Source organism: Stegostoma tigrinum, chromosome 30, assembly GCF_030684315.1.
Source record: "Stegostoma tigrinum isolate sSteTig4 chromosome 30, sSteTig4.hap1, whole genome shotgun sequence".
Classification (NCBI taxonomy): domain Eukaryota; kingdom Metazoa; phylum Chordata; class Chondrichthyes; order Orectolobiformes; family Stegostomatidae; genus Stegostoma; species Stegostoma tigrinum.
Genome location: NC_081383.1, coordinates 28255591 through 28376226, shown reverse-complemented (window position 1 = coordinate 28376226; position 120636 = coordinate 28255591). Strand labels below are relative to the sequence as shown.

At 40.5% G+C, this 120636-nt stretch overlaps 1 protein-coding gene across 2 annotated transcripts; it reads right to left on the bottom strand.

Moving 5' to 3' along the window:
* Positions 1-12879: 12879 nt before the first annotated feature.
* arid3a (AT-rich interactive domain 3A) lies at positions 12880-93135 on the bottom strand. 2 transcript variants are annotated; one of them, XM_059638491.1, is made up of 7 exons: positions 92161-93135; positions 47246-47318; positions 40720-40903; positions 39117-39361; positions 37017-37298; positions 27574-27663; positions 12880-24086 (listed from the first exon to the last, which is right to left on the bottom strand). In XM_059638491.1, the coding sequence occupies exons 1-7, from the start codon at positions 92842-92844 to the stop codon at positions 23932-23934; spliced, it is 1713 nt and encodes a 570-aa protein (XP_059494474.1). In that variant the 5' UTR covers positions 92845-93135; the 3' UTR covers positions 12880-23931. The 2 variants fall into 2 exon arrangements, with proteins under 2 accessions (XP_059494474.1, XP_059494475.1); XM_059638492.1 differs by having other exon boundaries at positions 27574-27660.
* Positions 93136-120636: the final 27501 nt, after the last annotated feature.

Genomic DNA, 120636 nt, shown 5'->3' with positions numbered 1-120636 from the left:
TGGAGCGAAGAAGGATGAGAATGACTTGATAGAGGTGTAGATGATGATGAGAGACAATAGATAGAATGGATGGAGACTTTTTCCCAGGGCAGAAATTACTGTTATGAGGGGGCGTAATTATAAAGTGATTGGAGGAAGGTACTGGGGAGATGTCAAAGATAGGTTCTTTACACAGAGCGGTAGGCGTGCCAGCAGTGGTAGTAGAGTCAAATACTTTAGAGACTTTTGAGCAACTCTTGGATAGGCACATGGTGGAAAGTAAAATGTACGATATGCAGGGTGATTTGATCATAGTTGGATAACATTGTGGGCCGAAGGGCCTGTACTGTGCTGTACTGATCTATATGTTCTAAACCTGTCTAAATCCTCTTGAAGCCACTTCACATCTGCCTGATAAACATATTCCTGCTTAGCTTTTTATCACCCACAAACTAGGAAATATTATAATGTGGAGTAATATTTGCTAGTTTCCAATCTGCACGAATCATTCCAAAACCTGTTTAATTTTGGAAGATGATCACCAAGGCATCAATATCTCTGTAGCCACCTCCTTCAGCACTCTGGTATGTAGAAATTCAGATCATGAGAATTTATGAACCTTCTGTCCCATTAATTTATCCAGTTCAAACTTCTTACTAATAATGATTTCCTATGTCTTCTCATTCTATCTTGTCACATGGATCTCTACTTCTGGGAGATTTCATGTTATTCCTCAGGTGGAAACAAAGACAAAGTAATCAGTTAGCTTCTGTGCCATTTCCCCGCACTCCATTATAAGTTCTCCTGCCTGTGCCTGAAATGGACCTACATTCATCCTTGTCAAATATTTCCTTTTTATGTACCTATAGAATAGTTTATAGTTCATTCTTAGAATTTTTGCTCAATTGCAATCATACTTATTCTTCCTTTCCTGATCAGTTTAGTGGTCCTCCTTTGTTGTATTGTAAAATATCCCAATCCTCAGATTTATAACTATTTTAGCAACTTTGTCAGGTTTTTAATTGTGTGCAATTTTTAAACTTCATTTGTTAGCCATGATTGACTGCTCTTTTTTCAGTTTTTGCCTTGAAGGCATGCATCATTGCTGTAAACAATATAATTGTCTGTTACTCCTTGTTATTTCTTAGCTTTGCCCAGATTCCACAAGCTGTTCTTCAAATGTAGAATCCTCCTTTGCTAACGTATCAATCCCATCCGTTATCATCACCATAGCTGAACCTCATTTTCTTTGACTGCCTTCCCTAAACATTGAATATCCTTAAATACTCAGGTCCCAGAACCAGAAACCATGAAGTTATGGTTCTGTAATGACAATTAAATAATTCCCACTTACTTCCATTTGTCCCTTGTGTCATGACTTACTGGTATAGTGCACTAAAAATCAAACTTCATTATTATGGAATCATCACAAATGTGGAAATATTTAGTCAAACTATCCGAAGTTCCCCTTTCCAGAGCCTCCACAAAAGAGAGAGACAATTTTTTAATGTTTTCTGTTTGTAGTTTTGGTGCAATGCCTCAACGCAAGCCATAGTCACTTGGTCAGGAACCAGTCAGAACTTTGTTTGTCAAACAGTTTTCCCTTAGTTCAGACCCATTAGCTCTGTGGTGTCTACTTTTCTCTTGTTGTTCCATGGGAAATGAACATTGCAAACTATGCTCCAGTAAACATGATTTTTTTTTAAGAACTACAGATATCTCTTTACACAGTATCCTCAGTTTAAAGCAATATCTTTCTTTTTAGTTCACACTCCAAAAATAAACAAAGGAAATAAAATATAACGATCATTACATTTGGAAAAACCACTTTTTTGGACTGTGCACTAATAAATGGGAAAAGGTATTGCATTAAAGTAAGGAAACAGGGGGAAGATTGTTTTACATTTTAAACAATGAATCACTGGAACTCATTGAATGTTGTACCTACAATGTTGCCTTATTCAAGCAGTAGGAAGGATGCTAGTCTATGTGTCTGTGTGATGGGTTTCTTGCTTCAGAGCAGTTTTGCCAGATACAGTTGTTTGATTGGTTTCTCAATTGACCAATTGTTGCAGGCTCAGGAGGGCTCAGCATAGTAACAATCACTTGACTGGCTCTTGGACAACTGCCTAAACTCCTAAAAGGTAGATAATAGAAGACAAGCTCCTGGCATGCAAAAATAAAAAGCACCTGAATCCCTCTCTCACCTCCTATGTGAAGAATAACAGAAAATCTCCAGGTAGCTGTTCTCATTCATGATTTCTCTGCAAGTTAGCTCTCTCTGCATACTCAGTTGTTGAAAAGAACGCATGAATATAAACAAAACAATGCAGTGTTAAAACAAAGATGTCAAATGTTGATGCAACTGTGATAGAAAAATCACTCATAATCTAAAGTCTAGTAAGGAAATGTTGAAGTTTGTACAGTGCCAACCAATATTTGAGGAAAAGAATGTGAAGGCATACTTAACATTATTTGAAAAAATAGCAAACCATAAGAAAAGGACCAGTGGCCAAAAGGAACACTGGACATTGCCCATGACAAGTACAGCACTTTAAATTGTGCTATATTGTCAGAGGAGGTTTTTAAGGATAATGATATTCAAAAGCAGGCTATTCTTGAAGCAAGACTTAAGGAAACAGCCTGGGCAAACTTACATTAAATTTGAAAGGGTTAAACAAAGTAATTTGTAGATACAAACACTAGGAATTGAAACCACATATAAAGCTGTCAGATCTTTTTCTTAGAAAAATTTAAAATTCATTGCCTTGTCTGGTGAGAACACATGTAGATGACAAGAAGCTTGCAACTGTTAGACAGGCAGAAGTAATGGCTCGCAATCCTGAGCTTAAACATAAAATTAAGCCATTTTTCTACCACCATAAACCAGTGAAGGATACAGCATGGGAGACTGAAATGAAGGCAAATAACCAGAGTAAAAAGTGGACAGCTTAGAATGCACAAAGACCCATTCCTCGGATCAGAAAGGAAGGTGGTAAGGGTGGGGGGCGAAATCAACCTCAGAATTTCCATTGTGATAAAGTTGTTAGAATGCTTAAAGTTGGGAGGAAAGTATGGGACATTTTGGAATTTATAAAGAGTGAGTGTAAAGACAACTCAAAAGAAAAAATACATAGATCAAATTGTAGTTTAATATAATAGCCAAGAAACCAGAGATAAAAACTGTCATGAATGCAGGTGAGGTGAATAGATGGGAACTATGAAAAGATTTTTGGCAAGAGAAGATGACTTCTTTTTTCCTCTAATAAACCACTAAACTCATAACTATACTGAGGGATACAGGAGCTATACAAACTCTTTTGCTGGAAATGGATCCAGCTTTCCCTCCAGAGTTCGATGAAAGCCAAAGCATAATTAAACAGAATGTGGAGAACAACGACAAAGACCTGCTGCCTGCCAACTATCATGTGATTGGTTGTGTTGTCACCTAGACCCCTTCAAAATATAAGAAGGTTGCCTAGACTCTAACTTTTTCTTAGTTTAAAAGGTAGATGTGAAGAGCATGTTCTAGATGCGATGCAACTGGTTACTCAACGTTAAGCAAAACACAGTTTATTTAAACACTATAGTTAAAATACAAAGGAAAGCAGAATTTAGAATAACTTAACTATTGGAAAACCTAGCTGAATAATAGATGTAGTACCTATTACTAATTAGCTGTTCCAATATAGTAATCTCTCATAAACACTCATTGGCAAAATGGTAAATTCAGACATAGATTCTTTAATGCACTTCTCCAATCCCGGGGGAAAAACAACATCAAGAGAATATTTCAGACAAAGTAGCAGCTAGGAATCATTCACCGAAGCTTCCAACTCTTCTGACTCCCCAAACAGCTTCTGACTGCTAAGGCTAAAAAGAAACTAGAAAGCCTGGTCTGTGAAAACTGGCCACTCCCATTCAAGCTACTTCCATTGTTCCAACTTCTTTAAAAATAAAACTGAAAGAGACTCCTAAATTGTTTACTTAAGCTATCAGTAGCTGGTTCAACACCCCTGCCTTTACACCTGCTTTTCAAAAAACCCTGGACAAAAAAGTGATAGCATCGTCACAATTGTCAAGTAGCTGAAGAGCTTGGGCAGCAAATAAGACAGAGAAAAACCAAGTCAGACATGATGAGAAATACATGTCTGCAGAGCCAAAACCTCTTTCAGTCTTCTACAGTAAGTCACATTAAACTCGAAGACAGCCATCTTATCTTTCCTTCAACAGATGCTGCAATTTGCAACCTTAAATAGACAAGTAAAGAAACCTTCATGAGTGCTATAGCCACCTTTTGCCTCTTGCCAACCAGTGGAAGCATTCAGAAAAGGAGGCTCCAGGACAAACCTTCAGATCAGCAAGAACCAATCCAATAGAGCGAGTGAACAAAAACTACAGAACTATTTTCCCTCTGTCAATAGGTTCGCTAGCCCCCATCTCTGTTTATGTTTGTCAGTCTTTCAGTGTAATGGAGATTTATAAGCAGTTTAGATTTAGAATTTGTACAGCTTGTTCAGTTTAGTTTGGGGGAAGGGGAGATTTTGAAGGTTGTGAAGTCCACATTGATACTATTGGGCTGCAGGGTTCCCAAGCGGAATATGAGTTGCTGTTCCTGCAACCTTCGGGTGGCATCATTGTGGCACTGCAGGAGGCCCATGATGGACATGCATCACAAAACCAGCCCAGCTCGTCCCCTCACCTCACTGCATCCCAAAACCAGCCCAGCCTGTCTCCGCCTCCCTAACCTGTTCTTCCTCTCACCCATCCCTTCCTCCCACCTCAAGCCGCACCTCCATTTCCTACCTACTAACCTCATCCCACTTCCTTGACCTGTCAGTCTTCCCTGGACTAATCTATCCCCTTCCTACCTATATGCTCCTCTCCATCTATCTTCTTTTCTCTCCATCTTCAGCCCGCCTCCCCCTCTCTCCCTAAATATTCCAGAACCCTCTCCGATGAAGGGTCTAGGCCCAAAACATCAGCTTTTGTGCTTCTGAGATGCTGCTTGGCCTGCTGTGTTCATCCAGCTCCACACTTTGTTATCTTGGATTCTCTAGCATCTGCAGTTCCCATTATCACAGGAAATCAAGTAGTTTAGGGATCTTGCATTTTTTTTTTTACTAAAGTAACTTCTGTGATGACTCTGAGAATAGCAGAGCTTGATTTCCAGTGTACTAGCCCAGTGAAGTGTGACACTAAGTTTTAGCCCAACATCTAATATTTTTCAGGACAGAATGAGCAATCCAGCAATAAAACAGTTGATATCTACCAGAGATAATGGAAACTACAGATGCTGGAGAATACAAGATAACAAAGTGTGGAGCTGGATGAACACAGCAGGCCAAGCAGCATCTTAGGAGCACAAATGCAGACGTTTCAGGCCTCGACCCTGCTTGGCCTGCTGTGTTCATCCAACTCCACACTTTGTTATCTTGATATCTACCATCCATCACCCACAAACACAGGGAGCCTTTCAGAGATACCATTAGGCTTTTAAAACAATGTCTAAAGGCTATTGTAACAAATACACACAGACTGGGACAAAGGATGAGCCTTCTTAGTATTTGCAACCAGAAATTGCCCAAATAAATGTTTTAATCCATTCAAATTCATCTATGGCTATGAGATAAGAGTGTTAGATATTGGGGGTTCATTACCACAGTTATCAAATAGAAGCAGTCAACCATTTGGAAGCAATTTTTAGATAGTTTAATGTGTTTGCTACGAAGCAGAGTATGAAACATTAGTTAATTCAACAAATAAAGGAAATATATAAAGGGTAAGAAATGAGAACACTTTTCCAATTCTGAAGCCATTCTGTAGAATGGAGAAAGAGGCTATGGACTTTTACAATTTGGAATGATGGTGTGTTCATCCCTGACATTTTAGAGTTTTTGATGGTAACAGTCTTTGTTCTTCAGTAAAACTCCTGGTCTTTGAAAAGGTATGCTGCAATCTTGTGGCCCCTCTCTTTTTTCACATTTCACTTACTCCTGTTAATATACCTTATTATGGGGTCTCGTTATCTATACTGTATCAATTCCCCTTTTCAGCCAATGACCACAGGCTGACATCAGGATGACTACTGTCCCTTTGCCCAGCTCCATCAAAGACTAGTTTGCAATCCTTTTAACGTCAAAACATTCTATTCTTCTAAATGCAGCATTGATAATATGGTAATTTGTGCCTGTCAGATCTTTGACGTCAGTTCAATGGAACATCATAACCTCAGTGACCCTTATGATTTTTCCTTTGTTTTCATTTGTTAGAGATTTGTTTCATGCTTGGAGAAGGCTGGTTACCACACTAACAGTTAAATGAGATTTCATGTTACACAGCAAATACTAAATATGGTGTACCAAAATAGTTCCGTTTTAAAGGAAATTTCCATTTCCAACAAAAGATGCATTAAAATTGATTAACAAAACAGTCCTAAGACAAAAAGATGAACCCTCCAGTGTTGAATTATGTGTGCATGTTTCGAAATAGATTGCAGGATCATATAAAGTCGTGGAAGACATTTTTAAAATATCACAAGCAGAAGTGAAAGAGTGGGTGGACAAACATTTAACAATTAGAGCATTTCAATCAGGAGAATAAGTAAACAAAAGTATTGGGGCAGTTAGACACTGTGCTCTCATATTTACAGAAAAGATAACAGGAAGATCTAGAAACATAAGGAAATCTGCAATGATACAACCAGGCACACAATGTTAGCTAGAAATGATGTATAGGAGATTCAGTTGAGTTCAGGAAAATGAACTCAGAGGGAAAGTGGAATTCAATATATGTTGGAAAACCACTTAAATTGAACCCAGCCAAAGTAGGTGTATTTCCTCAATCATGTTGATTTGTCAGCAGAATCAATCAACCAGATTCCGCATAGACTATAGAAAAATAAAGGAAGTATTTAAAAAAAATTTCTAACCAATTCCTCAGTTTGAGAATTGTATCTAAAGTTCTGGTAGTATCTCATTACCTTGCAAAATTGGTTTGTTGGAGAGGTACTCACTTGCACCACTAACATCAAAAGCTACAGAAATATCCATCTTTGTTACACCACATGGGTTATATCAATGTTGAGTGATCTCCAACCACATTTCCAAAGACTTATGCATCCTGTTGTAGCTGGAGTCAGGTGAGTTACTTACCATAATATTTCTAGGCTTTTACCTGCTCTTGTAACAACATTTTCACGCGCCAAAACCAGTTATGTTTCTGATCAATGCGCCACCTCGTTCCCTGGCCACCGTCTGTGTCTCAGGCTTGCTGCAGTGCTCCATTGAAGCTCAGCACAAGCTGGAAGAACAGGACCTCTTCTTCCACTAGGGAACTCTTTAAGCTTCTGGACTCAACATCAAGTTCAACAATTTTAGGGCTTGAGGCACCTTCTCCCATGTCTTTACCCCAAACCCAACACACACGATCTTGTTATCACATGTTCTATTACACAAACTGTTCCCATTTGTAGCTATTCACTCTCCAGGCTGATCGTAATCCAGTCATTTATCTGCCCATTTTTCTCAATCTCTTTCTTTGGGCTCTATCCCCACCTATGATTTGTTCCTTATACTGCATCCCTCTCCCACCCTATTTTCTACACAAAAAAAACTTTTTCCGAGCTACTATGAGTTCTGAGGAAGGGTCACAAGATCCAAAATGTTATTTCTGATTTCTGTCCACAGATGCTGCCTGCTGAACTTTTCCAAGAATATATCTCAGCCTTAAATATACACAAGGATTTTGCCCATACAATCCTCTGTGGCAGAGTTTCAAAGACTCTCAACCTTCAGAGACCGAATTCCACCTCATTTCAGCAACAAATTTACTCAAACTATGCCCTCTGATCCTTGACTCTCCTACAAGGAAAAACACGCTCTCTACTTTTACCCTGTCAAGTCCCTTAAGTACTCTATATATGTTTTCATGAGATCACCTCTATTCTAAGCTCCATTGAGTAAAAGTCCAGGTCTTTGCTCATAAGAAAATCCCACCATACCAAGTATCATTCCACTAAACTTGCTGTGAACTGCCTCCAATGAAATGACATCTTGCTTTAAATAAGAGGACCAAAACTCACCAGCAGCTTGTACAATTGTAGTAAGACTTTCCTGTCCTCCCACTCTAGTTCCCTGAAAATAAGGGCAAATATTCCATTAGCTGCACCAATGTACTAGTTTTCTCTGTTTTGTACAAAATCTCAGTCTCTTTACAGCCGTTTTTCTACATTTAACTAATACCCTGTTCTTTAGTTCTCTCTCCCAAAATGAACAATTTCACGTCCAGTTATTTTGCACACATTTTAACTAAGGCTGTAAATGAGGTCAGGAACTGAGTGCCAGTGAGCAAACTGCGAAGCAAGTGTGGCTGTAAACCACTGTGTATCATCAGTCAATGATCAAAGGTGTTGAGAATAGGCTGATGTGGTGGCTACTGGCCAGATTGAATTTATCTTTTTTATATATTATACATACCTGGGCAAAATTTCTACATAGTTGGGGTGGATGCCATTGTTATAGTTGTATTGCAACAGTTTGATGAGAGGCTCAGCAAATTCTGCAACAAAGCCTTCAGGAGTACTATTGGAATATTGTCAGGGGCATTAGTCTTTGCAGGATCCAGCACCTCCAGCCATTTCTTGTTATCACAGATTGAATTGACTGAAGACTTGCATCTGTGATGCAGGGGACCTCTGGAGGAGTTTGAGATGGGCCATCCACTTGGCACTTCTAGGTGAAGACTAGTAGGAATGCTTTTACACTTGTGCTGGTCTCTCCCTAACCCCCTGCTATTGAGGATGGGGATACTAGTAGAACCTCATACTCCAGTGAGCTAATTTACCACCAGTCACCATTCGTGACTGGATGTGGTAGATTTCATTCATTGGTTATGGAAATGCTTAGCTCTATTACTTGCTATGGTATTTGGCATGCATGTAGGCCTGGTTCATAACTCCCATCAGGTTGACCTCGTTTTTATGTATGCCTGGTGCTACTCCTAGCATGCTCTTCCACACCCTTCACTGGATCATGAATTCTCCAATACTGCAGGAGATACACTCCACTTGGCCCACCTGACCTGCCATTCCGTAACACTGAAAATAGATGTTAGCCCTGGGTTGAGTTTAACGTAACTAGTAACTTTATTTCCTATAACTTTATTTTAGTTTGGTTTACTTTATTTGACTTTCACTTGACTTAACCTTAACTACTTCATTATAAATGATACATTTTTCTAGTCTTAATTCGACAAACGCATTTCCATCAGCAGCTTCTCATCAACCAAAGCACTTGGTTTTCCTATGATGTCACTCTTGGAATTTTCTTGAAGATTTCTACCAAGCAGCTAAGTAGAGGTGGCACCTGCAGCTCCACTTCTGCTCCTACAGCATAAGTGAAGGCCCTCAGCCTTACCCTCTCTTTATCTACTGCTTCTGTAAAAGTGCCTCCCAAAAAGATATGGCAGTTTTCAGTGGCGGTCCCTGGACAAATGTGGCCAACTCCAGAGTAAGAATAAATAAAATGCTAGAAAGCCACTTTCAATAGACTAGAAATAATGTTTAGTCCAGGTAAATTGTAATATTCTCAAACAAATCTCTAACAAAACAACAGGCTGTGGTTGCAGGATGATAAAAGAAGATGAAGCAGAAAAAGTATGCTTTATGACAAATAAGTTGTGGATCATGCAAATTGTAAATAAGGTTGCATCTTCCATGTTCAAAGAACTGAAAAAGCAAATGAAAAAATATGAAGAGAAATTGGTGGCTAAAATAAAAATGGAAGTCCAAAAGTGTTAAAAACATAAGAACACACTAAACATGCACACAAACATCAATCATCAGTTTAAAAGGGAGATTTATTTGCATACAGACAGGGGACATAAAGATTAAACTGCTAAATGGTCTTTAGAATCATTGAGGCATTAAATTCTTAACCAGAGACCACAGTTGTTTAATGGCTGACTTGTACATTCAACAGTACAAATCCGTAGATCTCTGACTGCAGTGACATTGGAAAATTACGGCCAATCTTCCTTAAGTTTTCAGAGTCAGTTATAAACATTATACCGTTGCATCAAAAGGGTTGTAAAGATAAGCTCAGTATTCACAAAATCAGTCAGCTTAAAGCTTCCCCACCATAGAGGTTTAGAAATGGTAATTTGAAACAAAAAAGTTAACCACTTGAGGAAATGGAATTTACTTAAGAAAAGTCAGCATGGATTTCTTAAGGGCAAATGATGTTCACTAACTTGCTCAGCTACAAACAAGGTTGATGTGGGCAACGGCGTTGATGTGTACATTATTTCAGAATAAAAAAAACAATGCACTGCAGAACTACAGCTCAGTAACAAATGGCACTGTAACAACATGGATACAAAATTAGGTGTGTGACAGGAAACAGAGTTGTAGACTGGAGGAAAGTTAACAGTGAAATTTCCCAGGGATTAGTGTTAAGACCATTGCTGTTTTTGATATTCATTAAAAACTTGTACCTGGCATGATTTCAAAATTTACCGATGATATTAAGTTTGGAAGCATTATGAATCACTAGGAGATTACTGTACAATTTCAAAAGAACACAGACAAGTTCGGTGGGAAGATCAGATAAATGACAGATCAAACTTTTCTGTAACAAATTTAAAGTTACTCATTTTGGTAGAAAGAATACTGACATAGAAACTAAAGAGATGTCATGAAGAAACCAGACAGATGTATTCAATTATTTGCTGGTCATTTCCATCCATAAGCAGAACTTTTTTTAAATTAAAAAAAATTTCCATTTTGAAATCATAAATGGTGTTTCCCCAAACCTAGTTTGTGAAGTCCAATTTATAAGTAACTCATGGAAAACAGTTTAGGGTTAAAACAAAGTGGGGAGAAAAATATTTATCAACACACACACACATTCACAGGCATTAGAGGAAGAACAAGGGGGAAAACAACCATTATAAATAACGTTAAAAATGGGCATTAAGTCACACGAATTAAGAGTCCAGTAAATTAATGTCCAGTAAATTAATGTCCAGTGAAGATTCTTTCTGTAGACTGATCCTTCTAGACTGGAATTAGTTAAGTTAAGTTTTCAGGAAAATACAGTATCCTTCACGGAGGTCAAGCTTGACAACAGGTTGATACACAAAGGCAACTTTAACTGAGCCTGTAGCTGCTTCTGGACCTCTGCTTTTAACCATCAAACCAGTCAGATAAGGGCTCAGAACTGTATAATTAAAAGTTATTCAAAGATAATAAAAGTTTTGGTCATGTTACAGGGTTCGTGGATGAAACAGTTTCACAACCTAAAGAGGCACCTTTGATGTCTCCGGCTGAAGCCATTGTGTACATAGGATATAAATAAATATGGGGCTACTAACACCACTTCAAGGATTATAAAACAAGGATTGATGATTCTCCCTTTGATATCAGTTCAGGTTTGGAAAAAGGAAGATCTGTGCCCTCACTATCCCATTGGCAAAATTATAGATGTGAAACTCCACAAGTGTTATGTAACTTGGTCCACTGGAAATTTCTAGACCCTATCCAGCTTGCTCATTATGTGGTTGATAGAGGTCATATTGCATTCTAGCACGAGTTCACTTTAAAGATAAACAAGCAATTTTTTTTTGTTCATTCACTTACAGGATGAGGACATCCCTAGCTGTGCCAGCGTTTATTAACCATCCCTAGTTGTCCTTGAGGAAGTGGCAGCAAGCTTCCTTCTTGAACCACTGCAGTCCATTTGGTGTAGCTACACCAACAATACTGTTGAGGAGGAAAGTTGTGGGCATGACAGTCATAAGCATGGAAAAAGACCCTTTGATCCAACTCATAGCTCAAATCTAAAGGTTGTGCAACAGTAGAGGGACCTAGCCCTAAACTTGCATAAATAACTGAACATGGTAAGGAGAGACTTAAAGTGGTTAATAAAGGGTATGTCACCCTGTAATTTATCAAAAGGGAGTATAAACAAGAAAAGGAAGGAATTTGCATATAACGCCTGCCCAACCACAACTATAATCCTGCAGAAAGATACAAGGTATTTAAAATGGCACAAAAAGGCGTCATGCAAGCGGTTTCAGAACTTTTTAAAAATTGGTACTTACAAACACTGGATAGGTTGAGACATTTTCCTTGGAAAAAAGTTTGCCTTATTCTCAAATCACAAAAGATCAGAACAAATTGATATGTGGAAACTGTTTACATTGGTGGAAGGATATGAACTACAGGGAGCAAATTCAGAGCTAATTGGCAAAGGAAGCATTGGCAAAATGAGGGAAAATGTATTCACTTGAGTGTCTGGGATCTGCAATGGAAAGTGCTCAACAATGGGATGGAGGCAGAAACAACTGAGGCTTTCAAAAGGGAATTAGATCAATATCTGAAAAGGAAAAAAAATACAGGGCTACTGGAAACAGGCAAGGAAATGACATAAGGTGAACTGCCCCTTTAGAGATCCAGAAGTAAAACGCCTTGTTCTGTGCTGTAACCATTTTATGATTCTCTTGCCAATCACTGAGAAGAAAAAAAAATGAACATATCACTTAAAATGGAGTTTCATGTGTTGATGTGTATCTGTTACAAAGTATATTTGCCCATGTTTTGTCAGGCGGCTTAACTGGAAAACAGAAAAGCCATAGCAAGATATCCACTTGCATAGCAGCAGACAATAATGGTCTCATGAAAACAGTTATCACAATAATGTTATCATATTCTATGCCCATATCACCTCCAATAAAAAACTTTTTTTAAATAAAGCTGTGGTAAAATATATTGGGTGCATGGTCCAGAACACATTTATCATAAAGTTTAATACTGAGACCGGCTACTTCAGATTGTCAACATCTACAATGCTTTGTTGTGGAACACTAGAACACATTTATACAAATAAGCAAAGGGTGAAATTGGGGGGGAAGAAGGCAGAACTTCTAGTTTATTTCAATATCATCAAATCTTATGTTTTAATTTTTATTCCTTTAAATGTACAGATGGTTAAATACAACTTGTTGTTATAAAATGTAAACCATTAGTGACCAGTCACATGACACCAGTACAATTGAGAAAGATGAACACAAAACAGAGATGGAGGTAAGGGATAAATCACATTTTTATAGTTAAAGTTTTGCATAAGGTGAAGTGGTTTTCCTGAGTTGAGAAGTATATTTTCCTGTTGTAACCGATTAGATGACATTTTGTGACATAAATGACATTTTAAAAGATGTACACAAAATTCAATATTTGTCAACATATAAAATAAAAGCCAAATAAACTATCCTCGAACAAAGACATCCCAGAAGCTTTATTTGTGGAAGCTTATTTTTAATTTCTTTTTCACGTCTTCATCACAGGGAACCAAAAGATCGACATGAATAGGTCCCATTTTTTGTCATTCCTCAATTTACATTTTTAGAATGGAACTGACTCATTTTTTTATTAAGGTTGAAAAATAGTGGAATTATTCAGCAAATCTGGTAACATCCGTGGAGAAAAAAAAGCATTAAAGTTTTAGGTCAATGACCTTTTATCTGAACTCAATTGGAAATGTATTTACTCTAATTCTTTTAAAACCAGTTTCAAAGCTGAGTGAATTTTATCTTGATTACTGGCATTCTCATTTTCCTAGTCAATTGCTCAACGAGACTCCCACAAATAAGGTAAAATATGAAAAAAAAGTACGAGGTAACATAGGTTTTCACAATAGTTAAGAGTAAATATTTGATTTCTACAATCACTGGAAGATACACAGTAGTTAATGTTTTCAAAACCCCTGAGAATCACAATCTAGCCTCTAATACACAGTACTAGATTGTAAACAGCACATTGAGACAAAAGTATATATTTATTAGTCATTATTAATTCTAATTCTAACAGCACAGCATAATTATTAGCCTGTACATAGCAAGGACAAGTTGACAATATCAAAGCAGTACGTTCCATAGTGCTTTTGCTTTCTTTAAAGTGTGTTCATTTAAGTCTTTGGTATACAGCAAACCTTATTCTTAAAAAGAAATTTATAGCAGATGATAGAATTTTCATAGAACACTACAAATGGAAAAATTAAAATCAAAAACAATATTTTTAATACTTGACCCTAATGATTACAATCATAAACTTCTAAGACATCATTCAAATTAGATTAATGGCATTCCTTCACAGAGTGCAAGAAACCATTCCAGCAAATTGGATTTATATTTGGATAGCAATTAAAACATTTCACACATGATTTGATTACACTTTAGATGGAAAATTCCTTTACAGTACATATAAATATTTCAAACATAGTTTGATGGAAGTCGCTTCAAAAGACCTTGTTTAGACGTAGTCAGATTTCCAAAAATCCTACATGTCCAAAGATGGGGATTGGCTAAAGGTAATTTTTATGGGCAACTAGGCATTTATTAAGAGAGAACACAGTGTGGAGCTGGAGGAACACAGCAGGCCAGGCAGCATCAGAGGGACAGGAAAGTTGGCATGATGTTGACAAGACGAGTCCCAACCTGAAACATCAGCTTTCCTGCTCCTCTGATGCTGCCTGGCCTGCTGTGTTTCTCCAGCTCCACACTCTGATCTCAGACTCCAGCATGTGCAGTTCTTACTATCTCTGGGCATTTATTAATTTGTTGTTTAAAGTAGAATATAAAATCATATGTGGACTTGTGTCAACATATTATAAACAATCCTGACAATACATCTGAAGTTTATACATACCCTACCCATGGAAATGGATAAAGAGAGGAAATTTGAAAAAACACTGGCAATACACAATCTGTATATACATACACACACACACACACACACGAGCACGCGTGCAAAGGTGGTTTGGCAGAAGTCCCACACGTTTAGCTAAAGAAACAATACCCTCTCTCAAACGTAAGGCCCACCTTCTCTTCTGCTTATCAGGCAGTTGAGAGTACAACAGTGGGTCTTCACTTGGAATAAGGTTCTAAGGGGATAGAAGTTTTTACTGAAGGACTTGCTGGCAATCCAATCACTCTGCACACCATAGTGAAAGACATGGCTGCTGTTCAGAATGCAACCTAAAGATCAACACCCCAGGGCAAAGAAAGGTGATTTGTAGGGGAGTGTTATGGGGAGAGGACTGTAGGAATTCCCTGCTCTCAATCAGGCATTGTGAGCTTTTAACCAGCCCCACACCACACAACCTCCCAACAGTGACAACAACAAGCAGCTTGCACTTTATAGTCTGGGAGGGATACTTATAGGCAAGGCTGTTTGTTGCTGGTTGAATCCCAGCAGTGTCAGGCTGAGGCTGTTAAGTGGTCCTCAACTGGCTACAAGCATCTCAAATTAGTAACAAGATAGGAAGGCCAGCCATGGAGTTTCCTCACCCAGCACTTAATTCAGTTGGAAGCAGGAAAATGTTGGGAAATTTATGCAACTTCCTAACTTAACAAAATGTGCTTGTGACTTCCTACTTCAACTCCTCTGGAAACATAGAATTCCACCTTAAGGTTCCACATTAAGCCCCTTCTCTGACTCCACCCCAATTGAAAGCATATTAACTGGTCTTTGATGGACCTTTGTATTTCTAGCTTTTTATGGTTTATTTCAGAATGACAGTACACAGATTTGTTAAAAAAATCTTTATTGTTCTCATTAGTGGGTAGTAATCATTGCTAATGGGTTTAAATTTTTTTTAATTCTTAGAATAGTTAATGTTGGCTTTTACAAATATGTTCAAGTCCACCTAAGACTGGACACTCATCAAAAATCAGTTGACTAAACTAATTTTGAATCTACATGATTAACCATAAGCCGAATGCAATGAATGTAACTCCAGTTCTGCACTTTAATTAAATTTTCTCCATCTAATTCTTGTCTTTAGCACTTTCTAATGCCAATTGAAACTGAAGTGATGCTGCCTCTACTATCCCTGAAATACCTTTGCTAAAATCTTGTAACAGCTTTCAACAATTCACTGCCAATATTTTAAGCCTTTAAGAACCATCATTATAAGCACAATAAATGAAAAGCAAAGTTAATTTAACATAATGGTTATTTAACAGAAAATAACTGCAACTGTTTGGTAAAATCATATTTTTGGTGAGGTATATTAATCAGCATTCAATATTAAAAATAGATTTCAAACAGAAATAAGTTAGAATTCATGTATATTCAGAGGCTTGTAATAACAATCAATATAGTATTATAAATAAAGCAAGAAAAAGCCAAGTTAGGGTGCCTGGACCATTGAGTTGAGCTTTAAGAGGACTTTTTCCATTTGTAAAGTAACTCGTTATATTGCCAATATAAATCAGGCTATAACCTACCTAAATGACAATGTATTTGTTCATTGGTATTTGCTTTATATCATTACATTAGTTTTGCATTTCATGATGTTGGTACCAAATTTACTGATATAAACAAATTGACTACGGATTCCAAATTGAATTTTTGACCTACAGCACACTGATATTTTGCCTATTGGAAATTTTAGGGAAACAAATGTTACAATCAGAGCATAACTTTACTACCAAAAATATTCATAAAAGGCTGGAAGTGTAAATTAATATTTAATTTGTCCAAGTAAAATGTTCCTTTAAACAGATACCCTGACCAGAACAACCTCCTTTAATATTGCACAGATCTGCAAGTAAGTAATATTTAATTCACCCATTACTGCGCAATATCAAGTGTAACCTTAAATCTGTAAGACAAAGTCATGATTCCATTCAAAAAATATGGATTATAAAATTACCTTGTCATGTTCTCTTGAAAAATTATGCCTATTTTAAAACCACTTAATTCGACTGGACAATGTACAAATTATAAAAAGGAACATTGATGCTTTAACTTCTATCAGTCTCTGTTCAACAACTTCCAGTCAAAAAAAGTGTGCAGGATTCAGGATCCCAATGCATTGGGTGTTATGAGCACTTAAGTGAAAAAGACAAATAAGCTAATCTTGTGCTGACTTTGGGGAGGAGAAATTACAATTACTGGCACAAATTACTGTTTTATAAAACCATTAACAAGACAATTATGCATCTAAAGTCTAAGGAGATTTTTTAAAATGTTGATTATTTGCAATGCAATTTTGATATTTGCTAAGGTTATTGGTTTTGCCCAAATTTATCAAACATAGAGGGAACTAATTTAGAAATCAATTAAAAACTAATACAGTTCATATTTTGAAAGCAGGAAAGGACTTTTAAATAAAAGCAAAATACTTCCAATAAAAAAGTATATTTAGTGAGACATTTCAAACGTGTTATGCAACTATATTTAATTAATTATAATTCCAGTGCTGTCTGTGATGACCTAAAGAGTGTAAATTAAAACAGTGCTTGGAGAAGTCTGAAATCAATCACTTGTATTATTTTAAAGCTGGAGCAATTATTCTGAAGTTGTCTATTCAAATTAAAATGTGGAAAGCAGTCAATCTCTAATGTGCTCCTGAGATGCTGCTTGGCCTGCTGTGTTCATCCAGCCTCACATTTTATAATCTCTAATGTACATTGGTTTACCAAAATGGTCAATGCTTGTTCCATCTGACCATCTGACACAAGCAATTTTATGCCTTGGTGTATTCTAATAAGCAGTAGCTTATGATTGGTGCATACAGCTCTCAAATTACAGGGTTTAGAGTTGCACACTGATTAATAATAATCCTGAAGCAAGTAACTACACATTTTAAAATGTGTAGAGGAGAAATAAATGCAACTAACAAACCACTTTCTTTCCTCCCAATGTTCTTGATGAGATGAGATGAGATGAGATATGGTTCCACACGCACTGGCAACTCTTCAGCATCTCAATCATATCTTTAATTAACCAAAATACATATATTAAGCATAAATTTTTGTTGCTGTTTTTTCTCCCTACCCCATGCTCATGGAATTGTTGCATCCCCTCCCTGTGCCAATTGAGACCAGCCAACTTAATACAAACATGGATCTATTAGTCTTCTTGGTCTAGTGCAGTAACTGGGTGTTTTAAAAACCAGGCTAATCCCTCAAATGTCATTTCTAACAACAGGTTTTTTTTAAAAAAGTTAAAGGTACTGGTAACTGAAACCATTCTGGTCTGAATTGCCCTGCAATATCATTTACATTAGTCAACTAAACTGACAAAGTTTCTTGATGCCTAGATTTGCATAATGAAGATTTTTAATGAGGTAGCTCCAAAAAGCTAAGTCTTTACATACAAGCAATACTTCCATTTCTAAAATCAAAGATTTACTTTGATAAATTACTTTGAAGTATGACCCAGTTATGTGGTGCAACAATTTACCTTTTTCTTTAGTTTACTCTCAAAACTATATATACACTAATCATTTCAAAAAACAAATTTCCTTCCTCCTTTTTTGGTAGTATTATTGTATGAATTTCTCTGATCCCAAGTCCAGGGTCAGCAAGAACAAATTGTGCCCCAAATGGCACCCTGCCAGAATTAAACTTCTGGTGTCAATGACATGATGCTTACTTTTTTCATAGAGTTACAGTAGAACATCAGAACATAGTTCTAATATCATACTAAATTCTTGAATGCTTAAAAGAGAATATAAACTCTGTCCCAAGAACATGCAGGGCAGGGCACATTGGGACATAGTGAAATATCAAAAGGAAAAGAAGAGTATAAATGGAAGTGCTTATAACCGGTTGTTATTAAAATAGTTGTAACCATTTGGAGTAACCACATTTTCACCAAAAAAGGGACAACTTGAAAGCTTACTTCATTTTGGGAAGCTCTATTATTCAGAAGTCAATACTTTATTAATCAAATTTAATTGAGCTTCCACTGCTATCAAGCTCAATTTACCTAAATCTCACCTTTGAGACTTCTTTTCCATTACTTGAATAATAGATATATTTAATCACAATACAGCTCACTATTTAATTCACTTTCATGTTTAAAGCTCTTAAAGTAACAGCAATTATTCTTGGGCTCAAAATTCATAGCTGTTAGCTTTTAAAATGAACTTGAGGCTAAGTCTGCACCTAAAACTTTTAAACAGCATCAAATCAAAAATCTGAAGCCTCCTGATGTTTCTCAACACTTAATTGGTAGTATACTTGTAGAAAGGGAAGAGGTATCTTTTATGTAAGGCACAGAGTCAATTGTGTATTTCACTTTTCAGGCATACAGTCCACAAGTAGCTAGTTACCGACAATGTAAATTTCCACTAATTACTGTTACTATCATAAACATGAGTAATGTTTCCTCTAAATAAGTATTTCTAGAAAAATCAAAAGAAAGAAATTTCATTAGATAGAGCAATCAGAAAATTTTCTTGTTGTATTTATCATACAGGAACTACAACAAACCTTCAAGGATATGCAGATGAAGTCTTTTGTTTTGGGTAAGTTAAAATGCTGGAAAAAGTAAACATAATCCAACAAAGACATCAGAAAGGTTGCCTTATTAAGCAAAAGGTTGAGGCAAACATGAAAAATTGGCCACCAACTAGAAACTGGACAGTTATTAAACTCTGTTCACTAGAATAATTGAACTAAAAACTTATAAAACCCAACAACAGAATCATGTCTAAAAAATGTCAGAGCTACAGTTCTCTAAACGCCAAAGGTGAAGACAGAGCTACAAATTATGCGATTATGTAATTTATTACACCTGATAGCAGAATTAGGTCTAAGATGTCAAAAGTGCAGCTAACTACAAATACAACTAGGCAAAGATCGAGATACAATTCAGTCTACTGATTTATCACTATTTCTGATGTGCTGAACAAGCACTAGATTACAAAAAGAAATCAATCTGGCACAGCTTGTCACCATACAAAAGCAAGAACTACATTTGCCAGCAACAATTGAGTTTCCATCACATCCCCCAAAAGGCTTAGGTCACTGGGTCAACTACAACAACTTATTGATTTTTTTTTAAAAGCCAATATAACCTCCTTGTGCTATTATCTCTGAACATAAATTATCATTTTATCACAGTAATGAAAGCTAAGAGTTACAAAGCTTTATTAGGAGGGACAGGAAATTGCATATTTAATAGATTATTTCCGGCTTATTTGTTACAATGTAAAAAAGGTCAAGATCCCAAGGACAGGCAAGTCCTGGTATCGATGCATTTAGTGAATTCTTTTTACTTCCAAATAGAATCTAATCATCTCAGAAGCACAATGAGGTAGTTTTCTGTTAACTAGTTTTAGTGCCACAGTTAAAAGACAGAATTTATGTAAAAACATATCTTTACATCTCAGAACCAACAGCATCAATAGATTTAACTGCATTCTTACTTTAATTATGAAAATCTGGAGAAAATATTACAGAAAATAAACTATTCTAACATTTTTGCTGCATATTATGACCTGTTCTGTGTTTTCAGAGAAGACTGGTAACATTTATGATAATGGAAAATCTTACAACTACTCTAAAGATCACACAATTTAAGCAATGCTACTGCACCCAATGTTCAGAATCACTTGTTTTCACAAACATCTGACATTATCTAGCTACAAAATCGGACCTGGAAGCAAACAAATATTGACTGAAATACTGAATTGTTAAATGATGAGAAGAATCGGGATCAAATCCTATTTTGGGAATTGAGCAAATAATTTAACTGACATTTCTGTGCAGTACTAAAGAGATGCTGCAGCGTTGGAAGTGCTGTTTATTGGTGTGTTATTAAATGAAGATGCTGGTTACTTTTCCAAATTAAAAATTCCATAACACTATTTCAACAGTAAGGCTCTCTCTCAGTGTACCAGCCAACATTCTTTCTTCAAGAACCACCACTGAGCAATTCATTGTAATACAGTAGCAAAGCGGTACCATTAAAATGAACAAAAATCCAAAGGTCAGAACTAATGATCTAACAGCATTTGAAATTTACATTAAGTGATTAAACAAACTTGGCGGTGGGGGGGGGAAGCAACTATATTGTTGTAAAAATCTATCTGGTACAATATGTCTGTTAGCTAAGGGAATCTGCTCTTCTACTGTGTGGTCTATCTGCAACTCCAGACCTGCAACATGGTTACTCTTAACTGCCCTCTGAAATTGCCCACCAAGTCGTTTCATTTTAGTCAAGAAAGTGGACTACCACCATTAATATGCAAAGATAATTAGGCCTGGGAAATAAATACTTGCTTTGTCAGTGACATCCACATCCATTTTGTTTTCCCTGTTTGCAAGATCTTGTGTAAGTAAGCTGTTGCATTTGACTGTACAACTGTAAATATATTTCAAGAAAAAATATTGACAATAAAGTGCTCTGGGGCAACCTGAGGATGTGAAACTGCAATACAAATGCAAGTACTTTCTTTACAAAGCAGGTCAAAGTCTTGTAAACAGACGACTCAAGACATATCAGCTTTCTTTAAAAAAATGAAAATAAAAGCCCAAAATAGTACAGTCACAACGCCTCAATACAACAGCCTTTGGCCTTCTAGGTTGGGGTTGACCAGCACTTACATTACTGATGGTTAACCATCAATTCCTGAAAAGTAGAAGTCTACAGATTGGATTGAATCAGGTTTCACTACAATGTTGTATTGCAATACAACAGTCTGCCAATACTGCCTATGTATTGGTGCCTCAGGCATTGGTTACCTATTTAACCATACTCAACAAGGGAGAAGGCCTTTGGAAGGAGGGAGGATGGGGAGAAAATAGACAAAAGAAGAAAAATTAAAATGCATACTCCACATGTAGAATTAATTTTACTTGTACCTTAAATGCCACAGATGATACCATTTGTCTAAGCATTTTGACATTATGCAGCAACCTTAAAACAGCCAGTTATTCTAAAGCCATTTACTTTTTTTAAAAAACACAAATTCATTTAAACCAAATTATGTGAAGTGTTGGCACAAAATAACCATCATCAAAAAGACCTTCTTGTAGTGCATTTTAGAAAAGCAAGTTATATTTTGAATTCTAATAATTAGAGGTAGGACAAGATAATGGAGTACTACCTCTATAAATTGTGGGAAACTATGAGTGATAAAGCAAAATTTAATAGAGAATTCTATCTTCAAAGCAAATGTTGAAACCAATTACTTAACTTTCTAATTGTTTCAACCGGAAATGGTTCTCAAGAAGTTGATGCCAGTTTTCAAATAATTATAATTTTGACTTTACCCAAATCACTCCACTCACTGAGTATGGTCAATAAAAGCCAATAACATTTGCCAGAAGTAAACATATTGTCTCCAGCAATATCTGTTTTTCATTAATTTCAATGTGATGTTACAAAATTAATTTCAACATAATAATATCTCTGTCACACTAAAGGCATGATGATGGCAGCACACCATCACATTTGGCTACTGATAAACAATAGTGTAATTAGAAATTAAGGAAAAAAGGAAACCTTGCTGTTCATTGAACAATTTCTTTGAGGCAGTGGAGGAACAGCACTTAACTGAAAATCTACAAATTCAAAAAAGTGAAGTTGTTAACTGCATCCTCTCAAAGAATATATTTCCATTTGGTAGGTTTTCAGTCTCATTGTAACAGCAACCTTACAGTCCTATGAAAGATGGATATAAATGTAGATCTATATAACTTCAAGCATAATAGTTTTTCCCAAAATACCTGTTTCAACGGTGATGCATCAGTTTACACTCTAAAAAGGTGTATTTTTCACAGTATGAACACAAAGCTGATTCTATATAAAATGTTTTACTTCAAATGACACATTAAATACTATAGTGAATGCAGTGGAGCTCAAAGAAGATCATTTCCTTGCAATCAAAAACTATTCATGAACACTTTAGGTCCAACTATTAAATCAAAATCTGCAAAAAGCCTCTGTGACAATAGATATCATATACTTCTAATATTATAATGTCTATGGTCATCTAATGCTTTAACTAAGGTACGTTTCACACCAAAGTTATGTATATCTTATTTAAAATGTTGTAAGATATTTTAAAAATAGCCATCACATTCATGTTTCAGAAAAATCAAATGTATTCAATGGCAGACAGTAAATTATTTTCCCTTCACTGTCATTGCAAAACATAGGGAGATCAGCAAGCAAAATTCTATCCTGCCTCATCAAAATCCAATTTTAAAAATGAACACACTAATATTACAGAATGTCAAGCCAAAAGTGAGAGCTAAAAATGTCAAATTAGTTCTTTTGTCATTTCAAGGAAATTTAATGGGTGATATATGAAGAATTTGTCATCTCAGCACTGCTGAAGTGATACTCAAAATAATGCAAATGAAAGAGAAATGTGTGCTCTTTGAATTTTTGTGCAACGTATCATATTAGAACTAAACGAAACTGTTGAAGAGCAACATTTAAAATTCACCATTTCCAAACACCCACCCCAAATTGTTATGTACAATGGTCCAGATTTTTATTAGAATGGAATGCTCCTTTAAGATCCAATTACATTTGTCAGAAAAATGATCTCATGATAGCTCCACTGTATTAGAGTCTTGTGTTGTGAAATTAAGTAAAATATATTAAAAGTACTGTATATAATAAATATCTGGACAGCTGTAAAAGTCTGTGTATTGCTACATGTATAAGAATGATCAATATAAATGGATAAGCATTGAAACAGCTTATCCCCTTCTTGTTCGGCAGTAACTGAACATACCAAAATGTAAGAAGCAATATCATAGATGTAGTTCAAATTTTCTTTTCCTTCAAAAAATATCAATATTCACTTATAAATCTCAATTAAAATAGCACATCATGGAAATACATATATATTCTTTAAATGCTGAATTTGGCTGAAAAGAAAAATGTAACCAATGGTAAATCTCAATTAAAGATTAAGTAGATTTATGAGGTATTAGTAGTTTTTAAGCTGCTCCTGGTTCTCATTCAGTGACCCAAGAAAGTTTATAAGCAGAGTATGGATTATGCTTAACTGTTGGCCATTCAACTGAAACCTCTGGTCATCAAAAGTTACTTTCCTTGAGAGCTAAAAGCCTGAGAACTCCTTTAAAGTGTTGGCGGTGATGCACTATGCTGAAGTTGGCTTTATTATAGCTGCAGCCTCATGGTGAAGAGTTGTTTGAAGTATGTGATGATGAGGAGGTAGGTGTGCGAGGTACAGGCAGGCTAGGTGTACCCTGAGAATTGTTATTCTTGCTGTTATTTCCTTTGGTGCTCGATGCACCAGATATACCAGGTCCTTGACCAAACAGAACACCTATTTAAAACAAAATATCCTTTAATATGTTTAATTTAGAATACCATTTTAAAATATTGGAAATAGTCATTAAATTTACAGCTCATTTATAATTAATATTTAGTCAAGTAATACATCAAATCATTACCAAACCAACTATACACACTCTCAAACACAGAAACAGCATTGAAGGATGTAACTAGTTGTAATCAGACAAGTTTTCATGCAACAAGATCAGGAAATGGGAGAAATTCCAATATCATGAGAAACATTGCTGTAACCACTGATACACTTTATAGGATACTTTGCTTATAATAAAATGTTGTTTGGAAAATTAAAGAAAACCTGTGAATTCCTTCAACAGTTGACAATTGTGAAAATTAGACATGCTACAGTGACACAGAGGACAACATTACTCTGGCCCCAAAATTCTGCCCTCAAGTCAGGATGTGGCCAGAATATTGGCGGCTTGATTTTTACCCTTCATTGTTTGAGAAGATACTTTGATTCAAGGTAATCAAAAGCTAAAAGGAGATTTAGGGAATGGAATTTTAAAAATGAAATAATAAGGGGAACCCAACTATGAGTACTTCAATATTAACTAGATGATGAAGAGTGGCATGGGTGATTTGTTACCATGTGCAAAACTCCTTTCTAAATCACTAATAAAATTCGACAAGGAAGATTTGCTATTTGATCTAGTAATGGGATGAACCAGAACAGAAATAGAAGTAAAAGCAAAACAATGTTTAAACAATCACGTGAGAAAGCATGGTTGATTAAAGATATATGGCCACAAGTGAAAGAGGCATACAAACAGCAGAGAATGGCAAGTAACAGAGCATAGTAGAGAAGTAGAAAACATATAAATTGATTGAGAAACTACAGTATTAAATTACTAACAAACATAAACAAAATAGTAAAATGTTTACGTGTACATCAATATAGAAGCTTGAATGGGAACAGGACCATTAAGGGACACAAAAGATAATACTGCAGGAAAGGATGAGAGAGTCTGCAGAATATTTAAAAATCACTTTGATAAATACCAGGGAGACAGGACAACTAGACAAGAAATTGAAAGACAAGTCGATAGTAATGAGATGAGATAAGTGCACTTAAAATAATAGAAGGAAGATCTATTGAACAAATTTGAAAAAAATCAAAATTTGACAAGGTCCCTTGGTTCAATAGATGGCATCCATGTATTTTAGAAGAATTTAGGGAAGAGATAGCAAAGGCATTATGATTCATGTTTAACTATTTGCTAGAAAAGATTAGGTGTTAATGGACTGACAGATAGCTGGCATAATTCCAATTTGTTTTTTTCCTGGGCGGGGGGGGAAGAAATCAGAGGGCAGAACACATTGGAGGAAGTTGTATGCCAGCCATTTTAACATCAGTTGTGGGAGGAATAGTGGAATTCATACTGAAGGTGAGAACAGAATTGCATCTACAATTGAGAAGTAACAGCAATAATCAGGGTGGATGTCAAAGAGGAAAATCTTGCTTGGACAAACTTCTTGGGTTTTTTGAGGATGTAACAGAGAACAGACAATAGTTATACCAGAGAGATAACAGATTTTCAGAAGGTCTTCGATAAGGTGTCTCAGATCAGACCAATAAGGATAGACAATATGAGGTCAGAGGACATATGGCAAAACTGTTTGTTAGTTGGCTTCAAATTAGAAAGCAGAGTGTAGGAATTCAGCGTTATTATTTCAAGTGCAGGGTGGAATGTAGTATTTCACCAAGATAAATGCATGGCCCGCTGTTGTTCTTGATTTACATTAATAATTTTATCTTTGGAATCAAAAATGCAATTTCTAAATTTGTGAATGACACCAAATTCAGATGGGGAGGGGGTGGGGGGTTGCAAATGGGAGGTGGAAGATGTTGAATATCAAGGACCTGAACAAACTACAGGAGCACTTTATTAAACTTGTAGAACAAGTGAATAATTGGCTTTTGAAATCTATTTACAGATAAATGTGAGATTGTCCCATTTTGAACAGGGAATAGCTTATTCCTGGAAGAGGTGTAAATCTAGTAGAGAGTAGAAAAACACTGATCTGGAATTCAAATGCACTAATCACAAAAAAAAGGTGCTAGCGAGTTTTGAGAAGATTTGTAGCTCAGGTTGAGGTTCTGGATGTGAGTTTGCTCGCTGAGCTGGAAGGTTTGTTTTCAGACGTTTCATCACCATACTAGGTAACATCATCAGTGAGCCTCCGACGAAGCGTTGGTGTTATGTCCCGCTTTCTATTTATCTGGTTAGGTTTCCTTGGGTTGGTGATGTCATTTCCTGTTCTTTTTCTCAGGGGATGGTAGATGGGCTGCAAATCAATGTGTTTGTTGATGGAGTTCCGGTTGGAATGCCATGCTTCTAGGTTCCAACCGGAACTCCATCAACAAACACATGGGCTCCAAATCAATGTGTTTGTTGATGGAGTTCCGGTTGGAACCTAGAAGCATGGCATTCCAACCGGAACTCCATCAACAAACACATTGATTTGCAGCCCATCTACCATCCCCTGAGAAAAAGAACAGGAAATGACATCACCAACCCAAGGAAACCTAACCAGATAAATAGAAAGCGGGACATAACACCAACGCTTCGTCGGAGGCTCACTGATGATGTTACCTAGTATGGTGATGAAACGTCTGAAAACAAACCTTCCAGCTCAGCGAGCAAACTCACATCCAGAACTAAAAAAAGGTGTTACATGTTAGAAAGATCATTTTTAAAAAAACAATAAGCTTCGTGTTCAGAGGGATAGAATTTGGAAGTAATGAAGCAATATTAAATCCAAAATGTACCTTGGCTACAGAACACATGCCGTTTTTGTCACCAGATTCTTAAAAAAGATATGGTAGCAATGAAGACAGCAAGGAGAAGATTTAAAAGGACGCCTATCAGAAGAGGACAGACAGGTTGGTTCTCTTTTCTTGAAAAAGGGCTAATAAAGGTGTTCAAAATTATGAAAGGTAGACTGGAGAGACAGAATATTTCCTTTTGTGGGGAACAGCACAACTAGAGACTATCTATACAAGATGGTCACAAAAATTCCAATAGGGAAAGCAGAAGAAGCTTCTTCACCGAGAATGATAAGAATGTGGAACTTGTTGCCAAAGGGGGTAGCTGATGGAAATAATATAAATGCAATTTAGGTTGGGGGGGGGGGGGGCGAGGGGTGGTGGGAAGAGAAGGTACGAGCATTTCAGATAAAAGCAAATCAAGGATTGGATGGAAGGAGCTCAAGTAAACATGGACACCAGCATGGACAGATTGGGTTGAATGGCTTCTTTGTTTCGTACATTCTAGGTGATCACAATTTGGAGTTCATATTGGAATACTCTGAAATAAATCTTAGGATTGCACATGAAATAGAAAGGGAATCCAACTTTTCATTACAGAATGGCAGATCAAAACACATATTTTCTCTAGTCTATTTAACAAATTATACTTGAAGTATCCCATATGTTCAACATGAAACTTCAGATTCACCTGTGTAAACAACCCCATTGATCTCCACTGACATACTGATACTGCTCATGCCATTTGTTGTAAGGTTCAATGCTGATTCTTGGCGGTCTGCTGGGAAACAAAAAGTCATGTTAACAATTCACCATGGGAAAATCAATTCAAGAGATGAAATGTTACAAGTTGGGCCTGGGTCAAAATACATTACTGTTCCACTTCAGAATTTCTGTACAAAATCTAGGTGAGTACTTTCAGTGCAGTACAAAGTATTATTCAGATGTCAATTCAGTGTTTAGTTGTATTCAGGTATTAATTGGACCATCAATGGGTTTAGAAAGGCATTGTTGAGCAGCATTTACATGTGTCCCTGCTAATAACACATTTTGCAAATGAATAAAGACCAGTTTTGTCTCCAGTTCTGTTCTTCACTGCCTATTTATCATTGATTGGTAGAACTACTGTCTTTCAACAACCTGCCTTATCACAGTTTATAAAATAATGAGGGTTATAGATAGGGTTAACGGTGGCTGTCTTCTCCATTGGATGGGGAATTAAGACTAGAGGGCATATTTTTAAAAAGGTGAGAGGAGAGAGAGTTAAAAAAGACATGAAGGGTAATTTTTTTTTTAAAAAACACAGAGGGTAGTTTAGAAGTGGAATGAGCTTCCTGACCAAGTGGTGGGTAAGGGTACAATTAAGATTAAAAAAAATTTGGATAATTACATGAATAGGAAAGGTGTAGAGACACATGGGACAGCAGCAGGCAGGTCGAACTAGTTTAGTCTGGGATTATGTTCGGCATGGACTGGTTGGACTGTAGGATCTTTCTCTGTGCTGTATGACTATGACTATGACTCTACCACAGGTCACCTGTATCAAAACACAGTGCCTGTATCTTCAGGACTGTCCAAAACAAGCTCAGAGATGCAGAACACCTGGTTGAATCAGAAAGCTGACTAATTTCAGTCATTGCAGACCCAAAAGATTGGAATAAATTCTATGATGCTCTGAAATCTGTCTACTGACACCAGTCTACTGCTCATCAATCTTCAATGCTGAGGGAGGGGTAGAAATTTCTCACAGGAAAAAGGTCCAAATAAAAGAATGGTGAACCTAACACTTAATTACGTCCTCAAATTGGTTGTCTTCAAATCTATGAAGACACAATAAACAGGCTACCACAAGTTACCAACAAGCGCTCCCTTAAGGAATTTCCAACTGTTTTACGCAATGACTGCAACCATACATCTGCCTAATCCCAAAGCTCCAGAAGCAGCTGCTATCCCAGTGGAGGTCTACAAAACTAGAAGTCAATGCAATAATCACTGAACTCAGTTCACTTGAGAACAAAGAACCATTCTGTATAAATAAAAACATGCCTCCATATTTCAACTGTATAGGCAGAAAATAACTCTCAAAATTTGCAACAGTCATTATAGGAATTCCACTCCTCTCCATTGCTGACAGAATCATCACAGGAATCCTTCGGGAGCTAGTTAACACAACATCAATAGCAGCACCTCCTTTAGAACATCAGTGCATTTTCGAAAAATGGTCAGGATAAAAAGGACTGAAATGATGTTGGCAGTTAGACAGCTCCAGGAAAAATATGAAAAACAGAATACAGACCTCTAAACCATGTTTGCTGCGTATCCAAGGCATTTGACAGAATTAGCCATGAAAGCCTTTGGAAGATAATGCAAAATTTTGGCTAACCTTGGAAATTCATCACAATTGTCCAGCAGTTTAATGACAGCATGCCATCCATGTCCCAGATGACAACGAATCTTCAGATCCAGTTCTAATTGCCAGATGAGTTAAATATAAATTATATAATACTAGCATACATCCTCTTCTGCGTGTTCTCTCCAATGCCTTCCAAGTTAGCAATACTAGCATCAAAACCAGATATTGTTAAGAACCAGTATTGCTTAATAGGAGACAACTCCAAACAAAGATCAAAGTTTCCAAGGATGCTGCCAAACATTTCCTGTTTGCCAATGACTGTGCACTGGTTGCTGTTTCAGAGCTGCAACTGTAATGTAGCACGGATATGTTGCATTCACTAGAGAAACATTAGCTGTGCAGTCATCAAAAAACAAACCAAATTAACAGACTGCCAGAAAAGCCACTCTTAGATCCAATGTTTCCATTCACCACCAAACATGTAAGCAGTGGGTGAGTTCATTTCTCTCAGCAGCATACGCTCAAACTGCCAGTACTGGCAATGACATGTAGCCTTCAGCAGACTTTGACCAATTTGGAAAGGAAGAGTTGTAATCTGCCTATCAAACAAGAAGTCTGTACAGCAAAAGTCTTGCTCATTCTATTCTACACATAAAAGACTTGGATAGCAGAGTCACGTCAAGAAGTCAACTACATTTACTTGAACTGCCTTCAGAATCTTTGAAGACAACATGGCAGGGAAAAAATACCAGGGAAGTGTTCAATCAGCTGGCATGCTAAATATCCACAACATATACTCAGTCATAGATAATAAAACGTGAGGCTGGATGAACACAGCAGACCAAGCAGCATCTCAGGAGCACAAAAGCTGACGTTTCGGGCCTAGACCCTTCATCAGAGAGGGGGATGGGGAGAGGGAACTGGAATAAATAGGGAGAGAGGGGGAGGCGGACCGAAGATGGAGAGTAAAGAAGATAGGTGGAGAGAGTATAGGTGGGGAGGTAGGGAGGGGATAGGTCAGTCCAGGGAAGACGGACAGGTCAAGGAGGTGGGATGAGGTTAGTAGGTAGATGGGGGTGCGGCTTGGGGTGGGAGGAAGGGATGGGTGAGAGGAAGAACCGGTTAGGGAGGCAGAGACAGGTTGGACTGGTTTTGGGATGCAAACTGAGCGGAGGTGTTCTGCAAAGCAGTCTCCAAGCCTCCGCTTGGTTTCCCCAATGTAGAGGAAGCCACACCGGGTACAGTGGATGCAGTATACCACATTGGCAGATGTGCAGGTGAACCTCTGCTTAATGTGGAATGTCATCTTGGGGCCTGGGATAGGGGTGAGGGAGGAGGTGTGGGGACAAGTGTAGCATTTCCTGCGGTTGCAGGGGAAGGTGCCGGGTGTGGTGGGGTTGGAGGGCAGTGCGGAGCGAACAAGGGAGCCACGGAGTGAGTGGACTCTCCGGAAAGCAGACAGGGGTGGGGATGGAAAAATGTCTTGGGTGGTGGGGTCGGATTGTAAATGGCGGAAGTGTCGGAGGATGATGCGTTGTATCCGGAGGTTGGTAGGGTGGTGTGTGAGAACGAGGGGGATCCTCTTTGGGCGGTTGTGGCGGGGGCGGGGTGTGAGGGATGTGTTGCGGGAAATACGGGAGACGCGATCAAGGGCGTTCTCGATCACTGTGGGGGGAAGTTGCGGTCCTTGAAGAACTTGGACATCTGGGATGTGCGGGAGTAGAATGTCTTATCGTGGGAGCAGATGCGGCGGAGGCGGAGGAATTGGGAATAGGAGATGGAATTTTTGCAGGAGGGTGGGTGGGAGTCGGTGGGCTTGAAATGGACATCAGTTACAAGCTGGTTGCCTGAGATGGAGACTGAGAGGTCCAGGAAGGTGAGGGATGTGCTGGAGATGGCCCAGGTGAACTGAAGGTTGGGGTGGAAGGTGTTGGTGAAGTGGATGAACTGTTCGAGCTCCTCTGGGGAGCACAACTGCACCTCCCAGTCGCAAACCATTTCCACTCCCCCTCCCATTCTCTAGATGGCATGTCCATCATGGGCCTCCTGCAGTGCCACAATGATGCCACCCGAAGGTTGCAGGAACAGCAACTCATATTCCGCCTGGGAACCCTGCAGCCTAATGGTATCAATGTGGACTTCACCAGTTTCAAAATCTCCCCTTCCCCTACTGCATCCCTAAACCAGCCTAGTTCGTCCCCTCCCCCCACTGCACCACACAACCAGCCCAGCTCTCCCCACCCCCCCCCAACCCACTGCATCCCAAAACCAGTTCAACCTGTCTCTGCGTCCCTAACCGGTTCTTCCTCTCACCCATCCCTTCCTCCCACCCCAAGCCGCACCCCCATCTACCTACTAACCACATCCCACCTCCTTGACCTGTCCGTCTTCCCTGGACTGACCTATCCCCTCCCTACCTATACTCTCTCCACCTATCTTCTTTACTCTCCATCTTCGGTCCGCCTCCCCCGCTCTCCCTATTTATTCCAGTTCCCTCTCCCCATCCCCCTCTCTGATGAAGGGTCTAGGCCCGAAACGTCAGCTTTTGTGCTCCTGAGATGCTGCTTGGCCTGCTGTGTTCATCCAGCCTCACATTTTATTATCTTGGAATTCTCCAGCATCTGCAGTTCCCATTATCTCTGATATAGTCAGTCACAACCAGGTTAGGCTGTTTATGTAGCCAAAATGCCCAAAGTCTTCTTTGCAGAGCTCGACACTGGTGTGCACTCTGATGGTGACCAAAGAAAGCACTACAAAATCTCTGAAGGTTTGATATCAACTTAAATCCTCAGGAGGGGCTCACTAGGATTGCTGTTGCCAGTGCAACCAAATTCAGAAGATGAAACAGCTTTCTTTGGAAGCAAATGCATACCAAAGAGAGGGGGAAAAAACAGTAGGAAAGGAAATTTAAGCCAGCAATTCAGTCAAAACTCAATTGTCCACAGTGTTCATCCCTAAGGTGGATTCATGTTTTTAAGCCCATAGATCAAATATTGTTAGATTAAATTTATTAAAGATTCACGGAAGCACTCACGCGTCTGAATGCAGCATGACTTGGACAACATTTAGGTCTAGCCTGATAAGTATGAAGCAACTTTCACACGCATGCCAGTCAATAACTTTATCAAAGTGAAGCGGATCCAACCATCGCCCATTGACATTCAATGGTACTACCATTATTGAATATACCACTATCAACATCCTGAGGGGATAGCACTGACTAGAAACTAAAGTGAACTAATCATATAAATACTGTGGCTTCCATGGCTTGTAAAAGGCAGGGAATTCTGTGATGGGTACACCGTCTGTGACCCTTGAAAGTTTGCGCATGAGGTCTAAAGGCAAAGACACAGTCAAGAATGCACTGGAACATTCTCAAGTTGTCTGGATGAATGCAGCTCCAACAACGTTCAACACAATTCAAGATGAGACAGCCTGCTTGACTGGCACCCGACTGATACCATCAACTTGCATTCCCTTCACCAAAGACACACAGTGGGAGCAATGGGTATAATATGTATTTGACACATTACAACAGTTCAGCAAAGATCCATAGACAGCAGTTTCCAAACCTGCAATCTCTACCAACCAAAAGGACAAAGGGTAGCAAAAGCACAAGGACACTACCACCTCTAAGTTCCCCTCCAAACCACATCCTATCCTGGCTTGGAACTGCAACATCCTTCACTGTTGCTGGGTCAAAATCCTGGAACTTCCTCCCGAACGGCACTGGTGGGTGTACCTGCTCCACATAGACTGCAGCAGTTCAAGACAGCTTATTTCCACCTTCTCAAGGACAAATTAAGGATGGGCAATTATTGGCCATGAACACATTTTTAAAAAGTAACTCCACAAATAAGACACTGAATAAAGACACTATGAGACAGCACAATCCTGTTTTACTAAACTCAAATAGTATGTAAATAATTGAGACTTCAAAAGATTTAACCTGACAATATTTGATCTATGGGCTTAAAATGCATAGCACATTACACCTTTCATTTTTATTCTGCAAATTAAGAGGACCTGCACACTTTGCAACATATTATTATTATGGAAATTTCAGAATAATGCATATTTGCCATCATTTTGTAAATACTGGCTTTTGTAGTCACCCAAATGCTGAACAAAACTTTACCAAACACTATAAATGATCGTTACATTGGTCAGGAAAAGTGAGCAGCAGGAAAAGTCCTGATCTATATTTAACCCTCAATCAACCGAGCCATGAACAAACTAATCCATCATTTGCTGTTTGGGGACTACACTTAAGTGAAGCACTGCAGGCAATTTCACTTAAATCAAAAATTTGTGCCTAATGTGCAAAAAGAAGCACATGCAGATTTCAGAACATGTGTTTTATTACAATTGCTATGGAAGGAATCATAAACCAAAATAAACAAATACACTAAATGGCCCCCAACTGAAGAACTTACCAACAACATTTCACTTTTTGGTGACTTTAACACCACTAATCAAACATGAATTAACAGGTAAATGATACTTCAAAGAAAATCAAACAAATTGTTGAAAGATACACCTTGTAAAATTGTAAGCACCCGCATCAATCCCCACAATATAAAGCAAAGTGCAGTTCCAAAATTCTCAACTCAGTTTCTGGTTTTTGGGAGATCACACCTTCTCACTCAAATCAATTTTACCCTCGCACTGGATTCAACCAACCTCTCCGGAAACGGTTCTCACCTAAATGGCACACTACTTCAGAACTTTTCTCATACAATCTTGACGGCAAAGATTCCTGAGAGGCTCCTTTACCTAACCTCTTCAATAAATCCTGTTAAAAATTGCCTGGTTAGCTCTGGCAAAATTGAAACAACAGCAGTACAGTTATCCAATTCACAATCCTGGCTGAAGCCCTACCTTTGGCTTCCTATCCTGTTTAAACTGTACAAATACAGTTGCATGCATGCAAAACTCCTTGAAAATATGCCTTCTCCATTCTTTCTACAGCTGCAGGTATCCTTTCTATCTGACAGCACACAGCTACAGATCTTCACTTACTGCCCACTTGTACTGCTTAGAGGTCAAGGGACCAGTGTTTTTACAAAATGAAACTGCAATTAGCAATTAATGTAAAAATCTTAAAAGTATTTTGCAAGAGTTCTTCATAACACTATAGGTATTTTGTAATTTATTTTAAAAAAAAACTTTCCTTGCTGTACTACTCCAGGTCAACGTCACAGAGATGTACAGCATGGAAACAGACCCTTTGGTCCAACTTGTCCATGTCGGCCAGGTATGATAAATTAATCTAGTTCCATTTGCCAGCATTTGGCCCATATCCCTCTAAACCCTTCCTATTCACATATCCATCCAGATGCCTTTTAAATGTTATAATTGTACCAGCCTCCACCACTTCCTCTGGCAGCTCATTCAACACATGCACCACCTCACTGCATGAAAAAGTTGCCCCTTAGGTCCCTTTTAAAACTTTCCCCTCTCAGCTTAAATCTATGTCCTCTAATTTTGAACTCCCCACCCCAGGCAAAGACCTTGTCTATTTACCTTATCCATGCCCCAAAGTCATCACAATATTGAAGAAAACATAAAATGAATTTACTTAACACTATAATGTATACAGTATATACTAACTATATTCTAACTATCTGAAACAACTCAGATTGTGTACTTATACTGCATCTTTCACCTTGAATGAGGAGCCAATGTACTACTTTTATCCTGTCAAGTCATGGCTTTATTTGTAAGCAAAAGTAGCAGCAGGTGTGTGTATGGCAAGGTCCCGTAAACAGAAAATCATATTTAGCATTTAAACACTTTTCAGTATTAAGGGGTGAATGTTGACCAGAAGATGGAAAATATCTGTGCCTTTCTTCACCAAATTCTACAAACATCTGATTCTGTTCCTTGCCATGGAATTCTAGCATGCCTGTAAACCTCTGACACTAACTCACATGCAATGCAAACATCACAGTCCCTAGATTTTAATATCTGAACATGATCAGCACACTTTAGAACACCCCCATGAATGCGCTTTGCAATAAGACTGCCCAACTTTCCTACAGCATTAACTTTGTAGCAATTGTCTCAAATGACTAAATATATTTTAACTCATTGAATGTCAGCACTATGAAACGTTCCTAGCCAAACCAAAACCTAGAGTTAAATCTGATAGAATTCCTCAACACATTAGTGAGATCCAAGCTTTTCTTAATGTTAAGTTCAAGTTCACTAATTTCCTTTTTTCCCCTGGAGTCAAGATTTTCCCTTTCCTTGGAACTTCAAATTCAGATTTGTATTATTCAATTCCTCTCAGAAGTGCATGAGCAACAGAGACTGTCATACTGATTAGCCAATAAACACAGTAAAACTGCGCAATCTTTTGCACTCAACTTTGGCAAATTCCACTGTATTCACCCCCAGCTGTGAATACATAACCTGCAAGAGACTCCTATTTGTAAGAACCTCTATTAGAGACTAACAACTGTTTTTTTAAAAAAAAATCTGAATTACCAGTAATCAACTTAAAGGAATCGCTCGACAAGATGAGACTTTTATTATAACCAAAACAACTAAAAATGAATATCAACTAAAAGCAGAATAAATAAAACTCATTACCGGCCTATTATGACCTGTAACCATGTACTGCTTATGTACTTGTTCTCCACAAAATTAATTTCTCAGGAAATAATCTGCAGTTTTCAACATGTTCATGTTTCTCCAATTTGCCAAGTCATAATGTTCAGCGACGGAAGATCCTCTCCCTTCGTTCTGATAGTTCCAAATCAACATTAAACTGCAAGCTCAACCCCAGTGATTTCTTTACTTGGCCTCATCAGCAGAAGTCTTCCAATATCCTTCAATTGCTATATGTTCCTTCTCTTCACCCAGTGGACCAGCTTTCCTCAGCATTTTGTCTGATAACTAACTACTGTTTTTTTCTTTGCAGACTGCAGCAACCGCTGGCCCTGTCTCTCTTGCTCTCTCCGTATTCAGGACTTTCTCCTCAATCAGGCTGCCGACAAGCTACAAACCAGCACAAGGCAAGACAGTTGTCTCTTTGTGATGAGTATGGAACATGATGTTGAGTCCATAAGTTTCAATATGGGTCTCCTGTTCCTATCACAAACATCAGGCTGTTGCCAGATAAAGTCCAGTACAATTTCACAACACATCTTCTTTTCAGGGTATTCTATTTCCTCTTTAAAGTGAAATTTAAACATAATCAAACCTTGCATTCACAACACAAACTGCAGGACTATAGTCTAACAAAGCTATACCAATCCCACCCATTAGCCTTCCCAGAAAAATATCAACAAAATATTCATTCATGTGTTCTAGAATATTTCCACTGGTAACATAGAAATATAAAAAATAGGAGCGGGGTAGGACATTCAGACCATGAAACCTGCTCCACCATCCAGTCAGTACCCTAATTCCTGCTTTCTCCCCATACCATTTGATCTCTTTAGCCCTAAGAACTATATCTGACTCCTTTTTAATAACATTCAATGTTTTTTCCTCAACCATTTTCTATGATAGAAATGACTATTTAACTAAAAGGACTGTGAATACTGTTCATCAACCCAAGGCCTGATGCAGAGAGAGCTCAATCCAGAAGTCAAATGTTAGCAGCTTGAGATGCACAAAATTCAGTGTTCAGCAGATCAACAAAGACAGATTTAAAATAGTACACACCACTATTTCCAATACAACTTCTCCAAAGTATATGGCATCAATGTCAAGATATCGGCTAACTAGAAAGGAGAATCATTCTGATCTACAGGTTCACAACATTATACCTTGACTGTTGATTCTGATGTTCATTGGTATCTGCGCTGTCATGGCAAGTAGATTCTGCTGAATAGCACGTTGCATCAACCGCTGCTGATCATCCACCCCAACTACCATCTTCTTCTCTGGAGGCTCTCCAGACTCCAATTTCTCTCTCAATTGATCTAATGCTGTAGCTTGTGCAGCAACTGCAGCCTGAGCTGCAGCAGCCTGTGCTGCTGCTACCTGGTGACTAGTCAGTGGCACAGGTAGTCTGCCTCCCAAAGACAGTGGAATAATTGAATCCTCCTCTGCAAAACAAAACGAGACCACAACATTCATAAATGTCAATAAAACTGTACTAGAAGGGATTGTCTATAATAAAAGGGGGGAAAAAAAAGCAATTCCAAATACTTTTTGCTATGCCTATTACTTTTTTATCATAGTATAAATATTCCACTGTTTTTGCTATAGTACAAATTCTGCACTATTTAAAACAAATCACATACAATTTAGTCAAAACCTAACTATATTGTGGATCCTTGTGTCTAATAACTGGCTGTGCAAACGGGAAGTGCCAAATCAAAGCTATGGTTCCCAAACCTTTTACAGTCAAAAACTTCTTCTATATCCTTACAGGCAGGTTTTGCCCATCTATTGACTACGTTTTGCAATCCACTGTAATTACACATTACAGGTAAACATCTGTTCCCATAATAATTCATCTATTTTTACTATTCTCTCTAAATAAGCACCTTTTGTAGATCCCACCAGAAAGACTCAAATTAACAGCCCCTCTTCACAAACCCCCTTCACTTACTTAGCTACCCCTTTCCAATTCCATCTTCTCCTCCACCCAGACACACCATCAGCAGCCTGCCTTTGGAACCTCCAATTCCCATTCACCCAGAAGTCCCTCTTCATAAATCTTCCTCTTGCTCACCAAAAAATCACTCCTTTGTACCTTTGAGAGATGGATCAACTAGTTTAGGGCAGCAGCTCTACTCTTGTTGCCCCACTGTTCACTTTCCTGCAGCTAGCTGCTCCTCCAGTCACAGGTTTCCTCTCTTGCTGCTAACAAGCCGAACTGCAACCCACTAGTTTGCCTTTTAGCAACAAGTGCAGGAGTGAAATCACATGTGATTGGAGGAACAGAAAGTATTGGGAAAAGGTGTGATGACGCATAATCCGGAGCAACTAGTCGGAGGAGGCAGAGGTCGTGAAGAAATTTCTATATTCTGAAAATCCTCCATGAAAAGGGAAAAGTAATTCCTGGGCCCATTTGCCATATCCCCAGGGACATGTTTACCCAGCTTTGAGAATAACCAATATTAAGAATTAGTTATCGGCAGTAGTGGGTACTACCATCAACCTCAATGCAATGGGCTGGGGAGTAGAAAAATAATTGGTTCCACGTAACCAAACCAAATCTTCATCACAACCTAATGAAAATATGCCTAGGTCATTAGATGACTACAATTTGTTTATGAATAATTTCCTCTGAGTACAGGTAGTTCTGCTATTAAGCATATTTTGTCAGTGTGAATTGGCTGTTATGTGATTCATAACTAGTAGATGGTGTAAGGATAACATGAATTTTCTGCAGGCATTGTGATTCTCTATGGCACGAAGTCACACAAGAACGCAACTATCGCGTTATAGGAGAACTACCTGTATTCATTAACTCAGGAAAACAACTCAAGGTGTGTACCATTAATAAGATCAATAAAGGCCATAGGTTGCAGAAGAACAAATCACACAAGCTTTTAACAAAAAGAGCAAGGTTTTAAGAAATGGGAAAAGTAACCGATGAAGAAGCTGAGAAGTCAGGGTCAAGGTAGTTGAAAGCACAGCTGGCAGTAGTGGAACACTGAGAATAAGGGGCGTACAAGAGGTCAGAATGAGAAGAGCAGAGACGTTAAAGGCTTGTAATATCTTGGTAAACAGTGGTCTAGGCCTGCTGGCATAAATGACCTACGCACTTCATAAAATTCAATGTATGTAATAAATAGGAAGCTGAAGTGCACCAATACAATAGTACTTTCCAAAAGCTAAAGACATACTTGCAATAGGTTCAACCTTAGCAGTTACTAATTCTTGTAAATTATACATCAAATTCAATTAAATACCTTTCTTTATTTTTACCAGCTGGTTAATAGGGCTGCCATTAGTTGTCGCTAAATTTAGTGTAGGCACTTGCAATTTGGGCGAGGATAGCACTGATGATGTTCCACTGGAAGAATAGCTATACAGTGGTGATCCAAAGCTGTGTCTTCGACCCTCTCGTCGATTGCTATCGATAGCAACCTGCAGTTCATTTGGAGAGCTCAGTCCTCTCTTCTCACATTCATATGGATAAAGGTATTTCATATATCTGCAAAAAAATTTTTAAAATTGGAGGGTAAAGCCAAGTAATGACTTTGTAGTACATTTTAATTGTAAAACAGGATATTTCACACACCTGGCTTTGAGAAGGAAAGATCTCTCAATAAATAAATATCGCAATGAATTTGCTCACAAGCATACACAAAACTACTATCCCAATTATACTGGTTAATTAACTATCAGGCTAATTTTTACAAATATAAACAAACAGTCAATTGTAATTACACCATCTGTGCATGTCATTTTGAATGAGAAAATACAGAGCTTTTATGTCCATAAATACAGTAGAAACGTGACTTCTGGGGTTATTCAGAAACCACATTCACTTGATAGATTTTCAGAGTCCAAAAATTCCAAATCAACTCTTGAACTAATTTATGCAAGATGAATTGGATTTTGACAGCATAGAACTTAGCTAACAACAGCTTCTATTTGCATATCACAAAGACAAAAACTAGGGACGACAACAATATTTTTCATGTTCTAGTTCGTTATAATATCATTTATTAATAAAGAATTTGAAACAGGGCATAAATAAGTGGATGTATTAACACAAGTATTAAAAGCCCAATGTGTTATGATGTTGCTTTAAATTTAGAAGATACAACTTTGTAACAAATGAACAATGTTGCATTTATATAATCCTGTTCACAACATATGGGCAACCCAAAGTCAGTTGAATTACTTTTGATCACTTGTGTCATGTAAATAAAGGCTGTCAATGTGTACACAGAAAGATCTTAAAAGAGCAATGGCATTTTTAAAAAATGTTAATAACTGCTTAAGAGAGATTGACCAGGACAACTTCTTGCTCTTGAAATAAGATCATGGAATTTTTATATGCAACAGATGAAGAAAGAAAAGCAGCATTTCTGTTCTACGATAACAAGGTGTAGAGCTGGATGAACACAGTAGTCCAAGCAGCATCAGAGGAGCAGGAAAGCTGACATTTTGGGTCTAGACCCTTCTTCAGATCCTTATTTTTCTGAAGGAGGGTCTAGACCCGAAATGTCAGCTTTCCAGCTCCTCTGATGCTGCTTGGCCTGCTATGTTCATCCAGCTCTACACCTTGGTTTCTCAGATTCTCCAGCATCTGCAGTTCCTCCTATCTCTGTTCTATATCTTATACAGAAAACAATGGATGACCTGGGTCAAGTCATCCGCATGTTGTTGCAATTTGGGCAGCTGACCGTTATGGTAAAGATTACTGGCTATTTGAGATTTGTGATGAAACAACACCAGACATTTTCATTTACAGACATAATCCAGTTACTTGCCAATTTTTAAAGTGGCACAGGGCTATTCCAGCCAATATAAACATTTTAAACCTTAAATTTTTAAACTCACTGAGTTCTGAGTGTAAAGGCAGCACTTGTGATAGAGGTGGGTAGGTTGAGACCTTTGGTAATTTCCCGCCAAAGCTTCTTATTAATGACTTCCACTAGGCCTCCTTTCTCAGTGACCAACGCGTAGAGTGTATAGAGATCCAGAACCTGCTTCGCCATGATGGGAATCCGATTGACTGGAGTTCCTAAAAACAAGACTCATGTTTACAAAGAGCTTGATACAATAAAGATCAAATGATTCACATCCCAACTCATCAAGATTATTTTTCTTACATAAACTAAACTGTGCCATCCTAAATCGCATGCATTATTAAGCTCCATGTAGATTAGGTAAATCTGACTGGCAGATACACCTTGGGAAAATGAGCTGAGAAGGTATTCAAGACAAGTTCCAAGAGTTCTATGCTCTACAGCCAAAAAAGGAACCAAGCTATTCTACAGATCAATGTATGTGAGACTGGATTAATCAATAACCTCATGGTAGAGGAGCATCTAGGCAAGAGCAATCATAAGTGGATTTTACTTCTCTCTTGGAATTGAACGTATGGGTCCAAGACTAGTTTCTAAAAAAAATCTAAACAAACGGAACTACAAGTCTATTAAGACAGAGCTGGTGAACATGAGCTGGAAAACTGGGCAGAGAGAAAAATAAAACTATTCGAGAAAGAGGTAACATCCATTGCTAATAGGAATGTTAAAATATGATGTTAATTCCGTCCAAAAATGAAAGACATCTATAGACATTAGTGATGAGTCAGAAAACACAGTTATGAATCAAAGTATGATTAAAAAACAGGAAAAAGTAGAATAAGAGATTAAGCTGGCTTGTAATATATAAATGGACAAACAGTCTTTACAAGCTTCCGTCACAAGGAAAAGGCTGACTAGAACTGAAACTCATGTTAATCCTCGAGAATAAGAATCTGAAAATTTATACTGATAAACAAAGAAATGGCAACGGTATCAAACATGTATTTTGTATCTGTCTTCACCGTAGAAGACTTCAGAAACTTTCCAATTATTCTTAAAAATAAAGAAGTGAAAGACAGGGAATAATTTAGAACAATTACCATCACCAGGGAAAAGGGCTAGAGGCTAAGAAAAATAACGATTGACAAGTCCCCAGGGCCAGGCAGCCTATATCCCAGATAACAAGATATGGAGCTGGATGAGCACAGCTGGCCAGGCAGCCTCAGAGGAGCAGGAAAATGTCTTGAAGAAAGTTCCAGATCCCAAACATCAGCTTGCCCGCTCCTCTGATGCTGCCTGACCTGCTGTGTTCATCCAGTTCCACACTGTTATCTCAGACTCCAGCACAGTCAGCATCAGAGGAGCGAGAAAGCTGGCGTTTGGGATCTGGACCCTTCTTCAGAAAATTTTCCTGCTCCTCTGATGCTGCCTGGCCAGGTGTTCATTCAGTTCCACACTTTGTTATCTCAGACTCCAGCATCGGCAGTTCTTACTACCTGAGTCTATATTCTAGATTTAGTAAAGAAATTGCTAGAAAGACTGTAAAGGCACCATTATAATTTTCCAAAATTCCTTACATTTGGGCAGAGTCCAGCAGATTAGAAAACAACAAGTATAACAGTTAGTGATCATGGGAACTGCAGATGCTGGAGAATCCAAGATAACAAAGTGTGGAGCTGCATGAACACAGCAGGCCAATCAGCATCTCAGGAGCACAAAAGCTGACGTTTTGGGCCTACAGCCTTCAGAGAGGGGGATGGGGAGAGGGAACTGGAATAAACAGGGAGGGGGAAGATGGAGAGAAAACAAGATAGGTAGAGAGGAGCATATAGGTGAGTAAGTAGGGAGGGGATAGGTCAGTCCAGGGAAAATGGACAGGTCAAGGAGGCGGGATGAGGTGGTAGGTAGGAAATGGAGATGCAGCTTGAGGTCGGAGGAAGGGATGGGTGAGAGGAAGAACAGGTTAGGGAAGCAGAGACAGGCTGGGCTGGTTTTGGGATGCAGTGGGGGAAGGGGAGATTTTGAAGCTTGGGAAGGCTACATTGATACCATTGGGCTGCAGGGTTCCCAAGCAGAATATGAGTTGCTGTTCCTGCAACCTTTGGGTGGCATCATTGTGGCACTGCAGGAGGCCCATGATGGGCATGTCATCTGAGGAATGGGAGGGGGGAGTTGAAGTGTGGACTGGGAGGTGCAGTTGTTTATTGCGAACCGAGGGGAGGTGTTCTGCAAAGCAGTCCCCAAGCCTCCGCTTAGTTTCCCCAATGTAGAGGATGCCACACCGGGTGCAATGGATACAATATACCACATTGGCAGATGTGCAGGTGAACATCTACTTGAAATGGAAGGTCATCTTGGGGCCTGGGATAGGGGCGAGGGACGAGGTATGGGGGCAAGTGTAGCACTTCCTGCGGTTGCAGGGGAAGGTGCCGGGTGTGGTGGAGATGGAGGGGAGTGTGGAGCGGACAAGGGAGTCATGGAGAGAGTGGTCTCTCCGGAAGGCAGACAAGGGTGGGGATGGAAAAATGGCTTGGGTGGTGGGGTCGGATTGTAGATGGCGCAAGTGTCGGAGGATGATACGTTGTATCCTGAGGTTGGTGGGGTGGCATGTGAGAACGAGGGGGATCCTCTGGGGGCGGTTGTGGCGGGGGCGGGGTGTGAGGGATGTGTTGCAGGAAATGCGGGAGACACGGTCAAGGGTGTTCTCGATGTGTGTGTGTGTGTGTGTGTGTGTGTGTGTGTGTGTGTGTGTGTGTGTGTGTGTGTGTGTGTGTGTGTGTGTGTGTGTGTGTGTGTGTGTGTGTGTGTGTGTGTGTGTGTGTGTGTGTGTGTGTGTGTGTGTGTGGGGGGGGGGGGGGGGGGTTGCAGTCCTTGAAGAACGTGGACATCTGGGACGTGCGGGAGTGGAATGCCTCATCCTGGGAGCAGATGCGGCGGAGGCAGACGAATTGGGAATAGGGGATGGAATTTTTGCAGGAGGGTGGGTGGGAGGAGGTGTATTCTAGGTAGCTGTGGGAGTCAGTGGGCTTGAAATGGACATCAGTTTCTAGCTGGTATAACAGTTATGTAAACAAGCCAGAAGACAGAAAACAAGGAGACTATTAGCCAATTATTCTAGAAGAGTTCAGCAGATCAGAAAATAGCACATATCACACTGTTATTCAAAAAAGCCAGGAGAGAGAATGAAAGAAACTATTGGCCATTTAGCCCAACATCTGTCACAGGGAGGTTGCTGGAATCCACTATTAATAAGATTATAGCAAGACAGAGTCAACATAAATTTTGTGAAAAGGAAACAGTGCTTAACCAATTTGTTAGAATTTTGAGGAAGCAATATGTACGGTAAATAAAGGGGAGCCAGCGGTGAATGGTGAACTTGGATTTCCAAAGGGCACCAGTTTATATCAGGAGAATGAGGAATCAGCCAATTGAAACAAGAGATTAAGGAAATTCATGGGATAAATGCTGAGAGAATGTTTCCCATTACGATAGAGGCTAGGATTAAGTCACTCTATTTAAGATTTGGAGATCTCCATTTTAAGACAGACAAATCGGATTATTTTTCCTCCACTAGTATATTCAAGTCAAGTCTTTTCATCAGGAAGGGGTGATTTCGTCACTGAAATCATTCAAGGCTGAGTGAAACAGACTTTTGATAGGCAAGGAAGTCAATGATTATGAAAGTGGGGTGAGGCTAAAACTGGATAAGCCATGTTCTTATGAAATGACAGAACAGATTCGAAATGCTGAATGGTCTAGTCCTGCATCCAGGACCTAATGTTCCATCAAATACTTTAATCTAAACCTTTAACCTATTACAAAATCTGTAAGCTTGTAAAGTGAGGACTCAATTCCACTGGGGCCGCATTTAGATTCACTATTATTTGGTTAAGTATAATATAACTGTCGGCCTTTATTTCAAATATTAACCACGAAGCAAATGCATTTACAGTAGCTTTCATTTTTATTAAATATAATTTACTGCCCAATTTTCTATGCCTGGGGTGTGAATGTCACTGGCAAGCCTGGATACTGGCCAGGTCTTGCTGCAAGTAGGAAAGGTCTACTTCAATATCTAAAGAGAGTGGTGAAAGGTCCGAATGCAGAAAATTGTACTTCACTTTGCCTAAATCACTAGCTATCCTGAGAAACACTGCTGAAATCTCCTGGGGCTGACATGATTGGCCTCCAAAAATCATAACCATCTTTCTTTGTGCTAGGTGCAACTCCAACCAATGGAATGCTTTTCCCTTCATTGCTCTCTAGGGCCACTTTATGCAATTACAATCACAATAAAGATGCCTAGCAAAAATAAAAGAAGTAATTTAAAATATCAATAATAAAATTTATTTTCTAAAATAATTTATTATTCAATCAACATTAGTAAAGCAGTACAAATCACAGGCCTTGCACATTCCCTCCTCTCTTATACTGAAAATATTGAACATTATTGGAGTGTAGCCATGTCTAGTCCTTTAACCAAGGAGGTTATTTGCATGGGTAGGTCTAGGCATTTATATTGTCAGGCTACTTGAACAAATAAAACCATTTGTAACAGGCAACTGCTTGCTTATTCAAAACTCCCAAAGAAATATTGTGGGCTGAACAAGAGCAGTAACTCATTGTAAATGTTTAGTAATTACAAATTATCATAAATGATAATGTCCATATTATCAGAAAATACACCTTGTGAAAGGAAAATTCTCCACTTATTTTCCATCTTCAATGAACAGCACATAACCAAAACACCTCAAATTTATCATTTTATTCAATGCTAATCCTTAATGATTAGTTGTGTATTGCTCCCATATGTACTGCTACATTTCAAATGTTGTACACCCATGTAATGGTGGGTTTCTAATAGATGCTTTAAAAACTTTACAGGTGGCAAATTAATAGCTCCCAAAATTTGTCAGAGACCCCAGTAATATCACATTTAAAAATCACCAAAATCTTTCATATTTGACATGTTATTTTCCTTGGGAAAGTTTATAGTTTGAATCCAATTACAAGGAGAATTCAAATTCTAAGATAACTATGCACCACTACTGTTCAATTAGTTTGGAGGCAAAATAGAAAGTCTTCAGTTTTAAAGGTGCTGATTTCCACTAACTCTGGAAAGTATATCCCAGTACTCATTTTGGAATTAACAAGTAAAAACTGCCATCAAACTTTACTGAAGGTTGAAAGTTGATTAGAATATACACTTGGTAACTTCAAACAGAAAAAAATTCATAATATGCTAACAGCATTAACTACTGTTAAAAATAAATTCTGGCAGAAGTGAGAATATTATCGAAGGGTCGTATGTGTCATGAAATGAGTACTGCTACAAAACCTTAACAACAAATAGATTTTGAATTGGAATTTTCCCTTTGGAGACATCTTTGTGGCAAAAAAGAAGTGACAAGATTTCTAATCTGAAGGTGAAAGGACAACATATGTTAATTTCGCATTATGTAGCACCAAAAGAATAGATAGATTCATAGTCACAAGGATTTTACAAGATTTTTAAAATGTTAGAATTTTAAACTTCTTAACAGACTACTCAATATATTTTAATATTTTGTCAGACTTGGTCTGAATGTGTTTAAATAGCAGGCTGTAAATTACTGCATGAATGTGAATTTTAGGATTTGATGTCCATGTATTTTGTTGGTGTTCATGTGGTTAAATCCACATGTAGCTGCATACTAGCATACCAGTAGTTATGAAGTAAAACTGAGTTTAATGCATCTGTCACCACGCAAAAATTCTAACTGTGCAAAACCAAGATTTGGCTCACATTTCCTCGAGGTTTCTCCAATTTAAATTAAAACTCAAAAGTAACTTTGCCCAGGATGTTCATTCCTGAAAGGGAAGCATTACACCATTGGAACAAGGTTACTTTATAATCGGTTGATTGCCCTTTTATTTTCACCAGCTTGGTTATAAAACACATTAAAGTAGAGATTGGTTTTCAAAATAAAAATTATTCTACTGTAATTAGATTACATAATTTATTTACATTAGCAAGTTATTCTTAGGATAACTCATTACGAAACAGAACAAAAACACAAATACTCGGAGATGTTTATCACTTGATTAAACATACATAAAGAATTGTTTTATGCAGCATATCATAAGATAAATATTCCAGATGTCAATAGTTTAAGAACTTATCTAATTACAGAGATAATTGCTTAAAACTGACATCTTGGTTCAAACCATAATTTGGGTGTGATTCAATTTCATCCACAACTGTTGCATTGATGCTGTAATTGGCCTTAGCTTCCCAGGACCCTGATAAGGATAGCAAAAGGCCACAAGAATTATCATTTGTTTCATTTGCAGAGATACATGTTGAAAATTTCTTAGTGTACACTGCACAAGGATACAATCAATCTGTTTTTTTTTCTCTCGTCACCAGCCCATCCCATTTCAGTTAATTAGCCTGCCAATGCTTAATAGGCAGACTCCCACAAGAGAAAGAACAGAAGTTATCGGCAGGTTTGAAACAATCAGGAGTCAGTGCCTTTAGGAGAGTAAGAGAGAAAACAGAAAAATGACACATTTACCTCTCTTCTGCATGAAACTGAAAAGGTCATCCAAAAATTCTTTCCTTCTTGGATCATTGTCTAGCTCATAGAGCTGAAAAAAAAAATACAGTTCTTGAGAATGGCACACAAACAGGTTACCACAAATATGTCATCCATGTCCTAGTGGCTTCAGTAAAGGTAGTATTGAGAATGCATCTGGATATTGAAAAAAACACATTCATTGATGTGGCTTGCCAAGAACATAAAAAGCACTCATCATCATCAAGCAACAGAAAGTAACTTGCAAATACACTGAACAAATAAGAAACACATTTTTACACATCCACCACAGATAGCGATCTTTAATAGCAATTACACTCCCTTGCTCTGGACAGTAAACGAGAAACATAAATGTAATAAGTCAGGGCCATTGTTCTGCCATTGTGCTTTGCACTGGTACTAACTCAATAATTATTTCAACTAATTCATATTTCTTTGCCCTTTTCTTAAATTGTATAATCTACTGTTTTAAAATAGAATCGAATAAGTCTCCGAAATCTGTGACAGCACCTTCACCCGTCACCACAGGATGAAGCATCAATTGTGGCTACTGAAAGTCAATCATGACCAGCCAAGGGCATCAACGCAGGAGTTCCTCAGTACAGTATCCTGTGCCCAGATGATTGACTACCCTCAAATCATTAAAAGGTCAGAAGTGGGGATCGTCACTAATAATTGCACAATGTTTAGTATCATTCGTGATTCCTCACATAGAACAGTACGAGCCCTTCGGCCCACGATGTTGTGCCGTGGAATAATCCTAATCCAAAAATAAAATAACCTAACCTACATTCCCCACAATTCACTGCTGTCCATTTGCATGTCCAGCAGTTGCTTAAATGTCACTAATGACTCTGCTTCCACGACTACCACTGGTAAACTATTCCATGCGCTCACAACTCTTTGGATGAACAGCCTCCCTCTGACATCTCCTTTATACCTTCCTCCTAACACCTTAAAACTATGACCCCTCGTGGCAGTCAATCCTGCCCTGGGGAAAAGTCTCTGGCTATTGACTCTATCCATGCCTCTCATTACCTTGTACACCTCGATCAGGTCACCTCTCTTCCTCCTTCTCTCCAGAGAAAAGTCTGACCTCAGTCAACCTCTCCTTGTAAGACAAGCCCTCCAGTCCAGGCAGCATCCTGGTAAACCTCCTTTGCACCCTCTCCAAAGCCTCCACATCTTTCCTTTAATAGGGCGACCAGAACTAGACACAATATTCCAAGTGTGGTCTCACCAGGGTTTTGTAGAGGTGCAGCATAACCTCGCGGCTCTTAAACTCGATCCCCCTGTTAATGAAAGCCAAAACACCACATGCTTTCTTAACCACCTTATCCACCCAGGTGGCAACTTTGAGAGAGCTATGCACTTGAACACCAAGATCCCGCTGTTCCTCCACACTGCCAAGAATCCTGCCTTTAATCCTATATTCAGCATTTAAGTTTGACCTTCCAAAATGCATCAATTCGCATTTATCCAGATTGAACTCCATCTGTCATTTCTCAGCCCAGCTCTGCATTCTGTCAATGTCTCGCTGAAGCCTGCAATAGCCCTCGATACTATCAACGGCACCTCCAACCTTTGTGTCGTCAGCAAACATACTAACCCACCCCTCAACCTCCTCATCCAAGTCATTTATAAAAACTACAAAGAGCAGAGGCCCAAGAACAGAGCCCTGCGGGACAACACTCAGCACTGACCTCCAGGCAGAATACTTACCATCTACAACCATTCTCTGCCTCCTGTCAGACAACCAATTCTGAATCCAGACAGCCAAATCACCCTGTATCCCATACCTCCTGACTTTATGAACGAGCCTGCCGTGGGGAACCTTATCAAATGCCTTGCTGAAGTCCATGCACACCGCATCCACTGCTCGACCCTCGTCAACCTGTCTTGTGACCTCCTCAAAGAACTCAATAAGATTTGTAAGGCATGACCTGCCCCTCTCAAAGCCATGCTGACTCCCTTTAATCATGCTATGCTTTTCCAAGTAGTTATAAATCCTATCCCTCAGAATTCTTTCCAAAACCTTGCTGACCACAGACGGAAGACTGACTGGTCTGTAATTTCCAGGGATTTCCCTATTCCCTTTCTTGAAAAGAGGAACAACATTTGCCTCCCTCCAATCTTCCAGTATGGCTCCTGTGGAGAGCGAGGAAGCAAAGGTCTTCGCCAGCGGCTTAGCAACCTCCTCTCTCGCTTCCCGAAGCAACCTAGGATAAATCTGGTATAAATACTGAGGCAGTCCCTGTCTAATGGGACAGCATCAAGGCTTGAGCTGATAAACAGAAAATAACATTCATACTAAAGTGCCTGGCAATGAACATCTCCAGCAAGACAGCAACTCTACTATCACATCTTCACATTCAATGGCATTGTCAACATCTCGGGGCTACTAGAAACAGAACTGGAAAGGTCACATAAATATTGCTGTTACCAAGGGCAGAGATAGAGCGACATCACAGACAGACAGAGACATCAACATCCCTCAAAAAAAACTATGTTAAAACATTAACACACCTCCTAAAATTAATGTAAATAAGTGAGCAATAAAAACATAATGCAGGAGGTATACACAACAACACTGATATACTTTGTTTACAGCACAAATACTCAGACATCACAGTAACTTGTGGTTTTTGAAGTATATAAATTTTTCCTAGTTTAGCAAGAGCACTGATTGATAAAGTGCCGGTTAAAACAAAGTTTGCTGGAAAAATACAGTAGCTTTAAGCAGAACCAAGTTAATCCACAAGGCAATCCAATTAATGTCTATGATTTAAACTCTTGATTCTAGACCTCCAGCTCCAGACAGACAAGAGATAAATCAAAAGGAATAAAGAATACATGAGATGTAACTGGCTAGTTCACTTCAGCAAACTCCACGATCTGTAACATCAGACGCACATGGGATTGTATCTTGCTTGGCTCATGAAGACACCAGTGCGCACAGGTAGCTGCCAGTAAGCTTCGAAGATTATTAATTTAATTCTTATAACTGAGATTTTGTTCACTGAACTTTCAATAGTTTCATAATGGTAGGACAACCCAGGGAGCAATCAAATCTTCAGGCATAATTTTTCTAACTTAAAGAGAGTTCAAAAAACCAGCTCAAACTTGGATTTCTACTTATTCAATTGGTTCTCTCTAACCAACCTTCCCTCTCCACAACCCCCCGCACCGTCATAAAACAGAAGTTATAATGGGAACAAAAGTTTAATTAAATAAATATTTTGGTTCTGTCTTCACAAAGGAGGACACAAATAACAGCCCAAGAATGTTGGGGATCACAGGATTTAGTAAGAAGAAGGAGAAACTGAAGGATATCAGTAAGAAAATGGCATTGGGGAAAATGATGGGAATAAAGGGTGATAAATCCCCAGGGCCTGATAATCTACTTCCTCGAGCTAAGAAAGAAGCCCTTGAAAGGGTGGATTGGTGCTCATCTTTTAATATTTTACAAACTGTAACACAGTTCCTATGGATTGGAAACAATGTAACTCCTCTATTCATAAAAGAAGGTTGAGAAAAAGCTGGAAATTATAGACTGGTTAGCCTGACATTGGTAGTTGGGACAGAGTCCATTACAAGGATTTAATAGCAGAGCTCTTGGAAGACACAGTGGCAGGATCAGACAAGAGGCAGCATAGATTTACGAAAGGGAATTTATACTTGATCAACCTTCTGGAATATTGAGAGAACATAACCATTATATAACAACTAGAATATGACTGGATGTGGTTTACTCAGACAGTCAAAAGACTTTTAATAAGGTTCCACTTAAGAGATTAGTACGTAAACTAAAAGCACATGGAATTGGGATTAGGGTGCCGAGATGAAAAGGTCATCAGACAGAAAACCAACAGTAGGAATAAACAGGTCTTTTTCTGAGTGGCAGCTAATGAGTAACGGGGTACTGGCAGGGACCAGTGCTTAGATCCTAGCTATTCACGACATGTTAATGAACTGGATTAAAACAAAGCTATCTCCAAGTTTGCAGACGACACAAAGCTAGATGAGACAGTGAACTGTGAGATGAATGCAAAGATGTTTCAGTGTGACTTAGACAAGTTGAGATGGACAGGTTTCCAGTCAGAAAACAAATAATAGGAACAAACAGTATTCAAATGCACGGCAGATGAAGTATAACGAGGATGCAAAGATATCCAATTTGGCAGCAAAACCAGGAAGGCAATCTGTCTGACTGGCAACAGGGGAAAATACAAGACCTGGGTGTCCTTGTACACTAGTCACTTAATGTGATGGTGCAGGGGAACCAAGCAGCGAAGAAGGAAAATGGCATTTGACCTTCATAGCGAGAGGATTCAAATGCATGAACATTGGTAACTTGACACAATTCTGCAGGACCTTGTTGAGACCAGAATATAGAGTGTAGTTTTGGTCTCAGGTTGCTGGAAAAGCTCAGGAGGTCTGGCAGCATCTGGAAGAAATAAAAAATCAGAGTTAACGTTTCGGGTCCGGAGACCCTTCCTCAAAACTTGTAGTTTTTTCTGTAGTTTTGGTCTATTTATCAAAGGATGGATGTTCTGCTTTTCGAGAGAGTGCATCAAAAGTTTACCAGACCAGTTCTGTTTTGAGGACTGGATTGATTCTGATCGTATTCACTGGAGTTTACAAAAATGATCGAGTCTCTCATGGAAACCTATAAAATTCTAACAGGACTAGACAGAGTAAATTCAGGAAAAAATGTTCCCCAAATCTGGGGAGTCCAGAACCAGGGGTCACAGTCTACAGATATGGTTGAGATGAAGAGAAATTTCTTCACCCTGGGAGTAGCGAGTCTTCAAGGAAGCAGTAACAGCAAGTCATTTAGCCCTCCAAGGCTGCTCCATCATTCAATAAGACCATGGCCGATCTAATTTAAAATGAATTTTACAATCCTGAATATTGCCAATGGTTTTTCATCCCCATGGTAATCAAGAACCTATCTACTTTAATCTGAAAGAAAGACAGAAAGAGACAAAGACAGAAAGAGACAAAGACAGAAAGAGACAGAAATTACATCAACACCTGCACAGACGACAGAATAACAATGAGTACCAGGGTTCCACTATTCCCCAACAGAAACAGATCAGAAAGTTAGCATGGCAATAGCAAATATGTGTATGACAATCCCCAGGAAAGAGCCAGTGGTCTAGGAAGAGCAGATATCAGAAGGAACCAAACAGCAAGTTGCACATGCACCATTAGGAGACCTGCACAATTTAAAGACTATGTATTCAATACATGGAGACTCACTATTTTGTTAATGAATAAAAATTTTCTTTATGACAGTATATTGGGTAACTTACAAACAGAAATGATAGTGCATGCACTTTTTAAAATTTTATGAGAAGGGGGGGAATTTGAAGAAGTACAATTGGCTGCATCTGACTAACTTGCCATTATTACATGATCTCTACCTTCCCTATAAATGCCTTTGTCAGCCATCTGCTGCAGCCATTAAACCTAGATAACTTGGAATAGTTTGTGTGGTGCTATCTTTAATAAGAAGAAACCAAAAAAAAGGTAGCAATTAGGTTTCTCTTTTCTCTTTCCATGTTTTCAATGGTTGATAACTCATGTATAACTGATGATTTTGTGAACAGTCTGAAGAAAAAGCACTACAGTATAGCAGGCAGCAAATGAAATTTGTCATCAGCAGTAACGCTTTCATTACCATCTAATTGTTGAAATTTACGTTCTTTTAAAAGGCTGAGGATGTAGTTAGTAAGATTTTCTATCGTCATAAAATTAGTGTTTCACATCTCTGGCCCAATTTTAAGTCTACAATGTTTGCGATCCCTCCATCTTTGTCCATTGCCCATTCAGTCAGCATGCAAAGTGAAGTACTGATAATCAATTTTTTGTCAGTTTTTCTTTGAATCACAACAATAGAAAAAACAGAATCTCCACAGTGCAGTTGTCATATCATCCCAAAGCAGTTCACAACCATTGTTTTTCCCTTTGGAAACATTTCGTGACGCACATATTTAGTAGGCCTTTTCAGCATGTGGAGAGGCAGAAAGAATTAATGATCAATACAGTGTCCTTTCATTGAAATTCATCAAAACTGCTCTGCCAAATTTAAATCAGGCAAGAGGTCAGAGTGAAGGTGTAAAGATTGAGTTGAAGGCATGGAGAAAGCGAATGGTTTCAAGTTTCTTGGTCCAGTACTAGTAGAAGTATGGAGCTGAAAATTAAGTAATAGGTTCACTTTATTTGGAGTGGAACTTTGTGAGATAAAAAATTATCGTTGAAATATAAAGGAAGAATCTATAATGGTTGCTACGAAACGGTCTTACATAGTGCCGAAACTTGGGCAGTGGGGAGGCATGGTAGCATTATCACTGGACTGTTAATCCAGAGACCAAGGTGGCGTTCTGGGGACCCGGGTTTGCATCGTGCCGTGGCAGATGGTGGAATGTGAATTGAATTTTTTTTAAAAATCTGGCAGTCAAATATGACCATGAATCCATTGCTAATGGTCAGAAAAACTCACTTAGTTCGCTAATGTCATTTAGGGAAGGAAACGGCCATCCTTACCTGGTCTGGCCTACTTGTGACTCCAGACCCACAGCAATATTGTTGGCTCTTAACTGCCCTCTGGGCAATTAGGGATGGGCAATAAATGCTGCCTAACTAGTGACACCAACATCCCGTAAAATGAATTAAAACAAAAATCAAAAAGACAGAAACAAATCACTGGGCACAAATGAAGTGCAGATGCAACACCGCAAAATCAGCATCCTGCAGATCAGGGAGTCTGAGAAGCTTGTGAGAACACTGAAGAAAATTATTCAAATTGTATGCTCATCTGTTAAAGAGAGGGGAAATAGGAGGCAAGTGATGGAAATAGGACTGCTAAGAAGAGGAGAAAAAGCCTAAGATCAGATGAAAGGATGTCGTGGGAAAAGAATTACAAGCAGCAGAATTGGATGGGGAATTCATGACTGACAGGAGGAGACAGAAAAAAGTTGCCAACCAGTCTTGTGGCAACCCAAGTAAGGGTGAAGGTGAATGCAGCAGCAGCGGTCAGAATTGCTCTGTTCGTGCAGAAGCATTGTAAGTATCTTGCTGAGACTCTGAACATTGAAAGAATTAGAATGGCATGAATTTGCTGTACTTGTGATATATTCTAAACATACGGAAAAAAAAGTTCATCCATTTTTGCTTAAGGTAATTTTTAACTGCATCTGAGTGTCTTTATTAGTGCCAAGCAACCTTCCTGGCACTGAATATTAATGTGTGTACAATCTCTGTCAAATTTTAATTATTGCTGGATGTTTAAAAGTAATTACATTACTTTCACCTTCTGGTCTTTAGCTCTCAGTGCTATTCCATTTTCTGTACATAGCTTGTCACAGAATTAAATATTCTGACACTTTCTGGTTTAGACTTTGCACTAGTTAACAATTCTTAAATATGACTGTAAAGAGACACTCGGCCATTTGCCCCATTAGATGTTGCACCAGTATGGCTTTCTTATCACAACAAACACTCATCAAAAAATTCCTAATGGGAGTCCTTAGGCAAATGTAAATATTCTGAATGGCAGACACTATTTATTCACTGATGAGAGTAAAATCTTGTCTAACATGTCCAAAACTGCATCACTCCTTAAATACAACATTGAAGTGCTAGCTTAAAATATGTGCTCAAATCATTGAAAGGGTAGTTAAAACCTACAAGCCTTTGAATCAAGCAGGAGTGCTACCAAATGAGCAAAACTGATGTTTGGAAATCAATGTGTAACATACTGAGTTGACTAACCTTTCTCCACCCCCCCCCCCACCCCCCCCCCCCCTCCCTTCCTCTTGTTCAATTCCACTCAAGTCTTTCCAGCAGCCCAATAGAAAACAGGTATTCAGCAATTTGGAAACTTTAGAAGTAAACACAGCTTGTCATTTCAAGTTTTACAATTGCAAGAATGGTTGCCTGCCAATCCCAACAAAAATCACACAGGGTCTGATATACTGAAAAGCCTTTACAGATACATATAAATTGAGTGTATATCACATGTCCTACATGCAATCACTGCACATATTTACATATGATTGTAGTCTACCCAACCAACTTTCATTTCCTTCCACTCTACTCCAAGTCAAGTGATCTTTACACAAAAAAGGCATTTAACGAATTTCCAGCAGATGTTTGTAAATTCAGGGGATAAATTCAAAATACAAAAAGAAAACATGATGCCATGTGAATTGATAATGCTCTCTCTCAGAGCAACTTCATTTTGGAGGATACCAACAACATATGATCAGATCAATTTCAAAGACATATCTTGCTCACAAAAAAAAACTTACACTTCACAGATTATAAAACCTTAAATTGTATTTATAACTAAGCAAAAGGTAGCAAAAAGGTTAATACATATGTCTCGACGTTGTGAACGCATGGAATACTTTGCCAGTAGTAGTGGAAGCAGAGTCATTAGTGACATTTAAGTGACTGCTGGACATGCACATGGACAGCAGTGAATTGAGGGGAATGTAGGTTAGGTTATTTTATTTTTGGATTAGGATTAACCCACGGCACAACATCACGGGCCAAAGGGCCTGTACTTTTCTATGTTCTACGTTCTGAGTTGAACCTAAAACAACCAAAAGAAAACTAAATTATTCAGTTGCAATTCACCAAGCACACCCCAGGTGATTATCCACAGTATGATACTCATTTGTAAAAAAAAATGGTAAAACAAACAAACAAGTCTTTAAAAAAAAATCAGTATTCTCTGCTATTTTTGTGCTACCAAAAATCCCCTGACCAGATAAGATCATAATGCAAAATGAAAATTTCAGTTCTAAAAATACCCAACAGATGTTGCCTGCCAATAGTATTTAGAATGAAAACCAAAATGAAATGATTCACATACAAATTGTAACAGACAAAACTTAAGAACTCAAGTTAATTTTGTTTTCTCCAAGATGTGGTTTCACCCACCATGCATCAGTCACCCCCTCACCCCAATCTATATACTGAACGAAAGAACCCCGAGTAAGCTCCGAGACTCTACTCTTTGCTACTACTTCTGATACAACAAAACCTCGGGAATAATCAGGTTTGGGATGATAAATGGCAAGTAACATTCATGCCAGACAAGTGCAGTTAATGACCATTTCCAACAACATTTTCTGATCATTTCACCTTAAATTTGGCCATTACTGAATCCCCACCATCATCATTCTGGCAATCACGAGTAAACAGAACCGTTACTGCACCAGTCTATAAAATTCTGTGGCTGCTAAACAAGGTCAGATACTGGATAGATTGCATGCTGTCACTTACTTACACATTCTCCAAAGCCTTTCTATAATCTACAAGGCACAATCCAGGAATGCGATGGAATATTTGCGACAGTCAGGATGAATATACCTCAGCAATATTCAAGCCCCATAATAGCCAGGACAAAGCCATGCGCTAGAATAGCACTTTTACCACCTTAAAACATTCACTCCCTCAATCACCGGCCTGCACCGAGTAACATCTTCAAAATGTACACTGCAGCAACTGCCAAAGCATCTTTAAACAGTACTGGCCAAACTCGTGACATTTACTAAATAAAAAGGTAAACATAGCAGGCAGATCAGAATGTAACTTTAAATCACCTTTATTACATCACTGTTCCTTCAATGTCACTGCTTCAAAAAATCCTGAAACGTTTCCCCAACACTGTTTCAGCATCACATGGATTGCAGCAGCGCGAGAAGCCAACTCAGCATCATGTTCTCAAGAGAAACTACAATTGGTCAACAAACATTGCCCTAGCTAGTGATCCACATGAAAGAATTTTTTTAAAAAGTCCCAACTTGGAATACATTACCATTTGTCATAGGTAGCATGTTTCAGGGTTTCAAGTCAAACAACACTATGGGAACATCTTCACCAAAACAGATAGTTGTAGCTCAAGTTGATGGCTGAGCACCAGCATCACTGGGGTAGCACGGTGGCTCAGCAGTCAGCACTGCTGCCTCACAGCACTAGGGAGGCAGGTTCAATTCCACCCTTGGGTGACTGTATGGAGTTGGCACGGTCTGCGTGAGCTTCTTCTGGGTGCCCCAGTTTCCTCCCACAACCCAAAGATGTGCAGGTTAGGTTGACTGGCCATGGTAAATGCAGGGTTACAGGGATAGGATTGGGAGCTGGGTCTGGGTGGGATGCTCTTCGGAAGTTGGTGTAGACTCGACGGACCAAATGGCCTGCTTCCACAATGTAGGGATTTTATGATCACAAGTACAAGTTGACTGGGCAATAAATGCCAGCTTTGCTACCAACCTGTAGGGTGAAGAACAACATGAAAAAAAGTTATTGATGATCTGACGCTGGGATACTTTAACTACAGGCTAGTGAGCTATAAATCAAGACAATTGGTTTCAACTGCTATTTTCGCGACTAGACATGACAAATCGTGCCTAAATCTCCCTTGTACTAGCAGTTAAAAATATGCTTAAAAAATGCATGACAACAAAAAGATTAGATTTTATCAAGTACATTCCAACCAGACTCCAGTTTGATTGTTGTTTCAAAAACTGTCTTAGTAGATATCCAAGGTGGCAACAAAGCAGGGCTCCTGAGCTGGAGCATGTCCGTTCCAATTGCTTTTTTTCCCTACGTACCACGTGGAGGGAGCTCAGTCATGGGGGGCAGCGGCAGCAACAGCAACATCAGCGGCTGGGGGCCCAGAGCAGGGATTTGGTAATTGGCCACAAGGCAGTTAGTGCGCCTGGGGAGAACTCTGTGGATGGGCAGCATCCCACAAGTGACTGGGGCTTCGCAGCAGGCTTCTGGCAGCCCGAGAGTTCAGATGCCAGGCAGCGGTAGCACAAAGATTGAGCCCAACATAGATGGGGAGGACAGACTGAGCCTAGGCAAAGAAGTGAGGGGAAATAAAAAATGAGCCCTTGTAAGGAAAGCCCAGCATGGAGCAAGTGCAGGCCCATGGCTGGTCAGGATATAGGACATAGCTGCTAGGCTGAATCTGCAGCAGGTGATGAGGCAACCAACCAGAGGGAAAAGCATACTTGTCCTCATCCTTACCAATCTGCCAGCTGCAGATGCATCTGTCCATGACTGTATCAGTAACCGCCACATAATCCTTGTAGAAATGAAGTCTCACCTTCACAATGAGATGGGACAGATGTTGTGGTTGGTTGGCTCACCGAGCTGGTTCATTGTTTTTCCACAGACGTTTCGCTACCCTGCTGGGTAGCATCAATGCAGCCTCCAATTAAGTTTCATTGTGTTTTCCCACCTGTTATTTAACCTCTGGAGTCCACTGAGCTGGATGGCCATACTTCTGGTTTTCCTTTGCAGTGGAGTGTTTATGGGGTTGAACTCCATGTGTTGGTTGATGGCTTTCTTCGTGCAATACCAGGCTTATAGGAATCCCTGTGCTTGTCTCTGCTTTGCCCGTCCTCTGATCTTAGTGTCGTCCCAGTCAAATTGGTGGTTCTCCTTATCCAAAGGGACAGAAGATGGGACAGATTTCGAACAGATCTGGCAACTCAAGAATGGGCATCCATGAAGCACTGTCGGCCATCAACAGTAGGAGAATTGTACTCCAGCACAATCTGTAACCTTGCGGCCTGATATATCCCCCACTCAATCATTACCATCAAGTCAGGGGATAAACGCTGGTTCAATGGAGAGTGCAGGACAGCATGCCAGGAGCAGCACCAGGCATTCCTGAAGATGGCATGTCAACCTGGTGAAGCTTCTAAACAGGGCCACTTGCACACCAAACAACATAAGCAGCAAATGATACACAGAGCTAAAGTGATCTCACAAGCAACAGATCAGATCTAAGCTCTGCGGTCCTGGAGCATCCAGTCATGAATGGTTGCAGACATTTAAACTCACTGGGGAATACTTGTGGCATTTCCTCATCAAATGATGGAAGAGCCCAGCAGATCAGTGCAAAAGATAAGGTTGAAGCTTTCACAGGGATCTTCAGCCAGAAGTGCCAAATGATGATCCATCTTGGCCTCCTCCAGTGGTCCCCAGAATTACAGATAACAATCTTCAGTCAGTTCAATTCACTCCATGTGATATCAAGAAACAGCTGGAAAGACTGCAAAGACTACAGGCCCTGACAATAGTACTAAAGACTTGCGCTCTATAGCTTGCTCCTCCCTTAGCCAAGCTGTTCCTGTACAGTTACAATCCTGGCTTCTACCTGACGATGTGGAAAATTGCTGACCTAAGTGTGCCCTGTACATAAAAAGCGGGGCAAATCCAACCCAGCCAATTACTACCCCATAGTCTACTCTCAATCACCAATAAAGTGATGGAAGGTGTCATCAACAGTGCTATCAAGCAGGACCCGCTCAGCGACTTAAGAGTTTGGGCTCCACTCGGGCCATTCAGTTCCTGACCTCATTACAGCCTTTGTTCAAACATGGATAAAGGAGCTGAATTCCAGAGGAAAGTGACATCAGGGCTACATTCAGCCACGTGTAACATCAAGGAGGCCTAGTAAAACTGGAATCAATGGGTATGGCGGGGTCGAGGCACTAACCTCTCTCGAAGTTAGTGTCATACCTGACACATTGGAACTGTTCGATGACAGTCATCAGCCCCAGAGCACCACTGCACGAGTTCCTCAAGGTAATGTACTAGGGCCAACCAACTTAAGCTGCTTCATTAATGACATTCCCTCCATAAAGGTCAGAAGTAGAATCGTTTGCTAGTAATTGCACAACATCTCAGACACTGAAGCAGTCAGTGTCCAAATGCAACAAGATGTGGACAACACCCAGGCTTGGGCTGAGTAGTGACAAGTAACATTCATGACACACAAATGCTGGGCTATGACTATCACCAATAAGAGACAGGCAATCTAACTACCGTCCCTTGATGTTCAATAGTGTTACCATCACTGAATCCCCACTATGAACATCCTGGGAGCGATCAAAGATCAGAAACCCAACTGGCCTCACCTCAAATGCAATGGCTACAACAGCAGGTCAGAGACTAGGAGTACTGTGGGGAATAATTTAATCTTCTGGCTCCCAACAGCCTGTCCACCATTTACAAGGCACAAATCAGAAGTCACATGATACCAGGTTATAGTCCAACAGGTTTAAGTGAAATCACAAGCTTTCAGAGTGCAGCCCTTTCATTTCACCTGATTGACTTCTGACTTTGTCCAACCTAGTCCAACACCAGCGCCTCCACATCAAGTCAAGAGTGTGATGGAATGCTCCCCACTTGCCTGGATGAGTGCAGCCCACTTGACTGGCACTGTATCCATTCCCTCCACCACAGATGTACAATTGCAGCAGTGTGTACTATCTACAAGATGCGCTGTAGCAAATCACTTAAGATCATCAGACCACACTTGCGTCTAGAAGGACAAGGGTACCAGGTGTATGGGAACACCATCACCTCCAAGTTCCCCTCCAAGCCACTCACCATCCTGACTTGGAAATATATTGGCGTTTCTTCACTGTTGCTGGGTCAAAATCCTGGAATTCCCTCCCTTAATGGCACTGGGGTCAAACCACGGCAGATGGACTCCAGTGGTTCAAGAAGGCAGCTCACCTTCTCAAGGGCAACTAGGGATGGGCAATAAACACCCACGTCCCACAAAATGAATTTAAAGGCTGCAATTTGGATTTTTAAATCGGTGACATTGTAAACTTTTCACTGTACTCTGTATCGCTGTAGTTGAGCACACGTAATAATAAAATCCAATTCTAATGAACTGAAAGAGGCAAAGTGTCTACATAAAATGTCTGAACGGAGGAGTTTGGTTAATTCCCACAACAATAACACCTGTCAATGTTGGAATGATTTTTACATACACTGATGTAGGTAACTTCTTTCAATTACTGCATTTTACTGAAAAAACCTTCCTTTCGTAGTGAAATTTTGCTGCAGGTCAGTCTGCTGTATGTTGTGTAGACCCTTTAAAATAGGCTATGTAGACAGTTTGCTCTAGTGCACCATTAAAATAGACATTGTTTGATGAGCACACAGAATATGATTGTTGCAAAACAGACTGCTGTTATGAGTATTGTCTTGAGTCCCACCCTCCCTCCACTGCATTGACCGACAGTGCAACTCACTGGCCATGGACAATAAAACACTGCAAAAAAAAAAAAGAGGTATAGTAAATCCACCAACGTCCAAGAAACCCTTGGGAAATTCCTCTGACCACTGAAGGCAAATTAAGCAAGTTTCAAAGAATGCAATTTTCCCCATAGAAGATCCTCCAAAAATTATACTCTTCTGTCAAGAACTTTATGGATTACCAAGAATCTGCATGGTTCTTTAAACCGCTGCAGAGGACAATGCTATGGTGGACAAAAGATATATCTTTTATTAGAAACCTAACACAAAAATTGAAAGCACAGTTATGTTAATTTTTATATATTTAGCCACAATTGTTCAGTTTTTGTTTGTAAGTATTCTCCCTATCTGCCTCATCTTCAAGAACTCTCACCAAATATTTCTGTTTAGCTCACTTTTCCCTATCATACAATAGAAGGGCCCAGCCGGTTATGATTTCTGAGAATAATGTATTTTTCCTCCTTCTATGATATTTTCAAAATGTCCAAGATTCAGTCCTCTCTATCAGTTTCTAGATGCTGCAACACAGTTCTAACCAAGCGAAACATCTAGACACACACCCTTAATCCCTAATTTCTGTCTAAAATGGATGATCCCTACTGTCATCCTGACACCACCACAAAACGCTCCTGTACCTAAATATTATCAATGCCCTTAACATTTCAATCACTCTTTGTTACAGCTAGTGCAAAATTTGTGATCCACATTTGTTATTTCAATCCTTAGATCATGGGGTCTAAAATTTTGAGAAGTCCCCCATGATGCCCCTTAATCAATGGCTTTTTTCAAATTCCGAACAGATATTGTCTCCTGGATTTCCATGACCCACTAATTCAGTAACTTCTTCAAAAATGAACTTGATCAGATTTCTCAGAGGACTTCAGCTTTTGAAAGCTTTATTGGGTACCCAACATGTTCTGGACTACCATAGATAATATCCATAATATTTTCAATTGACTTCTTCATCACTGGTTTTAAATTCACTGATCTATTCTTTTACATACATGTCATGAAGTTGTGGGATCCCTATCCCAGTTAGAGTGGGTCTGGTTCCATCATTTTCAAAACTCTAAACTCATACATCTTCAATGAAATCAGCTAACTCTTGAGGCCTACCTTCATAACTAAATCATGAGTTAATGTTGGGTTGCCTACCCCTCCACTTTGTCTAAAGCCAGTGTATCACCTAATATGTACAGGGATCAAGCACAACATGCCAAAGCAAAATCAGGGAGAAGAGTTCCAAAACTGAATAGTTTTGGCTAAATATATAAAAATGACATAAAATTGTGCTTACAATGTGTGTTTTAGGTTTGTAATAAAAGATAGCACTCAATTTTAACAAATAAATTGTCCCAGTAACCTAATTAAATGCCCCCCACCAAAAGTTTCACCAAAGATTCCAGGTTCCTTTTCTGCTCTGCAACCAGTGGGGTGGCACAGTGGCTCAGTGGTTAGCACTGCAGCCTCACAGCACCAGGGACACGGGTTCGAATCCAGCCTCGGGCAACTGTCTGTGTGGAGTTTGCACATTTTTCCAGTGTCTGTGTGGGTTTCCTCCGGGCGGTCAGATTTCCTCCCACAGTCCAAAGATGTGCAGGCTAGGTGGATCAGCCAAGCTAAACTGCCCGGAGTGTTCAGGGGTGTGTGGGTTATAGGGGATGGGTCTGGGTGGAATGCTCCAAGTGGCGGTGTGGACTTGTTGGGCCAAAAGGACCTGTTTCCACACTGTAGGGAATCTAATCAAATTACCTAGTATCCTTGCATTAAACTCCCTCAATGGAGATTCCCAGACTTAAATTGCACGTCAACATTTGCAGGGCATTTGCCACACAAGGAACCATTAACCAAGCTGCAATTTGCCTGGTCTAAATTCCGATTTACATTTTTGTATTTTGCAAACTTATGAAAAATTCTACTAATCCATTCAAATAATTTTTCATTCATACAGCAAAGGCATTAAAATGAAGCCTTGCAAGTCTATTTAAAAAAAAACTCTTTCTCCATGATCTTACTCCTATTAATAACATCCACTGCTTGCCAGATGGTAAGCAAATTGCAATCTAGGATATCATCAATTTTCAGACATAACACACCCAATGAACATGCTTCTAAACTATCAAGACATGAAGAGTCAAAACTACATCATTACCATATATAAAATGCAGTTAGACTGTTACAATGTTCTGGTCAAAGAATAATTGACAAAAACAATGAGCAAACCTGACTAAGCTTGTGCATTAATATAAAGCAATATAATTGTCAACTAAAATTGACATCCTCTCTGTGTTTGGCTCTCTTATCCATTTTAGATGTTTCATAAAATTCCTGGTGGGACATGCTTCAGCAAAAGTTATTCAATTGTATTCATAACCAGAAAGAAACACTTTAAGGTTTTCTTTTTTGTTCCTTATTGCTGCTTTTAATTGCAAAATGTAAATATCAATGTCCAATATGTAGAATTAGAGCCACAACCAAACATTTCCGCTTCAGTTTGTTGATTCCCACATGTTTAATCAATTGCTCAAACGTAGTCTGCAACGTCATACGACTAGATTCTTTGTGCCAACTGTTAACATGACAGAGAAAACAAGTTATGTACAGGCCTTCAAACTTAAGTGGCTCAAGTTTCAGAAAACTGTGCTAAACAGAGCTGCATGGGGATTCAACAGTAAGGCTTTGGCAGAACTCAAAGGGCAAGCTAAAGATCAAGTGCACCAAGGTCTCTGGATTTGGAAGAAGGGTTCAACATCCAAAGCTCAAGCAACAACTTCTGACATATATTCATTAACATCAAGAGAGTGAATGTTCAGTTAGCCTAGTAGATGTGTGTTTGGAAGTCCATTATTTTACAAAAGCTTTGGACACCACGAGCATCTTTGAACCATCTCCAAAACTGTGCTGCCTTTTAGTATATATCAATGCATTACACATACCTGACGACTTTGCAGACAAGCTATATGGCTACTAATGTAATATTGCAAGACCACAAAAGCAATACAGATCAGACATCCCTCATGCTTGGCATTCATTTCAATCAAAACGTGGCTATCAAAGAAGACAAACTGACCACCTCAAGGTCAACTCATAACGGAAGGAATTTCTTCATTACCATGCTCCAGCCATAACGACATGAGACAAAGATGCTTCTATAAGATCTTCAAATTTTATACCTTACCCAACGAACGTTACGTGGGTCAGAAGGCATAATGATCTGTGGGTGGTAAAAGACCGGAAGAGGTTTGAATAGAGACAGGATGTATAGTACATGGCACAAAGTGTTCCCTCAGAAACAGTGTACGCTGATCCTTGACATTTCATTAGAGCTAAAAGTGCTCACTCAGAACCTGCCATTATACTGGAAGACATGACAGCCCAGTTGAAAATGTGACAGGTGCCAGCTGTAACCAATTTAAAGTGGCTACCCTCTTCAGCACATCTGCCGATACTATTAGGTAAACAGAAGAAACCATGCCCGTTGTCTCATTGCTCAAATGGATCAAAGAAGCCACTGATGCTGTTTATCCATCCCTGATCCAGGGTGACTTCGTGTTGTTTCACAATACTATGGATGGTTTGGAAGACAACATCCTTTTGGATGATACAGCTGCTGAGGCGGATGGCAAGGGTGCAAATGATATCTGCAGTGCAGACATTTGCTTAGATGATGACAGAGACGACAAGGAGGTAGAGGAGCTGCATGAGCAATACAGAGGGCAGCAGTTCAGTCACAGCATTGCAAGATTTCTATAATGTAAAACTTCAGAAAAATCTTACACTAGCTGCTTGATAACTCCTTCCAAACATTAAGTTCATAAGTTCTGACTGCAAAATAAGTTTTAATTCTTATCATCTATAGATAATATGGACCCAAATAATGAATCTCAAATTTTATGGAAAGCATGTTTAGTCTATCCAGAAAAACCAATAATATTTGGCTACCAACCCGACACAATAATATCTTACCCAAGATTTGATAAAGACATAGCACTTCATCAAAAGCTTTCCAGAAATCAAGATACTAGATAGCTAGACAGTTGCCTCATTCTAATTTGGGCACTTCTTTAAAAGAAGCCAACCAGGCTGGCAAAGCAAGGTCTTCAAGCTATGTTAGAATTCTTGGAAAAATGTCAGGTCTCTTCAGATGGCTGTAAAACACAGGCCTTTAAAATGTTTTCCAGCAGTCCTTAAATTCCTCAAATTAATAGGCCTCTCATCAGGCAGTTCCTCTTTTCTTAAAAGTCTGACTCACTTAATTTCCCTCCAATCTACTGGAACTAATCCAGACCTCAAAACAGCTATTGAATATTTAAGCTTTACGACTTTCACAATACACTTACGTTCCACTTCCTTCGGCACATTATAGTAAATGGCATAATGTCCACCTGGGCATTAATGTTCAATTTGATTGTGGTTACTTCGTCCTCGATAAAGATAATCACTACGTTTATTTCTGTTGAAATAATTTTAGGGGAATCTTTATCTCAGCATCCCAAACACCCTAGTACCACTTTTAAATCATAAAACAAGTACCAAATTAGCCTCATTCAGGTTCTCAAATCTAGTCTTCTAGATTAAATCCCTCAAAAGATTGATTGCCATCCTCATTTTCTGGCTTTTGATATAATAGGGGGATTAAATTAGCAGAACACCACCCACGTTCACCATAATTTTTTGTAGGCTTATGTCACCTTGGCTAGTGATTTTAAACAACTGCAAGTCTCAAATAATAATATAGAACATTGCAGATATTCTGCAATATCTGGTGCAATATTTCTTAATTTCATAGCAAACCTCTCTGTTCAGTACTTTAGGTTTCACTTTACCATGCAATTTCTATGTTTACAAATATAGTCTTAAATATTCTCCATTTTATCCCTGCCATATCTCCGAAAAATCTCTCAATTTTCTCTCATATGAAAAAATTGAGCATTTCTGAAATTATAGGACTGTACTAACATTCTGCAGGAATAATCCAATTAATCAACTGAACTTCGATGACACAACGATCACATGTCCAAACTTCAAGTCATGGTCACAATGAACTAAAAATAACTAAATCCAATAATAACATTTTCTCTGTTGTTATTTATCCTAACATGTTGCTTCAAAACACAACACGTAACATTTCTAGTGATAATGGGAACTGCAGATGCTGGGAGAATCCGGAGATAATAAAATGTGAGGCTGGATGAACACAGCAGGCCCAGCAGCATCTCAGGAGCACAAAAGCTGACGTTTTGGGTCTAGACCCTTCAGAGAGGGGGATGGGGTGAGGGTTCTGGAATAAATAGGGGGAGATGGGGAGGTGGACCGAAGATGGAGAGAAAAAGTAGATTAGGTGGAGAGGAGAGTATAGGTAGGGAGGGAATAGGTCAGTCCAGGGAAGACGGACAGGTCAAGGAGGTAGGAGATGGAGGTGCGGCTTGGGGTGGGAGGAAGGGATGGGTGAGAGGAAGAACAGGTTAGGGAGGCAGAGACAGGTTGGACTGGTTTTGGGATGCAGTGGGGGGAGGGGACGAACTGGGCTGGTTTTGGGATGTGGTGGGTGAAGGGGAAATTTTGAAGCTGGTGAAGTCCACATTGATGCCATTGGGCTGCAGGGTTCCCAAGCGGAATATGAGTTGCTGTTCCTGCAACCTTCGGGTGGCATCATTGTGGCACTGCAGGAAGCCCATGATGGACATGTCATCTAAAGAATGGGAGGGGGAGTGGAAATGGTTTGCGAATGGGAAGTGCAGTTGTTTATTGCGAACCGAGCAGAGGTGCTCTGCAAAGCAGTCCCCAAGCCTCCGCTTGGTTTCCCCAATGTAGAGGGAGGCACACAGGGTACAATGGAAGCAGTATACATGTCCATCATGGGCCTCCTGCAGTGCCACAATGATGCCAGCCAAAGGTTGCAGGAACAGCAACTCATATTCCGCTTGGGAACCCTGCAGCCCAATGGTATCAATGTGGACTTCACCAGCTTCAAAATCTCCCCTTCCCCCACTGCATCCCAAAACCAGCCCAGTTTGTCTCCTCCCCCCACCGCACCCCTCTCTGAAGAGGGGTCTAGGCCTGAAACGTCAGCTTTTGTGCTCCTGAGATGCTGCTGGGCCTGCTGTGTTCATCCAGCCTCACATTTTATTATCACGTAACATTTCTACATATTTTTGCCTTAAATATTAGATCAAGTCTACAAAGGTAAGTGCGGAAAATGACTTTTGTTCTCTTTTTAAACTTGGGAGGACTGAGATTGAACGCAGGAGTCCAAAGTCATACTGGAGGTTAATTAAGTCACCTGTAAGAGAAGAATCGAACCTGAAAATCACTGACCCATTAGGATGAAGTCCAAACAGACTAATGTTTTAAGACAGGCTAATTCAGGAGCCAGCTTAATCTCGGGCTTCAGGGGTGGGGGTGGGGGTGAGAACAGTGTTACTGAGGAGCTATAGGCCTATTTGTATGTGAAGTTATAGAAACCTATCAGTTATGGGGCAAATGGAGTTAAGAAATTTGAGCTGATTGGAGAGAACATGAATTTGTAACAGGAGATCACGTTTAATAAACGTGACTTAAGTTTTTGAGGAATAATTAAAGTAATAGAAAGGGGAACATCAACAGGTGTACTCTATATGTTCTTCCGCTTGATAACGTCCTACATAAACATAAGAACATAAAAAAACGGAAAAAAAGAGAGTAGGAGTAGGTAAATCGTCTTGTAATAAACGCTAACAAACCACTTTCCTTTTTAACATGCAGGTACAGCAAGCACTAAAAACTTTCAGTAATTTATTAACAAGGATGACCAAGTGCTTTTTGCAGTTCAACATTTCCCAGCCGCTCACCATTGAAGAAATACTCTACTTGTTTTTTTTTAAAAAACCTCCAAAATTGATTCTTCAGATTACTTCATATCATATTCCATTTGCCAAATTTTTGCTCGCTCACTAAGTTTTTCCAAAACCCCTTGATATATCTTTGCACCGTCCTCATGACTTTCACTCATTCCTAATTTCATTTCATCGAAAATTTGGAAATGGTACATTTAACTCCCACACTCAAAATCAATGCCATAAGTTGCAAAGAGCTGGGGTCCAAGCACTGAACCAGTCACAGCCTGTCAAACCAAAACCCATTTATTCTTATCTTCTGTCTCCTGGCAGTTAACTAGTTCCCAGTTCAGGATACTGTCATCATCATGATGCCATGTTCTCCAATTTTGTTTACTAGCCTCTTCAATGAGGCATCATCCAAAGCCTTCTAAAAATCTGATTTTTTTAAAATATAATTGTGGAACATGGACACCGCTGGCTGGGCCAGCATTTATTGCCTGCCCCAAGTTGTCCTCCAGAAGGTGGTGGTGAGCTGCCTCGAGTTGCTGTAGTTCATGTGCTGTAGGCCAACCTATAATGTTGCTAGGGATGAAATTCCAAGCTTTAAACCCAAGAACACTAAAGGAACAGCAATATATTTCCAGGTCAGGGTGGCGAATGGCTTGGAGCAGAACTTGGAGTTGGTGGTGATCCCATGTAATTCCTGCCCTTGTCCTTCCATGAGATAATGGTTGTTGGTTTGGAAGGTGCTGTCCAAGGAGCCTTGGGTGAATTTCTGCACAGCATCTTGTAGAAGCTACACAACTCTGATCAGGCCACAGCTGAAGTAATGTGTCATCACACTATAGGACGTGATTGCACTGGAGCGGGTGCTGATGAGATTCACCAGGATGTTGCCTGGGATGGAGCATTTCAGCTATGAAAATAAGGCTGATAAGCTCTGCCTGTTTTCTTTAAAGCAGAGAAGGTTGAGTGAGGGACCTGATAAAAGGCGCAGGAACTGATTATGAGGAGCATGGACAGGGTAGAAAGAAAAGCATGTATTCCCTTTGGTTGAAGTTTCAAGAACAAACTTTTAAAGTGCAAGGAAGGAGGTTGAGGGAATTTGAGGTAAAACGTTTTTCATTCAGAGTGTTGTGGGGTCTGGAATGCACCACCCAGGTGGTGGTGGTGGGAGAAGTCACTGAAGCGGCTAACCTCACAAAAACTTTAATAAGTACATGGATAAACAAGTACTGCAGGTAGGCCCACAAATGACATTAGGGAGGGTATTCCAGGATTTTGACTCAACAATACTGAAGGAACAGCAATATATTTCCAAGTAAGGATGGTGGGCAACTTGAAGCAGAACTTGCAAGTGGTAGTGTTTCCATGTACCTGCTGCCTTTAATCTTTTGACAGGGCAGTGACAGTAAGTTTAGAACGTGCTGTCTAAGGATCTGTGGTGAATTTCTGCAATGCATCTTGTAGATATTACACTGCTGCTACTTAGCACTGGTAATGGAGGGAACAGATATTTGTAGATGTGGTGCCAATTATGTGGGCTGTTTTGTCCTGGATAGTATCAAGCTTCTTGAGCATTGGAGCTACACTCACCCAAACAAATGGCCGAGTATTTCATTACACTCCTCACTCATGCCTTGTAGAGGGTGGAAAGGCTTTGGGAAGTCAGGAGGTAAGTTACTTGCTACAGTGTTCCTAGCTTCTGAATTGCTCTTGTAGCCACTGTATTTATATCACAAATCCAGTTCAGTTTCCGGTCATTGGTAACCCCAAAGGATGCTGATAGTGGGGAGGTTCAACGCAACTGAGTGTGAAGAGGTGGTGATTAGATTGTCTCTTGGTCATTGCCCAGCAATTGTGACATGAATGTTATTTGCCATTTTCAAGCCTGGATGACATCCAGATCTTGTTGCATTTGGGCATGGTGTGCATCAGTATCTGAGGAGTCGCAAATGGTGCTAAACATTGTGCAATCGTAGCAAACATCCCCACTTCTGACATTATGTTGGAGGGAAGGTTATTGATGAAGCAACTCAAAAATGGTTTGGCCTAGGACACCACCCAAAAGAAACTCGTGAAGATGTCCTCCAGCCGAGATGGCTCACCTCCAAAATCCACAACCACTTTCCTACGTAACATTATGACTCCAACAGCAGAGTGTGCTGTTCTCAATTCCCATTGACTTCAGTTTTGCTAGGGTTTCTTGATGCCACACTCAATCAAATGCAAATATGATGTTTTGGGAAATCACTCTTTCCCGTACCTGTGGAGTTCAGTCCTTGTGTATGTTTGAACCCAGGCTGTAATGAGGTCTGAAGCTGAGTGACACAGCGAAACCAAAACAAAAAAAGTGATGTGAGCAGATTATTGCCAAGCAGATACTGCTTAATAGCACCGTTAATGTCATCATCAGTTTACTGATGATTGAGAGTTGACTGATGGGGCAGTAATTGCTCAGTTGGATTCGTCCTGCTTTTGGGTGCCAGACACACCTGTGATTTTCCCCATTGTCAGATAAATGACAGTACAGCAAGTATACTGGAACAGTTTGGCTACAGCAAAATCTTTAGCACAAGTCTTCAGTCTTACTGCTGGTGCGTTATTAGGGCCCACAGCCTTTCCAGCTTGCACTGGCTCCAACCCATTTCTTGATATTATATGGAGTAAATCAGTTGCGTCATTCTGTAGCTTCACCAGACTGACATCACATTTTAGGTACATCTTTTCCTGCTCCTGGCATATCCTTCTGCACTCTTCAGTGAATCAGAATTGGCATCTGCAACGCTCAGGAATTCTGGAGGAGGTCGAAATGAATTATTCACTCGGTACTTCCGGTTGAAAATTGTTGTGCGTGCTTCAGCCTTATTTTTAGCACTAATATGTAGTGTCCTTCAATTGTCTGCCATGATTCACAAATAGGCGTGGCAGGACTACAGAGCTTAGATCTGATCACTCTCTGCCTATTCCGTTGGCATGCAAGTTGCCCCATTCTGTAGCTTCACCAGGGTGACAATGCTTTTTTAGATAAGCCTGTTCCTGATCCTAGCATTCCCTTTTGTAGTCTTTAATAAATCAAGATTGATCCCGTAGCTTGATGACAAATGGTAGAGTGTGAGATAGACTAGGCTATGAGGTTATAGATTAATTGCAAGTATAATTCTGCAGATGCTGATCATCCAGTGCATCCTGGGTGCCTCGTCTTGAATTGTGGAGACCTGTTTGAAGTCTGTCCAATTTAGGATAGAGATACCACAATACAACAAAAGTTCTCACCAATTTGAAGGCAAATAATATATACATCAAAACCATACATAAATATTGAATATACAATTTCTATTAAAAGATAAACAAAATTCTTTATTATTTCCTCACAGTGAAATAAATTTATATGGTGAAGGAATCAGATTGCCATAAAAATTCAATTCACTCATTAAAGACCCTTTATGGAAGGAAATCAGATATCAACATAGGTTAATGGCCGGCCCTAAGTGATGGCTCACTGTTACTGGCATACAAGATAAAACAGTGTTACCTTAAATATTAAAAAAAAATGCAAGGGAGGAGCAAGAAGAATGCCATAAAACACTGAATTATTCACAAGAAACAGTTTTACATTTTCCTAGAGAATTAATTAGGTGATTAGAATCTTTATATCACACCTTTGACCAACAATTTTCAAAACAGCTTGCCAGACGTTCTCATTCTTCAGTGTATAATTTAATTCAGCACAATACAGTTTGGCTCACCTGAATGAACAATCAATGCACCATAATCAAATTTGCAGTGTTTCTCAATAACTATACAACATCTATTTCAGCCATAAGAAAGTGAACATTTAAACAGCGTAGTGGTTTATTAATTTTATATGAGCTTTGCAAAAGATTTTATGTCATAAAATTACTTTCATTTTAAACTAACCAGCAGTAATTTTCCCTAATTAGCACGATAAGGGAGGAGGAAGTCTATCATTCTTCACAGCTAACCTACCATTGGAATTCTTTGAGGAAAGGAAATCAAGCATGTTTGCACATTGATAGAGAACAAAGGCAGATTTTATCCAAGTGCTCTCACACCAGTATTGTGAATCCTGGAAACATTCTATCCCTGGCTATAACATGTCTCTGTCTATACATTCATTGCCATCCATTCTGTTATATGAACATATTAAAGAAACACCTGGATTTTAAAAAAAACAAAATCACAAAATCATAATATTTCAAACTCAAAGCACAAACCACGAAGCCCAAATTCTTGAACTTTTTAAACTGATCAGGCTAGCCATTAGGCTTCTTAAGCATATGGCAAAACATTAAAATATTTTTGGTAATGTGTTTGTGTTACTTGGCCCTGTATCATACTTTGTTTTATAACAGCTGATGTGCAGTAAGCAATTGTTTGTCAAAATAAAAAGCCTAAAGTTGTGTAGGCGGGTGCATCTAAGCTACATGCCATGTTTTTCAGCCCTCAAGTTAAAGCTCGTGTAGTATACTGGTAGTGCTACAATCTCCAGACTAGGAGGCAAGTCGGACACAGAACAAGTGAATGGGAATGACAAAGTTGCTGCCACAGATTCAATAGGCTGAAAGGTTCTATGCCGTCATAACTCCACTGCAGGTACAAGCAGTTCAGCTCAACTTACGGTTACATTTGTTACTCAAATAGTATGTTACATTTGATTTTCATAAACTTGGATATTCAAACGCAGTTTCATTTCAGCTGCCTCATTGTTAACTTAATCTATATTAGAATAAATTTATATACCCATTAGTAGACACTATGCAATTGAAAAATTGACACAAATTAATGGGGGCATTGAGTTAAACTTAATATACGTGGTACAAAAGATCCCATGGCCAAGTATTTCAGAAAGACAAAATTCAATACAGGTAAATACATTGAGCTGGTCAGGGTTTAATCAACTGCACATGAATGTTAATTAATGTTCAGTTTAGCTATCTTCAGATCGCAAGTAAACAGGTCTCAAGTCTTTAAAACAGGCACATTTGACTATGGTGTGAAGCTGGATGAACACAGCGGGCCAAGCAGCATCAGAGCAGGAAAGCTTGACGTTTCGGTTCGGGACCCTTCTTCAGAACTGAGGCGGGGGGGAAAAGGGGATTCTGAAACAAATAGGGAGGGGGGGGGGGAAGGTAGATAGAAGATGGATAAAGGAGAAGATAGGGTGAGAGGGAACAGACAGGTCAAACAGGTGTAGTTAGAGCCAGTGAAGGTGAATGTAGATGGGGAGTAAGGGGTGGACAGGTCAGTCCAGGGAGGACTGACAGGTCGGGGGGGCGGGATGAGGTTAGTGGGTAGGGGATGGGGGTGGAGCTTGAGGTGGGAGGAATGGTTAGGGAGGCAGGGACTAGCTGGGCTGGTTTTGGCATGTGGTCGGGGGTGAGGAGATTTTGAAGCTTGTGAAATCCACATTGATACCATTGGGCTGCAGGGTTCCCAAGCGAAATGAGATGCTGTCCCTGCATCTTTCAGGTGGCATCATTGTGGCAATGCAGGAGGCCCAGGATGGACATGACATCCGGGGAGGTTGGGGTGGGTGGGAATTGAAATGGTTCACGACTGGGAGGTGTAGTTGTTTGTTGCGAACAGAGGTTAAGTGTTCTGCAAAGTGGTCCCCAAGCCTCCATTTGGTTTCCCCGATGTACAGGAGGCCACAATAGGAACAGCGGATACAGTATTATAACAATGACAGATGTGCAGGTGAACATCTGTTTGATGTGAAAAGTCTTCCTAGGGCCTGGGATTGGGGTGAGGGAGGTGGTATAGGGGCAGGTGTAGCACTTGCTTCGGTTGCAGGGAAATGTGCTGGGGGGGGGGGGGGAAGAGTGTGGAGCAGACAAGGGAGTCATGGAGAGAGTGGTCCCTCCGGAAAGCACATTAGGGTGGGGAGGGAAAAATGTCTTTGGTGGTAGGGTCGGATTGCTGATGGCGGAAATGTCGAAGGATCATGCGTTGGATTTGAAGGTTGGTCGGGTGGTATGTGAGGATGAGGGGCATTCTGTTTTGGTTATTATTGCAAATAGGGGGTGTGAGGGATGAGTTGCGGGAAATGCGGGAGACACAGTTGAGGGCATTTTTGATCACTGTGGAGGGGAAGCTGCGGTTTTTGAAAAAAAAAAGGGGACATACTGGGATGCTTGGAGTGGGATGCCTCATCTCGGGAGCAGATGCAGTGGAGGCGAAGGAATTCGGAATAGGGGATGGCAATTTTACAGGAAGGTGGGGGAGATGAGGAATATTCCAGGTAGTTGTGGGAGTCGGTAGGTTTAAAATGGATATCGGTTTCCAGGTGGATGCCAGAGATGGAGACAGAAGTGTCAGAGATGGTCCAGGTAAACTTAAGGTTGGGGTGGAAGGTGTTAGTGAAGTGGATGAATTGTTCAAGCTCCTTGTGGGAATACGAGGCGGCGCCGAAACAGTCAATGTAACAGAGGAAGAGATGGGGGATAGGGTCACTGTAGCTTTGGAAGAGGGATTGTTCCACGTACCCTACAAAGAGGCAGGCATAGTTTGGGCCCATGCGGGTACCCATGGCCACCCCCTTTGTCTGTAGGAAGTGGGAGGAATTAAAGGAGAAGCTGTCGAGGGTGAGGACGAGTTCGGATAAGCCGATGAGGGTATCAGTGGAGGGAGACTGGTCGGGTCTGTGGGGCAGGAAGAAGCGGAGAGCTTTAGGCCATCTCCACTCCTCGGACGACATGTCCATCCTGGGCGTCCTGCATTGCCACAATGACGTCACCCGAAAGATGCAGGAACAGCATCTCATTTCGCTTGGGAACCCTGCAGCCCAATGGTATCAATGTGGATTTCACAAGCTTCAAAATCTCTCCTCCCCCAACCACGTGCCAAAACCAGCCCAGCTAGTCCCTGCCTCCCTATCTATTCCTCCCACCTCAAGCCCTACCCTCATCCCCTACCCACTAACCTCAACCCGCCCCTAACCTGTCTGCCCTCCCTGGACTGACCTATCCACCCCTTACTCCCCACCGACATTCACCTTCACTGGCTCTAACCCCAGCTCTTTGGCCTGTCTGTCCCCTCTCACCCTATCTTCTATCCATCTCCCCCTCTCCCCCATTTCTGAAGAAGGGTCCTGACCCGAAAAGTTAAGCTTTCCTGCTCCTCTGATGCCGCTTGACCCGCTGTGTTCACCCAGCTTCACAGTGTTATCTCAGATTCTCCAGCATTGACAATTCCTACTATCACATGTGATTATGTACGCATATTTGTCTGGAGTGGGTTTAATTCTTTTCATTTTCTCCATTTTGTCTGCATAATGACTGAAACAATGTCTGCCTGTGTTTCAACATATAATGCTGTATTAACTTCAGCCATTCTGTGCAAATAGAGTATTGAACATTCTGGAATTACACAATGTTAGTTTTACCAAATGTTTAAAAGTTTCTGGGCATAGTACAATGCTGACAGAAAGCCATTACAGAGGACTTTATTGCAAAAGGCAGCAGAAAACGGTTTAAAATGAGGAAGATTAAGAGACAGTTATATCAAATGTCAATAGAACACTGTACACTTTTTACAAACGGATTAATTTTGATTTGTCACATGTACCGAAATACAGTGAAAAGCTTTGTTTACAAGCAGTACAGGGAGATTACAGCAAGCAAAGGGTGCACAGATCAAAAAGGCTTAGAGGCATACAGAAATTTCTGAAGGGTCTAGGCCTGAAATGTCAGCTTTCCTGCTCCTCTGAGTTCACCCAGCTCCACACCTTATCTCAGGTTCTCCAGCATCTGCAGTTCCTACTAACTCTGAAACAGGTTACACTGTAGGTTGCATTACAGGAGGCTAGAGTCCATTCAATAGTTTGATAATAGCCAGAAAGAAACTGTTCCTGAACCTGCTTGTGCACGTTGAAGTTTCTGCACATTCTGCCTGATGGAAGAGGTTGTAAGAGGTCATTACCAAGGTGTCATGGGTCTTTAGTGATGTTGGCCACCTTTCTGTAGCAGCAGGGCATGTAAATAGAGTCCATGGATGAAAAGTTGGCTTCCGTAATGGTCTGGCCTGTGCACAACACCTACTGTAGTATCTTATGGTCCTGGGCTGAGCAGTTGCGGTACTAAACAGTTATGCACCCAGACAGTTTGCATTCAATGGTGCATCTGTAGAAATTGTTGAGGGATCCTACGAACATGCCAAATTTCCTGAACCACCCGAGGAAGAAGAGGTGTTGTTGTGCCTTCTTGACCGTTGCGTTTACGTGGAAAGTCCAGGACAAGTCGTCAGTTATTGTCACTCCAAGGAACTTGATGTCCTTCACTCATTGATTGGGGGGGGGGGGGGGTTGCTCTCCTTTCTTTCTTGTTCAGTTTTTTAGTTTTGCCGACATTGACAGACAGATTGTTGCACCACATCACTGAGTCCTCTATCTCCCCTCTGTATTCTGGCTCATTGTTGTTAGAAATCCATCCACTGTGGTGGTGTCATCAGCGAACTTGTAGATGACATTCATTTGGAATTTGGCGGCACAGGTGTACAGAGAGTACAGCAGGAGGCTAAAAACACATCCTTAGGGTGCTCCAGTATCGAGTATTATTGTGGAGAAGGTGCAGTTATCCATCCTCACTGATTGCAGCCTATGGGTCAAAAAGCTGAGGATCCAGCTGCAGAGGGTGAAGCTTGGTCAACAAGCAGGAGGCTGAGGTTGGTGTCTTTGTTATCCATATGTTCCAAGGATGGGTTTAGGGATAGGGATACGGCACATGGCATCTCTGTGGATCTATTATGTTAAATTGGCAAACTGTAAAGGGATCAAGGCAGGTTGAGAGACTGGAGTTGATGTGGGCCATGGCCAGCCTTTCGAAGTACATCAGGATTACTGAGGCAGAGCTCTTGGGCAGTAGGTCATTAAGATAAACTGCATATGGTTTCTTGGGTACTGGGACGATGGTGGTCTTCTTCAAGCATGTGGGAACTTTGGTTTGTAGGAGGGTGAAGTTGAAGATGTCGGTGAATACCTCTGCCCGTTGGTCCGCACAGGATCTGAGTGCTTGGCCAGGGTCACTATCCAGGCCGCTTGCTTTCCTTGGGTTGACTCCCAAGATGACTGACGTCTGAAGTGGTAACAGAGGGAACAGGCTTCTCTGGCGCTGGCAGGGCTACAACCAAGCATAGAAAGCTTTGAGTGTGTCAGGGAGGGATGTGCCATTGTCCTCTATTTTATACTGTTCCTTTTCATATCCAGTATAGATTATAAATGATAACATTAGTGATGATGCAAGTTCATTTCCTCACTTATTCAATTTCAACAGAAGATATTACCCCATTTATTTGGAGGTAAACAGTGAAAACAACTCTATCGGCCATGTTAAAGTCTGAAAGCCACTATACAAATGCATGTCTTCATCATTTTAGCAATAGCATTCACAAGTAGTTTTCTTCAGTCCAGAGTGAGATTAGTTTTATTGTTATCAATTATTACTGTAACTGTGTAACTTAAGAACTCATGGGTACTCATTTTTAATAACAAGGTAGAATAGGGCCCAGTACCCAATCATTCTATGAAAGAGACTATTTAAGTTTTGTCAGGGTTCAATGTAAGATAATGTTCAATTAGTCTGAGCTATTCTGTTCCTTTAGCTTATCGTTGAAAAAAAAGGAGCATTTTTGTTCAGCCATGGCTCAGTCAGTAGCATTCAGAGTCAGAAAGTCATGGATTGAAGTCCCACTTAAGATTTGTGGACAAAAATATATACCAGCTTTCTGGCACAGTATCTGTGGTTGAGATGCCATTTTCCTTTTGAGATATTAAACTAGGGCTCTTCTACCCTTTAATGGGAAAGCAGGACCCTGTGCCGTTAATTCAAAGGATAATTATACCTGATGTTCTGGCCATTCATCTCTAAATCACCACAAAAACACATTGGCTGATCATTATCGAATTGGTATTTGTGGGAGTTCACTGTGCAAAAACTGGCAAGATATTTCTTATGTTATGCACTGGAAAGACATTTAGGTGGCTTTGAAGTTTTTTAAATGTCGAGAGATTGTAAAGAGGTATTATATAAATGTAAGTCTTTTTAAATTGTGGATTTCCTCCAGGTACTCTGGATTACTTTCAGTCTAAAGATGTGCAGGCTATGTGGATTGGCCATGCTAAATTGCCCATAGTGTTAAGGGATGTGTCGATATGCGGGTTATGGCGGGGGTGGGGGGGGGGGGGGGGGGGGGGTGGGGGGGGTGGGTCTGGTTGGGATGGTCTGCGGTTCGGTGTGGACTTGTTGGGCCAAACAGCTTGTAGGGATTCTATGATTATAAAATCATCTACAAACTGGCGTCCATAATTGATACATCTAGTGGACTGAGAAAATGCCCAGAAGTATTATTTAAGACTGCAGGTGTCATCAAGTCTAAAATTTAATATTTTAGAATGAGTTTTTAACCAAAGTGATGGTTGAGTTAAAACAAGCAATTAGTTCTGTGGGGTCTTTAATCAAGGAAGACTTTACATATAAGCCATGTCTGACATTTAACAGTTATTAATTATGAACAGAATAGGGAAATACTATACATGGTAAATCACTGCATAGGGATTTAGATATGCAAATGAGATTGGCAATGGATTTAAACAATGAAGAAGATATAAAACAGGAAAATATAAACTCAGACTTAAAATGGAGGAAATTTCAAGAGGAGTAGTAACTTGGGGTGGGGGTGGATTTGGGTGTTAGGGAACTTTAGTAAAAAAGTCATAACTGTCTGACAAAATGGTTTGTCACAGATTGCCTAATCAGACACTAAAAACTGGTACAGTAGTTGACAGTGAGGAAGGTTATGTAAGGTTACAAAGGGAACTCGAACAACTGGGCCAATGGGCTGAGGACGGGCAGATGAAGTTTAATTTGGGTAAATGTGAGATGTTGCATTTTGATAAGACAAACAAGGGCAGTACTTAAACAGTTTGGGCCCTGTGCAATGTTGTAGAATAGAGATCTAGGGGTTCAGGTCCATAGGTCAGTGAAAGTAGCATCACAGGTAGACAGCAGTAAATACGGCATTTGGCACACTTGCCCTTTGCTCAGACCACCGAGTACAGGAGTTGGGACATCATGTTGCAGTTGTGCAAGATGTTGTTGAGACCACTTTTGGAGTATTGTGCTCAGTTCTGATCACCCTGCTTATAGGAAGGATAGTGAGTTTTGAGAAGATTTGTAGCTCAGGTTGAGTTTCTGGATGTGAGTTTGCTGGCTGAGCTGGAAGGTTCCTTTTCAGATGTTTCGTCACCATTCTAGATAACATCATCAGTGAGCCTCTGGTGAAGCGCTAGTGTGATGTCCTGCTTTCTATTTATGTGTTTAGGTATCCTTGGGTTGGTGATATCATTTCCTGCATTGGTGATGTCATTTCCTGTTCTTTTTCTCAGAGGATGGTAGGTGGGCTCCAAATCAATGTGTTTGTTTATGGAGTTCCAGTTGGAATGCCATGTTTCTAGGAATTCTTGTGCGTGTCTCTGTTTGGCTTGTCTTAGGATGGATATGTTGTCCCAATCAAAGTGGTGTCCTTCCTCATCTGTCTGTAAAGGATACTAGTGATAGTGGGTCATGTCGTTTTGTGGCTGGTTGATGTTCATGTATCCTGGTGGCTAGCTTTCTGCCTGTTTGTCCAATGTAGTATTTGTCACAGTTCTTGCAAGGTATTTTGTAGATGACGTTCATTTTGCTTGTTGTCTGTATAGGGTCTTTTAATTTCATTAGCAGCTGTTTTAGTGTGTTGGTGGGTTTGTGGGCTACCCTGATGCCAAGAGGTCCAAGTTGTCTGGGAGCCATTTCAGAAATGTCTTTGATGTAGGGGAGAGTGGTTACGGTTTCTGGGACTGTTTTGTCTGTTTGTTTGGGTTTGGAAGGATATTATTAATCTGGAGGGCACGCAGGAATGATTTAAAAAGTATCTTACCGGGAATGGAGGGTGTGTTGTAAGGAGAGGCTGGATAAGCTGGGACTTTTCCCTGCAATGTAAGAGATTGACAGGTGACCTTAGAGATTTACAAAATCATGATGAACCTAGATAAGGCAATTAGCAAAGTGTTTTCCGCAGGCTTCAGGAGTTCAAAACTAGACAGCATAACTTTAAAGGTGACAGAAGGAAGATTTAACAGACCTGAAGAGCAACTACTTCAGACAGAGGGTGGTTCGTAAGTGGGATGAACTGCGAGAGGAGGCGGTAGACATAACATTTAAAAAAAAACACACTGGACAGGTACATGAATAGGAAAGGTTTACAAGGACATGGACCAAATGAGGCAAATGGGACTAGTTTAGTTTGGGAAACTCAGTCAGATGGAAGAGTTGGACTGAAGGGTCTGTTTCTGTGCTATCATTCTATCTCATTCAAGTTTCTGAAGTTGCACAAGAAACATTGTAAAGCAATAAAGGACACTGTGGGCTCAAACCTTTGCTTGGTTCCACCCTATTTGTCTAATTTCACGGACAGAGTCACTTTGACAAACTTCTCTCACTACTGCAAGATGGAAATAGTATAGAAACAACGTTATATCTGTTAAAACTCAGATGTTCCTAAATAAATAGCAGAGATTGCTGTTCAAGGTCAATGAGTTTAAAAGTTAACCAATGCAAGTTCCAACTGATGTATTAGAATTCTGGATACTTCTTTGGATAATCTGCAGCAATTGGAAATTTTCTTCTTTGCTATTTACTTCCAGAATCTTCAATTACATCATAATGTTTAAAGTGGTAGAAGAGATTAACAAAGGATTTATAAAAACAGCACATAATATAAAAGTGAAATAGTTATGCTCACCTATACAAAACATTTGCTTAGCCCCATCAGTAGTAGTCCAAGGTATGAGGACATATTTCTTTCATTTAAAAAAAAACGTGGCCAGTATTTAGCATGCACTATTTGATTGATTTATGAGTATGGATTCAACAGGAACCTCCAAGAGAGATTTGGATAAACAGGGTTAGGGATTAACTGGATTTTCTTAAAAATCAAAAAGTAGTTGTGAAAACTCAATAACCAAATGGCCTCTTTCTGCATGGCACTAATCCACGATTCATGTTTTAGGTGACGTGCAAAGGTCTGTTCCGCAACTTATTGAGACAGCCAAAACTCAACAAATGACCCAGGAGCAAATAACACTTTACTGACAGAGGCAAAAGATTTGTAGCTTTTAAAACAATCTTCACAACTGAACGTAGGTTCTGATCTACAATGCAACTCTTGATAAAACTCACTCATTCCTCCAAGTCTGCAATCTCTGCTACCTGGAAGGACATGGGTAACAGATGCATAAGAACATGATCACCTGCGAGTTTCCCTCCAAATCATAAATTATCCTGACCTTTCTTAAAAATTTGTTCATGGGATGTTGGCATCACTGGCTCCGCTTTCCATAACTGCCAGGAGTTAAATTAAAAAGTCAACCACACTGCTGTGGGTCTAGAGATACATGTAAGCCAGACCAGGTAAGGATGGCATGTTTCCCCTCTTTAATTTACAGTGTTATAACAGCCTGTCTAGTTCTGGCTCCAGACCTTATCGTAGCCTTGGTATAGCCATGGACAAATGAAATGAATGTCAAGGGGCAGTCAAGGCAGAATTTCAATGAATGTGGCATCAAAGAACCACAGCAAAACTGGAATTAATAGGATTCAGAGAAAATCTCTTCATTGGTTGGAGTCACACATGCACTAATGAACATTCATTACCATTCATGTCCTCAGATACTGAAGAGAGCCCCATTGGCCCAGATAAATCAAGATCCAGAAAATTCTGACTTGGGCTGACAGCTAGTAAATAACATTCATGCCACACAGCTGTCAAGTAATGATAATTTCTGACAAGACAGAATCTAACAATCTGCCCTTAACAATAAGTTAACTACTGAGCTCCCCCATCAACATCATCCTGGGATCTTATTCAGTTAAGTTTCACAGTGATGAGCCATAAAGGATACTGTGGTTACAAAAGTAGATTAGGGACGTCTCTGCAGTGAGTGACAGACCTGCTGACTGTAAAGACTGGCCATCACAAAAAAAGTCAGGAGTGTGATTACATATTCCCATTTGCCTAGAGGAATGCAATTCCAGCACTCAAGAAATTCAACATCAGCCAGTTCAAAGTAACTCGCTTGATCTATAACAAATACACCAATCATTCCCTTCACCACTAGAACGCAATGGCAGCTGTGTGTACCATCCACATGATGCAATGCAGCAGCAAGGCACATGGGAACACAACCACTTGCAAATTCCCTTCCAAGTCACACACCACTCTAACCTAGAATTATACCACTCTTCAACATCACTGGGTCAAAAATCTTGAAGCTTTCCCTCAGAAGATTCAGAAAGGCACTTTGTCAGGTACTACATCAGTTCAGGGAAGAGGGTCACCTTCGAGAGCGGTTACTGATGGGACAATACATTAATAGGAACATTATAATACACACTGCGGCTAAGAAATGGGCACTCAGGACAATGAAGTTATGTTTGATATACCATAAAAGGGCATTTTATAAATACATAAAAACTACATATAATAATAGATCATTCTGTAACAAAAAAATTGTCAATCTAGCAAGAGTTTTAATAAGATATCATTGGCCTCATCAGTGATGCTCACATCCAAAAGAACAATTTTTTAAAAAGGCTAAAAGGTAGAATCAAAGCTATGAAATGGTAGCTCTGCCAGATTTACTGGAGACATGAAAAAAATGTATCTTTAAAAATATTAAGAACAAAAAGATTTTCAATGCTCTCATTACATTTAATGAGGCTAAGTTTCAGCCACTTTAAAAAGACTGGAAATTTTGGCATGCAGGAGCAACCTGAAGGACATTGACAGATACGAGTGAAATCAACACCAGAATTGTGTAGGATTGGATGATAAATGGAGGAAGTCGTTGGTTCAAACAAATGAAGAGTGAGAGAAAATGGTTTCCAAATGAATGACAAGTGTTAAAAGGGTAAGTTTGCAACACTAAAGAGCAATTTGAGAGGAAATTAGATAACCCTGAATATAGCTAAAGTGATACGAGTGAACAGGATTAAAATGAAGACTACTAACTCCGATTGAATTAAACAGTAGGTAAATGTACTCGGAAGATACAGAAAGGCAAATTCTACCTTATTTTATGAACTTTGAAAATATCCATATAATGGTCCTGCATGTTTCTAACCTTTTTAAGGCTCTTGTAAATAATAACCTGGAGACCCCAGAAAAGGAGAAAGAACTCATATTTCAAGTTGAAAATCTATGATTAAGAGGTTGAGTCAGCATCATCTAATTGAATATGAACATCAAGGCCAAAAAATGTAAAGTTGCATGTACACTAGACAAAAATCAATTCTTGCCTGGATATACCATAAAAGAACATTTTCATAAGCAACCCCGTGCAACAATAAACGGTGTAAAATGAATTTATTGAAAAAGAAAGTTAATTTTTCAAAGTTTTTACCAAAGCTTGCCATGCTTGCGTAAAAGTTGTGAGTGGAACATATTTGAGAGAATAAAATTGACCATGCGGTTAAAAAGATCACTGATCGTAAGAATTTCAAGACATAGGAGCAGAAACAGGCTATTTGGCCAAATAAGCCTGTTTTACCATTCAATGAGATTGTGCCTGATCTGATTATCCTCAATTTCACTTTCCAGCATTATCCCAAAACTTCATTCCCTTACTGATTAAAAATCTCTCAGCCTTGAATTTACCTGACGTCCCAGTCTTAACAGCTTTCTGCAATAGAAAATTCCATACGCCCAAAGAAAAATATGCCCCACAACTGTCTTAAATGGGCCACTCATGCATTGGACATATGTCCTCTGGTCCAATACTTTCTCACAAACGGGGCAACAACAGCTCTGCATCTACCCTGTTAAACCCCCTAAAAATCTTATCTGGTCACTTCTTATTCTTCTAAACTCCAACATACAAGCCTAACCTACCAAACCTCTCTACATAAGAAAATCATTCCACAGGCAGGATCAATGGTAATGTATTGAAGTGAATAGAGAACTGGTTGGCAGACAGGAAGCAAGAATTAGAATAAACAGGTCCTTTTCAGAGTGGCAGGCAGTGACAAGTGGGTTGGGGTTCGGTGTTGGGACCCCAGCTGTTCGCAAGATACATTGACAATTTGGAAAAAGGAATTGAATGCAGTATCTCCAAATCTGCAGATGACACAATGCTGGGTGTCAACATGTGCTGTGAGGAGGATTCTGTGAAGCTACAGGGTAACTTGGACAGGAAGGGGGCGTGGGCAAATACAACACAACGTGGATAAATATGAAAGAGTGATAATGGGAACTGCAGATGCTGTAGAATCCAAGATAACAAAATGTGGAGCTGGATGAACACAGCAGGCCAAATCAGCATCACAAAAGCTGACGTTTCGGGCCTAGACCCTTCATCAGAGAGGGGGATGGGGAGAGGGAACTGGAATAAATAGGGAGGCGTGGGTGTGTGGAGGCGGACCGAAGATGGAGAGAAAAGATAAGTAGAGAGGAGAGTATAGGTGAGGAGGTAGGGAGGGGATAGATCAGTCCAGGGAAGACGTTCAGGTCAAGGAGTCAGGATGAGGTGGTAGGTAGGAAATGGAGGTGCGGCTTAAGGTGGGAGGAAGGAATGGGTGAGAGGAAGAACAGGTTAGGGAAGCGGAGACAGGCTGGGCTGGTTTTGTGATGCGGGGGGGGGGGGGGGATTTTGAAGCTCGTGAAGTCCACATTGATACCATTGGGCTGCAGGGTTCCCAAGCGGAATAGGAGTTGCTGTTCTTGCAACCTTCGGGTGGCATCATTGTGGCACCGCAGGACGCCCATGGACATGTCGTCTGAGGAACGGGAGGGGGAGTTGAAATGTTTTGTGACTGGGAGGTGCAGTTGTTTGTTGCAAACCGAGCAGAGGTGTTCTGCAAAGCGGTCCCCAAGCCTCCGCTTGGTTTCCCCAATGTAGAGGAGCCACACCAGGTACAATGGATACAATATACTACATTGGCAGATGTGCAGGTGAACATCTGCTTGATATGGAAAATCATCTTGGGGCCTGGGATAGGGGTGAGGGGGCAAGTGTAGCACTTCCTACAGTTGCAGGGGAAGGTGCCGGGTGTGGTGGGGTTGGAGGGAAGAGAGAGTGTGGAGCGGACAAGGGAGTCACGGAGAGAGTGGTCTCTCCAGAAGGCAGACAAGGGTGGGGATGGAAAAATTGCTTGGGTGGTGGGGTCAGATTGTAGATGGCGGAAGTGTCGGAGGATGATGCGTTGTCACAACCGCCCCCATAGGATCCCCCTCGCTCTCACATTCCACCCCACTAACCTCCGGATACAACGCATCATCCTCTGACACATCCGCCATCTACAATCCGACCCCACCACCCAAGCCATTTTTCCATCCCCACCCTTGTCTGCCTTCCGGAGAGACCACTCTCTCCGCGACTCCCTTGTCCGCCTCCCCCCTCTCCCTATTTATTCCAGTTCCCTCTCCCCATCCCCCTCTCTGAAGAAGGGTCTGGGCCCGAAACGTCAGCTTTTGTGCTCCTGAGATGCTGCTTGGCCTGCTGTGTTCATCCAGCTCCACACTTTGTTATCGTGGATAAATTTGGTTATCCACTTTGCTGGAATAAACAGAAAGGCAGATTATTATCTGAATCGTGGCAGTTTAGGAAAAGGTGAGATGCAACAAAAGCAAGATGCAGAGGTGAGATGTCATGGTGGAATAATCACTGAAGATTGGCAAGCTGGTGCAGCAGGCGTTAAAGGAAAGCAAATGGCATGCTAGCCTCCATAGCAAGACTATTTGATTACAGGAGTAGGGATATATAACAATCATGCAAAACATGCCACAAAAGGTGATCAGAGGGACAAGGAAACCTAAAAATGCATAGTTAAGGAAAAAACACTATTTGATCATAAAAATCTACATTTTATTAGTCTTTTACGTGGCGTAAGTATTTGTAGCCTTTCCCTAATTGTCCTGGCAATTAGCTGCTTTCTTCATTACAATCCTTGGGCTGGAGGTACACCCACAATACTGTCAGAAAGGGAGTCCCACAATTTTGACTGAGTGACAGAGAAAGACGGTGATACAGTTCCAAGACAGGATTGTCAATGGCTTAGAAGAAAACTTCAGATGAAGTTCCTAAGCATCTGCTGCCCTCTACTTTTTAGCTGATTGAAGTTGCAGGTCTGAAAGGTGCTAGTCAAGAAGTGTTGGTGAGTTACCGGAATGCATCTGGCAGACAATACACATGGCTGCCACCGTGCATTGGTAGTGAGAAGTGTGAATGTTGAGGTAATGAATAACATGACAATCAAGAGGCCTGCTTTGTCCTGGACAGTGTCAAGCTTTCTGAATGTTCTTGAAGCTGCGCCCATGCAGGCTATCAGGGAAGACAATAAGATATAGCAACAGAATTAAGCCATTTGGCAGATCAACTCTGCTCTGCTATTCGATCATGGCTAATATGTTTCTCAACCCCATTCTCCTGCCTTCTCCCTGTAACCTCTGATCCCCTTAATTCTTGATTAAAGACACTCAATGACTTGATCGCCACAGCAAATTCCACAGATTCACCACTCTCTGGGTGAAGAAATTCTTCCTCATCTCAATTCTAAAGGGTTACCTCTTCACTTGGGGACTGTTCCCTCAGGTCCTGATCTCTTTCTAATAATAGAAGACATGCATTTGTCCCTGGTGATATATTTTGGAGAGAGCACTTTTATTTGCCTTCTGCATACTTTCAAGAATCAGTTATTTCAAATATGTTTAGTATTTCATGCTCTCCATTTCCACTCTACCAAGGCCTCTCATTATTCTGTAATGTTCAATGAGATTCCCCACTCATCTTCTAAATTCCACTGAGTACAGACACAGAGACCAAAACTTCTCCTCATATGACAATCCCTTGATCCTCAGGATCATTCTTGAAAACTTCCTGTGGGCCCTTCCAAAGCCAGTACATTTCCTTAGATACAGGGTCCAAAGGTTGCTCACAATATTCCAAATGTGGACTGGCCAGAGTCTTAGACAGCTTCAGCAATAGATTCCTGCACTCTTGTATTCTAACCCTCTAAAAGTGAATGCTAACATTGCCTTTGCCTTCTTAACTGCCAACTGAACGTGCACATTAACCTTAAGACTATCCTGAACTAGGACACCACTGTCCCTTTGTCTAAATGAGGAAATTTGAAACACAAGTCTCTGCCTCTACTCTTCCACCCAAAGTGGAATTCCCACATAGTGGATCAAAGAAACTCAGAACCAACAATCAGATGTGTATTTGAGGCATGGTAATTACTCTATTGAAACCCAACTGACACATGCTTGGGTAGAATCTCTACAAAGATGCAGAGCAAGAATCTTTAAATTTTTGAACAGCCAAGTTGTACTCCGTCCCCTTGTGTTGTGCGAGATGAAGAAAACTCTGTTCGCCTGACTCCAGAGGTTGGGCTAACGCTTCAGAGCATATTTTAGCCATGGCTTTTTTCCATCTTCAAGAGAGACAGTGAATTTGATCAGAAGGCTGGACCAGCTGGCAAAGGCTAACAACACAGGGGCAATAAAAGAACTTAAAAATATACCTGAAATTTAAATAATGAGCTTGAAATACTAAATACATTCAAAATAATTGATTCTTGAAAGCATGCAGAGGGCAAAAACAAAATGTGTTCTCTCCAAAAATAGCACCAAGGACAAATGCATGTCTTCAATGTAAATAGGATAAAAGATCTTGAGCTGAAGGGCTTAAAGAAAATAGTGCACCAGAGTTTAGTAGTATTTTTTTCAGTGCCAGAAGACACAGGAATCACTATAGTACAAAAGATATTGAAGCCGAGGAGCTTGAACCAGGCAGTATTGTCATGCTCAAAAACAATAAATTAGGCAACTCTCTTGTACTTCTGTTGCAAAATTAAATCAAATATCATATGTAAACTTAGTCCTACCCATGCAATAATACAGTAGACAGATTTAAAAAGAAGAGGAAGATTTTTCCTCTCCAACTTCTTGATTTATTTGCAAGAGGATGAGACAATCTAAATGGACTACCTTATAGCAGGTGTGCTTAGATTTCTAAAATACCTTTAATAAAAACCTCAGAAGATTTTTTTGGTTGAATTTATGGGGTTTGAGGATAAAATTCAACAAAGTAGCTGGAGGATCACTTTGAGCTGGCTGCTGTATTGAATAGGATGCAGAAAAACTGCTAGGATTTTTCATTTACATCACTGACTTGAATTAAATGATTTGTAAAACAGGTAAAATTTGCAAATAACAATCGATTGAATAAGTTATGCAAAAAGAACAGGAAGTACTTCACTTAGGAAGGAGAAGAAGGAACTTACAAATAGTTTTAAAAAGACTTATACTGTCTGCATTTGGTCAGCAAGGATAACAGAATCAGAACTGCAGTTAAACCAAAAGAATAGAGAAATAATGTTCAAACCATACAGTAGGCACTGGTCAGACCACACTGTGTGCATTTCTGGTCATTGAGAAACAATTGAGATGGTTAAGCAGTAGTGAAAAGATTAATCTTTAATGTCAGAAGTTTCAGCTCAGATTATATGAGAAACCTGGGCTTACCAAACTGAAAATCAGGCACCCAAGAAGGGATTTACTAAAGAGAGAGGTATAAGACAGTTAAAGGGAATGAAATAAGAAGAGAGAGAGTGGAATAATAAAAATCCAACGAAAAATAGAGCAAAATTTCAGAAGGTACAAAAGTAACAATAGGCAAATTTAGGACAAATATCAAGACATCATCTTTTACGCAAAGCATGATTAAGATTTTGAATAGTGAGGGGAAAAACAAACTCAATTTTAAGATGACACTAAAACAGAGGTTCAATGGACAGCAAAAGAAAAGGTTACCTCTGAGTACAAAGGGTTCTTGATCAGATGGGCCAGTGGGCAGAGGGGTGGCAGATGGAGGAGTTTAATTTCGATAAATGTGAGGTGCTGCATTTTGGAAAGGCAAATCAGGGAAGGGTTTATACACTTAGTGGTAAGATCCCGGAGAGTGTTGCTGAACAAAGAGACCTTGGAGTGCAGGTTCATAGTTTCTTGAAAGTGGAGTCACAGGTAGGTGGTTAAAGAAGGCGGCATTTGGTATGCTTGCCTTTACTGGTCAGAGTATTAAAGTTAGAGGTCAAGTTGCAGCTGTACAGGACACATTGGTTAGGCCACTTTTAAGAGTATTGCAAACAATTCTGGTCTCCCTCCCATAGAAAGGATGTTATAAAACTTGAACGGGCTCAGAAAAGACTTAAGGATGTTGCCAGGGACGGAGCGTTTGAGAATAGGCTGGGTGACTTTCCTTTGACCGTCACAGGCCGAGGAGTGACCTTCTAGAGATTAATAAAATCATGGAGGGGCATACATAGGTAAATAGGCAAGGTCTTTTTCCTAGGGTGGAGGAGTCTAAAACTAGAGGACATAGGTGGGAGGAGAAAGATGTACAGTGACCTAAAGGGTAACTTTTTCCACACAGAGGATGGTGCATGCATGGAATGGGCTGCCTGAAGTGGTGGAATAGGGTCTGTATAGAGTCTGTTTCCATGTTGAACAGCTCTATGACTCTGACTCTAATTTTAAAAAAACAAATGAAATGGACGAATTAGAATCTCCTTCTGGGTGAATAAATTAAGCTGAATTAAATGGCTATCCCCACTCTTAATATACCTTGTGAACTATTGTCACAAAAACACCAAAGCCATCCCACACTGCCATTGAGTCTTATATGCAGCTTAAGTAAAAATAAAAAAATCAACACCTGCAACTGCTAAAGGAAATGCAACCCAATTTTATAAAGCCTCTCAATATTTAACTTTTGAAATCACTTTACACTCACTAGTGCAAATATACCATGACAGACAGCACCCCAATATGAATGCAAAACCCCAGGCGAAGAGTGACCAAGGCTCATTATAACTGAAGCGTCACTTCCTCCTCCTTTTGTATTCCAAATCTTGTACAATTAAAGCAATTTTGATGATTATTTTTAAACCTGTGCACAGTGAAGGTCATTGGTAAATTGGTATCAATTGTTCCTCAATAGTTTATAAGCTTGACAGTACGTAATTAATCTTAATTCCAAAGTCCCAACATTACATTCTTATTATGTCATACTTTCTAGTATGAAGCCTCAATTACCTTCTACAAGTCCATTAAGCACAATGTACAATGACTGGCCAATTTATTAGCGGCCTCTTCAAGACAAAACAGAATCAACTCGTAATATATGGACTACCTGTTACAGGTCCATGCTAGATTAGATTAGTTCATACCTGCTCAAATAGTCAGCTACTCAAACACCAAGAAAAGACTCAAGTAGCTTCATTACTACTGATATTTGAATGGATTGATCTGTTGCTTCTTAATTGCTTCCTCCCTCCTATCTTAAGTAATAGAATGACAGGCAACCAGCTCTAAGCCAGTGAGAAATTAGTTCAGGAGGGGAAAAAAAGTACATCAACATTCAACAATTTATTGACAGTCACAAGTTCACTGTATCCTCAGTTTCCAACACCAAATAATAGAACAAAACCAGAAGTGAATAATAATTCAAACATTCAAATTCCTGGCACTGATTAAAAGTTTCATCTCCCCCATTAAGTGTTTACACTAAAATCAGTTATGTTATGCATTTAAATACAACTGATCAAGTTTATGTTTAAATCTCAGTTCCTCAGTTGTTCAATTGCTTTTAAAATCAACACATTCTAACCCCCATCCATAATTATCATGGTTAAGTGAAAATGTATACATCATGAAACACAAGACATACCGCAGCACGCATCATGGATTTGTCCAGGTTAGCAGTGTTTTCCCAGAATTACAGACCGAAGTGCAAGATGTTAACTTAAAATCCACAGGAAATTATTGAAATCATTAGAATTAAGATCTTTTGGCTAAAGACTACACTGTGTTTATGACTTCAGCTACAGATTAGTGGAAACTGTTTTGAAAATTTGGCAAGGATCCACCCTATATTTACATTCTTGTTGCAGTCATTAAAATAATCTCCTAGGCCTTAAATTTATTGTGTAACAAATGCTTAAATGCTGCCAAACATCCAAACCACTAAATGGTTTGGAAGATATCCAAAAACATCTAGCAAACTCATTTTTGAACTTTTGCCAAAAACCAATAGCCTTTGAAATTTCTTACAGTATGCAGAAGCTAACATTATAATTCAGTAAGTTGTTACCTAAGTTGTACAATATACAATTCTGTATTTCCAACTGTCAACATATTTAAAAAGATTTCTTCAGTATTACCAAAGACAAAACTGAATATACATTTCTTAGTCACACTTCATTCAAGGTTTGATTTGGTTTAATTAAGAGGATAGAGCAGCAGAAGGCATCAAGAATCAAAGGGGACCACATCAAATTACCTTCTTCATGACATATACATTAGAACATTTGGCTTAAGTCTTCAGCTTATAAAATTGAAAAGTATATTCCAGTAACAACTGTGTTTACACATCTGCTAATTATTTCCACTTTTTCACTTTACCCACATGACAATTATATACAAACATCAAATTTCACCACAGTATTTATCAGTTTCTTCCTAAATATTTTAATCATAGGTGTATGCAAACCAAAATCATGTGTTATGGTTATGTCATAAATATTTCATCCAAACATGGGGAAGAAAGCAGTTGCCATCCAGCATATTACCAAATGCCATCTGGAATTACATACTAGACGTCGTAGTGTATGCATTTATTATAGAGGCTTAACATGCCCGGGATCAAACGTCAACTGCAAACTCCTCCTCCTCCTCCTCTCCCCAGCGTTCAACATTCAAATATATGCAGAATGGACATATAGTTAGAATCAAAATTCAACCCAAATACATTTCATTAATGCATACTAAAAGTTATTACAATTAGATTTTTACGTGGACTTAGGACATTAATCGCATGATGGAACTGAATAAAATACAATAAGTTTACAAATATTTTAGATTTTACTAGTTTGTAAATACCTGTTTAAACTGTTCCTCGTACGTCCACTCGGCCTGATCCTGGACTGGCTGCATCTGCGGGTGTGGCTGGCAAGGGAGCCCGGTTATAGGGCGCCGCTGCCCGGGCAAACGATGCACCTCGCCACAGTGGTGCGTTCCCCTCTGCTCTTTTACTCCGCTTGCCCCTTCCTCGGCCATCTCGTCCTCGAATTCTTCTTCTTCTTCCTCAGCAGCCATATCTTCCTCGGATCCTAAAGGATCAGGATAACACGGCTCCGCGGTCTCATCCTCGTCTTCCCGCTCCATCTCATCTCCCCCAGATAAGGCCTCGCTGGTTTCGGAAAGCCTCGGGCTATCGCCTCGTTCCATACCCAGTTCCTCTTCATCGCCTTCGTCGAGGACGCGTTGAGCTGAAGCGTCAGCCCCTGCGGCAGCCGCCGCTGCTCTCATGGCGGCCAGTGCTGCTGTTTGCTGAGCAATCACCAGGATCTTGTTATCGTTGGAAAACTCGGCCGTTAGCCTGCGAGGCTCGCGCTGCTCCATTTGAATTTGCTGCTGCTGTTGCTGGGCCTGGAGCTGAAGGCGCGCACGCGAGTACTGGGGCTGTTGCTGGTGATGCTGTTCGTTCTGCTGTTGCCGGGCCTCGAGCTCGAGCCGCGCACGCTGCTGCCTCTGCAGGTTTTCCATCACCGCCTGCAACTTCATGGCTCTCCCAGCCCTACGCTCGCTCTTTCTCTCTCACATCCACTTACATTCTGTGTCTCTGACCGCGGGTAAATATCCTTTGCATTCGTTTTGCCGATTTGCTTGCACGGGTCTGATATTGATAAGGGGTAATAATCTACGGGCGGAGGTGACTGATCTATTAAGCCACTACTCAACACAACAGACTTAACGACTGGAAGGGGGAGGGTTGGGGGTCAGAGAGATTCCGCAACTTTTCATGTAGATTGCCATTCAGGTGTTCATCTGTCCCTGAGGCGGAAAAAGCCGTTAGGAAATAATGTTGTAAGACAACATTTCACATCCGTGGTAGAGATAAACGTTAACTGATTTTTTTTTAATGGGTGGCAAGGAATTCAAAAGAATTTTCTTGAAGGTAGAACATAATTACAGTTTGCTTCTTGACATGATCGTCTTCACCACATTCAATGTTATGTAGTAAACAAACCAACATAAAATAAAGTTCAGGTGAAAATATAAAGTTAAAAATGTCAACGAAATGCATTGAATGGCAACATAAAAGATTGATTAACTTTAGTGGAGATTCTTTATCTTATGATCAGGGAAAGGAAAACAAAGGATAATTAATCCATATATTTAATCCATCTCCCCTTCATGGATTTCAAAGGTGTACATATCTAGCATTTCCCAATTTTACCCCCATCTTGAACTCCTTTTTCTTTGGTCGTTTTTCTTTACTGAATGTGATCATTCTTGTCAGAACAATGATCTGTTCCAATTGCTTACTACAATCACTTAGGTCATTCTCTGAAATATAGCCAGATATTGGGAGTACATTTGGTCTTCAACAATGGCATTGACGTGGGTATTAGCAAATCTGCAGCTTATTTTTCAGAATGCCTTATCTGTTTCCATTAACTTTATTGAAGAAAAATGATTTTGGTGTAAAATGGACTCAATTTTTAATTGTTTTGTTTTCACACTCCAAAGAAAGTCTAGTTTCTACCATAAATAAAAAACACAAGGTCATTGCAATCTAAAACATGAAATCTGTCATCTTTTCAGAGATGTTACTTGGCCTGCTGAGTTTTGTTTATATTTCAGGTTTTAATATCTGTAGTAGTTTACTTTTGTACCAATTTCTATCAGTCAAATGTTGCTAAAGATATTTTGAGTGTGATAGAATTACAAACAAACATGACTTTGCCTTCAGCTTGAACACCTTCCCAGGGGAAAGGATCATTGGTGACTCTCAGAAACAATGGAACCTTGTCCAGAGAAAATAAAACCAATTTTGTGTCTCCAAATTTGAGTCAGCTGTGTTTCAGTAAATAGGACTATCACTACTGAAGCCAAAGATTGTGGGCACACGACTCATGTGCCATGCATTAAAATCTAGACCGACGCTTCAGCTGGAGGTGTTGCCTTTCAAATAACATGTTAAAGTGAGGCCTGGCTTGCTCTGTCAAACAATGTAAAAGATCCCATGGCACAATTTCAAAGAGGCCAGCAAAATTATTCCTGACGTTCTTGCCAATATCAACACCGCAATCATATCACTAAATAAAACAAATTATCTGTCTATTATCATATTGCTGATTGTGGATCTTGCTCAACATAAATTGACTGCTGCATTTCCTAAATTAGAACTGTAGCTACGATTAAAGCCACTTAATTTTTTGTAAATGCTGTGTGATGTCCTATATTAAAAGACATTATATAAATTTTATTCCAGTTCCCTCCCCCCATCCCCCTCTCTGATGAAGGGTCTAGGCCCGAAACGTCAGCTTTTGTGCTCCTGAGATGCTGCTTGGCCTGCTGTGTTCATCCAGCCTCACATTTTATTATCTTATATAAATGCCAGCCGTTTTCTAAACTGAACTCATGTTCCGTGCAACTAAGTAAAGCCAAATGCTTTCTTTCCCAGTAAATGATTGTGCTACTGCATCTAAAAGCAACAATCAATCTAAGCTGTCAAAAGTCTTCTGTTTCTTCTAGGAGTTAATTGATCATATTCGGCCCATAAAATATGAATGAATCTAATGGTCTATAAATAAGCTAGTCATTATAATAGTTTGTAGAAAATCAACCACTTGAAAATACTAAACATTGAACTCATGAACTACGAACTAACATGACAAACTGTTATCACAATCCCAATTTTTCTCAACATAATTATATTTAACACGTGTTGATAATATACTAAAAGAGTATGATTGTAGAACATAGAACAGTACAGCACAGAACAGGCCCTTCAGCCCACAATGTTGTGCCGACCATTGATCCTCATGTATGCACCCTCAAATTTCTGTGACCATATACATGTCCAGCAGTCTCTTAAATGACCCCAATGACCTTGCTTCCACAACTGCTGCTGGCAACGCATTCCATGCTCTCACAACTCTCTGCGTAAAGAACCTGCCTCTGACATCCCCTCTATACTTTCCTCCAACCAGCTTAAAACTATGACCCCTCGTGCTAGCCATTTCTGCCCTGGGAAATAGTCTCTGGCTATCAACTCTCTCTATGCCTCTCATTATCTTGTATACCTCAATTAGGTCCCCTCTCCTCCTCCTTTTCTCCAATGAAAAGAGACCGAGCTCAGTCAACCTCTCTTCATAAGATAAGCCCTTCAGTCCAGGCAGCATCCTGGTAAACCTCCTCTGAACCCTCTCCAAAGCATCCACATCTTTCCTATAATAGGGCGCCCAGAACTGGACGCAGTATTCCAAGTGCGGTCTAACCAAAGTTTTATAGAGCTGCAACAAGATCTCACGACTCTTAAACTCAATCCCCCTGTTAATGAAAGCCAAAACACCATATGCTTTCTTAACAACCCTGTCCACTTGGGTGGCCATTTTAAGGGATCTATGTATCTGCACACCAAGATCCCTCTGTTCCTCCACGCTGCCAAGAATCCTATCCTTAATCCTGTACTCAGCTTTCAAATTCGACCTTCCAAAATGCACCACCTCGCATTTATCCAGGTTGAACTCCATCTGCCACCTCTCAGCCCATCTCTGCATCCTGTCAATGTCCCGCTGCAGCCTACAACAGCCCTCTACACTGTCAACGACACCTCCGACCCTTGTGTCGTCTGCAAACTTGCTGACCCATCCTTCAATTCCCTCGTCCAAGTCATTAATAAAAATTAAAAAACAGTAGAGGCCCAAGGACAGAGCCCTGTGGAACCCCACTCACCACTGACTTCCAGGCAGAATATTTTCCTTCTACTACCACTCGCTGTCTTCTGTTGGCCAGCCAATTCTGTATCCAAGCAGCTAAGTTCCCCTGTATCCCATTCCTCCTGACCTTTTGAATGAGCCTACCATGGGGAACCTTATCAAATGCCTTACTGAAGTCCATATACACCACATCCACAGCTCGACCCTCATCAACCTTTCTAGTCACATCCTCAAAAAACTCGATAAGGTTTGTAAGGCATGACCTACCCCTCACAAAGCCGTGTTGACTGTATTTGATCAAGCCATGCTCTTCCAGATGGTCATAAATCTTATCCCTCAGAATCCTTTCTAACACCTTGCAGACGACAGACGTGAGACTTACCGGTCTATAATTGCCGGGGATTTCCCTATTTCCTTTCTTGAAGAGAGGAATTACATTTGCCTCTCTCCAGTCCTCAGGTACGACTCCAGTGGAGAGCGAGGATGCAAAGATCTTCGCAAGTGGCGAAGCAATTGCATTTCTCGCTTCCCAAAGCAGCCGAGGACAAATCTGATCCGGGCCTGGCGACTTGTCAATCTTAATGTTTGACAAAATTTTCAGCACATCAGCTTCGTCTATCTCTATCCATTCCTTCATGCACACCTGCTCTTCAAAGGTCTTATTTAAAATAAAAGCAACACATTCTTGAGTTCTTTTTCTACAGTTAACGCAGCAAGTACAAATTAATACCACTCACTTAATGCATAAGCTAAGATTTTTGAAATGGTCAGCTGAACAAAGTACAATGCAGAAAAATATTCCACTACAGCAAATAGAATAATCTTGCCATCAGATGTAAGGAGAGTATAAATGGCATACATTGCTTTTATTATTGTAAATTTTTCATAGAACCTTTCCTCAAAAGTTTTTTCATTGTCACTGGAGAGGGCAGTTGGGCCTTCAATTTAACATTTCATCCAAAAGGCGCTTCCAACAGTCCAGCACTCCATCAGCAGTTCAGTGTGTCAACCTAGATTATAGGGCTCAAATTTCTGGAGCAGACCATTGACTGGTATTTGACTGGCAATTCACAAGTCATTAATTTTCCATAGAACTTATACTGCTGACTTGTAGTTCTATTTACACCTTTTCAGCTGGGAATCTTTGCACAATCAAATATTGTGCGAACATGCAGCCAGGTTTCATGTGAAAATTTGCATTTTGGTGAAGTTTAATAAAGATCAGAGGGCAATCAGCACCAATAGAGAAAAGCTACATCATTCGTCAGTAACTTCAGAAACAGCAGGCAAAGAATACTGATGGAGGAAAGATCTCTGAAATGCTGACTCATATTCCCCATGTTAAAATTGTGGCAGATATTATGGCACAATAAAACCGATAATTTCATTGGCATCTCAAAACTGTGGAAGAATTAACTAAAAGAATTATCACTGAGTCTACTTGATGTCTCTAGTACCTCAACTTCCACCACAGGTAAGGCAAACAATCCAGCAGCTGGACCAGGAATCACACTCCATGCTGTTGATCCTAATTGATCCTCATTGGCTATCTACCAAACTGAGCCAAAATAACAGCATGTCAGAGTTGCCTAGGGTATCATGTATTTTAGATGCATGTTGTAATCCTGGAGCTATGGATAGTGATTGTTGAATCTCATTTCTTCCTGTTGCTGGGCTGACCAGAAATTCCTCCCACTCTTGCCATCTGCAAAGTGATTCTCAACTTGTTTTAGCCAGATTATGAACTCACTTTTCTTGGGGTTCAGGTCCTGTGAGGCAAAAGGAGTTTGATGAAATACTCTTATTTGCTTGCCTGTATGACTACAGCCTCAACAACATGCGAGGAGCAGCACACAATCCAGTTCAAAGCAGTCGGCTTGATCAGCACCCCATCCACCATTTTGGACATTCACAAATATTTGAATCAAATATTTTGTAATCTTTAAGTTAAGTTTTATGAATAAAGTATATGCTTGGGCCAAAACATTCGCCAGAAACATGAATGGATGATCCACATAAATGATGTGACTACAAGACTGGAAATTTTTCAGTAGGTAACTCACCTCTTGACTTCCCAAAGCCTGTCCAACATTGAAGATCATAGAATCCCTTCAGTGTGGAAACAGGCCTTTCGGCCCAACAAGACCACACTGACCTTCAGAGCATCCCACCCATACTCATCCCCCTATAACCCACCTAATCTACAAATCCCTGAACACTATGGACAGTTTAGCATGGCCAAACCACCTAGCCTGCACACCTTTGGACTGTGGGAGGAAACTGGACCAGGCAGAGGAAACACGCACAGACACGGAGAGAACGTGCAAACTCCGCACAGACAGTCGCCCAAGGGTGGAATCGAACCCAGGTCCCCAGCACTTCTGCATTTATCAGTTGTTTTCCTGAAAATGAGCTTCTTTTCTCTCAGTAGCTAAGTTCTCATTTCAAGATCTTTTCCGCTAATACAATCATTATTTGGACTATTTACTGATTGTGCAAATTTTATAACTTGAATTAATGAGGTCATTATATGGATCAAGGACTCTTTTTCACCTTATGTCCTACTATTGGATATATATCATTTGTCTTTTACAGTCACTTAGACATCAGCATGTGCCTTCAAGGCTTTCAACATTTCTGCAGTTTGCTTTTTTGGTTGTTCAGAGAGATTAAGGGAGAAATGCACTTTGAAACAGTCTCTTCTCAATAGTGATAAGACTATAGCAATGAGTAGCGGCTCTGGCTTGTTAAGCTGACCTGTTACTATTTCATAATTTTGTTGCTGTGTGGAAAAACTGCTTGTTCTGCTTCATATTGCTTTTCATTTTGACTGGAACTAAGAAAGGAAAAGCTGTAGCCATTTTCTCTTGCCTAGTGATTCAGTGTAATGCCTAGTTTCTTTGTTCCTTTTCAGTTTATTTCAGTTAGTTCTATCAATGTTAATAGCCCTGAAATTTCCTGTGTCACTTTGCCAGTAGTTATATTGTTTTTACAGCTCTTACACACAATCTCAGATTCACAGATGTTTTGTGTTTGGACAGCAGTAGTCTGCTTAGAATGGAGCCTTTATGAAGTGCCTCTAAGATAGTTGTTTGCAGTATGCGTACCTTATGGTAGAGGTTACATGACTACAGCAATCCAGGAAGGACATTGTATATGATCACAACTCAATTGAAACAGGCTTATTTTTGGTTTTTCAGAGGGTATATAATGGGATGATAGCCAGTTAGCCCAGAGATAAGTTGCCACATAGGCCAACTGAAGTATTGAAGGCACTGTAGAACATAGAACGTTACAGCACAGTACAGGCCCTTCGGCCCTCGATGTTGTGCCGACCTATCATACCAATCTGAAGCCCATCTAACCTACACTATTCCATGTACGTCCATATGCTTGTCCAATGATGACTTAAATGTACTTAAAGTGGGCGAATCTACTCCCGTTGCAGGCAAAGCATTCCATTCCCTTACTACTCTCTGAGTAAAGAAACTACCTCTGACATCTGTCCTATATCTTTCACCCCTCAATTTAAAGCTATGCCCCCTCGTGCTCGCCGTCACCATCCTAGGAAAAAGGCTCTCTCTATCCACCCTATCTAACCCTCTGATTATTTTATATGCCTCAATTAAGTCACCTTTCAACCTTCTTCTCTCTTAACGAAAACAGCCTCAAGTCCCTCAGCCTTTCCTCGTAAGACCTTCCCTCCATACCAGGCAACATCCTAGTAAATCTCCTCTGCACCCTTTCCAAAACTTCCACATCTTTCTTATAATGCTGTGACCAGAACTGTACGCAATACTCCAAGTGCAGCCGCACCAGAGTTTTGTACAGCTGCAGCATAACCTCTTGGTTCCGGAACTCGATCCCTCTATTAATAAAAGCTAAAACACTGTATGCCTTCTTAACAGCCCTGTCAATCTGGGTGGCAACTTTCAAGGATCTGTGTACATGGACACCGAGATCTCTCTGCTCATCTACACTACCAAGAATCGTACCATTAGCCGAGTACTTTGCCTTCCGGTTACTCCTACCAAAGTGCATCACCTCACACTTGTCCACATTAAACTCCCATTTGCCACCTCTCAGCCCAGCTCTGCAGCTTATCTATGTCTCTCTGTAACCTACAGCATCCTTCGTCACTATCCACAACTCCACCGACCTTAGTGTCGTCTGCAAATTTACTAACCCATCCTTCTCTGCCCTCATCCAAGTCATTTATAAAAATGACAAACAGCAGTGGACCCAACACCGACCCTTGCGGTACACCACTAGTAACTGCTCTCCAAGATGAACATTTCCCATCAACTACTACCCTCTGTCTTCTTTCAGAAAACCAATTTCTGATCCAAACTGCTATATCTCCCACAAACCCATTCCTCCGCATTTTGTACAATAGCCTACTGTGGGGAACCTTATCGAATGCCTTGCTGAAATCCATATACACCACATCAACTGGTTTACTCTCATCTACCTGTTTGGTCACCTTCTCAAAGAGCTCAATAAGGTTTGTGAGGCACGACCTACCCTTCACAAAATGTCATCTAGAGTTTTACAGACAACTGCTGACTCTATCCTGACTGGCTTCCTGGTGGCAGATCAAGTGAGGATTCCCTTTACGAGATAACAAAGTGTGTTACTGGATGAACACAGCAGGCCAAGCAGCATCTCAGGAGCACAAAAGCTGACGTTTCAGGCCTAGACCCTCCATCAGAGCCAATCAGCTTTTGTGCTCCTTTGTTATCTTGGATTCTCCAGCATCTGCAGTTCCCATTATCTCTTCTCTTTACAAGGTTGCTTTTTATGAGCCTACATACATACAACATATGAATTCAGAGCAGGAATACGTCACTCAGCCCCTCAAACCTGTTCCACCATTCAATAAGACAATGACTAATTGTAACTACAAACCTGCATTCCCACCTATGTGCGATATCTTTTCACCCCAGCAAGAATCCATCTACCTCTGCCTTAAAAATATTAATATTCCAGGACTCTGCTTTCACCACCTTTTCAGAAGAAAGTTCCAAAGACTCAAGTCCCTCTGCATGGCTTATTCCTGCTCCCAGTTTGCATGATCAAACATTCCTTCTTACTTCTCCCTCTTGAAAGACTTCGTGTATGATGGTGCTATGGTCAGTTAGCTCATCCATCCTGCAGCTCTTACTCTCATCCAGACAAGCTGAAAAAAGCTCAAATGAAAAAAGAAGATCCTGGAGGAATGCAGAAACTTTGGCAGCATCTGAGGGGCAAGAAACACAATTAACATGTGGAGTCCATTATGACTCTTTATTAGAACTAAAAGAAGCTTGGACCCGTTTGCAAAGGCTGAGCATCCTGTGCTCTGAGTTCCTTCACCTGCCTCACTCATAGTCACACTCTTCTGTCCCTGAACACTGACCAAATCAGATGTGCAACCCTAAGAGGTGTAACTGCGTCTTGGTACAAATAATCCAGGTAATTTTACCCCCTTCTTGATGTATTTCAGCAACTATAGTTCAGCCTTTGGCTCATACACTCTGACCAAAAGCTTGTTGTGGATGTGTTTGCTTTTGACTAAACTGGCATCTTTGAACTCCGTCATGCTTCAAATGTGACCAATTGTTTGTCATGTCATACTGTCCATGGCCACCCCCTTAGTCTGTAGGAAGTGGGAGAAAAATGTTGAGAGGAAGCAAAAACATATGTATGTATGGCCTGCTTGTGGCAAATCTGATTAAATCTTCATGTGATCCTGGCCAATAAAAATGAAATAATATTCTAGTTTTTGTGGTTGGTTGGCTCGCAGAGCTGGATCATTGTTCCACAGACGTTTCATTACCCTGCTGGATAACATCATCAGAGCAGCCTCCGATGAAGCGCTGTTGTGTTTTCCCACCTGGGTTTTAAACTCTGGAGCCCTTGAGCTGGAATAACTACTTCCGGTTTTCGTTCATAGTGGAGTGTATATGGGGTTGAGTTCTATGTGTTTGTTGATGGCTTTCTTCGTAGAGTACCAGGCTTCTAGGAATTCCCGTGCCTGTCTCTGCTTTGCTTGTCCCAGGATTTTGGTGTTGTCCCTGTTGAATCCTGGTAATCCAGCTCAACGGACCCCAGAGTTTAAAAACCTGGCAGGAAAACACAATAGCACTTCATTGGAGTCTGCACTGATGATGTTACCCAGCAGGGCAATGAAACTTCTGCGGAACAACAAACCAGCTCGGTGAGCCAACCAATCACAACACCCACAAGCCGAACTGTGAATCTACTCCAAAACCTTAAAATTCTAGTTTGTATGTTCCTCATACCTAACTGACCTACCACTGGAATTTCATGAACCACGTATAAAATTTCATCACAATACCTAGAAGTTTCACCTAATAGATCATTGCACATTCCTCATTGACTGATATTTGATTTGGTCTCCATTTCCTCATTAACACAATGTTTTTCAAATGATAACACTCTTGTATTGTTTCTGATTCAATTCCTTGACAAGAGTGTTTCTTCTAGCCTTTTCGAATTCAAATCTGTCTCTTGCATTTCTATTAAAGAATTTGGGCTAAACGCATTAGCCACCTTTTCTTTGCCTTCATTGTTTTTAGTTAAATTTTCAAAAATCATATCAGATAAGTGAATTTCCAAATAATTTCCTTTGTTCATAGATTCCTTATCTTCCTGTCTAATTCTATGGGCCTGAGATCCAGTAACAACACAGTCAGGAAGCAATCCTGGATGTTCTTTATGTAACACTTAAGATTCTTTTACCTCCACTGGTTGTTTTCCCACCTCTGCTGACCCCAATATTCCTGAACTTGATGGGTCATTTCCGAAAATAGAGTCAATTCCTTCTACAGGAATTTGTTTCACTATTCCAACTACAATTTCTCTATTTACTGAATCACTCTTTGATCTAAGATAATAAAATGTGAGGCTGGATGAACACAGCAGGCCACGCATGTGTTCCTGAGATGCTGCTTGGCCTGCTGTGTTCATCCAGCCTCACATTTTATTCACAACTTCTCTTTTGACTCCTCCCACTTCCTACAGACTAAGGGGGTGGCCATGGACACCCGCATGGGCCCCAGCTATGCCTGCCTCTTTGTAGGTTACGTGGAACAGTCCCTCTTCTGCACCTACACAGGCCCCAAACCCCACCTCTTCCTCCGGTACATTGATGACTGTATCGGCGCTGCCTCTTGCTCCCCAGAGGAGCTCGAACAGTTCATCCACTTCACCAACACCTTCCACCCCAACCTTCAGTTCACCTGGGCCATCTCCAGCACATCCCTCACCTTCCTGGACCTCTCAGTCTCCATCTCAGGCAACCAGCTTGTAACTGATGTCCATTTCAAGCTAACCGACTCCCACAGCTACCTAGAATACACCTCCTCCAACCCACCCTCCTGCAAAAATTCCATCCCCTATTCCCAATTCCTCCGCCTCCGCCACATCTGCTCCCACGATAAGACATTCCACTCCCGCACATCCCAGATGTCCAAGTTCTTTAAGGACCGCAACTTTCCCCCCACGGTGATCGAGAACGCCCTTGACCGCGTCTCCCGCATTTCCCGCGACACATCCCTCACACCCCGCCCCCGCCACAACCGCCCCAAGAGGATCCCCCTCGTTCTCACACACCACCCTACCAACCTCCGGATACAACGCATTATCCTCCGACACTTCCGCCATTTACAATCCGACCCCACCACCCAAGACATTTTTCCATCCCCTCCCCTGTCTGCTTTCCGGAGAGACCACTCTCTCCGTGACTCCCTTGTTCGCTCCACACTGCCCTCCAACCCCACCACACCCGGCACCTTCCCCTGCAACCGCAGGAAATGCTACACTTGTCCCCACACCTCCTCCCTCACCCCCATCCCAGGCCCCAAGATGACATTCCACATTAAGCAGAGGTTCACCTGCACATCTGCCAATGTGGTATGCTGCATCCACTGTACCCGGTGTGGCTTCCTCTACATTGGGGAAACCAAGCGGAGGCTTGGGGACCGCTTTGCAGAACACCTCCGCTCAGTTCGCAACAAACAACTGCACCTCCCAGTCGCAAACCATTTCCACTCCCCCTCCCATTCTCTTGATGGCATGTCCATCATGGGCCTCCTGCACTGCCACAATGATGCCACCCGAAGGTTGCAGGAACAGCAACTCATATTCCGCCTGGGAACCCTGCAGCCATATGGTATCAATGTGGACTTCACCAGTTTCAAAATCTCCCCTTCCCCTACTGCATCCCTAAACCAACCCAGTTCATCCCCTCCCCCCACTGCACCACACAACCAGCCCAGCTCTTCCCCCCCACCCACTGCATCCCAAAACCAGTCCAACCTGTCTCTGCCTCCCTAACCGGTTCTTCCTCTCACCCATCCCTTCCTCCCACCCCAAGCCGCACCCCCAGCTACCTACTAACCTCATCCCACCTCCTTGACCTGTCCGTCTTCCCTGGACTGACCTATCCCCTCCCTTCTCCCCACCTACACTCTCTCCACCTATCTTCTTTACTCTCCATCTTCGGTCCGCCTCCCCCTCTCTCCCTATTTATTCCAGTTCCCTTCCCCCATCCCCCTCTCTGATGAAGGGTCTAGGCCCGAAACGTCAGCTTTTGTGCTCCTGAGATGCTGCTTGGCCTGCTGTGTTCATCCAGCCTCACATTTTATTATCTTGGAATCTCCAGCATCTGCAGTTCCCATTATCTCTCACATTTTATTATCTTGGATTCTCCAGCATCTGCAGTTCCCATTATTTCTGACACTCTTTAATCTAACTCTGTATAAGAAGACTGATTTACACCTCCATGTGCACCTCCAATTAACATTTCTTCATCAACCGCTCTAGAAGACAAATAGTATCATCAGCCAGCATTACCTACTGGCATGCTCACATGCTCCTCAATATCTTTATTGTTACCCCCTTGATTTGAAACATAAGGAAAAGCCTCCACCTTTGAAATAAAATAACCAGAACCTCCAATGATCTGATTTTCCTTCTCAATCTTCAAAAAAGAATTTTCATGACTATCCTGAGTCGTCTCTCCTTTCTTAGGTATATTCTAAGGAAATGTAATCTTTTGTGTCACTGCCACAGTTATAGTGCCCACTTCATTTCCTCATGCCTCCTTTTCTGAATTATCCTTAGACATTCCGACAACTTCAATCAGTCTCCCATTTTTTTCAGCAATTGGCTTTGGTTTGTTCAATCCTATTACAATGAAAGCTTATTAATTCCTTGACACCAATTTATTATCCAACTGTTCTCCATCATTACTTTGAAGTCTCTGTGTCTGTTCTCTAAAATTAGTACTTCCTCAATCTGCAAATATTTGATTTTTCTTTTATCTAAGCTGTTTTATGAGCAACTCATCTCTAATTTCCTTGATTTCTTTGGAGTTCAAATGCTCAAAATTCCATTTCTCTCTTTATTTATTTCCTATTTTTCCATTTCAAATTTTCTCTTTTTTGCTCTCTTCTAACTTAAGTCTTTTCAATTTTTCTCTCTCTAAGTCCTTTTTTTTCATTTCTAACTATAATTTGCTGATTCTTGCTGTAAAATCTCAATTTCATTCCTTCCTTCCATTTCTAAATACGATGTACGAGTGACCCTCAGCTTATGAACATGCGAATTATAAATGAGATCCCACAAGATATAGGATCTGGGATGTAAATGTTCATTATACATTCAAACAAGGAAAAGAGAAGCAATGTAATTGTAGTGAACCATATGATGCAGTTTTGTGAACTGTACAGCACCACTTGTATACATCTCTAACTCCTTCACAAGCACATCCCCCAACCATGTTCGGCTGAGAGCAGCCTTGCAACACCATGATCGTGGTGTCAGCCTTTTCCAGCCACTCCAGCCTCCAGATCCATTTTCAGTGTCTCTCCTGAGAATGGGAAGGTCTGAAGTGTTAGCTCAAGCTGCAGTTTGGACTCAGTTGTCAGATGAACAGAGTTTTCTTCATCACACACAACACTAGGGAATGGAGGACAACTTCGCTGTTCAAAAAAAAAATTCCCATCCTTCATTTTTGCAGAGATTCTACCGAAGCATATACCCAGTTGGGTGTCTATAGGGTAATTATCATGCCACCAAAACACAAATCTGATAGTGGATCAAAAAAACGCAAAATCAATGCTGTGGTAATGTGTGAGGTTATGCACTTGGTATGGAAGAAAAGAGGCATAGACTATTTTCTAAATGGGGAAATGCTTCAGAAATCTGAAAACAAAGGAAGTATGGAGTCTTAGTGCAGTGTAGACTTAAGGTTAACGTGCAGTTAGGAAGGTAAAGACAATGTTAGCATTCATTTTGAGAGGGCTAGAATAAAAGAGAGCAGGGATCTATTGCTGAACTTGTTTAAGGCCCAGGTCAGACCACATTTGGAATATGTTCTGATGAATGGTCACTGAATCCAAAACTTTAACTCTGATGCTGCCAGACCTGCTGAGTTTTTCAAGCAATTTCTGTTCTTGGTTATAAGATTATGACAGGCTTAGATAAGGTAGACAAGGGAAAATCTCTTCCTAGTAGCTGATGGTACAAGGATGAAAAGAGACCAATTTAAGATTTTGAGCAAGAAATGTGGAGGATCCTAAGGAAGAATTCTTTTATGCAGCAAGCAGACAAGACGTTGATGAGGCTACTTTTAGAATACTGTATACAATTCTGGTCGCCCTTGAATAGGAAAGATATTGTTAAACTTGAGAGAGTGCAGAAAAGATTAACAGGGATGTTGTTGGGACTGGAGGGCTTGAGTTATTAGGGGAGGCTGAATAGGTTAAGGCTTTTTTCCCTGAAGCATTGGCAGCTAAGAGAGTCATTATGGAGGGTTATGGATGGGGTGAACAGCTAAGGTCTTTTCCCTAGGGAATAGGTTTAAAGTGAGAGGGGAAGGATTAAAAAGGACCTGAGGGATAACTTTTTCACGCAGAGGGTGCTGCCATAGGAAGTGATGGAGGTGGGTACAATTACAACATTTAAAAGCCTTCTGGATGGACATGTGAATAGGAAGGATTTGGAGGGATATAGGTCAAATGCTGTCAAATGGGATTCGGTCAGTCAGGGATGTACAGTCAGTACAGACGAGTTGGACCAAAGGGTTTGTTTCTATGCTGTGTGGCTTGATGGCTCTAAAAGTGATAAGGACCTGGAACTCACTGTCCATGAGGGTGCTTAAAGCAGAAACAAGAACTGATTTCAAAAATTGGATGGGGTCTCGAAGAAAATAAACTTGCACTGTTATGAGGATCAAGTAATAGGGTCAGAGAATCATGGACTTATACAGCACAGAAACAGACTTGTCCATGCAGACCAAGTTTCCCAAATTTTAAACTAGTCCCACATGCCCACATTTCTCTGAATCTATCCTATTCATATACCTATCCAAATGTCTTTTAAATAATGTAACAGTACCCGCAACTACTACTTCCTCTGGCAATTCATTCCACACATAAACCATCCTTTATGCGAAAAAGTCAGTCTTCAGACCCCTTTTAAACTTTTCTTCTCTCACCTTAAAAGTATGCCTCCTAGCTTTGAACTCCCCCACTGTAGAGAAACCACCTTTTTTATTCGCCTCATGATTTTAAAAACCTCTATGAAGGCAGCCCTCAACTTCTCATGCTCCAGGAAAATAAGTACTAGCTTATCCGATCTCTCTTTATAACTCAAATCCTCCACTTCTGGCAACAACCTGATGAGCCCGAAATGTCAGCTTTTGTGCTCCTGAGATGCTGCTTGGCCTGCTGTGTTCATCCAGCTCCATACTTTGTTATCTTGGATTCTCCAGCAATTGCAGTTCCCATTATTCCTGATGAAATTGGGTTGAGTCAGTTTGCTATGGAAAGCCATTGTGGACTCAATGAGCCAAATGGCTTCCTTCTGAGCCATAAATGGCTCTATGACTCTCTGTCTTCATTTATGTACATAACAGATTATTGAGAAATTTCTTGTGAGTTTAATTTGCTAAAGTAAGTGATCGAATGTGGAAATGGGATTCATTGATATGTTCAATAACTTATTACAACAAAATATCATCTGATAATTGAAATCACAAGTACACAGTGAGCAGCACGTTATGTGGCAGATATGTAAAGCAATATATGAGATAATAGGTTTTCTATAAAAGCAATAAACCTAATACCATAACTAGTTGATACAAACAATAATCTTAGGAATTTACATTTACGAAGAACATGCTTGCTACTGGTGGACGCTATAAAAGCTCTAAGAGGAATTCTGACATATTTTCGAGTATCTGAATCAAAAAACATCACTGATATTTCACAAATGTTTTCATTTGATGTGCAAAATGTGTAATGGTTAATGAGAATTAAATTCTGATAAATATTTGGGAATTGTGATTAGTTGCTAATAATGCCATAATAAAATGTAGATATAATTGTTACATAGTTGACAAGTCATATATGTTAATCACAATATTGCAGAATTGCCATCAAAATATACATTTCTTTGTCTTTGTAGAAACTAATTAATTAATGCAGCCTTTAGTCATTTCCAGATTACCAGTTATGATTTCATCACAGTTCATAACATTATTCAAAGGAAAAATCTTTAGATAGGGTTTTTTTTTATTATTGAATGACTATTGTCTGCTGCAATTTAGTTATAGCTTTTTTAATTCTAGATTTTTATTGAGTTCAAACTTTCCCATTTGCCATGGTGAGATTCAAACCAAAGGCCGCAGAACCTTGGCCCAAAGTTCTGGCTGAAACAGCCCGATAACATTGAATTATATCACTATCCTCGTGTAGATATTTTCAAATCACTCTGTTCAGAGATGTTGTTACACATCAGAGTAGGTGGTACTTGAATATATAACAACTACATTTTCTATCAAATAAAACCAATTGCAGTATTCTAAACAGTAAAATTCTAATCCTTTGATACAAAACTGACATTAGCCACAGAAAAAAGCATCTCAGCATCTGCCTCAGCTTATTTTGAATGACATGGAACTCTGTATATCTATGGTAAATACAAATTAATCTCCTAACTGAATGTTAAATCTAATTATTGGAAGTTTCAACATATTTCAACAATGCGATGTAGTTAATAACTGTCAATCAACCTCTCTGGCATTGCAAATTAACTATTCTTCAGATCGGTTCTCATTTTTGGTTCTGAATTATAGGCTCTGATCTTACTCTAAGACTTGAGCACAAAAATCAAAACCCTGATAATCCAATAAAATATTGAGAGTCTGCTGTTCTAGTGCAGGTGCTGACTGTTAGATATCACATTAAATTGAGGGTCCATTTTGAGAAGAGCAGAGAGGTTACTGCCAGTGTCAGGTTGATACTTATCCCAAACAGAATCACAAAAAATTAATCATCTGGACATTATCACTTTTTTTGGTGGGAGCTTGCTGTACGCAAATTAGCTGTCAGGTTTTCTACATTGCAACAGTGACTACAATTCAAAACTACTTAATTAGTTGTAATGCATGTCCAAACATTCTGTGTCTTGCACAGCAGTATGTAAGTGCAAGTTGGAGGGATCACCCTCAGGCAACTGTCTGTGTGGAATTTGCACATTCTCCACGTGTCTGCATGGGTTTCCTTTGGGTGCTCCAGTTTCCTCCCACAGTCCAAAGATGTGCAGGCTAGGTGGATTGGCCATGCCAAATTGCCCATAGCATTCAGGGGTGTGTAGATTAAGTGGATTATAGGGATATGGCTCTGGATAGGATGCTCCAAGGTTTGATGTGGGCTTGTTGGGCCGAAGGGCCTGTTTCCACGCTGTAGGGATTCTGTGATTCTTTGAAGAACAACGTCAGCCAGGCGGATTTCATAGAATATGAGTTCCCTGATAGGGGCTGTTAAACCCCATAAATAAAAGGTGACTTGGTGATAAGATACCAGCCAACATGGAATTATTTCACTGGTGACAAGAGTGGGATTAATAATGCAATTATGCAAAAGTGCCTAGTGCAAAAATGTATCTGAAGCCCAACTACACTTCAAAAAAGCACTGCAACTAGCTTTGTCTTTAGAAAATGTGGATAGTTGAAGTGTATGAGTAAAACATTATGCTGATGGAAGTGGACATCCTTACCAGGCCAACTGAACTCAAGGAACGCTGTTCAAGTGAAGGAAATTGCATAGTCCACAGCAAAACCACAAACCAAAGCTAAGCGTTGGCCAAATAGTTAATTTTCTCTTGAGCATCAGGCCAAAGGCAACTGTAGTTGCTGCCAGTATGCAGACTTGGGACAGCAAAAGAGTCCCACTAGGCCTGAATTTGGTAAGAAAACTATAAGCCTGTATGAAAGAGTGCACACTGGAAAGTCTACCTACATTTGGTTTGGAACAATTAAATTGCTTAGCAATATCCAAATCGGAACCAATCAAACTAAGCATCTAGTTAAATCATCGCTCAGTTCTAACGGAGATTGAAACCAGCCCAGCTGCGTCAGTGATTGCAGAATCAGTCTTTACCATAATTCAGAGATAACAAGGTGTAGAGATGGATGAACACAGCAGGCCAAGCAGCATCAAAGGAGCAGGACGTTTCAGGCCTAGACCCTTCTTCAGAAATGGGAGGGGGGAAGGGGGTTCTGAAATAAATAGGGAGAGAGGGTGAGGTGGATAGAAAATGGATAGAGGAGAAGATAGGTGGGGAGGAGACAGACAGGTCAAAGAGGCGGGGATGGAGCCAGTAAAGGTGAGCATAGGTGGGGAGTTAGGGTGGAGATATGTCTGTCCAGGGAGGATGGACAAGTCAAGGGGGTGGGATGAGGTTAGTAGGTAGGAGATGGGAGTGAGGCTTGAGTTGGGAGGAGGGATAGGTGGGAGGAAGGACAGGTTAGGGAGGCGGGGACGAGCTGGGCTGATTATGGGATACGGTAGGGGGAGGGGAGATTTTGAAGCTTGTGAAGTCCACATTGATACCATTGGGCTGCAGGGTTCCCAATCAGAATATGAGTTGCTGTTCCTGCAACCTTCGGGTGGCATCATTATGGCACTGCAGGAGGCCCAGGATGATCATGTCGCCTGAGGAATGGGAGGGGGAGTTGGTTTGAGACTGGGAGGTGCAGTTGTTTAGTGCGAACCAAGCATAGGTGTTCTGCAAAGCGGTCCCCAAGCCTCTGCTTGGTTTTCCCGATGTAGAGGAGCCACAAGGGGAACAGCAGATACATTTGCAGATGTGCAGGTGAACATTTGTTTGATGTGGAAAGTTTTCTTGGGGCCTGGGATGGAGGTGAGGGGGGAGGTGTAGGGACAGGTGTAGCACTTCCTGTGGTTGCAGGGTAAAGTGCCGGGTGTGGTGGGGCTGGAGGGGAGTGTGGAACAGACAAGGGAATCATGGAGAGAGTGGTCCCTCCGGAAACCAGATAAGGCTGGGGAGGGAAGCATGTCTTTAAGTGGTGGGGTCGGATTGCAGATGGCAGAAGTGTCGGAGGATGATGCGTTGGATCCGGAAGTTGGTGGGGTGATAGGTGAGGACAAGGGGGATTCTGTTTTGGTTGTTATTGCAGGGAGGGGTATGAGGGATGAGTTGCGGGAAATGCGGGAGACACAGTCAAGGGTGGTCTCGACCACTGAGGGAGGGAAGTTGCAGTGCTTGAAAAACGAGGACATCTGAGATGTACAGGAGTGGAATGCCTCATCCTGGGAGCAGATGCGGCGGAGGCGAAGGAATTGAGAATAGGGGATGGCATTTTTGCAGAAAGGTGGGTGGGAGGACATGTATTCTAGGTTGCTGTGGGAATCGGTGGGCTTGAAATGGGTATCAGTTTCCAGATGGTTGCCAGAGATGGAAACAGAGAGGTGCAGGAGGGAGAGAGAGGTATCACAGATGGTCCAGGTGAACTTAAGGTTGGGGTGGAAGGTGTTGGTGAAGTGGATGAACTGTTCAAGCTGCTTATGGGAGCACAAGGCGGCGCTGACACAGTCATCAAAGTAACAGAGGAAGAAGTGGGTTTAGGGCCAGTGTAACTACGGAAGAGGGATTGTTCCACGTAATGTACAAAGAGGCAGGCATAGCTAGTGCCCATGCGGGTGCCCATGGCCACCCCCTTTGTCTGTAGTAAGTGGGCATAATTGAAGGAGAAGTTGTTAAGGGTGAGGATGAGTTCAGCTAAGCGAATGAGGGTGTCAGTGGAAGGGAACTCGTCCGGCCTGTGGGACATGAAGAAGCGGAGGGCCTTTAGGCCATCTGCATGGGGAATGCAGGTGTTTAGGAACTGGACGTCCATAGTAAAAATGAGGTGTCGGGGACTGGGGCATTGGAAGTCTTGGAGGAGGTGGAGGGCATGGGTGGTGTCATGGACATAGGTAGGGAGCTCCTGGACTAAGGGGGAGAAAATGGAGCCGAGATAGGTGTAAATTGGTTTGGTGGGGCAGGAACAGGCGGAGACAATGCTTCGACCAAGGCAGTGAGGTTTGTGGATTTTGGGAAGAAAATAGAAGCAGGCCTTGCGTGTCTGGAGAACGATGAGGTTGGAGTCTGAGGAGGGGAGGTCACCTGAGGTGATCAAGTTGTGGATGGTTTGGAGATGATGGTTTGGTGGGCAGGGGTGGGGTCACGATCAAGGGTGCGGTAGGAGGAGGTGTTGGAGAGTTGGTGCCTGGCCTTGGGGATGTCGATGTCAGTGCACCATACTACAGCTGCACCTCCCTTGTCTGCGGGTTTTATGGTGAGATTGAGATTGGAGCTGATGGAGCGGAGGGCTGCACGTTCAACCCTTTAGCCATTAAGTTTGCATTCGACCTCAGCCAAGCTGAGAACCACTCCAGAGGGACCCCTACAGAATAAGGGTACGACTTCAGTTCCAATCTCTTACAAGAAGCAACTGGTTCACACACCACTGTTTGTAGTAAAAGGCTTGGGCCCAAGTTGATGGGGCAATATTGATTGAAAAATAGTAAACTTGACTGTCTCAACATTTTTCAGTTAGAAAATGGCTACCTGAGTGAAGACTTAATTAAATACCTGGAGTTTTTTCCGGAAGGTCGGGGGACTATCAAAGGAAGAGCAGCCACTTTACACCATGAAGCAATTCCAAGATTCTGCAAAGCCATTTGCCTTACATGCAGAAGTACAGGCAGAAATCAAGAGGCTGGAAAGTGAAGGAACCATCAAACCAGTGCAGTTCCCGGAATGGGCAGCACTGGTTGTACTGATCAGGAAGCCCAACAGGTCAGTTGGCCTTGTTGGGGATTTCAAACAAATGGTGAACCGCTTTTCACAGCTGGATAAATACCAAGTCCCTCACATTGACCACTTATACACAAAACTGGCAGGGGGTTTGTTCTTGACAAAGCTGGACATGAGCCATGCTAACCTGCAATTGCAGTTAGATGACGATTCCCAGAAGTATGCTACAATTAATACACATAAGCGTTTTTACCAACATACAAGACTGCCTTTTGAGGTATCATCAGCCAATGACATTTTCCAGTGGACAATGGAGAACATTTTACAAGATCAACAGGTCAACATTTTTCTGGATGACAAGCTAACAAACAGGAAGTATAATAAAGAGCATTTAGAGAACTTGAACATAATGTCTAAATGTTTCTCCAAGACAGGTGTGTGCCTTAGGAGGGGAAATAATGTGATCCAGGGCTACAGAGTCAGCAAGACTGGGTTATACCTGTGGAAGCTAAAGTGAGGACTATCAAAGGTGACCTGGTTCCCATGTCTGCTCCTGTGCTTAGGTCTTTCCTTTGCGCATGGCAGATGTGACAGCATTGACACCATTACTTCCTGAAGAAGAGGAAATTCAGCCAAGAAAATCCAAGCTAAAGAGGCAGGCTACAGTCAGGTACACAGCATCAGTATCTGAGGCAGAGTTAGAGGAACTGGACTTGATACGAGAACACCCAGGCAGAAGCTACAGGAAGAACAATGGGCCGACATCCCAGGCCTTAGGAAGAGAGGGATATAGTGATTGGAACATAGTCAGCCAGGTGAATTTTATAGAATATGAGTTCCCTGATTGATGTTGTTAACCTGGTACAATCAGAGCCCTGGCTGACAGATATAAACAGGAGTGTCAGAGGTTCTGTTCATCCTAGGAGCCATTTCTGAGCTAGTTGGGTCAGTGTCATGTATTGTGTATGTGTAAATAAAGAGAGTCTTGGTGATGGGATACAGGCCTTTGTGGAGTTATTTCTCAAGTCTACTTCTTCACATGGAAAGAATCCCATTTCTTCAGATGTTCAATGTTGTTGTGGTTACAATGACTTTTATTTAACTTTTAACTGTTTCTTCAGGTTACTTTTCTCTCTCTCTGAATCCAATTCTTCCATCCTTCTCTTTATTTCTCTTTACATTGATTTGCTTAGTGAATTCATCCTTCTAAGCACTTGCGATGTTCATTTCTCAATCATAGGGAGTGAGATTGGAAGTTATGAGCCCTCTAGTCAGTCACTAGATGTCCTTTAACACTCTGCAATATAATTCACTCATATTTTGACAAACTGCCACAGAAGTGTAAGTGAAATCGATTGCAGATGGCATTGGATGAGCTGTGACAGGAATATCTGACAAATTGTATACCAGCAATATTATCTGTTTAGCTGGCCTCCACAAATTTTCAATATGATCACTAGAATGACTTTCACATTTTACCATGTGGAACTATAGTTTCTGATGTGCAAAGTAGAACATGCTGATAATAAAAATGAATATTTACAATGAATTTCTTACAGGTTAACTGAATTAAAACAAACAAATTAAATAGAATGGGATACAACATCATCATTCATGCTATTTCTCTGCAACAGTGTCAGTTTTATTAGTTAATGAATTTATATGTAGTAGTGGAGTCAGTTGATCGTTACTAGGCCTCATTATTTGCCTTGGCAAACAGATTATTAGCGGAATCACAAAGTGACTCAACAAAATATGCCATTTTATACAGATGCATGCAGAAAGTCAATGTGATCAGGTGACCCATGACCTCCAGGATTGTTATATTGACACTTTTTCATGAGTATGGATTAAAAACTCGAAATGTGAAAATCAAGTTTAAATCTAGTCAGATCCTGCAATTTACAAACTGCAGAATGAACAGTATTCATGCAGCCAGGCCTTGGGCAATCAATTTCCTGTTGAAACCAGACAGGCCTGGAAATGCCTCGCCAGGTCCTAATAGCCACATTGTTTCATAACAAACAATTGTTCACACCTCAGGTGAATCTGCTTTGTTAGAAGAATGCTGTGCAGACTTGGTGGCACCTTGCTCAGTAGAAGGCCAGAGACGTTGTGTGACAAGGACAGCACTTGGCAGATGAACCTGACATGTTCTGCAATCTTCAAGTATGGAAAGTAGCCACCTCATGGCATCTTCCTACCCCTGCCTAATGCTAGTATTGGACACAGGCCACAAAATCTTCAAGAAGAGCATAAAGAAGGGGATAAATGGGTCAACCTGAAGCCCCAGCTGTCTCTGTTTCTTAGACTTTCTCTAAAGGTGTCTCCACAAGCACTTTTTTAGTGGCAGCTGAGGTGCATAGCATCTCCAGTTCCTGGTACCTCGTGGTGAGCATCGTCAGACTGACCAGACCCAGAAGACCACTTCGGTGAGACAACCTGAAGAGCAGAACCAGCTCTAGGCAAGAGGGGAAGCCCAAATTGATGACTGCAGATCCTGAAACATCAGCCAACTCTCAAAAGACTGAGGAACAACCTGTCCCAGCTTTAGTGAATGGGTGATAGCAGTCCTTTCAGGTGAGCAGTTCAAATAGTGGTGGGGACCTGTGGATGAGATGTAGCAAATCCTTAGAAGCACGTGGCAGAATAGATAGTGTAGTTTTGATATGGTTTATTCACAGATTTAAGACTATTTACTGAAGAGTCCTTTGAAGAGAATAATAGAGTTTGATAGTTTAATTAAAGTACAGTAGTAGAATCTATAAATATTGTTTTTCCTTCATAAAGTGCCCAATAAACTTGTGTTAGACCTTTCTCTGACTCTTGTCCCCTTTATCTAGCTCATTGCATAACACTTGTGAGTTAAAAAGGGTTACTGCAAATAGGTCAAGGTTAGTCTGGGTACACTAACCTACCTTTCACTTTCCAACAAGAATGAAGTAATGCGTTTCCGCCATGAAAATGTGTTCAGTTACTAAAATTACAACTTAAAAATTAACCTCACAAATACATCCCTATGATTAGGCATTATGGACCAGACCAGACCTCCCCAGAATATTTTAAGAAAGTAGCCTAGATCCTAATTTTTTCTTATTTTAAAGGCAAACATAAAGTGCTGTTATTCCAAACTCAATTCGACTCGTCAAACTACTCGATGTTAAACAAAACACAGTTTATTCAAACACCATAGTTAAAATACAACAAAAGAAAGAAGAATTCAGAACAACTTAACTCCATTGGAAAACTTAAAGGAATAGTAGATGCAGCAACTCACACTAATTACCTGTTCCGCTGTAGTAACATACATATATATCCCCTTGGTTAAAAGGCAAATTCAGAAAACAGATTTTCTCACATGCTTCTAACTGTAACTGACAGGAGAAAAAATAACTTCTACTTCTTCACTACTCCAGCAGTTTCTGCTGAATCTAACAGCTAAACCAAAACCTAGAAATCCTGAGATAATGTGGACTGCAGATTCTGGAGAATCCAAGTTAACAAAGTGTGAAGCTGGATGAACACAGCAGGCCAAGCAGCATCTCAGGAGCACAAAAGCTGACGTTTCAGGCCTAGACCCTTCATCAGAGAAGGGAATGGGGAGAGGGTTCTGAAATAAATAGGGAGGGAGGGGGAGGCGGACCGAAGATGGATAGACGAGAAGATAGGTGGAGAGGAGAGTATAGGTGGGGAGGTGGGGAGGTGATAGGTCAGTCCAGGGAGGACGGACAGGTCTAGGAGACGGGATGAGATTGGTGGGTGGGAAATGGAGGTACGGCCTGAGGTGGGAGGAGGGGATAGGTGAGAGGAAGAACAGTTTAGGGAGGCGGGGATGAGCTGGGCTGGTTTTGTGATGCAGTGGGGGAGGGGGAGATTTTGAAGCTTGTGAAGTCCACATTGATACCATTGAGCTGCAGGGTTCCCAAGCAGAAAATGAGTTGCTGTTCCTGCATCCTTCAGGTGGCATCACTGTGGCACTGCAGGAGGCCCATGATGCGCATGTCGTCTGAGGAATAGGAGGGGCCTCCCAGTTGTGAACGATTTTAACTGCCCCTCCCATTGATTGTTTTTATAGCTGATAAAAAAAATGTACAAAATCCTCTGGATATCATAATATCATTCTGTAATATGATAAAATAGCCTAAGAGATATTACTGAGATTATGTAAGTTTTCTCCACTGATGTGCAAAGTGCACTTATGTAGTTAGATAAACTGTCACTGCCCAGAAATGTAAATAAAAACTCTTGTTTCATTGGTTAACTGCTAATAGGAATATGTAATATAAATTGCCATTATAATTATGTTATATAAACCTATCAAGTTTTCCTTAATATTTCTTAATATTATTAATTCTATTAAACCTTTCCACTATGGTAAGGTAAATCTTTTTCATATTCAATGTTTTTTCGAGTGAGATTCATGGTGCCTGCTCTCCCGTGGCTTGGAGCATCTTTTCTGACTCTATCTTCCACTCTTCGTCTCAGTAATTATGCAGCTAGAATCTTTAGCACCCTTCACATGGAACTGAGCATCAAGAGAAGTAAAAGTGCTCCTCACTACTTAGAGAGCATTCAGGCTGCTGTTTCCATATCTAAAGCCTAACTGCCCAACATTCCACACGCTGCAAGCCAGATACTGGATCTGACATTGTGACCCTGCACCATTATTCCTAAATCAGAAAATGACCCAGAAAGACAAGTTGAGACGATGGCTGTCCTTTTTCTTGCAGAACAACAAAAAAGGCCACACCACCAATAAAAATAAAAACCAGAAGAACTGCGGATGCTGTAAATCAGGAACAAAAACAAAGTTGCTGGAAAAACTCAGCAGGTCTGGCAGCATTTGTGAAGGAAAAAAACAGAGTTAATGTTTTGGGTCCAGTGACCCTAAACGTTAACTCTGTTTTTGTCTTCACAGATGCTGCCAAGCCTGCTGAGATTTTTCAGCAACCTCACTTCTGTACCAGACTTAGGCAACCTGGACACATACAGCATCCCAGGTCAGCTCTGTGTCCCCTGTTAAAAGCAACCCAAAGTAATGTATGAAGAAAGTGAGCGCTGCAGGGGTAAGTCTCAATCTTCACTCTGTTACCTCACTCACTGGGCCACAAGTAACTCTAACTCTGCCATTGCGTATGCATCTCACAATGGCTTATGGACTACAATACTCCCTATTGCATGCATCATGCTAACTCAACAGCTCTTATTCACTCCCAAGCTACTAACCCTTCCTACCTTTTGCAATCCCTAAACACTCTGGGCAGAAGGCACTAAAACGTTCCAAAAATAATCAAGGATCAAAACAGGGAGTGGAAGTTATAGAGTAACAACCACCAGAGAAACATTATGAGGAAATTAATAGGGCAAAAAGCTGATAATTCCATTGAATTTGATGGGCTGCATCCTAGGATATTAAGAGAAGTAGCTACAGTGATAGTAGATGCACTAGTGGTGATCTTCCAGGGAACATTTGATTCTGGAAAAGAGTCATGGGATTGTAAAGCTGTCCATGTAACACTTCTATTCGACAGGGTAGAAGACAAAAGAAAAGTAGCTATTGGCCATCAAGACTGTTGCATAGTACTTACTCAACTCCTCTGGCAGCTCCTGGCTCCCCATTATTATTTTCCTAGCTTTAATCTCAAAGGGACAAAAACAGAAGTTGCTGGAAAAGCTCAGCAGGTCTGGCAGCATCCGTGAAGAGAAGTCAGAGTTAATGTTTCAGGTCCAATGACCCTTCCTCAGAATAGGGGAAGCGTCATCAGACCCAAAACATTAACTATGATTTCTGTTCACGGATGCTGCCAAACCTGCTGAGCTTTTCCAGCAACTTCTGTTTTTGTTCCTGATTTACAGCATCCGCAGTCCTTTTGGCTTTCAATCTTTAAGCTCACTCTGGCCTCTCTCTTCCTTTTTCATATATCTCTTTAGAAACTCTTCTTGTCCATTTTGCTATTACATGCAAGTGTTACCCTCAAAATGTACTTTCTCCCTCTATTTTTTGGCCATTGTTTTTAGTTTTGAATTTTGCCAATCATCTGGCTTACCGCCAATCTTAGACACGTTGTCTGTTTTTTTTTCTAATTTGATGCAATTCTTGATTTCCTTGGTTAACCGTGATTGGTTTATTGTATTAGTCTATTCGTTCATTTGAAAAAAACCATGGTGAGATTCAGATGTTAGTTGGACTGTTTAATCTTGGACTTGATTAATCCCTGACTCAGCAAGTGTAAATTAATTCTGTCCCTTAGAATTACTTCCAATAATTTCCCCATCTGAGAGGTTAGACTGATTGACCTGTAATTTGCTGGTTTATCCCTTGGTGCCTCCTCGAATAACAGTACCATGTTGGCCGTCTCCCAGTCCTGTGGCACCTCAGCTGTGGCCAGAGAAAAATTGAAAATGTTGCCCCTCCTATTATCTCCCTCGCTTCACTCAACAACCTGGATACATTTCATCTGGTCCTGTAGATGTATCTATTTTTAAACCTGTTAGGCCACTAAAACCATTTCTGAAGAAAGGTCTAGTCCCGAAATGTCAGCTTTCCTGCTACTTTGCTTGGCCTGCTGTGTTCATCCAGCTCTACACCTTGTTATCTCAGATTTTCCAGCACCTGCAGTTCCTACTAACTCAGGCCACTGTAACGTCTTTTTTTTGTCTGTGCTAATTTCTTAAATCCTTTAAATTTAAACCTTTAAATTCTTTAAATTTCTGTACCCATATTGTTCCTCTCACTAGTGAACACCGATACAAGGTATTCATTTAGAATGCTTCTTATGCCCTCTGGACCCACACATAAATGACCACTAACATGCACTGCACTTTCCCTAGTTATCCTTTTATCATTTCTGATCCTTCCTCGCCAATTTGGCACGTCTATTGCCTCTATGGGCCTTCATCCTCCTACACATAATGTAGAGCCCACAATTTGTCACACTGAGGTCCCCAACCAAAGCTGGAAGTTGTGACAGCATGATGCAAATCATAATGCAAGTCCTCGTGGGACATAACACACTGTGTAACCATGCCTACCCACCCACCATGGCTCTCCAGATTTTCTTTCGATTCCGCAAATAGAGGGCTTGGAGTCTGCAGGCTTAGTTTTGCTTTGATCACCATTCGCTAGTATAAATCCATGGAGCCTCTTTGCCTATTGCTGTTTTGCCATCTTTAAACTGAACTGGAAACTAAAACAAAAGTCACACAATATTATTACAGAGATAGCAAGAAGTGCTGATGCTGGAGAATCTGAGATAACAAGGTGTAGAGCTGGATGAACACAGCAAGCCAAGCATCATCAGAGGAGCAGGAAGGCTGACGTTTTGGGCCTAGACCCTTCTTCAGAAATTCCATTATGTGCAGTTAATTTTGCTTTTGTCGACTTCGTATAATCCAGGCGCATATCCATCAAGATTCTGACTAGTGAGATATTTGCCCTCCCCACCCTTATCTGCTTTCCGAAGGGACCACTCTCTCCATGACTCCCTTGTCTGCTCCACGCTCCCCTCCAGCC

Coding starts and splice junctions, on each gene's coding strand:
- arid3a (XM_059638491.1), bottom strand. CDS start 92,844: ATGAAGTTGCAGGCGGTGATGGAAAACCTGCAGAGGCAGCAGCGTGCG. Junction 47,319..92,160: donor ACGAGGAACAGTTTAAACAG/GTATTTACAAAC, acceptor TTTTTTTTTCAG/CTCTATGAGCTAGACAATGA. Junction 24,087..27,573: donor CAATGGGGTTGTTTACACAG/GTGAATCTGAAG, acceptor TGTTTTAAATAG/GTGTTCTGTTTGGTCAAGGA.